The sequence below is a fragment of the Eleutherodactylus coqui genome, chromosome 10 (genome assembly GCF_035609145.1).
Source record: "Eleutherodactylus coqui strain aEleCoq1 chromosome 10, aEleCoq1.hap1, whole genome shotgun sequence".
Classification (NCBI taxonomy): Eukaryota; Metazoa; Chordata; class Amphibia; order Anura; family Eleutherodactylidae; genus Eleutherodactylus; species Eleutherodactylus coqui.
This window is the reverse complement of record NC_089846.1, coordinates 23498839-23629022: the sequence shown is the minus strand read 5'-3', so window position 1 is coordinate 23629022 and position 130184 is coordinate 23498839. Positions and strand designations below refer to the sequence as shown.

The 130184-nt window shown below is 45.9% G+C and overlaps 2 protein-coding genes across 6 annotated transcripts; both read left to right on the top strand.

Annotated features, from left to right (window-relative positions):
- Nucleotides 1–1382: 1382 nt before the first annotated feature.
- Nucleotides 1383–32037, top strand: AK1 (adenylate kinase 1). Of its 5 annotated transcripts, none has more exons than XM_066580582.1 (7): nt 1383–1465; nt 16845–16884; nt 21373–21408; nt 22866–23029; nt 26838–26954; nt 28655–28846; nt 31610–32037. In XM_066580582.1, the coding sequence occupies exons 2-7, from the start codon at nt 16878–16880 to the stop codon at nt 31676–31678; spliced, it is 585 nt and encodes a 194-aa protein (XP_066436679.1). In that variant the 5' UTR covers nt 1383–1465; nt 16845–16877; the 3' UTR covers nt 31679–32037. The 5 variants fall into 5 exon arrangements, with proteins under 5 accessions (XP_066436679.1, XP_066436682.1, XP_066436681.1 ...); XM_066580585.1 differs by lacking the exon at nt 1383–1465 and adding an exon at nt 2703–2731; XM_066580584.1 differs by lacking the exon at nt 1383–1465 and adding an exon at nt 4243–4263.
- A 37113-nt stretch (nt 32038–69150) lies between these two features.
- On the top strand, nt 69151–129983 carry ENG (endoglin). The gene is made up of 15 exons (XM_066580579.1): nt 69151–69585; nt 97282–97427; nt 104316–104444; nt 105523–105697; nt 108575–108740; nt 110053–110176; nt 111173–111341; nt 112816–112952; nt 114292–114429; nt 115591–115626; nt 117385–117492; nt 118682–118882; nt 121750–121807; nt 122841–122942; nt 125858–129983. Exons 1-15 carry the CDS (start codon nt 69531–69533, stop codon nt 125974–125976), a joined length of 1863 nt encoding a protein of 620 aa, XP_066436676.1. The 5' UTR covers nt 69151–69530; the 3' UTR covers nt 125977–129983.
- The last annotated feature ends 201 nt before the right edge of the window (nt 129984–130184 follow it).

Here is a 130184-nt window from a genome sequence, read left to right as displayed (position 1 = left end):
AATTTACATGCGCAATACACGGTGAGTAGAACCCGTTGATTTCAATGGGTTCGTTCACATGCATGCTTTTTTCCCTGTGCATATCGGTCGTGCAAAAAAAAAGCATCTTGCTCTATTTTGCTGCGCACCATGGAAGTCAATGGGGGTGCGCAAATGTGCGCTATACGGTAGGAAATGTGTGATACACTGCATAATGGTGCAGTAAAAAGAACACATCTTGACTAGAGATGAGCGAGTATACTCGCTAAGGCACATTACTCGAGTGAGTAGTGCCTTAGCCAAGTATCTCCCCGCTCGTCTCTAAAGATTCGGGGGGCGAGGAGCGGCGGGGGAGAGCGGGGAGGAACGGAGGAGAGATCTCTCTCTCCCTCTCTCCCCCCCGCTCCCCGCCGCAACTCACCTGTCACCCGCGCCGGCCCCCGAATCTTAAGAGACGAGCGGGGAGATACTCGGCTAAGGCACTACTCACTCGAGTAATGTGCCTTAGTGAGTATACTCGCTCATCTCTAATCTTGAACTCTTTAGTTAGCCATTTCAAAACCTGCATGCGCAATTGCAAAAAATACAGTAAAATACGCCGATGTATGCGCAAAAAAAGTTCATTCTGCTAAAACGCGGTGCTCATGCGTGCGCAAATACGCATACGCCGTGTGCAGGAGCCCTTAGGTTGACTTTTCCTTCCGATTTTTGATACACCGGTTTGGATTGGTATTTTGGATAGGATGACCCGACCTCGTTGGAAGCCGCTCGATCGCTGGATTTTCACTTCTAATATGGATTCGGACTGAAACTGATCTACGGAAAACTTGTTGCGTGATTTTATGTCGCACTCCGGGGAGAATCTTCGTACGGGGAAGCTTCAATCATGAAAGCTCCGATGTCTTCAAGAAAGTGTCAGTTTATCATATATGGGATATATTGCAGCATAGCTAGCGGGGTTTAATATTTAGGAGACTGGAAAAGATGGGTGACCAATACTAGTAACACCATAATCTGGCGTTACCATTATTATTCTACGCCCCCGTGGCTAATATTGGCGAGGACGCTATTGGCGCAATCACTTTAGGGAATATCTAGTTAATATTAAGGAGACTCCAAACCCAGGATCCACTTCTAATAGCGGATAGAGTAACTCTGTTCTTCCTCTACCCACGTGTCCTCAGAAGAGTTAACAGGTGGTTGAGGGAGTCGGCCAGCGCCTCTAGCTTTACTATGGGGCTTTGCAGATCAGGCTTCCTCCCCTCCTCGGCCTCCTCCTTGCTCTCTCCCCGGCTCACATTATTATGCAGGTCACATCTTTAGAGCCTGCTGTCCTTTATAGGCCGTGATATGGTAAGACATCCCAATCCCGGCATGCACCGCCGCACACCGCTATATATAGGGCAAAAATAGCCGGGCCAGCTGCTTGCAGACACCGAGCCTTGTCATCCCTGGCCTTTGGGTTCCCTTGCTTAGGCACGGACAGGTCAGTACTGCAGCAGCAGCCATTAACCACATTTACGAACTCGAGAAATCATATTCTATAATCACCGGTTGTGTTGCATTAAATAGCAATTACTGTCAATCAGCATCAGCAGCGTTAATGGTCTGTGCCGGAGCCGCTCAGCTGACGTATCGCTTCCCACCACCTGTCGCGCAGGTCGCGTCTTAGAAGACTTGAGGATTTCATTCTGTAAATCGCCATACAGTACGTGAGCCTGACGGAACGCACTTGTGCCGCTGCGTGATATCACATGTTCTATTGCCGGCGCCATCCGGATGCTTTGAAGTTTCTGCAGATGATTGATTTTTATGACCAGATAGGATTAGACGTTTATTGCGCCTCGTCTACTTTTCTGGGACAATCCTGGTTTGACACCGTTTTTTTTTTTTTTTGTAAATCCGTTTGCCGGTTTATGTGATTTTTCTAACTTGGCACAGAAGGCTGGCGCTCAGTATATCGGGCGGAGCAGCAGCTGCGTGAGAATGTATGGAAAACCGTACATATAGCTCATCGATAGTTAATCGCTAAGGACCCGCCGATCGGGGTTCCCTGCGATGAGCTGATCGCCCGGCCCGCTGTCAGTGCAGCGGGCCGGACGTGCGTTATAGTGGATGGCAGCAGAAGTGTCTGGGCTGCCTTAATTGGCATTGAGATCAATGGGAGCCGAAGCGGCTATTACACTTCCGCGAGCGTCCGCAGTGTTAGAAGTGTAATAGCCGCTCCTGTTCGTTTCAGTGGGTCCCGAGCAAGAGATAAATATTGATCGAAATGACTGTTTTTGAATATTTTTACCCGTTGTTTACCATTTTGACCATTAATTAACCCTACACCAACTGGTAATTGATTATATTGAAGTTTCTAGTGTGAACAGCTAATTAATAACCAGTTGGATGTTATAAAAGGTTTCATGTTTGTCACGCCTCTTTCACATGGGCAACGCGAAATCACCACGAGAGAATCGCAGCGATATTGCGGTTTTGTGGCGCTACAAAGTTGTACATGTCATGCGACTTTATAACGCCACCTGTGAGGATTTTCGGGGTAAGGGCTTGTTTACATGATCGTATATCGGTATGGTTATCACGCCCGTGGTTGCAATGGGAGGGGGTGGAGCTAAACACTCTGCCCCGCCCACTCCCATTGCTGCTATGGACAAGGGGCGGAGAGAGGGCGGGAGCTTAGCTACGTCCCCATCCTGCCCACTCCCATTGCAAACTGCTCGGAGGTGAGGAGAGAGGCAGAGAGCCGGTGAGTGGGAGGGAAAGTGGGGGAACTGCTTAGATGAAAGCATATATTGGCCGACCATGAAAACGCTCATGTAAATAAGCCCTGAGGCTTAAAATATATGCCCTATTCCCAAAAATAAGCCCTAGCTGCAGTGAAAAAAAAACATCACCTAAGAAGCGCTGTCAGCTCCGGAGCGGGTCTCCTCTTCACCTCTGGCAATTGTCTTTAGTCTTCTGCCAGCCCTTCGTGGATTTGAGGATCGAAATGCCCGCCTACAAGAAGGGCTAGCTGAGATTGGTTAACAAGTGCTCTCACCCAATCATGGTCAGCGCTCAATGAACCAATCACAGCCATTCATTCATTGGCTGTGATTGGTTCATTGAGCACTGGTCTTAATGCAATTTGTAGCATTGTCGCAACGTGAGAAAATTGTACAACTTTGTTGCCCGTGTGAAAGAGGCCTAAGGCCGCATCCACATGGGCAACTTTATTGCGCGATTATGTCGCTATGCGATAGTGCTACAAATCGCAGGTATGTGGAGCCCATTCTTTCCTGTGGGTTGTTTTGCATCCCTGTAAGATGTTTTGTAGCCTGCGACATTACGAGACTACAAAATCGCGGCATGCTTTATACAGCCGCGATTTGCAATTTTTTTTTGTGCGGTGTGATGCGATTTTTACAGTAGGAACTCCTACTTTAAAAGCCCTAGCTGCACTAATAATATATAATCTAAGAAGTACTGTCATCTTTGTCGTGGGTCTTCCCTGAAGCTTCCCGGCACTTGCTTGCATGCTGCTCTGGCGAGTACAGAAGTGTGCTCGCTCATCTCTAGTGACAATCAGAGAGCACATATACTCTGATTGATTGATGGGTGGGTTATAACAACAAGAACAACAACAAAATGTCCCTATCATCCCTCCCCCTAGGACAGGGAGGTATAAAGGAGAACCACGGATGGTTTTCTGCTGCCCCCTTCCTTTCTGCTCTGGCAACTACCTGTAAATTTACTGTAAGTGACAACTTTAGTATTCTCAACCTCACTTCAAACGGCTGTAACTCCAGTTCTATCACAGCTATTGACATGCTTTTGGTGTCATTTTAAAGCTAAGTTAGTAGCTCTGATATAACCATTTAAAGTAGAATGAGCTCTATTGGTCCAAAACTATAATGTCCTTTCCCTGCTGAACGAACAGAGCTCCTCCTAAACTGTTGGGGGATAAAATTCTAATGTCTGTGACCAACTATGGTGGGAGGAGATGGGCAAGGGTGAAAACTTTGTCCTTGGTGATACTTTTTCCTGACTGGGGGAGAAGCAGTATTTTGGCATATATACTGTCGATCGTTGTATCTTCCTATTTCCAATTTGGGGGAGGAGTTGGGGGCTGGAAGTTTACGGCTCACCACAGGACCCAAGGACAATACAAACCTCCCATCAGGAAGAGAAATAGAGCAGGGGTTATGCATCTTCATAAAGCTTGGGGGCCTCCTTGACGGACTATTAGCTCCATATCTTGTAAAGCATCGCTTTTAAGCAGCCAGTGACCAGAGGAAGGTAAGTGTGGGAGCATAAATACCCTGTTTCCCTGAAAATAAGACATACCCTGAAAATAAGACATAGCATGATTTTCCAGAATTTTTGAGGATGCAAAATGATTTTTCAGGCTTTTTAAGGATGCTTTAAAAATATAAGCCCTACTCCAAAATTAAGCCCTGCTAACAGGTAATTAAAAAAGTAAATTTAAATAGTGTCCAGGTAGCTATACATGTAAAAAAGTTAAACCTTTTTGAGCAAAAATTAATATAAGACACTGTCTTATTTTCGGGGAAACACGGTAGGTGATATAGAGGACAGAATGAGAAGAATTCCCAACACATCTAAGTTTTGTTTCTTGAGTTGTTTTGCTTTAAATGACTTTAGTCGTTTGCGAAGAAAAAAAAAATTCATGTTTTCAACATCTCCTCTGGGATAAAAGGAAATGCAAATAAGGCAGAGTTTCTGGGGCACAGACTGGTGGGCATGTAAATGATATTCCCTCTAGTCAGCACTACAGAGCGGTAGGAATTGTTAGACTCGCATACACATGTTCAACCCTTGCCTACATTAGCATTTTGCAAGTGAGTGTATGCCGTCCTGAAGTCTTCGAAGTTGCTAGATTTTCTAGTTATATCTCTCTGGGGAATAGCTTGCTGACAATGCGACGGTTGTCATAAAGGGAGAAATTGTCAGCTCAGCCAGCCTTGCTATACCACCGCACTGAGTGCATGGAAGTAGAGAACCACTGCTAGCAAACGTGGAGGAAAAATAGAAGTTTTGCAGCAGCTCGGGTGGTATAAGTGGATTTCTCTATTTCAGCATTCCAGTAAAAGCATGAATCTAAAACCCAACACGAGTATTTTAAATATCTACATGTTTCAATGCCATGACTAAGAAATTCTGCTTAAAACATGTAGATGTTTAAAATACTCATGCTGTTTTTTTTTTTTTTATCCGTGTTTTTACTGTAATGCTGAAATAAAGAAATGATTTATATAATTTGTATCACCCATTATTTTTTATCCATATAGCGGTCATTACTTTTCACGTAGATGTTGGCACCCCCCTTTCTTGGATTTAGAAATGGCAGATGGGACTAGGTTTGCAGCTGATTTGTCCTTCACTATAATATTTTTCCATTAACCTTTGACTCTAACAGGTGTATATGTATACTCTTCTGGTAGCGGGGTTTGTACAGAGCTGATTGTGGCTGTTAACCCTTTAAATATCCCAATCGGCATTTGGGGGGACCAAACAGCCCTCCTGCAATGAGATTGTGAGGTGCCCTTTGGTTGCCATTAGAGATGAGCGAGTATACTCACTAAGGCTAACTACTCGAGCGAGTAGTGCCTTAGCCGAGTATCCTCCCGCTCGTCTGTCAAGGTTCGGCTGCCGGCGCGGGTGACAGGTGAGTTGTGGCAGTGAGTGGGGGGGGGGAGAGGGAGAGTGAGATCTCCCCTCCGTTCCTCCCCGCTCTCCCCCGCCGCTCCCCGCCCGCCGCCGGCCCCCCAATCTTTAGAGACGAGCGGGAGGATGTTCCCTAAGGCACTACTCGCTCGAGTAGTTAGCCTTAGTGAGTATACTCGCTCATCTCTAGTTGTCACGTCAGTCAAGGGCCTACTGAAGGCCCCTAGGGCTGCTATCTATGTCTGCCTACTGACAGACCTTTGGCCTGTGCTCATAAAATGCTGGTATAAATACAATACACTGCAATACTGAAGTCCTGCAGTGTATGATATCAGAAATTAAACGATTGCAAGTTCAAGGGAATTAAAAACAAAAAGGAAACTTTCACCTACCTAAAGCGCTATAAACTAAGTTATGGTGTTGTTGGGGGAGGTGATAGGGAGCCAGGTGATGTATTTTTTTTTTTATCCTCCCCTGCTCCCAGGTTGTTGCGCTCTTATCCACTGAAGTCTGCACACCACATGGGAATTTGACTCTTTTTCAAGTTGCCATGGCCATACTCTTTCATAAACTTGTGGGGTGGCAATCTGAAAAGAGTCGGATTTTCGGGTGACAGCGCAGGAAACGCACCCTCAGTCAGCCCCACCGATGCAAAGATAAAAAGTCATGTCCATCAGAAAATGGCAGCAGAAAAAATATAAGTTTTAAAACATGTTTTATTTATTAAAAGTAGTACAGCAAACAATACATAAATGTGATATTTTTGTTATCGTACCGACCCACAGAATAGTTGTCGTTTTTGCTGCAGTACGTACGTCATAAAAACAAGAAATCTCTGGTCCTAAAGTGGTTAAAGGGGGTCTGTCACAATGACTTTGCAGTCCTCCCTGAGAAGTAGTGCCTGTCATACTGGTTACAGTAATATGTCCGCTGTGTAGATCTGCACAGTAGTTCTGGAGTAACCTTCTTTTTATTAGTAGCAGCCAGACCCAGAAGTAGTCCTGCATATCCATGAGCTGCAGCTTAGCCACACCCATCCTGCCCTGGTTGGCAGCTCTCTTTCTAGGCACTGTAATAGGCAGACAGCAGTCGGTCAATAGCTGTAAGGTTGGGTGGGTATAGCTAGTCTGCAATGATGAATATCCAAGACTACTTCTTGGGATGCTTCTGATAAAATGTAATTTTCTCCAAACCTACTGCACAGATCCACACAGCAGACATATCACTGCAATCGGTGTGACTGGCAGTACCTTGTGAGAGGGGTGCAAGAAGATGGTGACAGAGTGCCTTTAATACCTTGAGTTGGGTTCATTATTGTGCATCTTGCTTCTTACTTATGAAAGTGGGTCAAATGGCCGCCCTCCAGGCAGGCATCGGGGTCCTGGCAGCGCTCACTGTTTAGTGCCAACATGATGGTATATTTAGTAAGATTTACTTACATGTTGCTGTGTATAAATATTCAACAAGTAGCCTGAGCCCGGAGCAAAGTCACATCCACGGAGAGGAGGAAGAGGGATGAAGTGGAGCAGGGGAAGGGGCGTTCTGTATAAAGGAACCAACTCGGCACGATATGGCTTTATAATGAACTCTTTTGCATGCTTTTGGGCGATCTGATATTTAATTTCTAGAGCCATAAGCAGAGAAGGATGATAGATGTTAGCCATACTCAGAGGCGTAACTTGAAGCTTCTGAGCCCCAATGCAAAATCTATAACAGGGCCCCCAACTATAATGCTTTACTCATAGTACTGGGTTACCTATATGGAGAAGAGGCCTTATGGGCCCCCTAAGGCTCCTGGGCCCGGGTGCAACCGCATCCCCTGCATCCCCTATAGTTACACCCCATATATATACAGTATTGTGTGTGTGTGTGTGTATATATAATATTTTTCTTCTTGCAGCATGGTCTATTTTTGGGCAATTTGAAAAACATCACATAGCACTTGCATGTCGTGCGATGTGCGTGTGAGGATCGCAATTTCACAGAAGCGATACGGTTTTTAATCGAAAATAGAGAATAATGCGGTATGTCCTATTTTCATCTGGTTTTCTGATGAAAATCACCTATTCAAATCACTTGGGTGCGTTTAAAAAAGAATGCACTCGCATCATGCAGTCCGGTTTTATTGCAAGTAACCATGGCGACCATAAAAATAAAAAATTAATAGATCAAAAATGCGGAGCCTGTACATCCTATGTGTGTGAAAAAAGAATGTAAATAGAGATGAGCGAACGTACTCGGTAAGGCCGATTTCGCAATCGAGCACCGCAATTTTCGAGTACTTCACTACTAGGGTGAAAAGATTCGGGGGGCGGGGCGTGGCGTGGTGGAGCGGGGGGTAGCAGCGTGGAACAGGTGGGAGCTCTCTCTCCCCCCCCCCCCCCCCCCACTCCCCTCTGCAACCCCCCGCTCACCCACGGCGCCCCCCGAATCTTTTCACCCGAGTAGTGAAGTACTCGAAAATCACAGTGCTCGATTGCGAAATCAGCCTTACCGAGTACGTTCGCTCATCTCTAAATGTAAATTAAAAATCTTAAACACATAAAAATTGCAAGAAAAATCACTTTTTTTTTTACTGCCGCCCGTGTGAATATAACCTTTAGACTGTTCTAAATGCCCTTGTTTTCGGAGCAATTCCGTTCCTATTGGAGAAGCAGAGTTCTGCACTGTTTTCAGCCATCCAGTTGAAAAGGGAGTGGAAGCAAACATCGCTGGGGCCCCTCTCTCCACGGGCCCCATAGCAGTAGCATGGTCTGCCTCTGTGGTCCATACACCGTTGCCTCATGCCATAAGTACACAAATAATAAACTTTGCACTATACTTGTCCTTATGGATGGGTAAAAACTGATAGATGGGTGGGAGTCCGACCATTGGGGCACTCGCCGGTCACGAGGACAGGGGTCCCATTTGCCCACTTCCAGTCACTTCTGCATCGCAGCTCTGACCGGAGTGATGCCACTTTGAATAGAGATTTGGCCACACATGCATGGTGCAGTTCCATTCATTTCAGCGGGACTGACGGAAATAGTTAGGTGCAAGTCATAGAAGATGAAAGCAGCGGCACGGCACATGCTTGTCTGTTGCTGCATTCAATCTCCTCCTGTCTGTGGGGGTTCCATTGAGGAGGAGAGGGGGACATGGGACTGCCGTTCTTGGGATGAAAACTGATTTTGGTGCACCCCCTTTAATAATTAATTGAAATATAAATCCCCTCGGACATTGTGGTCTGTTTATAGCAGGGACCGAGGCAGACTCTGCAAAAAGTTTCTAAACTGATAAAGTTTACCTCTGAGTTTATCTATAGCTATCCATGACCGCTATGTGATAATCTGCAGGTGATATGGAGCTTGCACATGTCTATAGTAAATAGGTCTATCAGGTGCTGCTACAGTGAACCCTGAACATCACAGGTAAGGGGACACTATCTGTATCTGGAGCAGATAACTAACCGGGTCACCTTTCCGTGTGACATTTCACTCCTAAAAGGACCGCTACCAGTATTAGATATCCTGAGCAGTTTAAAAGCATATTATCCACCTGTTCATCCGTCTGTAACCTATTAGCGTGACTGATACATGTGGGGTAAGGAAGTGACAACCCATGTAGACCACCACAGACCAATGTTATGTTTGTGCAAGACGCAACCACAGTGACCAGCATGGATGTAAATATAATGTCCTAAAAGGGTGAATGCACATAAAGTACAAAAAAATGGAAACTGACCCTAACCAACTAATATAAGCAGGGTGATCGCCCTAATGAGGGCGACCCCACGTCAGGAACCTAGGGTGACCCTGCCTTTCCCTAGTTGGTAATAGAGAATGCTTTCATTCAGGAGCGACAGCTGTTTGAGCATGGAGGCGTAGCGGGCCGGAGATCGTACTGAATGCCCGCCTATGTTCACTGCAAACAGGCAGTCGCTTAGAGATTGAATGACTCCTGTTTACACTGAGTGAGAAGTCACTCAGAAGTCATTTCCTTTCGGCTCTCTGAAACGGAACAAATGGTGACTGCTGAGGAACTTCTCGCTCTATGCCCTATCGGGGGCTGTGTACACGGGCCGATAGTCACCCATAATCGTACATTTGAGCGATTTTATGCAAGCAACCTGCAGCCCATGTAAAGGTACCTTTAGCTTTAACTTGACACCCAGATACAACAGGGAACCACAGACCAGATAGACTTCCAACAGAAGTCAGATCCGATATCTTCAGACAGTCATACCAGACCAGATGAATGATCGCCACGCTCTGAGGGGAGGGACCAAAAGTTATATATATATACAGACTAACGGCAATTGTCTGGCTTGGCTGGCCCACCTCCCAGCCAACTAATCTACCCATACACAGCAGAGGATGTGTGACTGTGGGCGCCCAGCACTAAAATTTACAGCATAATGATGTAGCGGGCCAGGGCTGGTGGCGTGATGTCATCCCGAACCGGATCCCCATACTATGAACAGTGCCCATGACAGCCAAGTCACGAGGTGCTGGTTCCTATACCCAACAGTTGACAACAATATTTGCCCGTAGGGGAGAAAACCTTCTTAATATGGCATCCACTGGGACACAGAATGATTATTTTTCTGTTGGAATTACAGAATCCAACCTAAAAAATGAGGAAATCGTATTCCGACCCCATAGACTTCTATGGGTGCTGTATTATGCTACTGTGAGGTTGTATGGGGTCATCTTAGTGAGTGTGTCTATCTGCTTCTGCATTGGGGTTGTATATACAGCTGCAGTGACAGAAGACGAGTGTGATCCATACTTAGAACCTGCTAGGAGTCGGGGCTGGTAGCCATGTTGACCTTATTAGGTAGGAGCTCGGGGCCAGGATGTAATGTGACCTACTGTAGGACTGAGTCTAGACAGGTGACGGGGTCCGTGCAGGACAGCAGCTGTTCACAACCCCCATTCATCTTCCCGAGACATTTTCTGTAAGTGTATGTTATACATGAGCCGTGAAACAGAAGTTGTTCTATACGTTGCATTGCAAGTTTTGGAAGTGCCCCATACATACTTTTACTGTATACGTGCCCAGGTCAAAGTGTATTCACGTTGGTCACAGTTCCTATGGGGCAGGGGCGTAACTAAAGGCTTAGGGGCCCTGATGCAAAAGGTGAGCTGGGGCCCCCCTCTATCTGTATCTGTACCCGTACCCATACCTAAACCATGCTGTACAGAGGCATAACTTGAAGCTTCTGGGCCCCAATGCAAAACCTGTAACAGGGCCCCAACTATAATGCTTTATTCCTAGTACTGGGCTCCCTATATGGAGAAGAGAGGCCTTATGGGCCCCCTAAGGCTCCTGGGCCTGGGTGCAACTGCATCTCCTGCACCCTCTATAGTTACGTCCCTGCTATGGGGCTTGCCATTTACTCATGTCACAAACTGATACCCTTGTATATTGTGGATGACGGTTTTTAACAGGTTGGCAGACATTGGTATAACAGTGGGCATGCAAATATTACAATGGTAAGAGGACAGGTGCCCCACAAAGGCCTATAGTACAGCTAGTTAGAGAGGAAAGTGGGATTATAATGCTAGTTCACATATGTCTGGCGATCTAGAGACCTTGTAAAGCCACTCCGCATTGGAATGCCAGATGGATGCTTTACTCCATGAGTCACGTCCGGTATAACATAGGCTTAAATGGGGCACAGCAATGGCTTTAAAATATACTCATCATCTTTTAATTCGGTGCAACCATGCTAGAGGAAAACTATGGTGGATCATCGGATGTACATGAAGCCAGCCTAGGAAGATGGTCCAATGACTGCTAAATGTGCAGTAATATCGTGCTGGATACAAATATAACTTGTACAATGTATAGATTCTGTATAACATCGTTAGTAGATACAATGCATATAACAGTATTAGTGGCTGGGTAGAGGCCAGGTATAATGCATCTGGGACCAGGACATACAAGGGCTCTATGCAGATGTCAGTTCAGGGGTTCTGTCATAAATGGAATATTGTGGACAGTTTTGGGCACCGGTACTCAAGAAGGACATATCAAAGCTTGAGTGGGTACAAAGACGGGCAACTAAAGTAATAAATGGAATGGGCGGACTACAATACCCAGAGAGGTTATCAAAACTGGGGTTATTTAACTTAGAAACAAGATAGCTGAGGGGCGACCTAATTAATATGTATAATATATCAGGACAGTACAGAGATCTCTCCCATCATCTGTTTATACCCAGGACTGTGACTGTAACAAGGGGGCGCTCTCTGCGTCTAGAGGAACAAAGGTTTCTGCACTGACATAGAAGGGGATTCTTTACTGTAAGAGCAGTGAGACTATGGAACTCTCTGCCTGAGGACATGGTGATGACGAACTCCCTAAGAGTACAAGAGGGGCTTGGATGCCTTTCTTGAGCGATACAATACTATATGTAATATCACTGATTACTTCAGAAGGGTCGGTGACCCGTGGATTATTCCAATTACCAGGTAGGAATTTTTTTACTAAAAGCAGGAAAATTGGCTTCAAGCTCATTGGGGCATTCTCCCTTCCTCTGGATCAACAGTGGGGGGTAATAGGCTGAACTGGATGGGATGCACATGTAGCTTTTCTATAAGCGATGTCTGAACATTGCTGACTATGCCATCCGGACCCTACATTTTCCAAAAATGAATCGATGAAAGTAAATCTACATTGCCCAAGCCCTTTTAAGGTCACATTGAGCTTTCCATAACTGTAAATCCCTGATGTATTGCTCATGATACAGCTCTTTGCAGAATGCGGCGCTGCCTCTGTTCCCGTTCTCGGGCCACTACATAGAAGGGCTCTCTTTTTTTTTTTTTTTTTTTTAAGTTTCTAAAGGGGTATGCTGCTGCCCCTTGTGGGTAAACTGGGAGTGACCTGCTCCTAGCAGAATTATACTGTATGTATCTGAAGATTTGTGTGCAGGATACAGATAAGGCTTCAGGGAACAGAGATGAGGGCTGTTGTGAAGGCACAAATTAGGTTTATTCTTCCAGCTCATTAAATATACATAGAAAAAGCATTAGCGCCGGCTAGGACTAGAAGAAGGAGTCCATAGCACAACGGGCAGGACGGAGATAACACAGGAGTACAGTAAGTTATGTCACATCCACAGCAGCAATGTATGCTTTGTTTTATGCTAATATACAGCAACATAGAGGCGTACTCAGAGCAAGTGTACACAATGCAGATTAGATTTGGCCAGGCAGGTTTGTCATAGGGATATGTACAATTTAAAAGCACAGGACAGTAATACCAGTACATGGAGCACAGGCTACACAGTATATATAGCACTATATAGTCTATATACAAAGGAGCGTGTGTGACTTTGGTCTGTGAAAGTGATATATGTTTGTGGTAGGATACCCTCTTCAATTCCACCTCCAATGGTCCTTGTTCATGATTTCCAGCCTCTGCCTGACTTGGGTTAGATGGCACCTTGTGCATAATGCTTTTTAACTTTAACCCCCTCCCCTTTCCAAGTAAAAATATATATTGCGCTGATAGGAATCTGCCTGAATACTGCTTGTGCAAACACCAGCTAGATAGTAGCATACGCACCCCAGAACACTTCTGTGAAGAAATACGGTACCAGAGCCAAGCTCAAAACATAAATACAGTACCACAGCCAAGTTCAAAGAATAAAAAAATGAAGTAGAGCTAAGCAATTGCAGGCGTGCCAATGAGTTGATAGTGACACCTCCGAATATCAGAGGGGAGCAGACAGAGCCAGGAGCAGGATAATTCTTGTAGCTCCACAGGATGCTACCACACAGAGGAAAATGATCATCTGGCTGGGTGATCCTAAGGGGATGATCACCCTGAGCCTACATCCACCTGGGGCCTCCCTATAAGCTGCTGGCCAGTGGACTGTGTGACCCCAAAGATTGTACATGGCTAAGGCCGGCCATGACTGCAGCTAATTAGCGAGCCTTTTTTATGCGTTTGCCCATTCATCGGCTGATCATTGCCCTTTTACACGGCCCGATTGTCTGGCAAATGAGCGTTTGTGCCCGATAATCGAGCTGTATAAAAGGGATTTGAGGTCTCCTTCACACGGGCATATGTGTTTTTGTGCGTGACTCAGCACAACGTACTTGCGCTATAAATGAGCACTTGTATCGGCCTATTTTGCTGTACTTTTTGTGTTCGCAGGGCATGTTTGATTTGCGCGTAGCACACACACACACCTGATTTTATATGGTTATTTAGCCTAAAGGGTTTCAGATGTATTCTTTTCCTAACTGAATTGCGCAGTGTTTTATGCAACTCCTTGCATATTATGCGCTTATTTGTGTAACCCCATAGACATCTATGGGGATGTTCGGTGTGCAAATGTACGCAAAAATAGAGCAGGTCATATATATATATTTTTTTTTTGGCGTGCGTGACAAATGCGTGTGCAAAATCAGTAAGGTTGTGTTCTCTGCGTATTGTGCATGCAAATATTCCCGTGTGAAGGAGCCCTAAGGGTTGCCATAGGCATTAGATTTAGATTGACCGAGCATGCCGATTTCAGCTGTACTCGCTGATCATCTAATGTATAGTATATGGGAGCTTCCCGAAAGGCGTCGGGGCAGGGGCTTAACTATAGAGGGTGCACGGGATGCGGTTGCACCCGGGCCCAGGAGCTTTAGGGGGCCCATAAGGCCTCTCTTCTCCATATAGGGAGCCCAGTACTATGAATAAAGCATTATAGTTGGGGCCCTGTTACAGGTTTTGCATTGGGGCCCAGAAGCTTCAAGTTATGCCTCTGTGCAGCATGGTTTAGGTATGGGTACGGGTACAGATAGAGGGGGGGCCCAGCTCACCTTTTACATCAGGGCCCCTGAGCCTTTAGTTACGCCCCTGCGTCGGGGAGATAGGATTTAGGCAGTTGGGTTTCAATCGGCTGATCCTTTTGTTTTAGGGAAAGAAGTCGCCGGTAGCGTCTTTCCAAATGTGTATGGGGGTGTTGGGGGAGATAGCTATTGACCGGGCGAGCGTGCGGCAGACGCCATCTAATGTGTTTGGCCCAGGTTTGGGCGTACACACACTATCATGTTCTTTAAACCCCTCTATCATCTGCCGCCCCTCGGCCTTGCACGTAGTGTTCCACGGTCTATACGTTTTCCCCGGAGTGTTCCTTTGATGCAGAAGAAAGGCCCTTTGTTAATCCTCCGGCTCCTGCAATATCTCTTTAATTATCCAGCAGTAGTTTCCGGTTAGCAGAGCGCAGGACGTATCCCTTTCCATGGGCATAGTAATCTATTCTTGCCGTCTGTAGGAGCTCCTCCCATATAAAGGTGTGAGATCAGGTAAGTGGGTAGGAGATCCGTCCCTGCAGATAGGAGGCAGATGAAGAACTGCAGGTGCGAGGGCATTGCTTCCAGCCTGGCTACCCAATAGTTAACGCCTCTCACCATCACATCCTGCGTCATTCTGCTTCTTGCTCTCAGCCTCCGCAGCTCCCTGGTCGTCTTCATGTCGTTTATCTCATGTACCCTTAATGGGCTGACATGCTAAAGTCTGCCAGCTTACCACCCCGCTCACCGGTCAGCTGAGGAGGCGACCTCTGCAACGTGACATTGACAAAGGTCATTGGTGTTTTCTATGTATAGGTCTATAGGTAATCCGTATGCAGTGAGTTAGCCTTCTTGTGTCATTTTATTGCTTTACAATTACGTTTCTGCATTCGTTCCATAGACTATTATTGCATGCATTAGCTTCAGAATGGATCGGATATGTATGAATTATTATATGTACATGTCAATGCTGCCAAGTCCCATAAAAGCGTATATTTGGTGCTGCAAGGGAGGGGATGGGATTTCTGTGAAATACAAAGATGTCATTGTTTAGTAGTAGAAGCTTGTATTGTTATCATCCAGTGCTGATATATTTATTGGCATAGGGACAAAATCCTATACTGAGACGTGCCGTATAGGACATATTGTGTCCGCGATAATGTCAGCCTACACAAGTCTATACGGTGGAAGCTTACCGGCATCCTCATCCATTTTGGGGTATCTCTACGTGGGAGTATATACATAGAAGGCAGGAGGTCCCATAGTGTCTATAACCCCCAAATCCATGTCTTGTAGGAGAACCCATACCGATTCCCGGCTATGAGTCACCACCATCTGCCGAAGAGCCGAAATGTAAATGGGTGTAGTGCAGGAAAAGCAAAGTATATAGTCCATTGCATCCATTGATCGCTATAGGGGATCTACAATTTAGGGGATGCATTAGACTGCTTTAGCTGATGCATCCTGAACAGGAGAAGCCCCTCTAATATTGTATATTAGGAGAGGTGGTCTGCAGTAAACAACCCTTTCATCCAGCATCTATAAAGCCCAACAGGTGGAGCATTAACGGGCTGCATTAAAGGGTGAATATTGAGAAGCAGGGAAGAAATGGCGAGGATTTAGGGGAGAGACGGTCTCTAAAATCGAAATGTCATCCCAGCAATGATTCATCACTGATGATAGAGCCCGTTGCCTGTGTCCTCGGCCCTGCCATTGAGCTGTATGACTCTTGGACAGGTTACACCATTACATGTACGCCTAGTGTCGCCTGGGGGTGGGGGGTGTTTAGTTTCTACATACATTTCCATTAAGGAGGAGAGTATATAGACATACTGTATTTATCTGTCGGTGTCATGTCTTGCATCGCGTTTGATGCTACAAGGGTTAATTTAAAGCACAGAAGCAACAGGGGACTGGTGATTGCTGCGGCTGCCGCCTCTAGAGGCATGCTGCTTGTAGCCTCAGGCGTTGGGGAGGAAGTGCATTCATTTCCCAGTACAGTTCAAAAGTAATGAACAGTCTACGACTAAGGGCGACCTTACACGGAGCAATTATCGTCCGAATAGTCGATCAGTTGAGTGAGTGTAAAAGGCAGTTGCTTCTTATAAACATGAGTGATGAGTAGAGATGAGCGAGCATGCTCGTTTAGGGCAATTACTCAAACGAGCATCGCTTTTTTCGAGTAACTGCCTACTCGGGCGAAAAGATTCGGGGGGCACCGGGGGCGGAAGACGGCGGGGTGGAGCGGGGAGTAGCAGTGGGGAACAGGGGGAGCTCCTTCTCATTATCTGGTTGGACGCTTTACTCTGTACAATTGCATGGAGGGTTTTTACCAAAAATCGGACTCCCTCCGCCTGTGTGATGTTGTTCTGTCTAGAAGCATTGTGTAATGACTTTGTTCTCATTTCTTTCTAGATAACGGTTACTTCGAGCCCCAACCCTACAGAAATGGCAGGTAAGACCGTAACGCTCGCCCCTGCTCTTCTTTTCCTATCAAGAGCGATACCGCAATACGTCCTCCAACCGATATAAGGGGAATAACATGGGGCATGAGGCCGGATTCACACGGCTGTGTTTGTACAATACGCAATGAATAGAACCCATTGATTTGAATGGATTCATTCACATAGCCATATTTTGCACATGCACTTTGGGCGCATGCAAAAATATGCAACATGCTCTACTTTTTGCGCATTTGCGCAGCACAAGAGGCCAATATAACCAATGGCCTTAGGGAAATGTGTTGCAAGTACGCAGGAAACCTGTGCATTGGCAAAGCATAAGACCCAAAATCAATGAGGAAATTGCCTTCCCTGGAGGTCGAAATGTGCGGGTGTCAGGACATTTTGGCCAAATTGCTATAGAAGTAACCAAGGGCATGCAAACCATAGAGGGGGAGACTATGCAATTGCTACGGGGCCCTTGGAGAGTGGGGCCCCCAGCTGTGATTGCACCATCTCTTTTTCTACTGGATACGAAGACCACAGGAGGGCCTTCCTCCAAAGAGGAACTGCGTTGTTAGCAAACAAGGAGGTGGGGAGTTTGCTCGAAGGTCATTTTAAAGGGCAAGGAACATGATCAGGGTAGGCCCGAGTAGCCGTTTTGTAGCCAACCGACCTTTCCCTTAAAGAATGACACAACACGGTATTCTTCGGATAATTTGGCCACAGCAGCCGTTTATTAATTTTTTTTAACATAACCTTCCTTTTTTACCACTGAGAGGGGGGGGGGGGGGGAACCCTTGGAGACACAAAATCTGGTGCTTAAATAATTTCTTGCTGGAAAATCGAACCTTGCCCACAATCGTACTACCTGATTCGTGGGCACCACTAGCCACCCTAAGGTGGCTAAAATATATAACATAAGGCCGGGAGGGATAATCGTCCCCCCATTAGCTAAATCCCATAGCCCTAGACATTAAGCCAATAACCAGAGGAGGGAGTATTAAAACCATACCCACCAACTCCACCCCCCCCCCCTCCAAACAATTTACCACCGACTCCAAGGATCCCCCACCCGCCAAATGCCGCTATGACAAAAACTTTATAAACACAACCTTCGGGAGGGAGGGTGGGCTCCTCAAACTGTCTGTAACTGTCCTAAATTGGCGCTCAAACTACCCCCTTTTAACCCCTTCTATTACTCCCCGCCTCCTACGTCACTCCACCAATCACCTTCTTTCCTAATTTAACCCTCTCACTGCCTGGCCACCCTAATAATGCAGGGCTTCCACTCAAGGGGGAACCACCACCTCTCCCTCCCCCCCCCCCCCCCTCCCCGTTCCTGTCCCGTACTGGAATCAAACACAGGACCCTCTTGTCTGGGTGGCAAGCTGGACACTATAATTGGGGCCCATTTAAGTTTTTGCTATGGACCCGATCACTTCTATGTATAGCACTGCAGATATTTTTTTGCCTTTTTGACACTTTTTTCCCCCAGTCTTTACTTGATAAAAACCGTTGGTGATAAGACTACGATGGCCGCAAAAGGATCACTAAAAGCCGTCGGTAATAATGTGCATTAGTAAAACTGGGGTTTATTAATGGACAGTTTGATTTTTCGCTTCTGTCCTCTGACACGAAGACCCATAGTAACTGCCGGGGATGCTTCTAGCGAAAAGCATAGTCCAAACACAAGTATTTCTTTCCTCGCCCCACTTGCAATGCTGCTCCTTATAATGCAGTAGTGGGAATCTGATCCTCCCGCATACACCACCAGAGGTCTCCCAGCCAAAATGCAATGCCCCCCTCCACCTCCGCCCCTCCACTATTTATAGCTGTGTAAGTACATGGTTCAGCAACATGTGTTACTCCAAATACCAGGCTACTGTAACAGCACTGCATATGTGCGCCGAGAACCCGCGCTGGGATCTTAGAGGTTGCATCTACCCTAGCGGGGATGCTTGGGAGGCACTCGGGCATTAAACTAGTTCTACACATTAGATACTTGTCGGTTGGACGCTTAGTTGACCAACCGTTATCTGTAATCCCACCTCCCCCATAAACATGCGTGCTCGGCATGTGTGTGTGATCCTAATAGGCAAGGAGAGAAAGCCGCTGCCACATGCCCCCGCTCACGGCTTATCTCAAGGATTGGGCATGCTGAAAACTAACTGCCCAGTTTTTATCTCCGCCCGACATCTTCCATTATGGGAAAGTCAGGATCCCCCATACACATTAAATGATCGTCCGATCATCCCTACGGGTGCGTTCACATGCAGCGGGTTTGGTACAGATTCCTCATCAGTCTTCTCACGTTGGTGCATATTTTGATGCAGGTTTTGACGCGGATCCACATGGGACTTCACCCCTTCAATTGAAAAGGGTGAAATCTTTCAAAATTCGCAGCAATGGTGCCGATTTTAACGCAGAATTTGGTCTCCTTCAGACAGACTTATTTGTATTCAGATTTGCGCACACATTACGCAGATAATTGAACCCGTTGATTTAATTAGAAGTCTATGGGATGTGCGCAAAGGCGCACTCAATATGTATGCAAATTTGAAGATGACAGTCAATCAAGGAGGTGGGGCTGTGTTGTTTTTTTCCCCGCACTATATCCGCGTAATCCATGCGGAAAAAACATTGCATCTGCAAGCAATTAAAAAACGGTTTTTACAAGTCTCTCGCTGCGGAAATCAGCATGTGGAATCCGACCCGCCCGTGGACATGAGACCACAATTTGTATGAAAAAGCGTTATTAGCTATTATTGGTCCCTGTGATATCCTTGAAATACACGTAACGGTAAAAATGGTCTCTCTTAAAATTAATTTGCTAGTGTGAAAAACTTTATTCAGGGATCTCGCAGGTTAAATTTTAATGTCTGACTCTTTTTCCTGCGAAGAAAAGTGATTTCCGCAAGCCGCTTTGCCCCTTACATAGATTGATTTTGTTACAACCAATATGGCTGCCAAGACAGCTCTGATGAGGCTTGTTACCCAGCTTTCCCCATAGAAGTCTATAGGAGTTGCGCAAATGGGCACCAGTACGCAATACACTGCGATATCCCGCAGAAAAAAGAGCACGCCTGGACCTCATTGGTTAAATAGCCTCTTAAATCTGAGGTTTTGCGGTGTTGCGCGCTCGTGTGAACAGGCCCTGCGTTCGCAAAAACAATCAACCTCGTTTATAGCGTAAATCCGTTGCTCTGAAGCGTGAGCATTTGCGTGTGAAGGAGCCCTTATCGATTACTGAAACCAGATAATGCTTCGCAGCGGATGGGGAGAGCACCAGCGCCCCCAGGACAGGTCACCGGTGTTTACAGTTGACGTCAGTTACTGTCCGCACGCCGGCTGGAGAAGCGTCTCTCAGACAACAGGCACGCTGCCACGAACCACAAGGCCCAGCCTCAGGGAGGAGAGCAGTGGTTGCCAGAACAGCAGGAAACCAACATCAAACTTCCCGTCTACTTTTCCAACTCTTTAAAAAACTTGAGAGTCTCTTCTGATCGGGCCGGGATACTAGTGTGTCGGTGTGAGGGGCAATAGGAGGTGACAACAGTCCGAACAGAGAATGGGAGCGCTCTGCACATGTCTCCAGACACCCAAAACGTCTCCAGGGACGTCCAAAGAAGGTAACAAGACACTAGTGCAGTCTGATGTGTACGCTTCCTATTGTAGACAAGAGGCAGCCATGGACACAAAGATAAGGATTGGCTGACTGACGGATATCCATCAGTTATACATGTGTGATATGTCGTCAGTAGAGAATGGTGGTGGTGGTGGGGAGGGGGACCTCTAGATCAGTCCGAAAAACGAGAGGATCATATCCATTGCTAATGTTGAGGCGGCTGTACATATCGATGGTTTTATGATATGGGATTAGGTTGCTGGGAAATATTTACTGTACCTACTAACCCTTTGCAGTCCAGTTTTGGATTCAGGGTTTCCTAGGGGGCTCTCTCTTTCTGCCATTATACAGTGGCGCAGTCTGCTGGCTAGAGCCAGTACTGCGGTATGGGACATGCTGGAGAGGCACCCGACAACAGAGCGGCCAGTAATATACAGTAATACCATCCTGCCGGACGTCTTCCGACATCGGAGCTGTACAACTTTCAATCAGAATGTCTTCAGACGTCAGACAGTGGATTGGAGAGGGTTAAGTCCAACGCTGAAATCTAGATGTCTGATCAAAGGGGTTGAGGCGCTGTATGGAACCCCCCTTTAATTTGAATATGAACAATATGGGGGGCATCTTACGAGAGTTTCATGCTGACTTTCCCCTTTAAAGAGGAATGTGCATTAAATTCCGCAGCGCACATGCGGATCCGCAGCGTACGTCACCCCTTAATCGAAGGGGTAAAATATACTGCAGATACGCATCAAGTTGCGGACTAAAAACTGCCCCATGTGGATGCGCTATAAGACACAAACCGTTATTGTTCCATGTCAGATTCGGGATGTGACGGGTATAAGACTCATGTTTTGTCTTACTCTCCCTACAGAGAAACTAAAGAACAGTAAGATCATCTTTGTGGTCGGTGAGTATCCTGTATCGGTGATTGATAGTGATCTACATCGTCTCCGGTAAAGCCGATGGGGCTGCATCAGGTCCCTGAAGCCCGCATGCATCAATGGGTCATTTTGTAGCCGGACCTTTTATACACCCGCATGGTAACTGGTGGAACAAACATTCAAAAACTATTCCCCCCCCCCCACGCACACAGGTTGACAACCATCCGTAAATTTATGGACAGGGCCAAAAATGTTTTTCTTCTCTGTCCATAGCGTCTGTCAGTTTGTGCTGCGCATGCACCGGGTACACAGCATGTACAGTGCAAACTGTCACCGAAGGACGACTTGTGCTCTAGAGCACCATCTAGAGGTAGAGACTGGCTGCTCCTAGTTATACAGACGGGAACGCATGGGAAGGAGGGGATGTGCGACAGAAAGGGAGAGCGGGATGGCATGACCGTCTTGGAGCCCTCTCTTACATAAATGTAAGTTCTAATCTGCGCTCGCTCCTAGCTGGCATAGACTTCATATTGGGGTGCGCCAAATTTAGTAAGAGGTGTGCGCTTCTTAAATTGGCACACTTTCAATGCAGCACACTCTGGATTTAGACTGATATAAATAAATGTTCCCACAGGTGTTTTTACAGCCGTCCGCAGTGCCGGTCAGAGAGAAACTCATCTGGGACTCATTTTTGCTAATATTTGTACTGCACCAATGCCGGACAGGCTCAATGCTAACAGCGTGCAAACGATCATTGTCCCAAAATCATTCTAACGCGCAAAAGTGAGCAATAATCGTTCAGTCTGAATGCGATCCAACGACCGAATGACAAATGAGAAGCGCTTTGATTTTTTTTTTCGGCTTTTTATTTTATACAGGCATTAAAAAAAAACTATCGTCGGCTTGTTCGCTTCAGGTTTGGCTTAAACAACGCTTCTTCAGTCCCTTTGCAGTGGAGGTTCCGCTACTGTAGTGGCGGAAGATGTCATGGATGAGAATTGTAATTTTTTTTTTTTTTTTGACAACTACTCAACAACCCCTTTTAATTTTTAGGTCATTACAATTCAAGCGCGCTATACTGGGGGTGGAGTGGGGTTTATACAAACATTTTGGGCCATCTGTTATTTTTGGATCAGTTGTCTGAAAAAAATTGAAGGAGGAGGTTGTCAACCCTGACATCCCTCCTTCATATCATAGGGGCCCAGGAGGCTGAGATACGAGGAGTCGTCTATAGAGTCTTCACACGGGCATTGTCCATCCAGGTCTAAAGAATCTAGTTTTGACCCCATTTGATTAGGAAAATCTAATGATTGGGGAATTTAATGCAAAATACTTCTTTTTTTCTTGACACTAATGTATGATCAGATTAATAATGTGATATTACACTGATATAGTAGGGCATTACATACATGGCAATCTCCGGCTACTGGAGATGCATCGGAAGCATTGAGTACTTACGAGAAGTTTCTATTGGTGGCTTCAGGTGGACCCGGCTCTGGCAAGGGGACCCAGTGTGAGAAGATCGTCCACCAATATGGCTACACCCATCTGTCCACTGGAGACCTGCTAAGGGCAGAGGTGTCCTCAGGATCAGAGAGAGGGAAGCACCTGTCCGCCATCATGGAGAAGGGCGAGTTGGTGCCTTTGGTGAGTCTGACATTCATATTAAATCATACGGCAGTGATTTAGCTCATCAAATGAATTGGCGCTTTATAAATGTGTCCGACCAAGGAGTTTCACAAGTGACCATGCAGTAATCAATGTGTGCAGTAAAGGGGTTGTCCAGGACATGATCAATGTCCTATCCTTTAGGATAGGTCAGCAACAGTTGATTGGCTGGGGTATGCCCTTGGGATTTCTGCCGATCGGCTGTTTGCTGGCCCCTTGCCTTTATGTACCAAGCTGGAAGCAGACAGCTCTGTCCGTAGTGCAGTGGTCTGGGTTGTAATTGCAGGCGCAGCTCCCATTGAATTCAATACAATACCAACCTGAGCCACAGCACTATAGACACAGCTGTCAGCTTCCGGCTCTGTCCACAATGACAGCTGGCCCGATATCAGTTGAGTGCCAGGCCCGCTGCCATTGAAGACAGAGCCAGAAGCTGGCAGCTCTGTCTGTAGTGCAGCAGCTCAGGTTGGTAGTGCAGGCATAGCTCCTGCAACGAGTGAGACACAAGGCTCACCACTGAGGAGATGGCGGGGGTAGTTGTTAGGGATGTCTCGGTGGCACTACCAACTCTTCCCCTGAGGGACACACATAACCCTGGCCAAGGTGCCACCAGGCCTCTAACAGGCAACGCTGCGGCAGCGATCACCTGAATAATTCTTACTCCGTAGAATGTCAGATAGGAAAAGTAAGAGAGTCCACACACAGTTAACATGATAACTTCAGTCGCTGGGAATGGTCAGTGACTGGAACTTTACTTTCAGAATTGATAAATTCACACACAGAAGAACAAATTACGGAGGTCAGGGAGGAGAACACAGGATGATACCAGGTCTACAGTCTAGGTTATCTGTATGACTCCGCTCCGGGACACAGTATGACACCGGGCCTACAGTCCACGTTATCTGTATGACTCCGCTCCTGCACACACACACTCCTGGACACAGGATGACACCGGGCCTACAGTCCTAGTTATCTGTATGACTCCGCTCCTGGACACACACACACCAGGACACAGGTTGACACCGGGCCTACAGTCCACGTTATCTGTATGACTCCGCTCCTGGACACACACACTCCTGGACACAGGATGATACCGGGCCTACAGTCCTAGTTATCTGTATGACTCTGCTCCTGGACACGCACACACCAGGACACAGGATGATACTGGGTCTACAGTCCTAGTTATCTGTATGACTCCGCTCCTGGACACACACACACCGGGACACAGGATGATACTGGGTCTACAGTCCTCGTTATCTGTATGATTCCGCTCCTGGACACACACACTCCGGGACACAGGATGACACCGGGCCTACAATCCTAGTTATCTGTATGACTCCGCTCCTGGACACACACACTCCGGGACACAGGATGACACTGGGCCTACAGTCTGAGTTATCTGTATAACTCTACTCCTGGATATACACACTGTTGGAGGACAAGACACTTCACTAACACTCACTTGCAAACGGCTTTCTGGACACTGCACGGCAGAATTTTTCTCTCTCTCCTAGGATAGGGGTCCTGGGATTAGGTCATGGGGGTACCTCTCTTTCTCTTCCATTCTTCACCACATGAGGGTTGAAGGTACCTCCATGTGGCCGGCACTCACTCCACACTCAACTGTTGAAGCAATGAAATCCCCTCCTTCTTACCTTGCACTCATATATATACCTTGCATGTTCACATGACAACATAACTCGTTACAATTTCCAGACATTCACAGACATTAACCTCTTACGTGCTGCAGCTGTGCAATACACATAACTAAAGACAAGACAATTTGCACAGAGCATCCACATTAAAGACATGACATGCATGACAGTTATGGAGGGGCCAGATATATGCACTTCAGGCCACTACACTCCCATTAAATCCAGTGATTGCAGATTGGACAGTAGAACGGGTACGGCTCAGTTGTCATGGTCAGGAAGGGAGGGTGATGCCAAGATGCTAGTCAACAATGAGGTGCAAGTGATGCAAGAATGTTGCCTGCCCCACATATCACTGGGGAATAGCCGTATAAATTTGGGATGCCGTTGCTGCTGTGCGGGTTAGAGCATATAATAGTGTGATATGATAAGGGATGTTTGCTGAAAGCGTCTTACCAGCACTGGATAGGAGCCTCAAGTATAACAGCCTCAGGTCTGGAGAGTAGTTGGGGAAGAGCCAGGGGTCAGCAACGGGAAGTCTCAGTTTGCAGCACAAAGGAATGAGGCGGGTAACCTAGTCAGATGGAAAGCCGGAATTTGATATCAGGTGGTTTTGTTACAGTAGCAGAGGAACAGGCAGAAGGAAAGCTGATCAGTCAATGCTGTGGAGCAGAATACTCACATGAGGTAGGAGGGCTCAAGGCCAGGTTTATATAGCAAGCCGAATCAGAGGCAGAGCGGAGCCAGAACAGAGACTGGATAGCAGGATATGGGAACAAGGATAAAGTATGCAGGGAAACCGTCCAACAGCCTGGATGGCTCAGCAGGGAGAGCCGCCGATCTGTGAGCAGGAGGTTGTGGGTTTGAACTCTGACATTTGCTTAGAAAGTCCAGTGGATATTGGTAGACTATGGGTTAGGCCTTAGGCTTATTCACATGGGCGTATTTGCAGTCAATCTTATGTTCATAATATGGGCAGCATAAACCCCACTGATTTGAAGCACGTTCTATTTTGGTCCATATTACGGACTGAAATTGGGCATTAACCCTTTCCAATCCACTGTCTGACGTCTAAAGACATTATGATTTAGGGCTGTACAGCTCTGATGTTGGAAGACGTCTGTCGGGGTTCTCTTACTGTATATTGCCAGCCTCTTTGCTGTCGGAGCTTATCCAACATGTCACCTCATGCAGTACTGGCTTTAGCCAGCAGATAGCGCTGTTGTATAACGGCAGAAAAAGAGTAAGCCCCCTAGGAAAACCAGGATACAAATTGGATTGGAAAGGGTTAAATAGGCTTTTTTCACAGTTGTTATTTTAAATAAATAAAATAGCAGCGTGTCCTATTTCTGTGCTGTCCGATTTGAGTTGCGCCTGAGAATTTCAGCGCAACTTACATACACACGTGTTTCTAAACCTTAAGGCAAAGTCTTCAATGTTACGAAGCCGTACAGCCAAACTTGGATTATACGGATGTGTAAATGAGCCCTTCTGTCCATGTGTCCATGTCCCGCACGCAGTAAAGAACTACGTTTTGCAGGTTGTCAGAGTTCTGTCATCTTTGTCCTGCATCCATCCAGTCCTCTGACTTCATGACAATCAAATCAGTGCAGTTTCTCAGCTCATAACACACCAATGGGAAATATATGCCAGAATCTGATCGAGTTCCAATAGGAAATGTCTCCATTTTAACCTCGCTACTAGTGGCCAGGGTGTTCTTCCAATTTTTCCACCAGGTGGTGCTATAGCCTCATTATTCCATAGAGACAGTTCTACTCCTACGTCTAATTGGCAATGACCCCCTTGCCTGATATAGCCATCCTGAGGTGCAGGACTGGGTCACGTATGTTTTGTTGCCTCCTGCTGTCATGGTCGGTAAACACAATCATAGAGAATAAACATGTAATGAGGGGGAAAAAGTGTTTAATTATTCCAAGGAAGTAGAGGAAATTGAAGTCTTTATAAATAATGCGGTGTGTGAGCTGGAGCAGGTCAGCGCCGTGTAAGTTATGGCTTCCGTAGGGGGAGGATCAAATATCCTGTTTGTGCTGTTTTCGTTATTATTGCGGTACATGTATTAAACAGTTTCTAGTAAATCCAATCTTCACATAGTCAAGTGTCTCTTCCTTCCCCAGGACACCGTTCTGGACATGTTGAGAGACGCCATGGTCGCCAAGGCTGACACGTCCAAAGGATTCCTCATAGACGGATACCCTCGTGAGGTCAAGCAAGGAGAAGAGTTTGAGAAGAAGGTGAGGAAGGGGCTGTCTTACACCAGACTTCCTTGTAGACACTTGGAAGAAACTAACATGTTTAGATGTCTTAAGGCTTGAAACGAGCAGAACTTGCTTAGGCTGTTATAATCGTATCGCGGCGGAGAGATTCCTTCCTGTCGGAGACGTTACATAAGACTCATGGGCTCCAATATAAAATCTGTAACGGAACCCCTCAAATATTAGCCATCTTTCATAGTAATGGTCTCAAATCATGGCCTCGTATAAGTCAGAAGAGCGCTGATTGACCATTATATATAAGGGATATATAATTGGGTAGTTTTGTACCCTTCCAGACCCCCTTGTAAGGGGAATGAAAAAGTTAAAGGGGCATTCCCATATTGACTTCCTCATAGCCAAGATGGGAAATTGCTGCAATGCCGAACCCTACGAAAAGAGCCGAGAGCTCTCTGTAGCTCCCATTCACTTCAATGAGTCCTACGGAAATGGTGCAGGGGGTTGGCACAGAGAACTAGATTTTCCCATCTTGCCCATGAAAAACCAAGATGGAAACACCCCTTTAACTTTGCGTAGTCAGTAACTACTACAGCTATTGATGTTTATTACATAACTGCTAATGTGTGGTGTGATTGATATAACAAACACTACCATAGCTCTCATGGACCATGTGTGAGTGTTCCTGATCCCAGTCCCGGTGGCCACTTGGGAGGTTTACATAGCCAGTCACTATGCTGAGTGGGCACGTGCATCTGATCGAATGGTAGGGCATGTTTCATTATGCAGGGAGGTGCCTGTGTTTGGTGTAGCATGCAAAAAGTTGCGTTGTTGCGGCAGTGGTGGAGAGAGCAATACAAGAGGTCTGTTAGGTGCAGCCTGAGTCGTGAGCCGCGAGAGAAGCCTTGGAGCCTGCTGAGAAGAGGTTGGGTGCAGCTTGAAGGTGTGAGCTGTTGTAGAGCCTTGGAGTCTCCTGGTTGGAGCCGAGAGTGCCTGGTCTGTCCTTGACTATCGAGCTGAGGCAACTCCAGTCAATGACCTGTTGTATTGCTGCGAGAGAGAAGACGTTCACCATAGAGACTGTGAGTGCAAACCATTGTGCAATCCAGCTACCCCAGGCCTGCTGAGTAGTTAGAGACTGTAACCTGATCTTACAAGAACTAACAAAAGTTAGTACAGTGTTGCCAAGTTTTGGAGTCGGCCATTACCAAGTATTGAAACTGTGATGCAATGTTCTGAAACTGTAAACCAAGTTAGATAGTCTGTAGTGCTAATTCAGCTGCCAACTAAAGACTGTAACTGTTGACCATAACATGTGCCCCGTCTCTTAAATCTACCTGCCTGTGGGGTCCCAAAGCCTAATGCCCATCTAATGAAAATGATTCAATCAATACTACTGGGAAAGTAAAGATCTCATTGGGGGGAGCTGGTGATATAATGGTCAACCAAAGCTTTAGGTCTAATTGTTAATTTCTGTGTACTTTTACTTTTACGACTGATCAGTATAGTTGTATCTTGTGTCAGTAACATAAGGCCTGTCCTAATCCTTCCCTACCTGCACCGTGGATCGCCATAATCCCATTCATAGCCGCCGTTGCATACTGATGTAATCCCCGCCATAGCTATTTTATATTATCGCATTCCAGCCCATTACCCCTGACCTCATCCCACCCATAACCCCGATTTATTATTATTTATGCACCCTTTCGCTATTCTCTTTCTAGATTGCTCCCCCTTCACTACTGCTGTACATCGATGCCGGCTCTGACACAATGGTGAAGCGGTTATTGAAGCGTGCGGAGACCAGCGGCCGGGCTGATGACAACGAAGTCACCATTAAGAAGAGGCTGGACACTTACTACAAAGCCACAGAACCCGTCATTTCCCACTATGAAAGCAGAGGCATTGTGAGGAAGGTACGATGTCCAAGCGAGTCACGCGCTAACGTCATAACATGTGGATGGGGGTCTTATGATAAGCATCGCGTGACCATTCATACCTCCTGTCTGCTGTAATGGAGAGAGACCCCGCATGGGATAGGGGTACAGGTCTGGGGATCGTTGGAAATCTCTGTGTGAGTGGTGGAGGTGCGAGCACTTTTATGGCATCGCTACTTAAAATATAGTGTAGGGTTGGAGAACAAGCTTAAAGGGGCTTTCTGGGTTTAGAAAAACATGGCCTTTTTTTTTTTTTTTTTGCAGAAATAGCGCTACACTTATCCATGGTTATTTCATGTATTGCAGCTTCATTGAAGTGACTTAAGCTGACCTGCAGTAACCACACTGCAGCCATGTATGTCTAATCCTGAAAATCCCCTCTAAAGCTGTTTTCTTTCCAAACACTTTAACCCCTTACGTACGCGGCCCTTTTTTTTTTTTTCTCCTCAATTTCAAAAAAAATCACAACAGTTTTTTTTCCATTTACGCTGCTATATCAGGGTTTTGTTTTTTTTGTGGGATGTCTTATATTTCTCAGTAGAACTATTTAATGTGTCATAAAATTAAAAAAACTGGAAAACTTTGAAAATATCTCTAAGTGGAGTGAAATGGGGAAAAAAACACTTTCACCATCTTTGGGGGTTGGTCTTAATTTCATGGCATACAGACTGCAGCAAAAATGACATAACTTAATTATACGGGTCAGTACGATTATTACAAAAATTATATATTTTTACAGTTGCACCACTACTTAAAAAAAATAAAATATCGTTGGAAAAAATGCATTTTTTTTTTAACCTTTCTGTAGTTTTTTTACAATTAAAAAAAAAAAACTTAAAAAAAAATATTTTTTACATTTCTTTTTAGTTCCAAAAGGGGACTTGAACTTGCAATCATTTGCTCAAACGGTATAATGTAATACCACATTACATTGTACCTCATTTCGACAGGCGTGTCACAGGCTGCTTCAGTATGTCATCCATTTTTCACATCTGCAAAATAAAACAAAACAAAAAATGGGTTCATTTCTTTTTTTTTTTCAAACCTTCATAATGGAAAAAAAAGATGACTTCTGGGTGCTGTACGCATTTTTCCTATCCCTGAAGCCTTTAACGCAAGAGTCTTGTCCGCAAATTGGAACAGAATAGAACAAGTGATGAGTTGTTGGGTTTTTTCCATGCAGTCTGTGTGCTGTGTCTGTTGCGTGTGTTACCACATAGAATAATATAGGTGCGTGTGCTGTCCATGTGGAGGCCATTCTTTAATCCGACTCCACACCGCATATATCTATATTACACTCAAGCTCGGCACTAACAACCAATCGGGTTGAGTCGGGGAGCCCAAACAGGCAATCGGGTTGAGTCGGGGAGCCCAAACAGGCAATCGGGTTGAGTCGGGGAGCCCAAACAGGCAATCGGGTTGAGTCGGGGAGCCCAAACAGGCAATCGGGTTGAGTCGGGGAGCCCAAACAGGCAATCGGGTTGAGTCGGGGAGCCCAAACAGGCAATCGGGTTGAGTCGGGGAGCCCAAACAGGCAATCGGGTTGAGTCGGGGAGCCCAAACAGGCAATCGGGTTGAGTCGGGGAGCCCAAACAGGCAATCGGGTTGAGTCGGGGGAGCCCAAACAGGCAATCGGGTTGAGTCGGGGGAGCCCAAACAGGCAATCGGGTTGAGTCGGGGGAGCCCAAACAGGCAATCGGGTTGAGTCGGGGGAGCCCAAACAGGCAATCGGGTTGAGTCGGGGGAGCCCAAACAGGCAATCGGGTTGAGTCGGGGGAGCCCAAACAGGCAATCGGGTTGAGTCGGGGGAGCCCAAACAGGCAATCGGGTTGAGTCGGGGGAGCCCAAACAGGCAATCGGGTTGAGTCGGGGGAGCCCAAACAGGCAATCGGGTTGAGTCGGGGGAGCCCAAACAGGCAATCGGGTTGAGTCGGGGGAGCCCAAACAGGCAATCGGATTGAGTCGGGGGAGCCCAAACAGGCAATCGGGTTGAGTCGGGGGAGCCCAAACAGGCAATCGGGTTGAGTCGGGGAGCCCAAACAGGCAATCGGGTTGCTGGAATAGTGAATCAGAACCAATGAGGTTGCTGTTATTGCTCCATACTGCTGAGCTTGAGTGTAATATACATATATGCCTCCACACCGATGCAAATAACGCCTTAGGCCTCCAGCACAGCAATGTTTTTAATCCTTGTTTAGTCCTTTAAATAAAAAACACACAAACAGCACTGAGACCCATGTTATTCTATGTGGCAACATACTCTAATGAGTTTTTTTTGACTCAGACATGAACTGTGTGAAAAAACTCATAGCATGCACTATTCTGATCCATTTTACGGACGAGACTCGCCCATTCAAGTCTATGGCGATAGGAAAAAGTTGGAAAGCCTGCTTCTTTTTTTTATTTTGAGGACATGAAAAAGTGGATAGCGCACGGGGAAAAAAAATGGACCACATATGGAGGCCACACGAAGCTGAACACCCATGAAAAAAATCCAGTTTTTGGCGGCCATAACAGACTTTTTTTTTTAAGCAAGTGTGCACCTAGGGTTAGTTTTTGTGATGTGGATGATCCATTCCAAGTGGACATACTGAGCAGTAGAACATGGTGGCTGTCTAGCAGTAACAGCGCCATACTTGCCCATTGGGCCGTGTGTGGTACTGCAGCCTGATTCAGGTGACTGTAATAATGCTTTGAAGAAATGCCAGTCCAGACTTTCATGTATGGTTTATCTTCCAACAGATCAACGCAGAAGGATCCGTAGACGACGTTTTCAAACAAGTCACCGCAGCCCTTGAAGCCCTTAAATAAACAGCGAAGCCGAACAAAAAAAAAACAATCAAAAAATGCCTTATTCTTCTCTGTACACGACATTCTTCTGCCTTATTCTCCGCCCCCCCGCCAAATAACTCCGATCACATTCAAACAAACAAAACAAACTTAGCACGGAGCGTTTGAACATTCACCAGGTTAATGTCGCTCCGTCTGCCAATCGCTGGTCTCAAACGTCATATAAGCCCATCAAGAGACTTGAAAGAATTCGCCCTTCTTCCCGTAGGAAGGTGCGTTCTGCAACCCCGATCCCTTTCTGTCTGTTAATATCCTCACTCTCTTCCTGTTTTCCTGAGCAGTAAACGACTTCAAGGAAACATTTGAGGTCCTTTGCCTTGGCTCCTGTTCTTCATGTTTTTTTTTTCTCCCCCATTTTCCACCCGCTCTCCGCCCGAGGAGACATTCCTCTCCAGAACAGGAAAAGCTTGTTTGAAAAATGTATCACCTCTGTGGTTCAGCGTGATGGCCTATCACTCGCATTGGCCTCGGTCAAAGAGTCACGACCATAAGAGCCTCACCAAGGGGTTAAGCTGAAGTTTAGTGTTTAGGCAATTTCCTCTTGGACGCCTTCTATCTCCTTGTAGAAAGCTGTAAAGTCACCTTTGGCCTTGATATGAAGGGACAGGCTGGAGCGGAGGGGGTCTGCCGGAGGGAGGAAGACCGCTAGACCGGATACCACATTGTCTTCTGGGAGGTGTCCAATACGGCATGATGCATTTGTCACATATTTTTTCAGCAGAAAGTGATACGAAGTAACGATAGCATAATTTCAATGGAATGTTAAAGCAGGAAAAGATACTTAACCTCTTAGCTGCCCGAGGTCACGGATTGTTGTTTTTGGTGAATTCCGCTCCTATTCATTTGTGAGGTGCTTATTTCTTCAAGAATGCCTAAGCGCGGTACAAAAGCAAAGCCAATTTCTTCATCCATGGAGTGAGGTACAACAGCTGGCGTGACAAGAAAGATAGAAGAACTCTTCATGGTTTTAATGCACCCTACAGATCCCCGATGGGGCCGCCGTTGGGGACGCCGTAGAGGCTTGGTCATTAGTCCAGTCTTGCCGGCACATCCTCTGTTATGAGATGCGTCATTTTAGGTCTGGTGTCACCAATGGCCCCACATGGAACATCTGTAAGGTGTATTAAAAACTTGAAGAGTTCTTCTACCTTTCATGTCATTCCGGCTGTTGTAGGTTAGTTCTACACCGTTCTTCTTAAATCCCCCTGTATTTGCTACTAGCCTTACCCTTCGTCTCAGCCTCTCTGATATATGCCAGGAATAGACAATACATTGTATACTGTAGACTTTAGGAGCCACTTTCACCTTCCTAGGAGCCACTTTCACTTTTTAGTGCCTGGAATTGAGAGCTATAATCATAAAGGGGTTGTCCAGTTGTAATCTATGGATGGCCTATTCTCAGGATAAGTCATCAATAGTAGATAGGCAGGGGTTTGTTGCCCAGGCCACCTGCCGATCAGCTGTTTGCCGAACCAGAGCACTTGATTAAGGAACTGAATTCTGCAGAAAAAGGACAGCTCAGTTCTTACTCTAGTGGCCAGGCTTGGTATTGCAGGCCAAGTTCCCATTAAAATGAATGCCACTGCAGTGGAAATGGAGCAGAAATCAGCTCCCTGCACAAGCCCACTGGCCTGGCAAACAGTTGATCGATGGGGGCCCCAGGGAGTGGCCCTTTGCCATTCCACTATTGATGACTTATCCTGAGGATCGGCAAATCATAGTTTACAACCGGACAACCCCTTTAATATCGATAGAAAATACCAAAAATTCAGCATCCTGTTCTGGATATTACTCTGCACCACATGGTCCCTATCACTGGGCAGTAACTGCCCCATCAAATTGTAGGGATCAATGGGGCTCCCAAGTGGTTGAATCAGATAGTGATGACACAGTATCCTCAGACACAAATTACAAGCTATTCCCTGTCCAAAGGATATGGGATAACCTGCTGATTGGTGGAGGTCTTACCAGGGACACCCCCACAGATCCTGAGAATGGAGCTCCCACGTCCCCTGTCCTCCTCGCTGCAGGCTTACTGACACCCCCTTCCCCTCCTGCAGTGAGGAGGAGAATGAATGGAGCGACCGTTGCTCAAGCCCACTGCTACTTCATTAATTTTCAATGGGACTGCCGGAGACAGCCGAGCAGTAAGAGTTTGGGTATTTCCATCAGCCCAATTGAAATGAATGGAACGTTGACCGCGCCTGCTCAGCCAGCGTTCCATTCGGTGTGATGTCACTGGGGGGTGGGGACATGGGATCCTCATTCTCAGGATCTGCAGAGACGCCCACTGATCAGCACCTTATCCACAGGAACTTGTAATTCTGGTACAGCCCCTTTAAAGAAGACCTGGCATATGGTAAAGTCATCGCTCTATAGCCACGGCCATGTTGACTCTAGCAACACTTTTATTTTCTGGCTCCCAGTGCTTTACCCAATGACAGTCAGCGGTAGGGAACGCCCACCTGACAAAGTTAAAGTCAGACATGATTAAGAAGCTGTGGGGACCGCCTACTTGGCACATTCACAGCAGCGGGCACTGGATCTAACAAGAGCCTGTCCAGGCGAATAGCGGTAAGTATTAAGAAAAGTGGCGATGTAATCAGTGGAGTTGTGCAGACGCGGTCCTGCTGACTCCCATAGGACAGCTCTGTGTGTCCGACCTCATTCCCACGGTCCATTAAAAACGCACCATTTTCATTGCATGTATATGTGTTTTTGATGTGTGTGCGTTTTTTTTCTCTTTACACGTCTGTATTGCATCCATATTCACTGCATTTTTCACGAGCGCATAAAAAAACACAAGACGGCCAAATAGAATTTTTTTCCACTGGCAACGTCCGTGTAGAAAACGCAGTAAAGGCTTCTTCACCCACCTGTATTCGTGCTCATAAAATGTAGGCACCATGCACAGAGAATAGAGCCCATTGATGTCAATGGGTTTGTTCTCATGAGTGTATTTTGCGTGTGCATGCAAAAGAATAGGTTCTTCTCTATTTTCCTGCAGAAGTCTATGGGAGGTGCACAAATATGCAGTACGCTGCGCAATTCCATGAAAAAAAACAACTGTTTTTTAATCCATGGAAGGAGTGTGTCACGTGTGTGTAAACCGGCCCTGTGTATGCAAAAAGTACAGTACTGTGCGCAAACACGCGCGCAAAAGTCTGTAAAAAAACAAACACTGCTCATCTGACTACACAAATGCAAATCAATGGTGCTGTAGGCTGTCCGGATTATGTCCTTCATTCAGTCGCTGGCAATCTAGTGATAATGGTTCGCTGTAAAAGGGCCCGCGGATGATCTGTAATTAATGTTCTCTGTTGACAAGCTGTAAAGTAAAAGCGCTTGCCTGAAATGGGGATCTTTTACACGACAAGATCCATTGGAATGAGCGTGCGAGCAGCGGTGCCGGAGCGATCGGATATCGTGTGCGAGGCTGCATTTACACTGACCAATAATTGGGTAGTTTCAATCGTTCATTGGCTCATAATCGCGCCTCTAGTCAACCGCCTGTCGCTGCTTTTATTCAGCACATCGTTATGACGCCCGTTTGTACGAAACGATTTGTAGCAGACTATGATTTTTAGGTCCGCATACAAGATCCAGTTGGCGATAAACGAACGATGTATCGCTGATCTTCGCTCGCAGTACGCGTTTACTACTAACCGTTATCATGCAAATTACTCGATCTAACGATTTTGCGCATGATACGTAAAAGGAGTTGTAGAACCTGAGTCGGAACTTGTAGACTCAAAGCAACAACCTTAACAGGGCTCTCACCCACCATGTACCATAGTGGTATCCTTAGGGCGCCCTCGGGCACCAGGATGCGACTATCTCTGCACCCCCGTTGGCTACAACCCTGAATAGATCCCTAATAAAATATACAAGAATTGAAACTGCTGCCCTTCAGATGTGAAAGTTGCCTCCTCAGCACAAATCACTTCCTCCTAAGGAGGATACGTGCCGGTCGTTGCTAGTGGGTTAAAGGGAACCTGGCAGGACACATGAGCCACATCAACTAAGGATATGCGCTCATAGGGCGAGGGGCACTGATTCCAGACATGGCTTTCATACCTGCCTCCCTGTTCTCTTGCTGTCCACCTGCAAAGCGGCGCTCGGTCTGTTAGGTGAACTCTATTGCATGTGTGAGACAGCCCTGGTATCTCGCTCGGGGTTTCCCCGGTCATCCGCGACGGTGTTGGTAGCGCAGAGGTTTTGGAGATTGCTCATATAGGGACGGGAGACGACATTTATGCGCTCAGTAACAAAATTTAATGAAATGTGGAAAGAAAACATGAACAGTTTAAGTCCCGTTCCAGGGTGATTTACAACGGTGAACTAGTCGGCTATCACAGAGGTGCCGCGTTAGAGGTATTGAGTTAAAGTCCAGAACCCCTATATCGGGTTTCTAAAAATCCTAAATCCTTGCCCGGTAACCGGGTTTCTACCTAAATCCTCTTTTCACCATGTAAATGGTTTCTCAAAAGTTCTTACCTGGTCACCAGCAATATAGTCTTCGCAGCTCTGTATTAAATCAATGTTGTCAGGCAGGAGGGGAACGAGGAGGCAAAATACTCTCCAATGTTGTATTCAGCTCAGCCTTTATCCCAAACGAACGTCTGTTCCATTGAGGAGCTGACACCCATAGGGGTAGCCCTGCGCACTGTCATTTCTCTCACACAAGAGTATACTCCGCCCTTCACTCCACAGCATAGCTCCACAGACACAGAGGGACATCCCCAGCTCCTCACACTGCAGCATAGCTGCACAGACACATAGGAACATCCCCAGCTCCTCACATTGCAGCATAGCTGCACAGACACAAAGGAACATCCCCAGCTCCTCACTCCACAGCATAGTTGTACAGACATAGAGGAGCATCCCCAACTCCTCACACTACAGCATAGTTGTACAGACATAGAGGAGCATCCCTAACTCCTCACACTACAGCATAGTTGTACAGACATAGAGGAGCATCCCCAGCTCCTCACACTGCAGCATAGTTGTACAGACATAGAGGAGCATCCCAAGCTCCACACACTGCAGCATAGTTGTACAGACATAGAGGAGCATCCCCAGCTCCTCACACTGCAGCATAGTTGTACAGACATAGAGGAGCATCCCCAGCTCCTCACACTGCAGCATAGTTGTACAGACATAGAGGAGCATCCCCAGCTCCTCACACTGCAGCATAGTTGTACAGACATAGAGGAGCATCCCCAGCTCCTCACACTGCAGCATAGTTGTACAGACATAGAGGAGCATCCCCAGCTCCTCACACTGCAGCATAGTTGTACAGACATAGAGGAGCATCCCCAACTCCTCACACTGCAGCATAGTTATACAGACACAGGGGAACATCCCCAGCTCCTCACACTGCAGCATAGTTGTACAGACACAGGGGAACATCCCCAGCTCCTCACACTGCAGCATATTTGTACGGACACAGAGGAACTTCCCCAGCTCCTCACACTACAGCATAGTTATACAGAGACAGAGGAACATCCCTAACTACTTGCACTATAGCCTAGCTGCACAGACTAACTACTCCCTGTCTCTTCTTACTGCTCAGAGAGCTTCTCCTTGTTCTCTCCCCTCATTAAAGTTACAGTATTTTACATATCACTGACACAGCTGAACATCAAATAAGCAATAAAACAGTCAGTAACAACCATACCCGCTTACACATGCACTCACACATACTGTCCTCTTGTTATGGGCTGTATGTGCACATGTGAAAAATGAAGAGAGGGGCTCCCCTCAAAGAACTGAACGCCGTGTTTGGAAGGGAATTGGGAGATAGGCAAACATGACACCCCCATACTATGAGCCAGGGGCATAGCTACAGACTCATGGCCCTGGGTGCAAAAGTTCATCTTGCGTTCCATTCCCCATCCCCCGTAGTCCATATTAACACCATATTGTGATAGGATAATATTGCCACACTGTGACTATTTATCAACTGCCTAGTCATCACTGGATAACATTGTCATATCATGACCAAGAGTGGCTACATTCACACGGACTAGCATGATATCACGAATGCCAACGTTGCTTCTTACACGTAGATGCGGAGTGTTTTTTATTCAAATATGCCTCGCATCACTTCTGTGAAATTGTGATCCTCAGGCGCGATAGAGGATTGCAATGGGTAGCCTTCACCTCGCACGGCATTTGAACACCGAGCTCTGTGATTGGCTGAAGCATGTTCCCTTTAGAAACAGTGGCCGCTTTAGTAAAACTGTCCCTCAAAGACCTCTTTGATAAAGGAAGCCACACTTGGGGCACTATGACTAAAGAGCTCCCAAATGGGGCTCCTTTGGTCATAGTACCTCAAAATGTGGCCCATACCATAATATAACTCATCTGTCCAACCAGTGGTGCATAATCGCAAACTTCCTGTGACACCAAGTTTGCGGTGGCGCTGGAAACAGGGAGGATGAGTCGGTTCTGATTCCGCCAAGCTACGTGAGTGAGTGGCAGGCGGGGACAAGAAGTTTGCGGTAATGCACTGCAGTGCAGACAGAGGGCACACAGAAGACATCATAATGTGGCAAAGGGGGCGCATGAGCCCCCCTAACTTGGGGTCTGGGTCACAATTTCGACCCCCAAACCCCATAGCTACGCCACTACTATCAGCCCATAACCTTAGATTATACAGCTCATAGGGCCTACCAGGTTCCCTTTAAACTATAGATTCATCACACTGATGAGGGGGATTCTGGGATGTGATACAGCTACTTAAAGAAGCCAGTCCAATACTAGTATATTATGGGATTGCTACTCAAGAAATCCCTTTGTATGTATGTGTAGGTTCAGAAACTATCGAGTGATTAGAATATAAAAAACGGATCCCGCAATCCTAGACAAAGATGGCCGCACTGCTTCTCTGGCTGCATGATGCCCACATGGTGGTCTAAGACACTACATGCTGCTGACATGGATAGCACTGTAAAGCATAGAGGGCAAGCAGCATAGCAGTGTGATCCTCTGATGGGATAGGAGGTGAATTAGACATAGTCACTGATGAGAGCTCGGTCCTAATGGAGATGAGCTGAAGCACAGCAAGGATTACCCTAAAATGGAAATTTGCTGTAAGCGTCCATTGTTTTCCTCCCTTATAGCCACATGCACAGGCTCCGCATACACAGAAATGCTGCCCCCTATCCACTATATATTGCAAAGTGCAAGCAATAAATCTGCTCAGAGAGCGAAAAATGTATAAATCATTACAGTATGATCAGTCAGAAGAGACGCTTGCACCATAGAGCTCCACTGAAGCGGTCCCGGCTCTCCAAGGGCTCACTTGGCCCATTTGGACACAACGATTCTCGCTCAAAATTCGCTCAAAGCCATCTTTTGAGCGATAACCGTTGCCCCTAAATGCACGGGCATCGTGCAGTTTTCGTGCACGAGTCATTCCTTACTCAATTCTAGTTTTCTTGAATTGAGTGATGAACTGTTATCAGCGGTGCAGGCTGTTATCACAGTCGGCAGCACTGATAAGATTCTTTCAGCTCGTGTCCCGCTGGCAACCAGCGGGTCGCGAGGTGTTTAGAGGGGAAAAATACAGCTGTTTGCTTATGCAAAACAGCTGTATTGTTCGCCGAGCGACAGCGGCGGTATCCCGCTCCGCCTGCATAGCTCTTATAGTAGCTAATTAGCTACTATAGACTATGCAAAGATGATCGATGAAAACTGTCACTCAAACTGTCGTTTGAGCAATTTTTCTGCATGTCTATCCGTGCGAGCAAAAAATTGCTCATGTACATTAACCCATTGAAATTAATGGGTTATTTTCCCATGTGAGTTGCGTCGATACCGTAATTGGACGGAAGGTGCGCAGGAAAATTATTCATTTGAATACACCCTCAGAGCTCCTACCCACTTGAATTTTTTTTTTTTAACGCTGCAATTTTTCTGCATTTTTTTAACCTGATTGTCAATGGAACTTTCTAATGTTAAAAACGTATCGCAAGTTTGCGCTTTGCGATTTTTGTGCGATGCGTTTTTAACATTAGAAAATCCCAATGACATTCACGTTAAAAAAACGCAGTGATATCGCAGCGTTAAAAAATTGCGAGTGGGTAGGAGCCCTCAGGGCTTATTCACACGAGTGTATATCGCCCGGCGTTTTCACGGCTGTCCGATATACGCTACCATGTGATGCACGGGCTCAGCATTTGTGCCGTCGGGCGGAGGGAGACAGCTTAGCTTTGTCTCCCCTTTCCCTTCCCCTTGCCGGCTCCCCTCCTCTCTCCTCCCCTCCGGCTGTTTGCAATGGGAGGGGGCGGGGCTAAGCTCCTGTCCCCTTCCCACAGCCAGCAATGGGAGGGTGGAACGGGGCTGAGCTTAGCGCCGCCAACATCCCGTCCCCTCCCATTGCAAACAGCCGGAGGGGAGAAGAGAAGGGAGAGGGAGTTTAGCAGTCACGCTGCTAAACTCCCTCCCACCTCCCTTCTCTGGCCGCTGTCATTGGCTCCCATAGGAGTCCATGGCAGCGGTCATAGTCAGGCCGGGAAGATAGTTCCAGGACTATCTTTCCGGCCTGGCGCTTTTATATACGCCTGTGTGATCTCATGCGTTGGAATCCAATGCATCAGATGGTAGTGTATATTGTCCGTCCGTGAAAACGGTGGCCAATATACGCCCGTGTGAATAAGCCCTCAAGCACAGATACAATATGACTTGTGCACCACATGTCCCAGCATGTCATGCAGCAGCAGTGTGAGGGTTTGGGGCTTTAGTTTAGTAAAGCAGCACATGTTTGTACTACACAGTAGAGCTGTATACCCACTGGTCCAGGACATGGGATTACTCTGCCTGTTCTATGCCACAACCAACATGAATATTGGCCATGACACTGCATAAGAATTACCGGTCAACGTTAACGATGTACAGAGCCGGCTAAATGGATTTAATATTGCTAATCCATTTATCTATATATATAAAGCTGAAAGCCCTCACTGACTCATTGACTGACTGACTGACTGACTCACTCACTGACTGACTCGCCAAAAGTTCTCCAACTTCCCGATGTCGTAGAGACATGAATTTTGGCACAAGCATAAATTATCTACAAAATAGGAAAAGTAATTGGGTCCCAACTCGATTATTCAATTCTAGCGCAAAAGAATTGGCGTCGAAATTTTACGTACGTAATCTAAATCTCTCACTTCCCAATGTCATAGAAACTTAAAATTTGGCACGGGCATTGATTATGTCATAAATAGGAAAAGTTAATGGGTCCCAACTCGATTATTCAATTCTAGCGCAAAAGAATTAGCGTCCAAATTTTACGTACGGAATCTAAATCTCTCACTTCCCAATGTCATAGAAACTTAAAATTTGGCACGAGCATTGATTATGTCATAAATAGGAAAAGCTAATAGATCCCAACTCCATTATTCAATTCTATGCGCAAAAGAATTAGCGTCCAAATTTTACGTACGGAATGTAATTTTCTCACTTTCCGGTGTCATAGAAACGTGAAATTTGGCACGAGCATTGATTATGTCATAAATAGGAAAAGCTAATGGGTCCCAACTCGATTATTCAATTCTATGCGCAAAATAATTAGCATCCAAATTTTACGTACAGAATGTAATTTTCTCACTTTCCGGTGTCATAGAAACGTGAAATTTGGCACGAGCATTGATTATGTCATAAATAGGAAAAGCTAATGGGTCCCAACTCCGTTATTCAATTCTATGCGCAAAAGAATTAGCGTCCAAATTTTACGTACGGAATCTAATTTTCTCACTTTCCGGTGTCATATAAACGTGAAATTTGGCACGAGCATTGATTATGTCATAAATAGGAAAAGCTAATCGGTCCCAACTCCATTATTTAATTCTATGCGCAAAAACATTAGCGTCCAAATTTTACGTACGGAATGTAATTTTCTCACATAGAAACTTAAAATTTGGCACGGGCATTGAATATGTCATAAATAGGAAAAGCTAATGGGTCCCAACTTGATTATTCAATTCTATGCGCAAAAGAATTAGCGTCCAAATTTTACATACGGAATGTATTTTTCTCACTTTCCGGTGTCATAGAACCGTGAAATTCGGCACGAGCATTGATTATGTCATAAATAGGAAAAGGTAATGGGTCCCAACTTGATTATTCAATTCTATGCGCAAAAGAATTAGCGTCCAAATTTTACGTACGGATTCTAATTCTCTCACTTACCGGTATCATAGAAACTCGAAATTTGGCAGGAGCATTGATTATGTCATAAATAGGAAAAGCTAATGGGTCCCAACTCGAGTATTCAATTCTATGCGCAAAAGAATTAGCGTCCAAATTTTACATACGGAATGTATTTTTCTCACTTTCCGGTGTCCTAGAACCGTGAAATTCGGCACCAGCATTGATTATGTCATAAATAGGAAAAGGTAATGGGTCCCAACTTGATTATTCAATTCTATGCGCAAAAGAATTAGCGTCCAAATTTTACGTACGGAATATAATTCTCTCACTTCCCGGTATCATAGAAACTCGAAATTTGGCAGGAGCATTGATTATGTCATAAATAGGAAAAGCTAATGGGTCCTAACTCGATTATTCAATTCTATGCGCAAAAGAATTAGCATCCAAATTTTACGTACGGAATGTATTTTTCTCACTTTCCGGTGTCATAGAAACGTGAAATTTGGCACGAGCATTGATTATGTCATAAATAGGAAAAGCTAATGGGTCCCAACTCTCGGTTATTCAATTCTATGCGCAAAAGAATTAGCATCCAAATTTTACGTACGGAATGTATTTTTCTCACTTTCCGGTGTCATAGAAACGTGAAATTTGGCACGAGCATTGATTATGTCATAAATAGGAAAAGCTAATGGGTCCCAACTCTCGATTATTCAATTCTATGCGCAAAAGAATTAGCGTCCAAATTTTACGTACGGAATCTAATTTTCTCACTTTCCCGTGTCATATAAACGTGAAATTTGGCACGAGCATTGATTATGTCATAAATAGGAAAAGCTAATGGGTCCCAACTCCATTATTCAACTCTATGCGCAAAAGAATTAGCGTCCAAATTTTACGTGCGGAATGTAATTTTCTCACTTTCTGGTGTTATACAAACGGGAAATTTGGCACGAGCATTGATTATGTCATAAATAGGAAAAGCTAATGGGTCCCAACTCGATTATTCAATTCTATGCGCAAAAGCATTAGCGTCCAAATTTTACGTACGGAATGTAATTTTCTCACTTTCCGGTGTCATAGAAACGTGAAATTTGGCACAAGCATTGATTATGTCATAAATAGGAAAAGCTAATGGGTCCCAACTCGATTATTCAATTCTATGCGCAAAAGAATTAGCATCCAAATTTTACGTACGGAATCTAATTCTCTCACTTCTTGGTGTCATAAAAACATGAAATTTTGCATGGGCATTGATTATGTCATAAATAGGAAAAGTTAATGGGTCCCAACTCAATTATTCAATTCTAAGTGCAAAAGAATTAGTGTCCAAATTTTACATATGAAATCTAATTCTCTCACTTCCTGTTTTCATTTTATATACAGGACACTTCGCATGGTTACCTTCCCATGATGTTTCCTGGGTAACGCAGAGAACTATGCAAAATGGTGAACATATGTTTTTCCGGTATCTCTAAAGTAACCACGGCTTCAGAAGATTTTCCGTCTGAACATCAGATAAACACCAGTACCAAATTAACTCAGGCGAAGCCGGGTATATCAGCTAGTATATTATATATGTATAACGTTACAGTCACACATAGAGAGCTTCATCCCACTCCGACAACTCACACAAACGTCTTTAATTTTGGTACATGATAAACGGACCAATACGTATATCCATGTGGCATCCATAAGCGTTCCGGAAGGAGGCGCAGTTTACGTCACTTCTGTCAGAATTCAAAATAAACATCAGGAAAAGGTCAGGTGACAATGGACGTACAAAAAAACCAACACAGAGTGCACTCAGATGCCATCCACGTAAGCTCCGTTTTTCGGCATTCTCATTGACGTGAATGGGTGATTCTAGTCCATGAAAATGGACCAGAATAGGACCTAATGCGGGCGCAGGTAAGTATGCGCTCGTCCCTGCAGGCACCCGGTTGAGGTCCTGCGGCAAAAATCCTCGCCACCGGATCCGACCCGCTCGTCTGCAGGCGGCCTTACTCTAACTAGAAGTAGGAATGGCTTTAATGTTACTGGAATGATATAACAATAGGTAATCACAAAGTTCTGTTGCTCCTGGGACTTGTAGCTCTATGGGTTTCCAGGAGCACACTTCTATAGGTGGAGAATGATAGAGCTGGCAACGTGTGTGGATTGCTCCAGTCACCCAATCACCACTGGTCTGTGCAGGTAAGTTCCAGCCCCTTCAGCTAGAGAGTGCTGCCCATTTAGTCCTTTATCTCATTCCCTCTCAGAACTTTGGTGCTTGGTGTTATGCATACTGCTTGTCTGAGTTGGTTCCCCAACCTTCCCTGAAGATGGTCTGGACCTCTAGCTCCCAGCCTGCATGTTTTGTGGACCCTTTTCCTTTCCCTTTTATCAGGCACGGGCTCCAGACAACCGACCAGGCCGCTGAGAACCGAAAGCCAGGAAGAGCAGACAGGAGGTGAAGGGAGCACCACATAGTATGAAATCAGCTGCAAATATGTGGCTAATTTCCAGTCAAAATCCGCACCAATGGTGCAGTTCTGACTGTCTTTTGGATGTGGAAAAGCTGCGGAATTTGACACAGAAATTTCCGCAGGGAACATTCCACAGCATTTCTGCCACATGTAAACATACCTTAAGTCAGCTTGAGATATGCTGCCACGTGTAGGGTGGCCTCAGTAGTAATAGTGTCCCCCAATATCGTCCCCAGTAGTAATAGTGACCCTCACAGTGGCCTCAGTAGTAATAGTGTTCCCTATATCGGCCCCTGTAGTAATAGTGTCCCCTATATTGGCCCCAGTAGTAATAGTGACCCCCAAAGTGGCCACAGTAGTAATAGTGTTCCCTATATCGGCCCCAGTAGTAATAGTATCCCCCACAGTGGCCCCAGTAGTAGTAGTATCCCCCACCGTAGCCCCAGTAGTAAGTGTCCCCTATATTGGCCCCAGTAGTAATAGTGACCCTCAAAGTGGCCTCAGTAGTAATTGTATCCTGCACAGTGGCCCCAGTGGTAATTGTATCCTGCACAGTGGCCCCAGTGGTAATTGCATCCTGCACAGTGGCCCCAGTGGTAATTGCATCCTGCACAGTGGCCCAAGTAGTAATAGTATTCTCCACAATGGCCCCAGTAGTAATAGTGTCCCCTATATTGGCCCTAGTAGTAAAAGTGACCCTCACAGTGGCCTCAGTAGTAATAGTGTTCACTATATTGGCCCCAGTAGTAATAGTGCCACCTATATTGGCCCCAGTAGTAATAATGATCCTTACAGTGGCCCCAGTAGTAAGTGTCCCCTATATCTGCCTTGGTAGTAATAGTGGCCCCCACAGTGGCCCCAGTAGTAATACTGTTCCCCACAGTGGCCCCAGTAGTAATAGTGACCCTTGCAGTGGCCTCAGTAGTAATAGTGTTCCCTATACCGTCCCCAGTAGTAATAATATCCCCCCACAGTGGCCTCAGTAGTAAGTGTCCTCTATATTGGCCCCAGTAGTAATAGTGACCCTCAAATTGGCCTCAGTAGTAATAGTGTACCCTACAGTGGCCTCAGTAGTAATAGTGTTCCTTATATCGGCCCCAGTAGTAATGGTGACCCCCACAGTGGCCTCAGTAGTAATAGTATCCCCTATTTTTGCCCTAGTAGTAATAGTGTTCAACTACTTCAACTCCTCTCCTTGCATTCTTGCAACCACATATACATGGCACAATTATGTAACTCACAAAACGATACTTTTTCCAGACAAGACTAGACATACCAAACATTAACCCATTCAGTCCTGCAAACCTGTAATACACATAAATCTGATGCATGCCACAAATAATACGCTGACATGATATTGACACGAGACAGACATATAACATTTATGGAGGGGCACTCATTAACTCTGGGCCACTACACTGCTCCTTCACTTCTCTGCGCTTCTGCGGGCGGAAGTGTGTGCCCTCCTCCTTTCTACTCTCCTCCTACCGAACCAAGGAGGAGAGGTCAGGGGAGGAGGATCCCGGGTTGACTCACTGCCATCAGAATGTGCACCAGGGACCAACGCCACTGAGTGATTACCAGTCAGGGCCACAGCACCTTGACCGGTAATCCTTATCGTGGTGAGCAGCCGTCAGTGTGTGTGCCAACAGAGAGGGTTTTGCGTGCCCCCTCTGGCATGCGTGTCATAGGTTCACCCCTAGAGCAAGATAGTTGGCCGCTATTGGGGCGATTGCACCACTAACAGCAGCCATAAAAAGGCGCATGGATGGTCATTAAGGAGTTAAAATAGAATATTAAAAGCCTTCACACAATTCAGGATGACTTGGGGACTTTTACTTCCCGCTATTTTTTTCCATTTTAGGGGGAAATGCTCTTTAATACCGAGAACAAAAGCTGGAAGTAATTTGTCTATTACAAGATGACAAATTAGAAAAAAGAAAATCATCGCGGTCGAGGCCATCTGCAGTTGGCTTATTTTTGCTAAGATTGCAGTTACATGTAAATTTCAATCAAATGAGGAGCAACAATCAGCAATTATCTACAGTCACACAGAGGAAGGAAAATATGTTCAGAAGCTCGGTTATGCCTTAGTTTGGCCACTAGGGGCACTGTGTTAAGCAGAGCACACAGATCAGACATAACATGAACAGCAATGGCTGGTGAAGTGGTGCAATGGTGCCTGTCGGGAAATGGGGGGGGGGGGGGATATATTAGGCAGGAAGGGATCGATCAGTTCATGAAGTTGATGTGTTGGAGGCAGGAAAAATGGGCAAGTGTTCAGATCTGAGCTGCTGTGACAAGGGCCAAAGTGTGATATGTAGACGACTGAGTCAGAGCATCTCCAAAACTGTAGGTCTTGTGGGGTGTTCTTGGTATGGAGGTACCAAAAGTGGTCCAAAGAAGGGCAAACAGTGAACAGGTGAAAGGGTCATGATACGCACACTTATTGATGCTTTTGGGCAGTGCAAAAGCCCATCTGGTCCGATTCCGCAGAAGAGCTACTGGAGCTAATATTACTAATTAAAGTTCCTGCTGGCGATGATAGAAAGGTATCAGATCATATATGACATCACAGCTCGCTATATAATGCTGTGTATGGGATTGTGGATCTGCAGACTGGTCAGAGTGCCCATGCTGACCCCTATCCACCACCCAATGCACCTATAATGGGCACAAAAGCATCAGAACTGGATGGTAGAGCAATGGAAGAAGGTGGCCTGGTCTGATGAATCACATTCTCTTTTACATCATATGGACGGCTGGCTGTGTGTGTAACTTACTTAGGGAAGAGATGGCACCAGGATGCACCAGATGGAAAGGCAACAAGCCGGTGGAGGCAGTGTGATGGGCAATGTTCTGCTCAGTACTTGAGTCTTGGCATCATGTGGATGTGACACCTACCTAACATTGTACAGACAAGTACCCCCTTCATGGCAGCAATATTTCCTAATGGCAGCACCCTCTGGGACTTATCACACGGGATGGAATATTCCACAACAGCGAACTGCTAACTATGGATTTTGATGCGGAATTCTGCAATTTTCAATTCTGCATCAAAATACGCATGTTAGCTGCAGATTGTGGTCCTGAATATTCTGCAAGAAGGCGTATGCCGCATCGCTGTCGCAGAATATTCCGTCCTGTGTGAAAGGTCCCTTTCTCAGCAGGATAATATGTGCTCAGCTGCACAGGAACATGGGAAACAGGTGAAGGTGATGACTTGGCCGAACATTTTTCAGATCTCAATCCAATTGAGCATCTATGGGATGTGCTATAAAAACAAGTCTGATCCATGGAGGGGTGAACATAGCCTCTCTGCTACCTGAGCTGGACTATGGAAAGGTGCCTCCCCTCCATCCACGAGGCAAGTTGAGCCCCTCACCTCAGGCAGCACTGGCTTGTGGTAAGAGGGGTGGCATGGCAGCCTGAGTTTAAACAAAGCAAACACAGTATCAGTGAATTGTTTGTAAGCAATGGTTCAAATACGACACAGAGGTGCGGGGCGAGTATAAAGCGGGCTTGGCAGACGAGCCCACTTCATACCTGGCAGGTGTCGGGTGATTTAAACAGCGACCACAAATGGCTGTGATTAGAGATAGCTCAAATTGTGGCAATTTGACTGCTTACATGCCACTATCAATACTGAACCTTGTATTTAAACCACTAGCTAGGGGAGCGCCCTTCCAGCATTCGATCGAGAATCGCGGCATACCAATGCTTGCCATGGTAGTCCTGAGACTAGTGAAGGCTTCCAGGGCTGCCATGTATTGCAGTCTATTAAGGTTTGCCTGTAGCAGGGCCTAAAGGAAGTCTGTCTCCAGAAAATCACTGCTGAACTACTCCTAACTATGCATTGGTGCCTTGGTCATAAAAACTTTTGTACCTCCTGTCTTTGTAGAAGTGTAGCTCTCTGGTAGTTATGAGCATTTACAGGTTCCCTGCACTGTCTGCAAATCATTTGCAATCCTTCCGATGGGCACAGTTGCAGCTTGTTCTGGTCCGGGCTGTCTATGTTCTCCTTGGCCCCTCCCCTTGTCTATTGATTGACGTCTATGGCTCCAATCAACTCCAGTCCTTCAGTCAGCAGCTGTTAGCTGTAACACCGACCCCTCTATGAAGCTGCAGGATGCTACCTGAGGCCAGAGGCTCAACTTGTTAGATAAATCCCTGGATCCACCCTACAACTAACAGGATTTAAAGTGTACCTGAGTTTTCAGAAAGTTTTCCAAAATACATCCGGTTCTCTTTACCCTCATTTGCTGCTGTTTGCACCTTGTTTCCTGTCTATAAGTTCTGATTTTCCAGTGCTCTTTCCTATTTTTCTGTTGTTTGCAATCCACTTTCATGCAGGGGGTTTGTAGCAAGCCTAAACTTCTGCCAGTAGTTCACTGTCCTGACTTCCTTGCCCTTATTTCACATGCTGTAATGCATTGTCTCTGGTCCAAACAACAGTAAGGCAGTATCTGTATACCTACCCCTTTGATTTCCCAGGACAATCAATCATGTAGAGACATTCTGGCCAAAAGGTTAGTAAACCCACTATAATATGTGTGCAAAGTGTGCACACACACATACAAACACACACCCACATGCTGTAATAGCAGGAGAGGCAGACACTGTGGAGATCATTATCCCAGTGTCTGCACATCTGTAAGTCTCCATCCTGCGAGTACACTGAAGTGCCCTGTGAAGATAGTCCCTCCCCCTGTTGCTATGGAAATGTCCCTGTGTCCTTGTTACTAAGGAAGCTCTGTACCCAATGATGAGAGTGCATTGCAGAGAAGCTGGAAGACAGACACTTAAAAAATGGTTTACAGTGGTAAAGCAAAAAAATTCTTAATTCTTAATATTACAGAAATGATGAGACTAACACATGCTACCGTGTTTCCCTGAAAGTAGGACCTACTGTGAAAATAAGCCCTACCTTGATTTTCAGGGAGAGGGGTCTTTAAATATAAGCCCTACCCCAAAAATAAGCCCTATCTACACAACATTAAAAAAGAGAAAAAAAACCAATACCTAGCAGACGCCGCCCGGGACCCTTCCGCTGCTCTCCCGAGCTCCGGCACTCTTGCTTCAGTTCTCAGCACTCGACAGAACATCGCTTCCTGGTAACAGAGTTCGTAAACTCTGCCTGGTTCATCGAGTGCTACAGTGATTGGCTGAGCCGCGGCGCTCGAGGACCTATCAGAGCCAGCGCTTCGTGGAGGCGGGGCTTATGAACTCCGTTACCATGAAGCGATGTTCTATGGGCTGCTGAGGACTGAAGCAAGAGCGCCGTAGCTCCGGAAACTAGGGGGAGGAACCCGGATGGCGTCTGCTAGGTAAGTGTAAGACATCACCCTAAAATAAGTCCCTGTGCCTCTTTTGGAACGAAAATTCATATAAGACAGTGTCTTATTTTCTGGGAAACATTGAAGTAGATGAGCAGAAGCTGTCTGAAAAGTTAGTGCCTCTTTAAAGGGCCACTCCAGTTCCCTTAATTTTTGAAATAGTCCCCCAGTATGTATATGCCTGCTACAGTTGCCTTGTTTAGTTATTCCTATCTATTTGAAGAGTCTTCATTTGGGTCATGTGATTTCATTGCGACTAGCTGGGAAATACTTGTCTTTCTGTTCTCTCCAGTAGTCATCATAATTTACTGTATGATGAAACTGCATGGACTGTACCACACATGCTCTTCACAGGTGAGGCAGAAACGACTATCACAGTTAGTAGTGATGATTGCACAGTTATAATGAAGAAGATCACAGCTCATCCCCCTAACTGTTTATTAATGGTCTTTAGTGTAGTGACCCGGAAGGTCTTACAGGGTAATCAAAGGAGTTAATAAGCCCTAGGGACCTTGCTATGAGCCCTTTGGGGGACATAGAGGGACGACTCTGTCTTTCCCTGAACTACTGGATAAACCTAGTCTGCCTAGCAACAGCTAATTATCTGATTGGCTGCTGGCAGCTAATTTTCTGTTTGGTGGAGGGGGAAGGAGTTGAGTGAAGCCCCGGAAAGTGAGCTAGAAGGGGCGGAAGCGAGTCAGCAGGAGAGGGTAAAAGTGCGGGAAGCTAGAGGAGGTGGAGAGTTAGAGGACGGAGAGCAAGAGAAGAGGAAGCTGGGAGATGAGCTGGAGGGCATTGGAAGAGCACAGGCACACACACAGCACCCTGACCCGACAGCACCTGGAGCCAGGGCAGACCCCGCGGAGGCTGTTTGGAGAGTGTTCAGCTAATAGTAACATAGTATGTTAGGCTGAATGAAGACAATGTCCATCTAGTTTAGCCTTGTTTCAACACCCTTGTTGATCTAGAGGAAGGCAAAAACTCCAAGAGGCAGAAGCCAATTAGCCCATTTGGGGAAAAATTTCTTCCAGACTCCGTAATGGCAATCAGAATAATCCCTGAATCAACCTTTGATAGTTCCTACCTAAATATAAGACCTGGAACAACAACCCCACTGGTCACCTAATGTCTATATCCTGTAATATCCTTCTGCTCGAGAAAGACGTCTAGTCCCCTCTTAAACTCCTCTATGGATTTTGCTATCACCACATCCTCTGGCAGAGAGTTCCACAGTCTCACTGCTCTTACAGTAAAGAACCCCCTTCTGTGTTGGTGATGAAACCTGCTTTCTTCTAGACGTAGAGGATGCCCTCTTGTTACCGACGCAGTCCTGGGTATAAACAGATCATGGGAGAGATCCTTGTATTGTCCCCTAATGTATTTATACATGGTTATTGGTCGCCTCTTAGCTGTCTTTTTTCCAGGGTCGTATTTTTGATAGCCTCTCTGGGTATTCCAGTCCCTTCATTCCATTTATTAGTTTAGTTACCCTTCTTTGAACCCCCTCAAGCACTGCAACATCTTTCCTGAGCACCGGTGTCCAGAACTGTGCGCAGTATTCCATGTGGTGCCTGACAAGTGCCTTATATAGTGGAAGGATAATGTTCTCGTCCCTCACCCCCATACCTCTGTTTATGCATCCCAAGACCTTATTAGCTCTTGCAGCAGCTGACTGGCATTGGTTGCTCCAGTTAAGTTTACAATCCACTAGTACCACCCGGTCTTTTTCCATATCACTTTTCCCTAGCAGTACCCCATTTAGTGTATATTGGTGACATCTGTTTCTCCTGCCCATGTGCATAACCTTACATTTATCCACATTGAACTTCATTTGCCATTTTTCTGCCCCAGCCCCCAGCTTATCTCGGTCCTTTTGTAGTCGTACCTTGTCCTCCATTGTATTAATTGTCTTATATAATTTTGTGTCATCTGCAAATATTGATATTTTACTGTGTAGTCCCTCTATCAGGTGGTTGATAAATATATTGACCAGAATGGGCCTAATATTGAGCCCTGTGGCCCAATCAGAGAACCATTTATTACCACCCTCTGCTTTCTTTCTCTGAGCCGGTTCTTTACCCAGATACACACGTTTTCCCCCAATCCGAGCTGTCTTATTTTATATATCAGCCTATTATGCGACACGGTGTCAAATGCTTTAGAAAAATCCAGATATAGGAGATCAATAGACTCACCCTGGTCCAGCCTAGAGCTTATTTCATCATAGAAGCTGATCAGATTGGTCTGACATGATCGACCCCTCATGAACCCATGCTGGTGAGGAGTTATTCCATTGTTCTCTTTCAGGTTTTCTAGGATGGCGTCTCTCAGAAACCTCTCGAATATTTTTCCAGTTATTGAAGTGAGACTTACCGGCCTGTAGTTACCAGGCTCTCTTTTAGACCCCTTTTTGTAAATTGGAACCACGTTGGTCTTGATAGTGTCCATAAATATAAGAAATAGTGGTCTAGCTATCACATCACTTAGTTCTCTTAGAACCCCCTGGGTATATTCCATCTGGCCCCGGCGATTTATTGATTTTAATCCTCTTTTGAGTGAGTGTAATTCATCCCTGAGTAGCCAGGAATCAGTGGTATTACAGGGAAGTCATGCTAGTTCCTCCATTCCTCCACAAATAACTGCCCAGCACAGCAGACTTCTAACTTAGTCTGGCAGTTTTATCCTCCAGTAGAGAGTTAAGGACACATAATCTGTCATTTCATATGTGAGAGAAGAACTGTTGAAGTTTGTACTGCCTGCTACAACTCTCAAGTGAATTCTAACCTTTCATTTTGCAAGTCAGTAAAAACTGTGTGCCTCCAGTTTTACTAAAGCTCTTTGGTCTGGCTTCTTTATTTCATCTTTGCATCATACACAGAGGCACTGGTGTCACGTTGAACTTGTACCATTTGCTGTCACCAATCAATCTTGTGAAATCCGCCTACTGTGCGAGTCATCGTACGACACAGAGTAGCCTCCACCGTGACTCGGCCTCTATTAGAATATCCTCTTGAGTTACTTCTGCTAACTTCAGCTCGTTGTATTAGCTTATTTAGAAATATATATAGGGTAATGATAATTATACTCTCCTCCCAGCAGGCAAAGATGGTACTGCTTCTAGCTGGTCATGTGATACTCTGTGAATGTATCATGGGATTGCTGGCATAGAGGAAAAGAAAGCAGGGGGAAACCTCAAATTCAAGATGATGCCTAATAAGTGTCCGATAGGAGGCTGCACTGCACGGAAGATGTTCAGCGTGTGATAAACAGTCAGGTGAGGGGTGCAGTGATGGAAAAATGTGTTTGTGCTGGAGTGGCCCTGTAACGTACCCACTGCTAATGTCTTATGTCAAATACCACAGGGCACCTTCAAAGGTCTTGTAGAGTCCAAGACTCAACGGGTCAGAGCTTATTGTTAGGGACATTAGATCACATAACAATGACAGGTCTGATGAGTTGCTATGAGGCCCTTTGTCCCTAGAATTATATTGGACTGCCAGAGCACAGGAGCAGGAAGTTTTGTCACAGGGGCATTGGCAGAGAATTTCTTCTCACAGGTGGTATATATATTTTACTACCTGCCTAGTTTGTCTGTGAGTATCCCACAAAGATGACTGGGGAAGGCAATGGCAAACCAACCCGCAAAAACAGTTTGCCAAGAACAGTCTGCTTAGGAGTCAGTCATGACTCGGTGCTCGCACCAGGGAACCTTACCTTTACCTTATCCCACAAAGGCTCCCAGTCACCACTAGGGGGAGCTGTTTGCATATACAGTATATTGCTAATACTCCCATGGTCAACTGTATAAATACATATACAGTGAGCGCCCCCAAGTGGTGGCTGCAGGCAGCCTAAATTGTATTATTTTTAAATCAATTTTCAATATCCTTTCCCATTTAATATTCCAGCGGACTGTCAGTGAAAGGAAACGTGTTGATTGGATATAATCAGCCTCTGAATGCAACAGGAACGTGTCCATTTACCGACAGCAAGCAGAGATGATGAAATAGTAAGGAAGTGACCTCCTCTAATATGTCTTTTAGAAGGGACTGAATTACATGTCAAGAGACTCAGTCCTACAGAGGACCTCCCAGTCCCGTAATAGTATGTGCCAGCCTAAGATGCCCCCATAACAATATGCGGCTACCATGAGTGCCCCCATAAAGATGGGCAGTAATTGTTGACATTGCATCCCTGTAGATAAATCCATCATCATCGTCTCCACTATGTACTATAAATGTGTGCATAACATCGCGCCCCGCCTGTTATGGATTAGTCAGCGGCCTCGTGCCTGTATGACGTATTTCCCATCATCCATGTTTGGTTGTATTTAGCAGCACCATGTGCTCCCCCCCCCCCCCCCCCCTCCTTATGACACCGTGTCTCTTGACTTATTTGGATAGGACGCAGTTATAAGGGACGCAGACAGGGCATTTCCTGACCCTTAACTGTCGCCAGTCATATGTTGGGTGACAGACGGGAAATGCCCCCTGCCATTTATTCCTATTGTGAGTTACTTGCACAATTATATCCCAAAAATATCTGTCTCTCTGTTTCCTGCAGGGAGCATTTTCAGACCAGCAATGTCTCCCCAAGCACTCAGATTGGAGGGGTACGGGCGAGCGGCGGGGTCCCTGATACGGTCGTGTCGTGAGGTCATTTAGGAGATATTTTCCTATTTGTATGTGTGATCTCTACATCTCTGGCTGTTCTTCCAGTCCCTCCCTTGTACTCTGCGCTTTGCGTGTCACCTGCTATTGTTTGCTATGTGCCATATTGTTTAGGGAACCGTTTTATAATGTTTACATTGCGTGTAAATTTAGGGTTTTTTATGTGAAGTCGGACCTTTCATCTGGTAGACGTGTGAACCCCCTGCGGCGTCTCGTGTATGAAATCATTCGTTTTGTCTTGCGGCCACAAGAAAGGCGCAAGAAAATATACAAATATTGTTTGGGTTTCTTTTTATTATTAGATTTATTTTTATTTTCTTCCTGCTAGGCAGACTTCAGATTGAGCTGGGAAAAAATGTCTAGCACTACTAATACTGTAGCAGAGCTGAATTTGTCATTTAAAGGGGTATTCCTATCTGTCTGATAGGTTGAGGCCCCACCTCCTGGATGCGCACTTATTTTGAGTTAGGGCCACCATCGCCTCCCCCTGGTCATCATTGAATGTGGTGGCCAGAGATGGTTGGGAGTACAGAAATAGCCGAACACCTTCCGCTACACTGTTTCCGTAACTCCCATAGAAGTCAATGGGTGTTACAGAAACAGCGTAGCACAGCAAGCTACTCTGTTTCTGTAACATCAAAGCTGCAGAAACCGCATAGCTGAGCTTGGCTGTTTTTAACATCCCGGCCACCATGTAACTAGCAGTGTTCCCATCTTGGCCATGCTTGGATGGATAAGAACACTCCTTTAAGGGCTCCTGTTCATGGACGATCTTGCATTGCGTTAAAAGCAACAGTTTATACTAACTGCATAAAAATACAAGGTTCTGAACATATATTGTGATCAAAACATGTGGGCCCATCCACAATGTCCGGGTGAATCTTACCTAGCTCTAAAAGACACCTCTCGTTGGGTCAAAGGCCTCCAATGAACGTAGGAAAAGCTGGATACCTGGCTATAATCCTTTATTAAGCTACCTGGCACAGATGGGTGAATGGAGTGCAAGACAAAAGGGAGAACAGCCACTCCCCCACCAGTGCAATCCATACATAATACAAAAGTCAGCACTGCCAAATTAAATATGGCAGCCCCAGAACTTAGCTCCGCCCTTGCCACGCCTCCTCTCATTGCAAATAATGCAGAGAGGCGGAGAGGCGGCGGGAGCTCAGAGCACTGCTCCGGGCTCTTCTAGCCTCCTCCCTCTGCAGAGAGGGACGCCGTATATTGGCCGGCGTGAATACCCGACCGATATATGTTCATCTGAATAAGCCCTTAGGCTGGGTTCCCACTATCGTAATTGCTGCGGAATTTCCGTGTAAACTTTCTCCACGGACATTCCACCTGTGGCTTTTTATCGCAGGATAAAGCAGCAAAGTGGACGAGATTTGCAAAAATCTCGTTCACATGCCGCGGCCGATCCGTTACGGCCAAGCCGTGCTGAAATTGACATGCTGTGCGGAATTCAAAGACACAACATGTCAAGTCTTTCAAAGACGTGGCATGTCAATTCTTCGAAAGGCTGCGGGTTTTGAAGCCGCATTTCTGCCGTGGAAATCTCGCGGTATTTCCGTGCGGTCATTCCGCAGGATTTCAGTCCCGTGTGACCCCAGCCTTAGGGTCACCGAGGGTCGTGAATGACTAAACGGCTAGCGGCAACATAAGCATGCAGGCATGTGACCACTGAGAGCCCATTGATCCAGAGAACGGAGTCCCTTTTCCCCAGTCCATCTCCACAGTGAGGAGGAGATGGAGTGGAGCTATGGTTGCACCTGCGTGTGAAGCTTCATTGATTTTCAATGGGACTGCCGATGATGACCAAGTACAAGCGCTCATCTATTTCCATCAGCCTCATTGAAATGAATGAAGCGCTGTCCGCTCATATGTGGCCATTATTGTGGGTGATAGAAGCAACCCAGCAGGGATGAAAAAAAGAGGACACGGGTGAGAGATGACCAGAGGAGCCTAGAGGACTGGGCAGAAGCAAGAAGTAGAAAGAAGCCCAGAGGACCAGAGGGAGCCAGTCAAGCAACAGCGGACGTTGGATGCCGGCAACGCAGGTAGCAGGACTCAAGAGACGGAGCTAACAAGGTCCCACGCAGAGGCGATGTTAACTACACCTGCACCAAGTATCTGGATGCCGACTTCAGATCTGTCCTAAGGCAGAAGAGGCACAGTGGCCACTGGCCAGCCTAGAGACATGCCCCCTGCCACCTGGGACAGCGTCCCAAATCCAGGACTGTCCCGCAAAATCCAGGACGGTTTGGAAGCATGCATAACCCTGTATATAGAAACTGCAGTCTAAGGAGTAATTCACACAAGCGTTGCATTTTCACATTGGTCGTATTGTGGCCCAATAAAAGGATGAACGTGAAAAAGGCAAGATAAGTCGCGGTCAAAATTTGCCTTTTCTCACCCATTCACACAAGCAGCTGCAGCGTATTAGCGAAAATATACACCGCAGCCCGGAAAACCCTCGGTCGGCATAAATCCTTGAAATGAGTTCTAATGGCTCAAGAGAACCAGCTGTAAGCTTTTTGCAGAGCTGGACGCAGCTAAACTCCCTCCCCCTCCCTTTTTTTTGCAGTTTCCATAGGAGTCTATGGGAGTCCCCAGCGTATATTGGCCGAAAGATAGGGCAAGACCGAATCTTTAGAGACGAGCGGACAGGTACTCGCATAAGGCACTACTCGCTCGAGTGGTTAGCCTTAGCGAATACGCTCGCTCATCTCTATTTAGCTTCCTTCTGCTCTCTCCTCTCCTGTATGTTCCTGATTTTTGACCCCAACAAAGCTTATCTTTCTTGTGGTCATAAACTAGCTGTTAAAGGGCAGGAGAGATAAGTCATCAGTTCAGCCTCACTGATGGATCTCCTATTGGTCGCCTGCAGACAGCCGGGTCGGATCCCGCTTCGGGCCCGACCCGAGCGCCTGCAGGGACCAGCGCTGCACTCACCTCTCCCGCGGCTCCGGCTCTTTGATGTGCCGGCTGCCGGCGCATGCGTAGACTGGAGCTGGCGGCCGGGAAGTGACATTTCTAACGCGATCCTATGTCAGCTTCCATGGGCGGAAATTCTGTGGGAAATCCCGCCGTGGAATTTCCGCCCGTCTGCAGGGGGCCATTGAGACTCAGCCTGCAGTTTCTATATACAGAGACATGTAGAAGACACATACTGCAATATTTTTAATTAAACCTTATTGCACAAATGATTGTCAGCCCAAAATACATGCATCTAAGTGAAAACAAATTCTTTTCCCCAAAGGTGTCCATAGCCTTTAAGAGGCATGTCAATAGTTAGAAAGAGATGATCTCTTGGTTTTCCTGTTTTGTTTAGGATTATATTATTGAGTTATTAGAGACCATTGTGTAAAATCTGTTCTCCTCCCTAAGATATCAAATTGTGGACCTGATACTGACACAATGCAGAGCATCCCTGCCATCTGCTCAGGAAATACTTTATCCTGCACAATGATGAGCAGACACAGTCGAATATTGATGGAGCCGCGCTGCGTGATAAACACCGTCATTATACCTTCTCCACCATAGACTCAGGATATCCTCTTCACAGCTCCGAGCTCTGATATCTGATAACCGCGCATAGTGCCATACTAGGAAAAATATCCTAAAATGTGAACTAATTCTAGATCCCATCATTCTTCGTAAAGGAGAACGGCAGCTAAAACCCATATTCTCACAACTATATAATTAGCCATATATTACCTATAAAGAAAGCACTACTATTAAGTATCGGACCGTGCCACACACCCTATACAACACATGTAATCAGAGGCGTTATTTGAAGCTTCTGGGCCTCCAGGGCCCCCAAACATAATGCTTTACTCATAGTACTGGGCTCCCTATATGGAGAAAACCCTAAGGTTGGGTCCTTCCCCTATGTATGCTTCCATTTAAAGGTGTATCTAGCATGGGGAGGCTCAGGTCCACTTATATGTGTGGGAGAACAGGATGTTAGCAGTCCCGGAGAAGGTGCCATATGACATCACTGCATTGCGCCACCTGAGCAGGGCAGTAATTATGTGGGCACAAGTTACTGTTTGGGACACTCAGGGGGCATTAATTTTTAAAGGTGCACTCAAGGGGCATTATTACTTTTTAAGGGTGAACACTGAGCATTTATTACTTATTAAGAGGGCACACAGGAAATTATTATTACTATTTAAGGGGGACTAAGAGGGCATTATGTTTTTTTGAGGGACACTCAAGAGGCATTATCACATTCAAAAGGGCATAGATTTATTATTTTCCAGGGGACATGATTACTGCCTAGGAGATGAAAATGTGGTATTATTACTTTCTAGTAAGAGGTACAACAGTGGAAATTATTACTGTATGGGGCACTGAGATCACTATTACTCTGAAGGTTACAAAAGATGGCTCTATTACAGTGGAGCATTATCTGCTTGCCATCATTAGTTTTTGGGGCACCTACTCAGGCGTTCCAAAAATCTGTGCATGTACCGTGGAGCACAGGGGCATTACGTCTGTACTGTTCTCTTAAAGGGGTTGTCCCGCGGCAGCAAGTGGGTCTATACACTTCTGTATGGCCATATTAATGCACTTTGTAATGTACATTGTGCATTAATTATGAGCCATACAGAAGTTATAAAAAGTTATTCACTTACCTGTTCCGTTGCTGGCGTCCTCGTCTCCATGGTTGCCGTCTAATTTTCGCCGTCTAATGGCCAAATTAGACGCGCTTGCGCAGTCCGGGTCTTCTTCTCTTCTCAATGGGGCTCCGTGTAGCTCCGCCCCGTCACGTGCCGATTCCAGCCAATCAGGAGGCTGGAATCGGCAATGGACCGCACAGAAGAGCTGCAGTCCACGGAGGGAGAAGACCCCGGCGGCCATCTTCAACCGGTAAGTAAGAAGTCACCGGAGCGCGGGGATTCAGGTAAGCGCTGTGCTGTTTTTTTTTTAAAGTCCCTGCATCGGGGTTGTCTCGCGCCGAACGGGGGGGGGGGGGGTTGGAAAAAAAAAAACCCGTTTCGGCGCGGGACAACCCCTTTAAGCTCTCGAGCCTAGGGTCAGTAGGAAAGGCTACCCTAGGTCAAGCTGTTGACAAAGGCTATTGTAGCGGAAACGCATTCAACGTGGACCTGTGAGCTGTATGCTTTCTATAATAAAGAACGTTTTTTTTTTATGGTAGCAGTTCCTCTCCACTTCTACTTTTCTCATATGGAATTTAGCTATTTAGCCATGGCTGTTTGAGAACGGAGCTCCCGTTGAAATCCAGATTTCCCTGCTATATTGGAGATACTGCTGGTGAGGTGAGCCCATACTACTTTCTTTGCTTACCTAAGGTCAAGATCAGTCCTTTCCAAGATTGAACTTTCCAATGACTTTGTCCGTCTCCGGCACTCAGTTCACTGTGTTGGCCTTCCTGGACTTTGGTTCACCCGGGAACTTCTTGCATCAGGTCAGGGAGGAACGCTACCAAATTCCTACTCAACGTCTTGAGAGACCTTTTGTGGTGACAACTGTGAATGGAAGTACCCTTTTCTAGACCATGCAATTTGTCACAGAGCTGCGGGTCTGAAAGTAGGTGTTCTCCACTTAGAGAAGATTGCATGGACTATCGGGGCTTTAACGTCATTACCATTAAGAACAAATATCCGTTACCTTTAATCCCTGAGCTGTGTGACCGCTTGCACGGTGTATGTTTCATCACTAAACTTGACTTATGAGGGAGCATCTCAGCCTATAGTGATCTATACTGATCATTAGAATTTGACCTATCCACAGACTGCACAGCGACTCAATCTTCAGCAAGTCCGGCGGTCCTTATTCTTTGTCGGATTTGATTTTGTTTTGCATTTCTGGTCCACTAATAAGAATGTCAAAGCTGACGCTGTTACGTTCGTGTGGGCAAACAAACACCGGACCCACACGAACGTGACCCAGGGACACAAATAGGAACCGACTGACGACACACTCGCCATGCATACCTGTACACATAAGCAGATATTATAGCTATAAAAGTATGAGGTATTAGTTTGTACATTAGCCAATGAACTTAAGCTGCAAGGCCACGACAAGGTTTCTCGTTGTCTTGCGGTCCCTACACTAGCAAGACAACTGACCCCAAGCTGCACGGAGAATGGCAGGACCCTACCTAATAGGCAAGGCGATTGCCTTGATAAAGGCGGCCCCGTGCTGGAACCTCGGTCCTGACTATCCGTCAAGAGTTAATACACGGAACCAGAACAGACAAGCACACAGAACACAAAATCACACAGCAACACACTAGGGATAGCATGCCAGACACACAACCACATAGAACAGGACAGTTCACTCCTCATGTCTAGCCACCTGCACTGACATACAGAACATGACACTGTTGACACCATATATGCAGAACAGGGCTATCCACACCTAATGTCTGGCTACCTGCACAAACACTGGACTAGCCCCTTTTCACCCACATAACACATGTACAGGCATGTAAAACCAACAACCCTAGACTGAAGGGAAACCAGCTTCCTCTTGCAGAGGGAGAATATTTAACTGCAACCAGACCGGGGGTGATTGGCTAGCAGGGGAATACCACACCCAGCCAGCTCAATCATTCCACACCTGTGGGGCTGTGCTGCTAGAAGCCTATGTGGTACAACAGATCACAGCCAGCACGACCCTAACAGTACCTCCCCTTAAAAAAGGGCCTCTGGACCCTTAAGCCATAAAATAAAAATTATGCAATTCCGCCAAACCGCACACGTGTACAGGATATATCTATAAGGCTGCCTGTCCACGGATTTCCACTGCAGGGGCCGCCGCCCGGGAGCAAGAGCCAGCGGACGGATCTCCGCGGTGAGCCTATCTGTGGTGAATTGCGGCAATTCGCAGCATGCTGTGATTTGCCGCCCGCAAGCGGAGAATCGCTATGATTCTCTGCTCGTGGACAGGGGGGCTGCACTTTCTATAGCAACGCTATGGAAAGCATGCACTGCGTTCCCCGCGTCCAGATTATCGCCATGGGGAACGCAATGCAAAAACGCCCGTGGACAGGCAGCCTAAAGGTCCTGACACCAAGGCAAAATGGCAAAATGGGAGAGAGTAACATAAAGTGCACTTAAAATCAAGACCACAAACAGCCTCAGTCACAGTAGCCTGCAAGGAAAAGTGCACTAGTCCAGTGGGGAAAAATGGCAACCCTCCCAGCTGACATAACGTGCACAGGACTTATCTGTACAGGCCTGATGCGGACGCCAGCTAGGAGAAAGGAATACACACAGGTACATATAACAGCGGTCTGGTGCAAACGGTAGTAGGTTGGTCATTATATTACGTCTGCTCGGCGCACCTCGCCACAGCACGGACAGACATAAACCATGACATTATCCATAACACCACATACCGACATAATATATGAACACCGCTCAGAAGTAATGCATGCTACCAATACAACCACAAGGATATCCGGGACTTTGTCTCTACTTGCACCACTTGCGCTCAACACAAGTTTTCGAAACGAAAACCAAGGTTTTCTTTGCACTCTACCCATCCCCGAGGCTCCAGGGCAGCACATAGCCATGGACTTTATCACAGACTTGCCCTCTTCCAAAAGGTGCACAGTCATCTGGGTGGTCATCAATCGATTTTCCAAGATGGCTCACTTCATCCCTTTGCCCAGATTATCATCCACCAGTCAGCTAGCAGAGAAGTTCATTGACCACATCTTCCGGCTCCATGGATTTCCTCTGCACATAGTGTCTGATGAGGGGGTCCAGTTTACGTCAAAATTTTTGAGAGCCCGTTGCAGACTTATGGGTGTATCCATGGACTTCTTTTCTGCTTACCACAGTCTAATGGGCAGGTTGAACGTACTAACCAGATCCTCATCAATTATCTCCGTCACTTTACCAACGCACATACAGACGATTGGTCCAATCTGCTTTCCTGGGTGGAGTTTTCCCATAATCATCATGTTAGTGAGTCTACTGATAAATCTCCCTTTTACATTGTGTATGGTCATCAACTCAGGATTCCTCTGCCTATTTCCTCCATGTCTGAAGTTCCGGCAGCAGATTCGTCGGTGGAGAATTTTTCCTGAATCTGACAGGAGCCCAAGACTACACTGGTGAGAGCAACTAGCCAGATGAAGAATTTCGCTGATCGCAAGTGCCAATCTCCTCCACAGTTTGCTCCAGGTAACAAAGTGTGGCTTTCCACCAAACATATCAAGTTAAAAATGCCCTCCTACAAACAAGCTCCTTGATTTTTGGAACCATACAAGGTATCCAAAAGGGTGAACCCTGTATTCTACAAGTTGCTGCTTCCTGCCTCCTTGCGCATAACCAATTCCTTCCATGTTTCGCTTTTCAAACCTCTGATTCTGAACAAATATTCCAAATTTTCCAAGGTTACTACGACCCAAGTTAACTCTCAACACATTTCTGAGGTCAAGACTATTCTTGATATGAAGAAAATCAGGAATAAATCTTTTTTTTTTTTTGATGGGCTGAAAGGCTTATGGCCCGGAGGAGAGGTCTTGGGAGCCTTAAGAGAATATTAATGCTCATCTTCTATTAAAAAAGTTCTTGCTTAGAGCTGGCAGGAGGAGGGGGAAGGTACTGTTAGGCCGGCTACCCGTGTCTGCCAGCCTTTTGCTATTCCGGGGTAGACACGGGCGTTGCCTGCTCCTTCTGTATGAATGGATTCTTAGCTTCTACTTTTCATCAGCACTGCAGGAGTTAATTCTTCCCATCGGCCCAGCTGCAGGGTAATAGGCTATTACCCTCCTATTTAGTTGAGCTGGGGATCCTCCTCCTTTGCCTGAGTGTTGGTGTGAGTTCGTCTCGGTCACCCGAAAGGGTCTCCTGTCTCTGACTTCTGTGTCTGCCCTGATTTCTGGACTTTTACCTAGATAATGTTTATTCTCTGCCTGCTCCAACATTACACCAGATTCTGTTTACAGTCCGGCCTGTTTCACAGTGCTATGCACTGGTGCCTCTGACTTTCGTGGTTCAGCTGACAACCAAACCGGGACTACTCCAGGAGGTAGCGGCCTGCTCAGTTTACCACAGTGAAGTCCAAATTCCTGTACAGGAGTTAAAGAATGACTATTGGGGAACCATCAAGATAACACCCTTAGGATTAGACCAAAGCCAAACCGGTTGGTTGGCACAGTAGGTCCACACTCACTGTCTGTAACAGTACACTCAGGCCAAGGACCATAGACTCCCGTAGGGGACTTCCGGAACTGTTCCAGGAGATGGCTCAACAGCGTGATCGCCAGTAGAAAATACTGTCGTACTTGTACAATGTGAACGCTCGCCTGATCTCCATAATAACTACCACAGCGGCACCGCAGTCTTCCGCAGCAGCTGTAACTCTGGCACCGTCCCCACAGCCAGCCTCTGTGGCTGGATCCGGTTCTTTGATTATGAGGATCAATGGGCTCCAGACTCCAAGTGCATAGAGAGGCAGTGTGTGAAGGGAGCGACATGCAGGGCAACCAGCGCTGGAAGAACGGTGCAGTAGCGAAAAGGCCTAATGACCAGGAGCCAAAAATGACCACAGACGTCGTGTAAGGAGAGGAAGATTCCCTTCTTGCTGGGGTCTCGGTCCTCGAAGTACATAATGGCGCCATGAGTCAAAATCCGTATAAAGATAAATTCGGCACCAACAACAGTAGCGTGCACACTAAAGACTAGGAAGTATCTGGCAGAGGGGTGGTGATGCCATGCAAGGTGATGTGTATGGATTCATGATGCACAGTGTATTGTGATGGGGTGGAACAAGGCATTTCGGGGCTAATAGCACTATGTGCTAGTACAAGATAATGTGAGATGCTCCTGAGACAAGCATGTATGTAAGAGGATGTTTGCACCTATGGTACATGCAACTCCGCCCATGATGCGTAGGCATGGGCGGAGTTTGGTATGGCGCCTGCGCAGGATTACAGCGAAGAGGTCATTATACATGTCAATCAAGAACCATGGTGTGCCTGGCGCAGCGCTGAGGGAAAAATCGGACTCTTTTCTGCTCATTAGAATACAGGGCAGGAAAGCATCAAAATCAGATTGTGAAAGTAACGGGCTTGTAGTACAAATCTAATTAAAGGCGCTGTTAAAGGTTTATCATAGATCGCATTGTAAAAGCTTTATGACAGTTTCTCTTTAAAATATTCATGTGAAGGGGAAATGGGATGCAGCTCCCTCTCCATTGATCCTCATACCATAGCACCTCCACTGACCCTCATAGCAGCCTTTATAGTACATATGCTTCTAGGCTTAAAGAGCTCCCTCAATCCCGTACGGGCGAGAGAAGTGATAAGCCCTCAGGGTGATGTAAGGGGGGTTGTTACTGTGTACTTGGATTAGGTTGATACTGTTGTAGCGCCTCTGTAATTTTAAGATGGAAGAAGGCTCCGGAGGCAGCAGGCTGTTGGCGCACGACCTCTGCCTTGCTTCCTGGCAGAGTGAGCTTGGGTGGTGAGCTGGGAGGTAATCTGTAGAAAAGCTCCTGATAGTACAAGTAGACTTTGAGCCCTATGGGCAGAATTTGTGTTGGGCTGACCCAGTAAGCTCTACGGGCGTGATCGCTACCTACTGCTTGACCGCAAGTACTGAGCCTGTTGCTATCCTGGTCCGTCCTGCCTCAACTAAGTGAATACCGGTAGACCTCATTGTTTGCCTCGAGACTCGGCTTAAGCGTATTCAGCCCATCGTTAACTATGGACTTTTGTTGCTGTTGATAATGCTATTGTTACCTGGGACTTTGATCCAAAAAGGACATTAACAAAGTTGACTTTATCTGCCCACTAAACGGGACTTTATATAACGCACTGCCTGATACAGCGTGTTTTGTTCCATTGTGTTGTTGCACCCCATTAATAAAGTTTCTTTCAGCAAGGATTCAGATGTCCCATAAGTCTGTCTACGAGAGCTTCCCACAGAGATTGCAGTGGGTAGTGATGCTGCGGACCCAATACCAGTGTTGCGGCGGTTGTGGGATTACTGCCATGCTGATAGTCTGGTTCAGGTTTTGCAGGTGGTTCTCCATCCTCTGGCTCTGCTGGGTCTGGTATTAGGTGAGACATGCTTAGCTGTACCTGTGGGTAATTGTCAAGACTATTTAGTCTGGCTGATGCTGGACTGAATTGCCGTTGATTCTTCAGTCTAGCGCTGACTGTGGTCTCAGTCAGAGCTCTCTTCTGGATCATACGTTTACCTGCTGCATCGAAGCTAAGTTTGTGTTTTTGCTTTTCTATTTATCTTTTCTAAGGGCCGAGGTACGAGGTCAAGTACGTCCTTGTCAGGGCGAATTGTCTGCATTTAGGCAGGTCCCCATCCCTGAGATTATTTTGATAAGGAAAGAGTTCCCATATTTTGGTTTGTTGTTGTTTTTACACAGCTTGCACACCTTTGTGCAAGATCTGTGGGTTACAGATCCAGTACATCCTGGGTGGACGTGACAACCAGGAGTTTGAGTCTAAACCGAGCCCAGACCTGGCATGGCCATGAGAGTCTGTTACCGCGGCTTCCCACCTATAAGGGAATACCATTATAACTTACATTGTGATGCAGTCCTTGTCACAAACCAAGGTGAGCCTCCTGCCTCTCCACAAAAAACAATCCAGCCTGTTTTTGTATGGAGGACAGGAAAATTCCCCAGCCTCAGTCCTGGTCAATCTCCAAAGTGCCACAGAGTGGGGTACAAAGTGGATGTTGCCTTTTTCAGTCCCCAACCCGATTACTTGAGAGACGGGACGCTCCATTGCCTAGAAAGCAGAATTTTGGTAGCTTCGACACTGTCAGATTCGCATCATCTCATGGCCTTGATCATGCAGTGTCATAAAGTTAAATGATAAAATTGTAGCAACCTGCAGCAACCACTAGGGGGAGCTCATAGCTTTTGGATTTATACAGCTTTAGTTGAATTCCATTTGCAGAAGGCTCCCTCTACTGCTGGTGCAGTGTCCCATAGGGTAACCCCGGACACATGGCATAATCTTAGGAGCTGGGCGGGCAAGATGCTGGCTTGTCAAGGCATCACTTACCAGGCTCCATCCCGGAGGAACACATGTAGCCAAGGCCAGGGCAGCGCTGGGGCTCTTCCGGACACCCCCGGCATGGGGATGCCCAATAAACAGGAAAACAGGTGTGGAGTTTGTCACGGGTGACACCACCGTTCCGGTATTGCCCAGTATGAACATCGGCGGGGAAATAAATGAGCCACAGACAGTTCTAGAGTACCTCAGGTCCCCAAGAATGATCAGGGCCTGGAGCAACTTTTACTCAACGTAACTTCAGCAGGAATACAGGGCACGCTTTGAAGTAATGACAGTGCAGGCAATTAAATAGACTTGACAGTAGTACCTCCACAGGGTGATCAGACTTTAGATCAACCGTGTGTGACAGACAGAATGAGTGTACCTCTACGCGGTGATCCAGACTTCAGACCCCCGCGTAGGAATATATAAGACGTAGATAGTACCTCTGCACTGGGCCTTGATACACACTCGCTCACGACTGCGCTTGCTTTCGCTCTTCTCAGGTAGGGCTCACTCCTTTCTCCTCACAAGTACATCCATGACGGGAAACCTCTCCTCCTCTTCCATGCTTCACTACATGAGGGCTCAAGGTGCCCCCACGTAGCTGGACCACCAGACTACCACTCTTGAAGACATGGAACTCCTTTCCCGCTCTCAAGCTCTCACATTTATAGACTCACTCATCCCACGTGAGAGGATAGAATTGTTACATTTGCAGACAATTAACCCATCACATGCTGCAGCTGTGCAATTCACATAACAGATTGACAAGACAGTTTTGCACAGAGCATCTACATAAGATATGCATGTATGACATTATGGAGAGGGCCAGGAAACCATGTACTGGGCCACTACACTGCCTGCAGGTAAACTCAATTTTCTTTCTTAACTTTGTCCATGCAGGGCACAGTGGGGGCACCATTACTGCGTGGGAGCACTATTACAGTATGGAGACAGATGAACCACTGTTACGTATACGTGCACATTGGGCACACAATTACAGTATAGGAGCACTGTTTCTGTAGAGGGGCATAGTAGAGGCACTATTACTATATGAGGAAACAGTGGGGGCACAGATACTTTATGGGGCCTCTATTACTGTATGGGAGCACAAAGGAGGGACTGATTCTATAACGAGGCACAATAGGGTAGTGTTACTATATGACAAAGCACAAGGGGGCACTCATTTTTTGTGCCAGACAAAAGATGGTACTATAAGTGTGTCGAACAGCAAATGGGGCACCATTACTGTCTGGGGCATTGTATATGGAGTGTTTGTGTAGAGGTGAATAAAAGTGGGAATGTGCTGGAAAAATGATCTCTGTACATTAACTTCCGTAGACATGAGAAGTGGCTGAAAGATGCCATGGCGGATTGGGATGGATGGAGAAGAGTGTAAGCGAATGGATCCAATCAGAGATTCAGAGATGATCACACAAACCACACACGCATATATATATATATATATATATATATATATATATATATATATATATATATATATTTTTTTTTTTAATTTTTTTTTTCATATATTCACACACATTTATTTTTTCATATCTAGGTGGACATATATCTTTATAGACCCAAGCAACATGTGCATCTAAGCAGCAAGCTTGGAAAGGCTGGGTCTAGAGTTAGCCCTGGTACCCGCAGGAATCTAGGTAGAGCCCAACAACCATACATTGTAGATGATATAGCATCCTGGTCGGTTTCTAATACATCTGTCCATTCTCAGACCGGAGGAAGAGACGGATTGGTAGTTACACATAGACTTTCCAAAACATCTGAAGTCCTCTGTATTGTAGGCATTGCATGATTGCACGGCTCGAGTAATTGTCTTTGGTTGCATTTGTACCCTTGGGCCACTCTCATACATGCCGCTTTTTACCACGACTAGCACAGCGTCCCGTGCTAATTGTGGTACAACGCTCCCATTGATTTCAATGGGGCCCCGCAGACCTGTGTCCAAATGCAGCCTTTCTAACACCACAATTTTCGAGCACTGTCTGTTCTATTTTTGCGTGATTTGGCGCTTTTTACCGCACCCCATGACCCATCCCATTGATGGGGTGCGTTAAAAAGCACTGTGCAAATAAGGGAGATGGAACAATACCAACATGGATTTGCAGGAATGCTGCCTTCCAATAGGTGGCGCTGCAGAGGTATTGTTTCATCTCCCTTATTTGCATATTACCCAGAGGAGCATGAATGGCCTTATAAGTCTCCTCACTCGCTCACTTTCTAGGTGCTCTCCCTGACGAGAAAATAGAGCGTTCCTGACTTAAAATGCGCTATGACATGCATTCAAAAACTCTGCTTAAAATCGATTTAAATGGCGTTTTCTGCACGCATTTGTGTGACAGTGGCTTTAGCTTCAGGGCTGGGAGGTAATAGGCTACTCACCAAGCCAAAACAGCAACAAAGTGTCCAGAAATTCCAAGCAACTCTAACATTAATCAAATGACCGATAACATCATCCGCATTCCAGACGGGCAATTTGTTACCCAGACTCTACGCATTCGGACTTTCGGAGCATGTATTTCTGTTACCTATCATTTGATACATCTGGGCCTATTGTAAAAGTCCCATTGTCATGTCAATCTATATGAATAACAGAGCGATACTTCAAAAGCAGCGACAAAAAACTTCAAGTCCATCGTCAATGGGGGGCCTAGCCTTAAGTAATATACACCACGCCTTCTGGACGTGTGTTAGGAGGAGGGGGGTCTGTTTGTCTGGTATTCGGGCTCCTTGGAGAATTTCTTTACTTGTGTAAAAGGCATTTCCTCTCCGGTGATCTCCAGCTGCATAAGACCTCCCTAGTCCCCACTTGTTTCCTGGACAGAGCTCATCAGATAGCGCTGCTTGTCAGAGCAGCGCAGAGCAATCTGGACAGTTGTGCACTCCTCATCTGCTTCTCTTCTCACTTCACAAACTTCCTCTCTCTCTGTCTTTATCTCTCTCCCTCTTCTTATAAACAGCTAGTCTCCTCAAGAGGAACAAAATCTGGATTTCTGTCACCGTGTGACTTCTCCCAGCCCTGTGTCCGCCCGTCCTGCCGTGATCTTACTTTGTCCCTTGCTTGGAGCTTTGTCTGAGCCGGCGCTCCTGGACACTGGCTAAGAAAGGACTTCAAGGAAGCAGAAAAGGAGACGACTGAGAAAGATGAAGGTTCTTCAGATGTTTCTTCTGGTTCTTAGCCTCCAAATGGGACCTTCAGGTAAGTTCATGACATTTATGGGAGTGATGTCTATTATTATATATTGTAGAGGTGCCATATTCGGCTCAGCTTGGTTCCTGTACTCATTGCGATTCACAATCTAACTTCCCTATCTCAAACACAGTGAACCGTGTAATATAGCATATTTATGTAGGTGTTGACCAAATTCAAGAGCATTCAGACTGATAGAGTTTACAATCTACTTGTTATGTACCCAACCTAATTCATACTAATTCTCAAAGCTGACTTGACCTTATGCTCCATCTCTCGGGGTCGGGTTGGTCTGGTGGGAATACTGTGGCTAAAAGTTTTGTACTGGAACGAAAAGTTGAAATAAGTCAATAAATCTAAGTGATTTGTAGTCCAAGTGTTGTGGAATTACTAACTCTGATACTACTACTCCCAGCATATAATGTGACGGCTAGAATAGCCTACTAGCGCATTTCTCATTGTTCTGGAGAGAATGAGACAATGAAATAGTTCGTCTTTGGACCCACAAGTCCTAACTCATTTTTATAATATGGATTCAATTTGTAGATGTTTTCATACCTCCTGGGACGTAAAGTTCACGAGATCTTGTGAGTAATATGTTGTTTAATCTTGAGTTAAACAGTCCCAGAGTTTGGGAAGGATGATTGCCATCGAGTAGAAGGAATACCCAGGAGGACCGTGCTATGCTTGCAAACAGATGCTTCTTAGTTCGGGAAGGTTTTTTTAGACTGTAAAAGCAAAACAGGAACAAAATACTTAAAATTATGAACATGAAAGTTCACAACCTTTCTGACCGAGTTTGTGGTTTTCATTTTATTACATACATCTGTGCTAAACAATCACATAGAGTATCATCTACTTATATGTGAAGACATCATCCAGTGGAATTTATTGCTAAGATGGCTTGTATGTCAAGAGTCATCACTCTATATGGGTGATGTTGGGTTGATACTAAGCTAGTGGTCTCCAACCCATGGCTCTCTAGATGCTGCAAAACTACCACTCCCAGCATGCCCTGTAGTCTTGCACCAGCTGGAGAGCCATAGGATGGGGAACATTGTTCTGAACCATTGAGGATTCACCAACTCAACCAGCCTTTTTGAGACAACCAACCAAATTTTGAGTCTGACGTTGGTGGTACCCATCCAAGAAGCTGATTGTAGAGGGTGTTGTTCCTGGGACTCCCAGCAAGAAATCGACAACTATGTTTGGGGTAATTATCGAAGCAGCAACTAAGGCTGTCCCTGTACATTAGATAGCTGTTAGCCAAATACTCATTTGGCCAGCAGCTATCTTGCCCAACACCCCCATACATATGTATGGTAGGGTCAGTCGAGGGTGCATGTGTTATGAATGTACACAGGGAAGAAACCTGCTGCCAGACACTTCTGGGAGCAGCTTATCTCCCTACAACAAAAGGATCAGGTAAATTGAAGATCCAACTGCTCAATCCTTCTCTTCCCCAATATCTGCTGTCGAAGGAGAGTCAGGAGACCCCCATAAATATTAGATGATCTGCTGGTCCCTCTGAAATCAGCAGGTTCAACCAATCTATATCTAATGTGTACGTATGACCACCCCAAAGCTGGCCTTACACATTAGATCAAAAATAGGCAAAGGATTTGCTAACAATCTAATGTGATAGGAACATGGGCGGTAGTTGGGGAAAAAGGGATTTAGGGATATTAACATGCCTGATCCTTTGCTCACACCAAATATAAATCATTACCAGAGGGTTTTGAGACATTAGTCCTCTTTATGTTTCTTTAGGAGGACATGGCCTTAATTGTAGAGATGGTGGTCCTATAGTAGGGAATCAATGGTGGACATTCCATATGGATTAAAGGGGTTTTCTAGACTGCTAAAAAAGTTATTTGAGGCAAGCATGTCCTTCCAGATGTATAACCTAAGGTGGCCCTCAAGAATAAGTCGACATTCTGGACTGTTATGAAATTATTTGAGGCTAACACGTACCTCCAAATGTATATCCTAAGGTGCCCCCGAGAATAGGTCTAACCATGTGCATGTAATCATGTACTGGTGCTCTGTGTGCTCATACCTTGTCCATTGATGCACTGGGTGTAAATGAATGGGTGACTTTGGTAGCTACACTCCTCAAACCTATATTTATGATTGGAGATATAGGTGGAAGTAATATAGCAACTACTTTCTGGCGTGAACTCTCGTACTGTAGCCAGGAACGAAGAAGGGACAAGTCTTGCCAGACATCTACAGTTTTGTTCATTCCCATGAAAAACAAGAAAGGCTAAGCCTAAATTCCATCCTATACACATCATGGTATCTGCAGATTATGGGGTCAGACTGCAAAACTGTATTTTGAATTATATACTATCATTGTCATGTAATCATTGTCATGTAATGCCCCTTATAGTGTCCATCACTCTGGGAAATATCTTGCCAAAGCCCTATAGACCACTTAGTAGCATAATGAGAAATCCATTGGTATTAAAGCTTGTTCTCCTCAATGATTTTTGGGCATGTCTCACTCCAACTTAATCAGCATGCTCTTCCATCCCTAATTCAACTTTGGTCTTCTACCTTTCACATACATAAACCATCTAAGTGTGACTGGCTTAAAGGCGTATCCCCATCTTAAAGGGGTGTTCTGATATATATTTTTTAAACTGTTGGAAATTGGGAAAATTATAAAGGAACATATACTTTCTGGCTACAGCCCCCTGATGTTTGAGTGCTACATCTCTGGGGTACCAGGCAAGCAAGTCCTTTTTTTAAAAAAAATTTCCCCATTGCTGCAGGGAAAAAAAACTCCTGGTGAACACCTTTAAAGGGGTTGTGACAAGATATAAAATTATCCCCTATCTACTAACTTTATGATCGGTTGGGGTCCAACCACTGGGAGTCCTACCGATCCTAAGAACAGTGGTCCTGAAGGTCTCACATGGATGAAGCTGAGGACACAGACACGCGGCTGCTCCAGTCATTTCAATGGGAGTGTCGGAAATTGCAATCTCCAGCACTCCGATTGAAATAAATGGAGCCGTGGTACACATGCGTGTCCTCCGCTCCGTTCATGCAGTGATCCTATTCTGAGGATCGGTGGGGGTCCCAGCTGTTGGGCACTCACTGATCATAAAGTTATCCTCTAGCCACAGTTATTCCTATGGATATGGGATACCTTTATGAATTAGCAAATCCCCTTTAAGTATTTATGGCTTCTTCACAGGGTATACTACATATGCCTGATCGGTGTAAGTTCCGTCTCTGGGACCTGCACCCATCATTTGAAGGGACACCAGTCAACCGTGTTAGATGATTTTAGCCCCCACATGCTCCATTGTGCATGGATCTCTGTATTAAAGTCTATGGGAGTTAAACTACATTCACACGGGCGCAGACGCACAAAACCCGCACAAATATGAACTTTATTCTTTTGAATGGACTTATTCACATGAACAATTTTTTTTCCCTTGCAGCAATGGTGAGAGAATGAAAATCGCAGCATGTTTTTATTGTTGGCGTTCCCTCAGAACATCTCACCCATTGCTTTCAATGGAACCTGTAAAGATCTTGCATGGCACTCGCATGCCGCGCCGATGTGCATAGGAGAGCGATGTGATGCTTCCCATTGAAATCAATGGGAAACACTTGTGATCCTCTGATGTGCGCAAAACTCGCATCTACGGATCACAATTTCACAGAAGGTGAAAAACAACCTTGCGTCCATGTGAAAAACGCACGTTGGTAAGCGCAATATCAGGCCAAGTTTCTAGGCCCCATACCGCGCTCGCCTGTGTGAATGTAGCCTTACATGAAGAGCTCATCACTTTGTTTCTTCCTTCCTGCCCTTTGCAAGGGTGGCCATACACATTAAATAGTTATTTCTCCCAACACCACCATACAAATTCACGCTCGACTGAGATAGCCTGTAATCTGAATGTAGAGAGGGAAGAAAGCCACTGACAATACATCTGGCAGCGGCTTACCTCCCAAGAACAGAAGGATCAGACAGTTGAAATCCAACTACCCAATCCTTACCTCTCCCAACATCTGCCATTGGGGAGGGTCAATACGCATTAGATGATTGGTTGGACCACCGAAATTTGCAGGGTCAGCCTACGTGTATCTATTGGTTATGGCCACTCTGAAGTTTGTAGCGTATTAAGACCATTGCAATATGAAGAGTAGATGTTCCATATGTATCGCAGTTGGTAGTGGTGGGGCACGGACAGTGTGAAGACTTTGGCTAAAGTACTGTGATCCCGTCCTTCATGTTGTGCCAGCATTATATCGTCATTTGCCGTCTTCGTGTATTCTCTACGGTGTACATTTCACCGTCACATTTTGCAGCCAAGTCCTACAGAAAGACAGGATGCGACCACAAATAATAAACAGCTTGTCCAAAAAGTGCCCCATTTCCTGTTGACATGAAAACATTGTATAACCGTATACGACTTTGGACTTTTTTCCAGGTTTTCTTTAGTAACTCTTATAAATAGCATGCACTTGTCCTGCCTTCCTTCCTTTTCATCGGTGGTACCAAGATCAACACCTGGAACACCAATATTCAACATATTACTACATTACAGCCAGGCAAGATTGGTGAAAAGTGGTCTTCAAAAAAGCTGGTCCTCTCAAAGCAAGGGCCAGTCAGAGTCATAGTCAGGTTCTCCTTCACCTGGGGTAAACATTCCATTCATTGCATTAGTTCTGGCCGGGGCAAAGTGACTTGTTACCAACCTCCACCAGCACTCAAGACAAAGGGTACAGACACCCCCAGACCACCTAGCTATGCCTCTAGGGCCAGTATGTATACAGTGACGATCAACGGTGGCCTTCTCGAAGCGGTGGTCTTTTAGAGAGGAGCCTCTGAGAACTTACTTAGACAAGCTCAAAGAACATATGATTGTAATGGTGGCTGGGATGATCATCCAATCATCTATATCCACCATCAGTCCATACCTTTGGGCAGCAATGGGAACACGCAATTGTGTGAACTAATGTAATTGAGTCATCCAACAGATGCACTGAACTGCAGCTTTGGAGAGACGTGCATCAGGACCAAGATAGTTGCACAATTTTTCATACTGACAGATCAGGCAGCATATGACTTAGACCACATGACTATTGTGCAATGCAGATCATAAGTCGTAGTGCTTCTGTACCCAGTGCAATAAAGTAGTGGGACTAATCAGCTTCATTGAATCTCGGACAACTATGGCTTTAACCATGTAATTGTCTTAGACTTATTAGTGGAAGCACTTCCTGAGTCAAGTCAATGAACTCTTAAATGGATAGAAAATTATAGCGGCTTTTTTCCAGAAATAGTGCCACTGTTGTCAATGGGCTGTGTGTGGTATTGCAGCTCAGCCTCCTGCAAGCGAATGCAATACTAAGCATAGTCCGTAGGCAAGAGTGGTGCCGTTTCTGAATGATAACATCCATGTCGTACAAAAAAGTCGTACAGTGATTTGAAGTAATGCTGCCATCCCATAGGTGGCGCTGCAGAGGTATTGTTCCATCGTCCTTATTTGCATAAATTACCCAGAGGAGCGTGCATGTCCTTATACATCTCCTCACTCACTTTTCAGGTGTCTTCTCACACCCCTTCTGGGTGCTCTCCTTGGGGAAAGACTATGCCATTCCCCCAACCCTCTCACCCCCTAGGTGCTTCCACACACTTTTTGGGTGCTCTCCTTAAGGAGAGATGACACCCCTCTTAACTAATTAATATCATACAGCCTGTTTTATAAGTTGGTCTCTGAATGCTGATGTTGGGGACCTCAGCTACTATGGGGGACGCTATTTGTCTCAGTGGATACAAGTAGAATCCTATGGACGTCTAGTTTAATGTACTCTTAAAGGAGACTTTTCAGTATTATTTTATACCCTAAGGGAACGGCGACACGGCAGCACAAATTCCTCTGCGAATTTTGTGTTACATGCAACTTTGCCGTGGAAGTCCCACCGCTTACTGAAAGGGTGAATTCTGCAGCGAAAATCCGCAGCAAACAATTGACACGCCACAGATTTTGAGTCCATCTGTCATCCCCTTTGATCCCCATAAACTACATTATGGGGCTCAAAGATGGAAGAGGTTACTGGGTCTTCCATTCGAGGATTGTACCCATGTGTATTCCATAGTTAGGCTATTCACACGGCTGTTCTTTCACACATACCGATGGTCCGTGTGATAGAAACCGCGGCGTGACCTATGCCCGTCGGTACAATGTGCAGGGTCGGTGGATATCGGACTGCGCACAAACTGGTGACCATTTCCCAGGGGAATCTCACGTACGGCTGTCAGGACATGACATTAGATAGAAGAATATCCCGTTATCTGCTGGAGAAAAGTGATCATCTTGGAGGTTAAACCAGTTCCGTCCGTGTTACAAGAGGTGAATGTGACATCATTTTGACAGGACTGTTGTTCGAGGCGGCTGATAAATAACAGTGAAGAGAGGATATGGAGGAGGGAGCGACATAGTGGAGCCAACACCAGCTTTAATTCAGCTGTAATTAATCAAATCATGTCAATGTTCTCTGAGCTCTCCAGCAGATGTGAGGAAGGAAGGCCGCTGCATCCACTTCACTAGAACCAGGCACAATGGAAAGTGGCCTCTTGTACATTGCAGATGGACTGCATTTTAGGGACGGCTTTTGGATTTTACTCTTAACTTTTTTTTAAGGAAGCAGGGGTGTAGTTATGGGGGGTGCTCCAAGCCTTTATGGTGCCTGAGGAGAAGTATGAACTGGTCCCCCCCCCCCCCCCCACACACACACACTGCAAAAAAACACTTATTTCACAGGCCTTGAAAGCACGAATATTCAAGATACCCGTCACATAATTGTACCATTGAGACTAATAGCGTAGATAAGAGTAATAGCGGCCCCCAGTAGTGGCCCTAATAGTAATAGTGACCCCATTAATGGTCCCAGTAGTAATAGTGACCACGTTAGCGACCATAGTAGTAATAATGACCCAATTAGTGGCCCCTGTAGTAATACTGACCCCAAGAGTAGCTCCAGTAGTAATAATTCCCCATTATTAATAGTAATGGCCCCAGTAGTAATACTGATCCCAATAGTGACCCCAGTAGTAATAGTAACCCCCATAGTGGCCCTTGTAGTAATATTGACCACCTTAATGGGTCCATTAGTAATAAAGACCCTATTAGTTGCCCCCAGTAGTAATAGTAACCTCCATAGTGGCTCCAGTAGTAATAGTGACTCCAATAGTGACCTCAGTAGTAATAGTGTCCCCCATAGTAGCTCTAATAGTAATAATCTCCCCCATAGTAGTCAAACTAGTAAGAGTGACCCCGTTAGTGACTCCCGTAGTAATAGTAGCCCCCATAACGGCCCCAGTAGTAAGTGTCCCCCAAAGAAGCTTTAGTAGTCATAGTGACCCCAATACAGCATCCGAGGAGCGGGCCCACAGCCGAGGAGATGGTGGGGTAGATACGGCCCTTGTCACAGTGGCACTACCATCTCCTCCCCTGGGGACAGCTCGGGTCCCGTCCAAGATACTGCTGGGGGAGGTCACAGAGAAAATGTAACCGAAGGTTACCTGCAATACTCTTGTCATTCGTGATGCCACTGTTCCGTCCTCTGCGGTGAATCTCAATTAAGTAAATAACTTCATACAGGGATACTTTCTGGACAAATCGAGAACGGTCGGTAATGTCCGTTTACTGTAACTTCAGCAAAGGTTCAACATATACCAGTAGATTGGCACAAATTACACTTCTAGAAGGTGGTGTGACAAGGAGGACTTCTCGGGGTAATCCAGGCAATCCACAGTCCCAGTCATTTGTGTGATCCCACTCTCGGCGACTCCCTTACTCCCTCCAACACTTTACCGGTCAACACTCACGCTTCTGGTGCCTTTCTTTCTCTCATTCAGTGCTTAGTGGTAGCACCAACACATCCTGGGTAGAGTAGGCCGAGGCCAAGCTGAAGGGTATTGCTCAGCTTCTTCCATTCTCTGCGCACAAACCAATCAATGTCTGTGGGGTTCACTCGCTTGCAGACTCTGACTTGCTAACTGACTCCCACTCTTTGCAAGAAAACCTCTCCAATACTAACACAGACTGCCTAACATAGTATCCTTGCAAACACATATATATGAAACAGTCACAGGACGCACAACAAGATACATTTTCCAGACATAACCCAGACATTAACTCAGTGCTGCAGAGGTGCAATACACATACCAAATGCACACTACAATTAAGACACTGACAAAACAATTGCATGAGACAGACCTATAACATTATGGAGGGGCCCCACTAGTTCTGGGCAACTACACCAATAGTGGCCCCAGTAGGAATAGTGTCCCCCACAGTGGCCTCAGTAGTAATAGTGCCCTGTAAAAGACCTCCAGCTGGGCAGCAACCCAGCAAAATCAAGCATTTAACTCACTCGGTCTGTAGCTGTGGTCCAGTAGCCATGGCAGCAGTAATCTGTGACCCCTGATTTCTCTGCCCAGCTTCTGCACTGTGTACAGGATGGCGTCTGCATGCAGGAACGCAGATGACGAAGGGAGAAGTCAGTTAAATGCTTGCCTGGTTGCTGCCCAACCGGCTCGCAGCTGGCAATTATTTTGTACCGGCCTTAGAAATGGTAAAAAAGAAATATTGGCCTTAACTACCGGCCAGGTGGCAACCGGGGCTGCCCCTCTGAGGTCTCACAGGCTGCCACTTGAGGCAGCAGGCTCAGGTAACCTCATGGTAGGGTCACACCTGTGCAGACACAACAAATGTACATAGGCCCTGGCTCTTAAGAAGGGCCAAAAACAACCCTCCGTCATATAAAAAGATGGCAATATTATAAATGGTAGGCGGGAGCTTAATACAGATTTTACATTACGGCTTGTGAGCTTAAAAGGACCCATCACCACTCTTGATACGTCTGCCTGGCAGGTACTAAACGCTTTATTTCCGTTTTGCTGCCCCCACAACAGAACAGCTAGACGAAAAAGCAAAAACGCCAGTGTGAAATGGCCCTTATTGTATATATCTTGTTCTGTGTCAATCGGACTGGCGACAAGCAGTAAATAGGAGTTTACAGCCCAGAGAAACTTGTTCCAAGCGCCGCGTCTGTCCGTCTGCCTGGCTCCATCCTGTTAACATTTACTTGGGGTTGAAGTGCTCTTCCATCCTGTTTCTTGCTCAGCTCTGAGGATTGGGAGTTAGCGCTCGCAGCTCTGGAGCAGGCGGCAATGCTCCGAGTTCCTGAGTTTCACAAGCGCTTGATTAACGGAATTAATGCAAAATAATCTCCTTCTCGCCCACAAATCCCTGTATAATTTACCACCTCTAGAATCTTCATGTGTGGGATTACATTACTGCAATTCCCCCATATAGTCCTATTCTCAGAGTCACGCCTGCGTGTAATAAGGGTACTAAGTTCACAATTCTAATTCTCCACCATTAGCCTATGAACAGAATGCAGTCTGCCGTTTGCAGGAGTCTGTAGTCTGTCGACAGGGTGCTATGACTTTTCCGGTCTCCTGAGACGAGAGTTACGGGACAGCCCACAGAACAATATCGCAGTGCTGAGCGGTCACCTGCATTGTTTTGGCTACAGGCAGGTACTTAAAGCCTTTGGAACGGAACAGGCACTTTAAGCCTTCCCTGAGGTTATCCTTTGCGGCTTTAGGATAGATGGCATCCTGTGCAGAATTATTTTTGGTTCCCTTAGCAGAAGAAAAGAACAATATATATTGTACTGATAGGTAGCCTGCCTGTATTCTGCTAGTGAAGAAAGCAGAAAGATATATCATATCCTCTGTAGAACAGCTCAGTGAATAAATACAGCACCAGAACCAAGCTCGTAGCATAAATACAGCACCAGAACCAGGCTCATAGCATAAATACAGCACCAGAACCAAGCTCATAGCATAAATACAGCACCAGAACCAAGCTCATAGCATAAATACAGCATCAGAACCAAACTCATACCATAAATACAGCACCAGAACCAAGCTCATAGCATAAATACAGCCCCAGAACCAAGCTCATAGCATAAATACAGCACCAGAACCAAGCTCATAGCATAAATACAGCACCAGAACCAAGCTCATACCATAAATACAGCACCAGAATCATCTTTATAACGGAAATACAGCACAGAACAAAGCTCATAACATAACTACAGCCCCATATCTCAGTCAGTACAAAAATACAGCCCCAGAACTAAGCTCATAAGTACAGCACAAGAACCAAGCTCAGTACATGCTGATGTACCAATCATTAGTGCTGAAGGACCAATAGTAGCGCCTTGGAACATCAGAGGGGAGGATGATTTATGGTGCTTTACAAGACGCTGCCATAAAGGAGGAATAAAATCGTCTGCCCAGATGGGCCTAAGGAGGGCAATCGCCCCCAGTCTACATCAGCCTGATGCCCACCTACGAGCTGGTGACTTGCCCCCTTTGCGACTGAAGGGGTCGCAACCATAATCCTAAAACATCTACATAGAATCTGCACAGTGATACAGAGTCCCTACTGTTCTATAGGCACTCTGTGTGCCACCAGTCAATACTCTATTCTCCCTTTGAAGCAATGTTTATAGTAGAGAATACCTCTGTAATGGGTCATACAATGGAACATGCCATGCATGTAGTGGGTTGTAAACATGGCTGCCCATGACTCCTCTCTACCACAGCCATCTATAGGAGAAGGAGCTAGTGATAAGTAGGGATGCCAGCAGCCCATCCAAGAAGTAAGCACACATGGCTGTTTCCAGAGACTTGGAGCAGGTTGTGAGCATGCTCAGCCATTGCTCTGTGCGGCTCCATCGCACCGCTGCCATATACAGAAGAGGTGACAGGCATGTCCCTGTCAAGTGATCTGCAGAGATTGCAAGAGTTGGACCACTATGGACCAACAAGTCTTCGTTCTTGGTTGCTTTCATATCTCCCATAGACTTGTCTAGAGCACGTAGTGAGCATGCTCAGCCATCACTCTATATACCTCTTTGCCACCATCATCCTATACAAGAGGTATGTCCTATTGTAATGATCATGAAGGTCTCAGCAGCTGGACCTTCACCAATCTAATAGGTGAGCAAGCTCGGTTGTAGACTTGTATAGAGTAAGTTGTGGGCACGCTCCGTCATCATTCCATACATATTCCCTTTACAGCCACTTACAAGTTGGGGTGACAGAGGTCCCCCCCATCCTAGTCATTGTTGGACCCCACCAATTACCATTCCACCCTATCCAATTTCTCTTTGCACCTCAAAAATTTGCATGAAGTGAGATTTTGTACTAAATAAATGGAACCATCTTCTTCTCGTATCACTTGTGCCCTTGTATTGTTTTTCTGAAGTCGTGTTTCGATACCTCAGACTGAACCCAACTGAGATCTTCATTCCTGGAGTTGTTTTGCTGATTGGTTCTTGGCACTAGGGAGACACTGAGACGCGTCATGACGGGGGGGAGGGGTGACCGTATTTATTTTTGCTTCCAGAGAACTTCCCTTTTTTTGCATTTTCCTCCCTATCTGATCCACCGAGCGCCTCTGTCCAGGCACCCGCCTGTGCGGCTTTATCTGATAATGACATAATGTGGTGCCAGCTGGCCTGTGGGTGACGCAGGGAACGGCACTGCAGAAGATTGGCCGGTGCACTTTGCAGCTCTTCTAGCACCGCCACCACTTTTTATCTTTCCCGCTTAAGAATGATAGTCGTGCCAGGAAAGTAAAAGTAAGATTTAGTAGGAAATTCTTTTTTAGACAGTTTACTAGAATGGTCGGCCGGCGTGCTGAGTCAGTGGAGCTTCATGCAGCACGTTGTACTGTACCGAGGAGCAGCGGGCAGGGAGGTTGTGTAAGGAGCCAGTCTGCTGCATCCAGATAAGGGTTGTTTTTTTGTGCGGGCAGGAAGCAGCACACAATAGTGACTACTCTAGTCTATGACCTACTATAGGGTTTGGATGAGAGCCCCAGTCATTAATTGAGTCTCCTATTAATGCAGTGTGGAGCTTCCGTGTGTCCATCTTCACCCCTGTTGGCAGGAAGTTGCCCACACATTCAGAGGGCAGGCTGCTATTTTTACTATGCGTCTGACTGAAGAAGACGTGGTGACGCACAGGGGAACTCCAGCGCCCTAACATTGTCCCACCTGCTGTTGAGTGACACAGTAGGACTTGCTGGTCAGTCGGTGACTGTTCACAGAAATGAAGGAAACTTAGTTGGCTCCCTGCGACTGTTCTTATTATTGCAATGCTGAAGTATCTCTCACCGGTTATGAGCGATTTGCTTACTGAACTATATGAGCCAAAGGAAAATAATGGCTCCACTTCTACACTCTTTGTTAAAAAAAACATCCATTCCCTAGAAGAAGATGTCATTTTACTGCAAAACTCGGCATGCAGTTACATCTCTGATACAGTTGTGGTGTGATTAGATGAACGGTCTTGTCACCTGAGGCCCTGAAAGTGCTTCCCCCCTTGGCCTATAAGAGCCTCTCAGAGGCTCCTTGTGTGTAGTGACCTCTTCTTCTGCTTGTGTAGAGCTTGTTGACCACTAGACGCCTCTACGACGCAGAGAAGAGATTTCACCAATTACCAGAGTCTGAGAGGGGCGCATTATTGGGATGTGAGAAGCTGGATGGTTTTAGCGATGAATTGTCCTCCACTGGCTATTCTGACCAGACTGTTAGGAGGTGTTGGAACCAGTGGATGTGTGAGGACTAGAGATGAGCGAACACCAAAATGTTCGGGTGTTCGTTATTCGTAACGAACTTCCCGTGATGCTCGAGGGTTCGTTTCGAACAACGAACCCCATTGAAGTCAATGGGCGACCAGAACATTTTTGTATTTCGCCGATGCTCGCTAAGGTTTTCATGTGTGAAAATCTGGGCAATTCAGGAAAGTGATGGGAATGACACAGTGACGGATAGGGCAGGCGAGGGGCTACATGTTGGGCTGCATCTCAAGTTCCCAGGTCCCACTATTAAGCCACAATACCGGCAAGAGTGGGCCCCCCCCCTCCCAACAACTTTTACTTCTGAAAAGCCCTCATTAGCATGGCATACCTTTGCTAAGCACCACACTACCTCCAACAAAGCACAATCACTGCCTGCATGACACTCCACTGACACTTCTCCTGGGTTACATGCTGCCCAACCGCCCCCCCTCCCCCCCACAGCGCACACCAAAGTGTCCCTGCGCAGCCTTCAGCTGCCCTCATGCCACACCACGCTCATGTCTATTTAGAATTGCGTCTGCCATGACGAGGGAGCGCAGGCACACACTGCAGAGGTTGGCACGGCTAGGCAGCGACCCTCTTTAAAAGTGGCGGAGCGATAGCCCACAATGCTGTACAGAAGCAATGAGAAATAGAATCCTGTGCCACCGCCATCAGGAGCTGCACACGTGGGCATAGCAATGGGGAACCTATGTGCCACACACTATTCATTCTGTCAAGGTGTCTGCATGCCCCAGTCAGACCGGGCTTTTTAATTCATAGACACAGGCAGGTACAACTCCCTATTGTGAAGTCCCTGTCGACCCACAGCATGGGTGGCTCCCTGGAACCCACTGGCGGTACACAGAAATATCCCATTGCATTGCCCAACACAGCTGAGGTAGTAATGTCGTGCTTAATGCAGGTGGGCTTCGGCCCACACTGCATGCCCCAGTCTGACTGGGGTTCTTTATAAGTGTACAGATGTAGTAAAAACTCCGTGTGCACCTACAGCATGGGTGGGTGCCAGGAAGCCACCGGCGGTACATAGAAATATCCCATTGCATTGCCCAACACAGCTGAGGTAGTAATGTTGTGCTTAACCCTTTCCAATCCAATTTGTATATGGTTTTCCTAGGGGGCTTACTCTTTTTCTGCTGTTATACAACGGCGCTATATGCTGGCTAAAGCCAGTACTGCATGAGCTGACACGTAGGATAGGCTCCGACAGCAGAGAGGCTGGCAATATACAGTAAGAGAACCCCGACGGACGTCTACCAACAACGGAGCTGTACAGCCTTAAACCCTAATGTCTTCACAGGTCACACAGTGGACTGGAAAGGGTTAATGCAGGTGGGCTTCGGCCCACACTGCATGCCCCAGTCAGACTGGGGTTCTTTACAAGTGGACACATGTAGGTTTAACTCCCTGTGGACCCACTGCCTGGGTGGGTGCCAGGAAGCCACCGGCGGTACATAGAAATATCCCATTGCATTGCCCAACACAGCTGAGGTAGTAATGTCGTGCGTAATACAGGTGGGCTTCGGCCCACACTGCATGCCCCAGTCAGACGGGTTCTTTAGAAGTGTACAGAAGTATTAAAAACTCAGTGTGCACCTACAGCATGGGTGGCTCCCTGGAACCCACCGGCGGTACACAAAAATATCCCATTGCATTGCCCAACACAGCTGAGGTAGTAATGTCGTGCGTAATGCAGGTGGGCTTCGGCCCACACTGCATGCCCCAGTCAGACTGGGGTTCTTTACAAGTGGACACATGTAGGTTTAACTCCCTGTGGACCCACTGCCTGGGTGGGTGCCAGGAAGCCACCGGCGGTACATAGAAATATCCCATTGCATTGCCCAACACAGCTGAGGTAGTAATGTCGTGCGTAATACAGGTGGGCTTCGGCCCACACTGCATGCCCCAGTCAGACGGGTTCTTTAGAAGTGTACAGAAGTATTAAAAACTCAGTGTGCACCTACAGCATGGGTGGCTCCCTGGAACCCACCGGCGGTACACAAAAATATCCCATTGCATTGCCCAACACAGCTGAGGTAGTAATGTCGTGCGTAATGCAGGTGGGCTTCGGCCCACACTGCATGCCCCAGTCAGACTGGGGTTCTTTACAAGTGGACACATGTAGGTTTAACTCCCTGTGGACCCACTGCCTGGGTGGGTGCCAGGAAGCCACCGGCGGTACATAGAAATATCCCATTGCATTGCCCAACACAGCTGAGGTAGTAATGTCGTGCGTAATACAGGTGGGCTTCGGCCCACACTGCATGCCCCAGTCAGACGGGTTCTTTAGAAGTGTACAGAAGTATTAAAAACTCAGTGTGCACCTACAGCATGGGTGGCTCCCTGGAACCCACCGGCGGTACACAAAAATATCCCATTGCATTGCCCAACACAGCTGAGGTAACGTCAGCTGTAATGCAGGTGGGCTAAAAATTAATTTGATTACACTGTAGGCGAGGGCCCACAAAAATTGCTGTATCAACAGTACTAATGTACATCCCAAAAATTGGCCATGGCCAGCCAAGAGGGCAGGTGAAACCCATTAATCGCTTTGGTTAATGTGGCTTAAGTGGTAACTAGGCCTGGAGGCAGCCCAGTGTAACGAAAAATTGGTTCAAGTTAAAGTTCCAATGCTTTTAAGCGCATTGAAACTTATAAAAATTGTTCAGAAAAATTATTTGAGTGAGCCTTGTGGCCCTAAGAAAAATTGCCCGTTCAGCGTGATTACGTGAGGTTTCAGGAGGAGGAGCAGGAGGAGGAGGAGGAGGAATATTAGACACAGATTGATGAAGCAGAAATGTCCCCGTTTTGGATGGTGAGAGAGAACGTAGCTTCCATCCGCGGGTGCAGCCTACGTATTGCTTACGTATCGCTGCTGTCCGCTGGTGGAGAACAGAAGTCTGGCGAAATCCAGCCTTTGTTCATCTTGATGAGTGTTAGCCTGTCGGCACTGTCGGTTGACAAGCGGCTACGCTTATCTGTGATGATTCCCCCAGCCGCACTAAACACCCTCTCCGACAACACGCTAGCCGCAGGACAAGCAAGCACCTCAAGGGCATACAGGGCTAGTTCAGGCCACGTGTCCAGCTTCGACACCCAGTAGTTGTAGGGGGCAGAGGCGTCACCAAGGATGGTCGTGCGATCCGCTACGTACTCCCTCACCATCCTTTTGCAGTGCTCCCGCCGACTCAGCCGTGACTGGGGAGCGGTGACACAGTCTTGGTGGGGAGCCATAAAGCTGGCCAGGCCCTTAAAGACTGTTGCACTGCCTGGGATGTACATGCTGCTCGATCTACGCACATCCCCTGCAACATGGCCCTCGGAACTGCGCCTTCTGCCACTAGCGCTGTCGGCTGGGAATTTTACCATCAGCTTGTCCGCAAGGGTCCTGTGGTATAGCAACACTCTCGAACCCCTTTCCTCTTCGGGAATGAGAGTGGGCAGGTTCTCCTTATACCGTGGATCGAGCAGTGTGTACACCCAGTAATCCGTAGTGGCCAGAATGCGTGCAACGCGAGGGTCACGAGAAAGGCATCCTAACATGAAGTCAGCCATGTGTGCCAGGGTACCTGTACGCAACACATGGCTGTCTTCACTAGGAAGATCACTTTCAGGATCCTCCTCCTCCTCCTCCTCCTCAGGCCATACACGCTGAAAGGATGACAGGCAATCAGCCGGTGTACCGTCAGCAGCGGGCCAAGCTGTCTCTTCCCCCTCCTCCTCATGCTCCTCCTCCTCCTCCTGTACGCGCTGAGAAATAGACAGGAGGGTGCCCTGACTATCCAGCGGCATACTGTCTTCCCCCGCCCCCGTTTCCGAGCGCAAAGCAGCTGCCTTTATGGTTTGCAGGGAATTTCTCAAGATGCATAGCAGAGGAATGGTGACGCTAATGATTGTAGCATCGCCGCTCACCACCTGGGTAGACTCCTCAAAATTACCAAGGACATGGCAGATGTCTGCCAACCAGGCCCACTCTTCTGAAAGGAATTGAGGAGGCTGACTCCCACTGCGCCGCCCATGTTGGAGTTGGTATTCGACTATAGCTCTCCGTTGTTCATAGAGCCTGGCCAACATGTGGAGCGTAGAGTTCCACCGTGTGGGCACGTCGCACAGCAGTCGGTGCACTGGCAGCTTAAAGTGATGTTGCAGGGTGCGCAGGGTGGCAGCGTCCGTGTGGGACTTGCGGAAATGTGCGCAGAGCCGGCGCGCCTTTACGAGCAGGTCTGACAAGCGTGGGTAGCTTTTCAGAAACCGCTGAACCACCAAATTAAAGACGTGGGCCAGGCATGGCACGTGCGTGAGGCTGCCAAGCTGCAGAGCCGCCACCAGGTTACGGCCGTTGTCACACACGACCATGCCCGGTTGGAGGCTCAGCGGCGCAAGCCAGCGGTCGGTCTGCTGTGTCAGACCCTGCAGCAGTTCGTGGGCCGTGTGCCTCTTATCGCCTAAGCTGAGTAGTTTCAGCACGGCCTGCTGACGCTTGCCCACCGCTGTGCTGCCACACCGCGCGACACCGACTGCTGGCGACATGCTGCTGCTAACACATCTTGATTGTGAGACAGAGGAGGAGGAGGAGGAGGAGGGTGCTTTAGTGGAGGAAGCATACACCTCCGCAGATACCAGCACCGAGCTGGGGCCCGCAATTCTGGGGGTGGGTAGGACGTGAGCGGTCCCAGGCTCTGACTCTGTCCCAGCCTCCACTAAATTCACCCAATGTGCCGTCAGGGAGATGTAGTGGCCCTGCCCGCCTGTGCTTGTCCACGTGTCCGTAGTTAAGTGGACCGTGGCAGTAACCGCGTTGGTGAGGGCGCGCACAATGTTGCGGGAGACGTGGTCGTGCAGGGCTGGGACGGCACATCGGGAAAAGTAGTGGCGACTGGGAACTGAGTAGCGCGGGGCCGCCGCCTCCATGATACTTTTGAAGGACTCCGTTTCCACAACCCTATACGGCAGCATCTCAAGGCTGATGAATTTTGCGATGCGGACGGTTAACGTTTGAGCGTGCGGGTGCGTGGCGGCGTACTTGCGCTTGCGCTCGAACACTTGCGCAAGCGACGGCTGAACGGTGCGCTGAACTACACTGCTGGATGGGGCCGAGGACAGCGGAGATGAGGGTGTGGGTGCAGGCCATGAGGCGGTAGTGCCTGTGTCCTGAGAGGGGGGTTGCATCTCAGTGGCAGGTTGGGGCACAGGGGGAGAGGCAGGGGTGCAAACCGGAGACGGTGAACGGCCTTTGTCCCACCTTGCGGGGTGCTTGGCCATCATATGTCTGCGCATGGTGGTGGTGGTGAGGCTGTTGGTGTTGGCTCCCCGGCTGAGCTTTGCGCGACAAAGGTTGCACACCACTGTTCGTCGGTCGTCAGGCGTCTCTGTGAAAAACTGCCAGACCTTAGAGCACCTCGGCCTACGCAGGGTGGCATGGCGCGAGGGGGCGCTTTGGGAAACACTTGGTGGATTATTCGGTCTGGCCCTGCCTCTACCCCTGGCCACCGCACTGCCTCTTGCAACCTGCCCTGCTGATGCCCTTGACTCCCCCTCTGAAGACCTGTCCTCCTGAGTAAGCGTTGCACACCAGGTGGGGTCAGTCACCTCATCGTCCTGCTGCTCTTCCTCCGAATCCTCTGTGCGCTGCTCCCTGGGACTTACTGCCCTTACTACTACCTCACTGCAAGACAACTGTGTCTGATCGTCATCGTCCTCCTCACCCACAGAAAGTTGTTGAGACAGTTGGCGGAAGTCCCCAGCCTCTTCCCCCGGACCCCGGGAACTTTCGAATGGTTGGGCATCAGTGACGATAAACTCCTCTGGTGGGAGAGGAACCGCTGCTGCCCAATCTAAGCAGGGGCCCGAGAACAGTTCCTGGGAGTGTTCCCGCTCCTGAGCAGGTGTCATTGTAGTGGACTGAGGAGGCTGGGAGGAAGGAGGAGCAGCAGACAGAGGATTCGGATTGGCAGCAGTGGACGGCGCAGAACTGCGGGTAGACGATAGGTTGCTCGAAGCACTTTCTGCCATCCAGGACAGGACCTGCTCACACTGCTCATTTTCTAATAACCGTCTCCCGCGTGGACCCATTAATTGGGCGATGAATGTGGGGACGCCAGAAACGTGCCTCTCTCCTAATCGCGCAGCAGACAGCTGCGACACACCTGGATCAGGAGCTTGGCCTGTGCCCACACCCTCACTTGGCCCTCCGCGTCCTCGGCCACGTCCACGTCCACGTCCTCTAGGCTTACCCCTACCCCTCAGCATGCTGTATTACCAGTGATTAGATTTCCCAGGCAGGAAATAAATTGGCGCAAGACTGCAGGCCAAATATAATTTTTGCCCTTTTTGGAAAACGAAAGGCCCCACTGCCTCTAGTGAATGAATTATCTAAGTTTAATAACTGTGCTGTGTCCCTGCTTATGTGTCACAGAACGTGAGGGTAGCAGAGTTATTATAACTCTTGGAGAGCAGGTATTTTTTTTTCCCAATTAAGGAAAGCAAATGGCGAACCCAGCAGTAAAGCGTAGCTGGCTGCGTATGATTTAGCAATGTTTTTCACGCAGCTCACACGTCTACACAGGCGTAAGGACGGACACAGGCTGGACAAATAGATTTGTTTTCAGTTTTTTCCCACCAACAGGCAGCACTGCGTATATTCAATGAACCTGCGAAGTTTAATAACTGCGCTGTGTCCCTGCTTATGTGTCACAGAACGTGAGGGTAGCAGAGTTATTATAACTCTTGGAGAGCAGGTATTTTTTTTTCCCAATTAAGGAAAGCAAATGGCGAACCCAGCAGTAAAGCGTAGCTGGCTGCGTATGATTTAGCAATGTTTTTCACGCAGCTCACACGTCTACACAGGCGTAAGGACGGACACAGGCTGGACAAATAGATTTGTTTTCAGTTTTTTCCCACCAACAGGCAGCACTGCGTATATTCAATGAACCTGCGAAGTTTAATAACTGCGCTGTGTCCCTGCTTATGTGTCACAGAACGTGAGGGTAGCAGAGTTATTATAACTCTTGGAGAGCAGGTATTTTTTTTTCCCAATTAAGGAAAGCAAATGGCGAACCCAGCAGTAAAGCGTAGCTGGCTGCGTATGATTTAGCAATGTTTTTCACGCAGCTCACACGTCTACACAGGCGTAAGGACGGACACAGGCTGGACAAATAGATTTGTTTTCAGTTTTTTCCCACCAACAGGCAGCACTGCGTATATTCAATGAACCTGCGAAGTTTAATAACTGCGCTGTGTCCCTGCTTATGTGTCACAGAACGTGAGGGTAGCAGAGTTATTATAACTCTTGGAGAGCAGGTATTTTTTTTTCCCAATTAAGGAAAGCAAATGGCGAACCCAGCAGTAAAGCGTAGCTGGCTGCGTATGATTTAGCAATGTTTTTCACGCAGCTCACACGTCTACACAGGCGTAAGGACGGACACAGGCTGGACAAATAGATTTGTTTTCAGTTTTTTCCCACCAACAGGCAGCACTGCGTATATTCAATGAACCTGCGAAGTTTAATAACTGCGCTGTGTCCCTGCTTATGTGTCACAGAACGTGAGGGTAGCAGAGTTATTATAACTCTTGGAGAGCAGGTATTTTTTTTTCCCAATTAAGGAAAGCAAATGGCGAACCCAGCAGTAAAGCGTAGCTGGCTGCGTATGATTTAGCAATGTTTTTCACGCAGCTCACACGTCTACACAGGCGTAAGGACGGACACAGGCTGGACAAATAGATTTGTTTTCAGTTTTTTCCCACCAACAGGCAGCACTGCGTATATTCAATGAACCTGCGAAGTTTAATAACTGCGCTGTGTCCCTGCTTATGTGTCACAGAACGTGAGGGTAGCAGAGTTATTATAACTCTTGGAGAGCAGGTATTTTTTTTTCCCAATTAAGGAAAGCAAATGGCGAACCCAGCAGTAAAGCGTAGCTGGCTGCGTATGATTTAGCAATGTTTTTCACGCAGCTCACACGTCTACACAGGCGTAAGGACGGACACAGGCTGGACAAATAGATTTGTTTTCAGTTTTTTCCCACCAACAGGCAGCACTGCGTATATTCAATGAACCTGCGAAGTTTAATAACTGCGCTGTGTCCCTGCTTATGTGTCACAGAACGTGAGGGTAGCAGAGTTATTATAACTCTTGGAGAGCAGGTATTTTTTTTTCCCAATTAAGGAAAGCAAATGGCGAACCCAGCAGTAAAGCGTAGCTGGCTGCGTATGATTTAGCAATGTTTTTCACGCAGCTCACACGTCTACACAGGCGTAAGGACGGACACAGGCTGGACAAATAGATTTGTTTTCAGTTTTTTCCCACCAACAGGCAGCACTGCGTATATTCAATGAACCTGCGAAGTTTAATAACTGCGCTGTGTCCCTGCTTATGTGTCACAGAACGTGAGGGTAGCAGAGTTATTATAACTCTTGGAGAGCAGGTATTTTTTTTTCCCAATTAAGGAAAGCAAATGGCGAACCCAGCAGTAAAGCGTAGCTGGCTGCGTATGATTTAGCAATGTTTTTCACGCAGCTCACACGTCTACACAGGCGTAAGGACGGACACAGGCTGGACAAATAGATTTGTTTTCAGTTTTTTCCCACCAACAGGCAGCACTGCGTATATTCTATGAATAATAACTGTGTTGTGGCCCTGCCTATACAATTCTTTCCCTGCAGTATCAATGGAGGGTGCAATGCTCTGCAGAGGCGATTTTGAGAAGCCCAAAAAAAATGCAGCACAGCCAACAGCAGCCTGGACAGTACTGCACACGGATAAATATGGCCCTAGAAAGGACCGTTGAGGTTCTTGAAGGCTACACTCACTCCTAACACTCTCCCTGCCTATGCAGCACTTCTGTCCCTAATGCCAGGTGCAACGGTCTGCAGAGGCGATTTTGAGAAAAAAAAAAAAATCCCACTGCTAACAGCAGCCAACACACAGCTATCAGTGGCCCTAATAAGGACCTTTGGGGGGTCTTGAAGCCTACACTAACTACCAATTCTTTCCCTACAGCAGCTCCGGTATAAACAGCACTGTCCCTCATCTAACTCACACCGCATCTGAGGCGAGCCGCGGGAGGGGCCGACTTTTATATTAGGCGAACACCTGATCTCGCCAGCCACTCACAGCAGGGGGGTGGTATAGGGCTTAAACGTTGCAGGGGGAAGTTGTAATGCCTTCCCTGTCTTTCAATTGGCCAGAAAAGCGCGCTAACGTCTCAGGGAAGGAAGTGAAAGTAACCAGAACACCGCATGGTGTTCGTCACGAATAACGAACATCCCGAACACCCTAATATTCGCACGAATATCAAGCTCGGACGAACGCGTTCGCTCATCTCTAGTGAGGACCCCAAAGGTGACTGGGCTCAGGATGCCCCCGACAGACCACCAGTAGAGAGGAGGGTCTGACCAGACTGTTAGGAGGTGTAGGACCAGTCAATGTGTGAGGGCACACAAGGTGACCGGGCTCAGGACCCCCAACAGACCACCAGTAGAGAGGAGCCTCTGACCAAACCATTAGGAGGTGTTGGGACCAGTGGAACCATGAGAGCACACAGTGGCAGGGTTCAGGATGCCCTTGACAGACCATCAGTAGAGAGGATCATCTGATTGCCCAACAAACACAAGCAGCTCCAACTGTTTTGTTGTCCGCCATCCAGAGACAGGTGGCGCCATACACAAGCACCTGAAAGTCATCCCAATGACTATTGCTCCTGAGCTTTCACAGTGATAGTCGTTCAGTGAATGGAAGCAAGCCGATGTCTTCAGTCATTCATCTCCATTCAATGTGAACAGGCAGTTGCTCAGAGATGTATATCTGCCTTTTTACATGAAGCAAGAACTTGTGGAATATCCGCATCAAAACCCTAAATTTTGATCAGGGTTTTGATGCAGATCCACAGCACAATTCATCCTTTCAATCCAGAGATAAGTTATAGTCCCCTGTATCTGTCTGAACCATTTCCAGGTGCTTGGCTGGAGGGCATTTGGTCTCATGGCGCCCATTACATGTCCGGCCTCTGACATCCACCATCGCCTCCGTTTGCACTGATATTTTGAATAACGAAACTGGACGCTACGGAGGGGAACGCGGTTGTCTTCAGCAACAAATCCAGGTTTTGTTTGGGCGCTGACGACGGACGTGTTCGTGTCTGGAGACCATGGGGTGAGCGCCTCAATCCTGCCTTTGTTGTGGAGCAGCACACTGCCTCCTGCTGGTGTGATGGTCTGGGGGACGATCGCATACAACAGTCGGTCACCCCTAGTAGTGGTACGAGGGACAATGACAGCTCAGTGATATGTTCAGGACATCCTGCAGCCACATGTGTTCCTCTCATGGCGGCTTCCAGCAGGATAATGCTCGGCCGCACACACAAGGGGGTCACAGGAAGCCCCCACAACATTGTCACACTTCTGTGGCTGCCCGGTTACCAGATTTATCACCAATAGAACATGTATGGGAACATATGGGATGTCGACTTCCACAGCCTATGAGTTTGCATGATCTAGAGGCTCAGTTACAGTAATTGTGGAGCGATATGCTGCAGGATGCCATACAGAACCTGTATGCCTCCATGCCGACCCGTATCACATCTTGTATCCAAGCTAGAGGTGGTACAGCAGGGTACTAGAGCCTCCATGCCCACCTGTATCACATCTTGTATCCAAGCTAGAGGCGGTACAACAGGGTACTAGAGCCTCCATGTTTGCCTGTATCCCATCTTGTATCCAAGCTAGAGGTGGCCGAACAGGGTATTAGAGCCTCCATGCCCGCCCGTATCACATCTTGTATCCAAGTTAGAGATGGCCCAACAGGGTACTAGAGGCTGCATGCCTTCCCATATCACATTTTCTATCCAAGCTAGAGGCAGCCCAACAGAGCACTAGAACCTCCATGCCGGTTTGTATCACATCTTGCATCCAACTTAGAGGCGGTACAACGGGGTACTAGAGCCTCCATGCCCGTCCGTATCACATATTGTATCCAAGCTAGAGGTGATCCAACAGGGGACTAGAGCCTCCATGCCCGTCCGTATCACATATTGTATCCAAGCTAGAGGCAGTACAACAGGGTACTAGAGCCTCCATGCCCGCCTGTATCACATCTTGTATCCAAGCTAGAGGTGATCCAACAGGGTACTAGAGCCTCCATGCCCCCCGTATCACATCTTGTATCCAAGCTAGAGGTGATCCAACAGGGTACTAGAGCCTCCATGCCTGCCCATATCACATCTTGTATCCAAGCTAGAGGAGATCCAACAGGGTACTAGAACCTTCATGGCCGCCCGTATCACATCTTGTATTCAAGCTAGAGGCGGTACAACAGTATTGTGCATGTAATCACTCCACAGAAGGGATGCATTTCTTTCAATCGTTGCAAACGCAATGTCTTGAGAGCACCTGGCCATTTCGGAATGTGTTCGCACTGACTGCAAAGGGTACAGGGTAGCAGTTAAGGTGCCAGGCAGCTCCAAGAGGCAAACAGCCATCGGCTTGCAGCATTTGATATACCCTGGTAGTTTCAGCCTATTAGCGCTATTGATGGGTGGGTTCCCACGCCCCTTATGGGCATATATTTACTAGCCCTACTTGCCCCCTCAATCCTTTTCCGCTGACATTGTCCTGCCTTTTCCCATTTGTCTATTGCTTTGGTCAGTTATAAATGCTATTATGTTTGTATTTCTAGATGCTTTTATAGATTTATAAAAAACATCTGAAATATGTACATATATAATAGTTATTATTATTATTATTATTACATAGGACAGCTGTCATACACAGAAGCACCTATAAGTCATCCTAATGACTGTTGCTACTGTGCTTTACAGTTATGGTCATTCAGTGAATGGAGGGAGGCCGATGTCTTCCAGTCATCCATCTCCATTCAATGTGAACAGGCAGTTGCTCAAAGATGAACAGCTGCCTTTTTACACTAAGCGAGAACCTGTGGAATATCTGCAACGAAAATCTGCATCAAAACCTTAGACTATGATCAGGGTTTTGACGCAGATCAGCAGCACAATTCACCCTTTTAATGGATCGGATCGGCATCAAAAATCCCATCAATATCCACACCAATACTGTAGATATTGCCGCAGATTTTCTGCTACGGAAAATCTGCACCATTTCTGCTATGTGTGAACGCACCCTAAAGCCTCATGTCCGCGGGGCAGGAGGGACCCGCTGCGGATTCTCCATGTAGAATCCGTAGCGGGCCTGATTTTCCCCGTGGACATGAGGCCTAAGGGTGACTACCCACTAGCGTTTGTGAATTTGCTACGGTTTTTTCCCAGGTGTCTATGGGGCTTTCTAATGTTAAAAACGCATTGCGGCAAAATCGCAATTTACCGTGAAATCACGATTTTGCGCAATGCGATTTTTTAACATTAACAAGTCCCATAGACCCCTGGAGAAAAAAAAAAACGCTGCGAATTTTGCAGTGAAAAAGAACTGTGGTGGGTAGTCCCCCTTAGGCCGCCTTCAGATTTGGCAGAATTGTTTCGGAAATTCTTTAGTATTTATAGTACAAGCCATTTGGAGGGGATTTTAAAAAAATCTCCTTTACAAGGTGCGGAAAATTTCCGCAACAACTGCATAACGTTTTTGAAAACCGCTGCGGATTCTTAATCTGCAACATGTCTACTTATGTGGTGGAACTCAGCCCTTGAAATATAGGGGTTAAATCCCACAGCAGATCCGCAGTTAAAAACACGGTCAAATCCACACCATATATGTGCGGATTTGGACACTGAGGATTGGGTGTATATTTCCTGTGAGTTTTCTGGTACGGAAAGACCAAATATGGTCCATGTATGAAGGCGGCCTCAAGTGTTTTGTGGTACTAATATATTGACCTGTCCTCAAATAGGTCATCAATATCAGCTTGTTGGGGGTCTTGTTGGCACTTTGGTGAGTGTTCAGCCTCTTCTCAGGCCTGTGATGTCATGTTAATCGGTCACATGGCTTTAGAGCAGCTCAATTCTATTCAAGTGAATGGGACTGACCTGCAATACCAGGCACAGCCACAAAGAAAGGGACGGCACTGTGATTGGTTTTCAGTGAAGTGGCTGCAGCACTTACCCAAGTGATGCAGCCACTTCACACAGCTGATCAGTCCTGAGTGCGGAACCCTTTGATCTAATATTGATGACCTTACCTGAGGATAGCTTATTAATATTTTAGTCCCAAAAAAACTTTAACTCCTGTTGAGCTGCTGCTATCTCCCCTCCAGGATCCTCGCATTGTCTCACCTAGTAGTATAACTGGGATGGAGTCCCGTCATCCATCTGGTCAACAAGGGAAGGAGACTCCCTCTCCTCCTACAAATGGATGCTGTTGCTGGTCCATGCTGGAGTCTGCAGCAACCCTCTGGCTTCGGCAGCTTGCTTGGGCCTCACTGCTTTTCTCTAAGGCTGACCCTACTTTAGTAGCTGCCGCAGCTGGGCCTATGCTATGCTCAACCCCAGAAACTGGCATAAAAGCTTTTATGAATGCCCCCCATTATCTCCAAACAGAAGGCTCCTGGGATTCTCTCATAGCTCACCTGCTCAGCCTGCACCCAACCTTTCAGCAGGCTTCCAGGGCTTCTCTGATAGCTTCTGACTAGGCCATACCCAACCTTGCACAGACCTATGCTTGCTTGCACACTTCATCAAAGTGGCCAACTTTACAATTTGCATGCCACATCCTGCCCTTTATACTGAAACAGGCACCACCCTGGGGGCAGAGGCGTACAACCATTTGCCCATTTGAAGCACATGCGCTGCCCAGCACGGTGACCTGGTGATGCACACCTTCCAATGGCCACTGTGTCTGGTGATGAGGTTAAACAATGTCCACACAGGTCATGTCAGAGACTGTTACAGTGACCTAACTGCATGGTTGTACTCAATCATAAAGTTTCCAAAAGAGTCGAAGTAGCAAAGTGCCCAGTGTTAGTAGAGGGTCTCTATCTTTAGATGATTGATAACGGTGCCAACTCACGCATAACAACTTCTGATGTCACTCAAGAATATTTTAGAAGATACTTAGACGGATTATCCATTATTAGAAAAAACACACCTGATTTCTATAAAAAACAACACCCCACCAATTGTATTGATTTTTACTCATTTTATATAGACCATACATATTCTGCAGTGCTATAAAGTTTATCACTTACCTTGGGCTCTGTCCCCATTAGGACTTACAACCTATATTCCCCTATCAGTATGTTTTTGGAATGTGGGAGGAAACCCACGCAAGCACAGATAAAACATATAAACCCCATGCAGATGTATGTAGTCTTTATCCAGATTTGAACCCATAACCCCAGTGCCACAAGGCAACAGTTCTAACGACGCAGCCGCCATGTATGTTGTATTGCAGCTCGTCCAACTTTTACAAAAAGTTTTAAAGACATAATACCCTGTTTCCCCGAAAATAAGACAGTGTCTTATATTAATTTTTGATCCAATAGATTGTTCTTTTTTACATGTACAGCTGCCTGGACAATATTTATATTGTCCTTTTTTATTATCTGTAAATAGGGCTCAATTTTGGAGTAGGGCTTATACTTCAAGCATCCTCAAAAATACAGGAAAAGCATTCTGCATCCTCAAAAATCCAGGAAAATTCTGCTAGGTCTTATTTTCAGGGCATGTCTTATTTTCAGGGAAACTGGGTATATAACAAAAAAATCTATTCATAATAAGAGCCATGTTCTCTGCCATGTAGGTCCCAGGCCCCCTTTCCAGCGATTAACAGCTGCAGATACTAATGTGCACAGGTAGCACCAGGGATATTATGGCATTATTTGGACCGAATCATTACATTTAACACTTCTTAACACTTTTGGTTCCATCATTTTGCAGTTCGGAAAATCTAATCGTACGGCACTCAGTACAGCAAAATAATATTGGACCTCACTTCTCTAACAAGTGATATTATATATATATATACATGTGTGTGTGTGTGCTGATATCTGCCTTATTGTTGGGATTTGTATCTTTATGTACCAGTTTTTCATACAATGTTTTTCTTCCAGTTTCGATGCCCCTGTGTGGTTTACCGAACAAGGATATATCCCCCGATGCTGTGGTCCAACATTCCCTCACCACAAAGGGTTGTATAGGAAAGTTTTTAAACCAAGAGGTCTATGTGCTAAATCTCTACTTTTCAGCCCAAGATGCGGTAAGTATTTTCAGTTTTGTGCCTATTTTTTGGGAATTAAAACAAAATATACCAGCTCTATATATGTGTGTGTATATATATATATATATATATATATATATATATATATATATATTAGTATCTGTCACTAAGATTGAGTTACATAGACTCAATTAATTGGAGGTAAAGTTCTGTGTTTCTTTAGACTTTACCACCAGTTTCTGCATTCTTTTACCGTAGTATGTTGTACGTGTGGTGCCAGCTATGAGGATCAGGACGGGCATCAGCACCCGGCAAGGTCAGGTAGATGTCTGGCCCACTGTTAGAGGATGGACCCACTGCTGCTCCAGCCGTGCAAAACTTCATTTCTCACACAGATACAACATAGCAACGCTGCATGTCTGCCCGGCCGAACACCTCCTTCTGTCTTCTGCACTACGGAGAACTTTGCTTGGAGAGACGGAGATGTGGAGGAGGATTGGTGGAGGAAGGCGGAGGAGTCATACCAGTTGTGCATGCAGCGCTGATATGCGCAAGAAATGAAGCTGTGTAAGGCTTTAGATGGAGTTTTAGAGGACAGGGGTTATGTGGGGCCAATAAGGACCACGATTATGCTATGGGCTGGTGGTACTCGCCCAGGTTCAGGATGGCACGGTGATGGCAGACGGAGGCAACGCATTCTATAAAGATATAACTTTACTGAACTCTGATTGGTTTTGTCACTCCATAGGACGGTATTTGTACTTAAACATTGCATAGTATAACTGGAAATCACACACATTGCGAACTCACAGTTTACGGATTTGTAACTTGGTCTCTTTCCTATTTCATATATTCAACATTATTCATCACACGATCACCTCAGCGGGATTAGGGACTTTGACTCTCTCATCACTTCCCATTTTCATCATACTACATCTTCATCATCCTCATACTCCATATTACTATCTCCAAGGCCCATGGCATGCAACATCGTCGCCGAATGCACTGTTCCACTTCTATGGTGACGTAAGCAACTTCAAGGCTCAAGTCTCCTGCGGGAAGGGAGACTCCCTCTCTTCCTAACGGTCTGTCACTTTCAGCCCCCAGGTCATCAGGTGCACTTTCTGGTAATCACATATTTTGCATCTCTCTAGCCGGTGCTGCTCCCCTGGCAGGGGGATAGCAAGATGACAGCCCTCTATTACAACGGCAGCCACCACATCATCTGTGCTGCACTGGAGGCCCTTCCCTAATGTCCTGCAGCAGACACTGACTTTACTAGCATCGCCTCCTGCTCTGCCTGATGGCGCAGAGATAATTCTTTATATAGTCCCAAAATGACCACCAGTAGTTTTCGCAAGAGGGAGTGGGCTTCTTCGAGTGCATGAATATCGCTTGGCAGAAAAAAACACTTGCATGAGTGAAAAAAAAAATATTTTCGTGGGCATTCACCCATGCCTTCGTATGGATCCCCTTACAGAAGGCATAGAGGAGGCTCTGTTACTTTGTGGGTGGGCCACTATTTCTGCGGGGAGTCACAGAAGGGCGACAATTATTTTGTAGAGGGGACCACAGTTATCTTGTTGGAGGGCACAGTTATGTTGTAGAGGGGACCACAGAAAGCGCAGATATTTTGTGGGAGACCACAAAAATCATGTGATCCTGGAGCCAGCCCTGATAGAGATATAAGGCCATATTTATATAGGCTAATGTGATACTGGTCCAGGAAAATTGGACCAATGTTATACTTGTACACCGGCCATTTTTCCTGCATTTGTGATGCATCTCTATTAGAGATGAGCGAGCGTACTCGGAAAAGCACTACTCGCTCGAGTAATTTGCTTTATCCGAGTATCGCTGTGCTCGTCCCTGAAGATTCGGGTGCCGCTGCGGCTGACAGGTGAGTCGCAGCGGGGAGCAGGGGAGAGCGGGCAGGAGAGAGGGAGAGAAAGATCTCCCCTCCGTTCCTCCCTGCTCTCCCCTGCAGCTCCCCGCTCCATGCCGGCACCCGAATCTTCAGGGACGAGCACAGCGATACTCGGATAAAGCAAATTACTCGAGCGAGTAGTGCTTTTCCGAGTACGCTCGCTCATCTCTAATCTCTATGCATGTGATTTTCATGTGGGTTTTATTTGCATGCTGCTCTAGTTTTCATAGTTCCGCCCATCAGACTGTTCAGCTCAGAATGGGCAGAGATATAAATGCATAAAATAAAAGTTCTACTGAATCTGTCCTCCTAAAACTACATCTCCATCTGCTCAGCCCCTCCGGCTCTATAACATCATCCCTGCAGGGTGGACAGAATGATCGAGCTGACAGAATCCCTTAAAGTTTTACTGCAAAAGACTATTACCAATACAGTATAAATGTCTGATCGCTAGGGGCGCCTAACTGCTGGGACCCCCAGCGATCCCAAGAACTACACCGTAAGTGCCTTTGTAAATAGAGCAGCGGTGCCCATCCTTGGCCCCACTCATTTCTATAGGACCAAGAGAGACTGCAATCTGCCCCTGTTCCAGAAAAGTGAATGGAGCAGTGGTTAAACATGCTCACCATTGTGCAGTTCTTATAATCACTGGGGGTCCTACCGGTAGTAGTCTGCTCCCCCCAGCAATCACACATTTATCTGCTACCATCTATCTATAGGATTGGCCATCAAGAGTAGATCAGTGGTGGTCAGCCGCATGTAACTCGCGCCTATCAGCTGTTCACTGGGCCAGTGTGCTTGTGCACTAATTTCAGCAGGAAGCAGACAGCTCCTCTCCCACTGCAGTGGAAAGTCTTAGTACTAACAGGTAATATTACCATTAAAATGAAAGAGAACTTTGAGAGTAATGCCAAGCCAGTGGTCTGCAGTGGAAACTGAGCTGTCTGCTTCTTGCAGAAATCTACTAAGTGCACTGGCCTAGTGAATGGCTGATCAGAGAAGGTCATGGGCGTCAGACTTTCACAGATCTACTAGTGGTGGCCTATCCTAAGCATAGACCATCAATAGTTTACAACTGGACAACCCCTTTAATGGAAAATTACATTAACTTCATTAAACGCTGAATGGAGATTCAGTTTCTGCAGTGTAACACATTAATATAGTGTATGATGGTATTATGTATGCACAGTGTGGTGGTATTATTTGACAATGGTATGATGGTATTATTTGTCTATTGTATGGTGGTATTATTTGTCCATTGTATGGTGGTAATATTTGTCTATTGTATGGTAGTATTATTTGTCTATTGTATGGTGGTATTATTTGTCTATTGTATGGTGGTATTATTTGACAATTGTATGGTGGTATTATTTGTCCATTGTATGGTGGTATTATTCGTCCATTGTATGGTAGTATTATTTGTCTATTGTATGGTAGTATTATTTATGCACAGTGTGGTGGTATTATTTGACAATGGTATGATGGTATTATTTGTCCATTGTATGGTAGTATTATTTGTCTATAGTATGGTGGTATTATTTGTCCATTGTATGGTGGTATTATTTGTCTATTGTATGGTGGTATTATTTGACAATTATATGGTAGTATTATTTGTCTATTGTATGGTAGTATTATTTATACACAGTGTGGTGGTATTATTTGACAATAGTATGATGGTATTATTTGTCCATTGTATGGTGGTATTATTTGTCTATTGCATGGTAGTATTATTTGTCTATTGCATGGTAGTATTATTTGTCTATTGTATGGTGGTATTATTTGTCTATTGTATGGTGGTATTATTTGACAATTATATGGTAGTATTATTTGTCTATTGTATGGTAGTATTATTTATACACAGTGTGGTGGTATTATTTGACAATAGTATGATGGTATTATTTGTCCATTGTATGGTGGTATTATTTGTCTATTGCATGGTAGTATTATTTGTCTATTGCATGGTAGTATTATTTGTCTATTGTATGGTGGTATTATTTGTCTATTGTATGGTGGTATTATTTGACAATTATATGGTAGTATTATTTGTCTATTGTATGGTAGTATTATTTATACACAGTGTGGTGGTATTATTTGACAATAGTATGATGGTATTATTTGTCCATTGTATGGTGGTATTATTTGTCTATTGCATGGTAGTATTATTTGTCTATTGTATGGTAGTATTATTTGTCTATTGTATGGTAGTATTATTTATATACAGTGTGGTGGTATTATTTGACAATTGTATGGTAGTATTATTTATGCACAGTGTAGTGGTATTATTGGGAGACTATGCAACAGTTTTGGCTACAATATAGTAGTATTATTTGGGTACCAAAAGGGGATATTATTTGGGCACTCTGTGTTGGTACTATTTTGCTATTCAATAGTTACAGTATGGCAGTATTACATCCCTGAATTACTACCTTTCAAAACCCCTCCTCTGAACTATATCCTATTATTCCTTCTCAGGAAAAGCATGCATTCTTGTTCAGAAGATCTTTTAGGACATATTTCTCAATTGCCCTTTTGTTTGGTTTATATGGGGCCTACTGTACACAGTATATAGTGCAAAGGGTATACTGAATTGGGTGGGGGAAAGAGGCCATTCTTGGCTCTGAGAAGAATTACTGGAAATGCAGCTTAAGTTACAGTCTTAATTCAGTTCAAGGGAAACAATGTCTGAAAATTCACTGGATAAAATTAGAAAATGAGCCGAATCACCAGGCGGCATCATGAAGGGCGACACTATGTCGTTACGGGATGCAAATCTCTGGGTCATTCTAGTGACAAAACTCCCTCCTTTGTATGTGGTCGGAAAGACCCCGGGCTCTCTTGCTTCACCGAGTTATTGAGCAATGAAACTTCTTGGACAAGTTTTTCTTTTCTTCTGACACACTTTCACTAGGCTTGTGTACCGAGATGCTCACTTTCAACATTTTTGTGATGTTAAGTGAAAACAAATGTTTTGGCTGCAACTTTGGAGGCCTAAATCAGGGAAGACTTCAAGGACAAAAGCCAATTTCCTTTATTGCAGTTTGCTGTGCAGAGAATACACTTGTATAGAAGCTCACAATCTAATTTTCTGTCCTTATTACTGCCGCATCACCCGTCTGTTTCTACTAATCCCAAGTTAGATGGGGGGGGGGGGGGGGGAGGTGAGTAGGGCTTATTTCTTTTACAGCTCTCCTTGCTCCTAAAACTTTGTTTTTAGTCCCTGAAAACCCCTCAAAGGCTAATTTCATAGGCATGCTATATAAAAGTATTGGAGGAGGAAACGTGAACAGAGGATAAAACTAATTTATTTCTTTGAAGAAAGCAAAGACTGCCCTGAATATAGTGTTTCAGTTAAAGGCAGATGGAGCGCCAGGAACTTGGAGGAAGGACACAGGAAGCATCTGATGCAACCACAGATGGACAGGAGGATGTAACTCTGTACCATCAATCCCGATATTAAGGGACTTCAATGACAATAATTGTATTTCAAGGACCACAGAGCTTGGCTATAAATGTCTACCAAGTTTTATTCCATCTCCTAATCACTAATATGGAAATGATGGATCTATTTGGAGTGTTGGTGGCAAAGAGGTCCTGACTAGAGTTGAGAGAGCACGCTCGGTTAAGGCAATTACTCAAGCGAGCATCGGTCTTTTTGAGTAACTGCATACTCGTTTGAGAATATTCGGGGGGTGGCGGGGGATGAGAGAGAGTGATCTCTCTCACTCTCTCCCCCCCCCCCCCCCCCCCCGCCGCCCCCCGAATTTTCTCGGCCGAGTATGCAGTTACTCGAAAAGACCGATGCTCGCTCGAGTAATTGCCTTAACCGAGCGTGCTCTCTCATCTCTAGTCAGGACCTGTCCATGGGCTTCCTCCAGAAATATCAGCTCTTGGCCAAGGGTCTCAGCTCAGTAGCTGCACTCTTAGTAATCAGCTGATTGCCAGGTAGGTTTCATAAAGAGGGGTTATCTTGATGAGGCAACGTCTTTAATTAGGACAAATTGTGTGACTCAATGCTTTTCAATGGAAACTTTAGTTACATGCACACTCAGCCGAGCATTCATGTATAGGGGGGTATCAGGCGAGATAGATGTTGGCCAAATGAGCTTTTGGTCAACAGCTATCTAAGGTATGTGGCCACCCTTAGGCTAGGAACAAAAGCTTATGGGCTGAAAGTAGGTGGCCCGATGAGTCCCGGGATGTGTTATACTTCCCCCATCATTCCCCCAGAACAGGTGGACTACTTAGCGCACCGCTTAATACACTAAGACCGGCTGCATGCGGCTTCCCGCAGAGAAATCCGGTTCTGACCCCGACTGGCAACCCCACGTACCTGCTTTTTCAGTACTGCGGATGACGGCGGTGGCTCGCTGGTTAGGCAATAACTTGCTGATTGGTAGGATCTCGGCGCTGACAACCCCACCAATCTCCAGAACGGGGCTGCTGTGTCCCCCTCTGCCTATCACTGCGGGGTTTGCTTCTCCCCCTGCAGTGATATTAGAATGAATGGAGTGCTGGACAAGCATTTCCGAGCAGCGTTCCATTCATTTCAACGGGGCTGACGAAGAAGCTCAAGCACTTGCCATTCAGGTATCTTGGTAGTCCCATTGCAAATGAAGGGAGCTGCAGCACACTTGCTTGACCAGCGCTCTGTTCAATCTCCTCCTCACTGCAGGCGATGTAATAACCGCACAGTGATAGGCAGAGGGGGTCATGGGATCCCTATTCCCAAAATCGACGGGGGTCTCCGCTGTGAACCCCCCACCTATCAGCAACACGGTGGATAGGGAATAACTTGAAATCTTGGTACAACCCCTTTAAAATTCGCTGTGGTTGCAAGTGTCCAATACAGGCAATCCATGACGCCCCCTACAGGAGGGATGGCTGTTGCGTTCCTAAAGCTGATCCTACAACAAGTAGTTGTACAGTATATCAAGGTCTCCACTATTGCACTAATTATTCGGTATGTATTAAATTAATTTCTGATTTTTTTTCCCCCACAGTTCCTGCACCTGGAGGTGTCCAGAGACGAGCTGGACGGGGAGATGTCAGAGAAGCCTCCAGTGCTCATTATAAATTCAAACACCAATGCATACATATTTTTCACCATCAACTTTCCAGCCATCCTTCATGTAAGTATTAGCCTCATCCCCCGGTCTGAATGTGTGCATTACTGCAACATCATATGGGATGGATAGCAATGGGAAAGATAGGACTCTGGGCAATGGATCTGTTAATGTGGAGGAAATAAGTAAGCTCCTCTGAATTCTAAGATCTCTCTCTCTCTCTCTCTCTCTCTCTCTCTCTCATCTTTCTCTATCATATCTCTCTCTATCATATCTCTCTCTCTCATCTCTCTCTCTATCATCTCTCTCTCTATCATATCTCTCTCATATCTCTCTATATCATCTCTCTCTCATCTCTCTCTATCATATCTCTCTCATATCTCTCTCTCTATCATATCTCTCTCATCTCTCTCTCTATCATATCTCTCTCTCTATCATATCTCTCTCATATCTCTGTCATATTTCTCTCTCTATCATATCTCTCTCATCTCTCTATCATCTCTCTCTCTATCATCTCTCTCTCTCTATCATCTCTCTCTCTCTCTCTATCATATCTCTCTCTCTCTATCATATCTCTCTCTATCATATCTCTCTCTATCATATCTCTCTCATATCTCTCTCTCTCTCTATCATATCTGTCTCATATCTCTCTGTGGTCACAGCACACCTCCTCCCCCTCCCTGTACAGGCAACCGAGCATTCTACAACACTCTCCCATAGCTTTCAATGAGTCCCCGCTTGACCACTGTGTCTATAGCCCATGAGGCTACTGTAAAGACATCTCTAAACGCTGTTAACAGCAAATCAGACATCTACAGGAAATAGAATTAAAAAAACATCCCCAATCGGAAAATAAAAACCGATTAGAAAAATGGAAAATGTTTTACTGTCTGGTTTAATTAGTAATAAAATATTGGTGATAAATTACCTTTAAGATATGACTTAAAGTCTTCCTATAGTCTTGTGTGCAACCAATGAAATCACATTGTGATATTGCAATAAATGACAAGGCCATCTGACAAACTGACGCCCACTACGTCTCCCAAACTGAACTCTGCTACATTTGTATCGGATGGCTCCTATTATATGCTGAATGGTGACTTTGTATCACTTAATGTTCTCTCTATTTGCTTCTATATATCAGTATCCGGAGTTTGTAATCTCATCGTTAGAGCTGAAGTCCGAATGGAATATTTTTAAAAAAGATCTGCCCTTGAATAGCGAGGAGCTTCTTCAGTGGGCGAAGGCGAATTTCTCCGAAGTGACCTTCTTTGCTGAATTGCAAAATCCAAAGATGATTTATCTAGATCTGAAGAAGGGTGAGTGGTGATATTCGCATTTAGTCCGGCTTCACACGAGCATAGGCACATTTTGCGCTGGGCTTTTGTGGAATGAATTATGCTTTTTGCGCTCACGCATTCCTGTATTTTACTGTACTTTGTGCTCCTGCCAGGCATGTTCATTTGCTCATGGCAAGCAAATGCACCAATTAAATGGCTAATTAGTTCTAGATGTGTTCTTTCTCCTGCGGAATTACGCAGTGTGTCATGCATCTCCTTGCATATTGCGCACATTTGCGCACCCCTATTGACTTCTATGGTGCACAAATATGCCGAAAAATAGAACATGTGCTTTTTTTTTGCATGACTGAAATGCGCAAATGTGAATGAGCGCATTGAATGCAAATATGCCCGTGTGGTCTGCCTTATACATGTGTCAAGATTGCAACTTTTTGAGGGTTTGCACTTTCCACTTTGGGAAAGTAGGCGGGGCCTGGTATTCAGGGGCAGGGCCTCACATGGCCCAGCAGATTTATTATAACTTACGCTAAAAGCTGGCGTACATTATTGCTGAAACCTATGAAAGCTTATAGCTGCCATAGGGTTAAGTCTTGCATATGGAGATGCCGCAAGATGCGACAAATGTATTAACCCTTTGCAATCCAATTTTAGATTCAGGGTTTCCTAGGGGGCTTTCTCTTTCTGCCTTTATACAATGGCGCCATCTGCTGGATAGAGCCAGTACTGCAGTATGGGACATGCTGGAGAGGTCCCCGACAACAGAGCGACCAGTAATATACAGTAAGAATACCCTGCCGGACGTCTTCTGACATCAGAGCTGTATAGGCTTCAACCAGAATGTCTTCAGACGTCAAACAGTGGATTGGAAAGGGTTAATAGGTTGGCATCCCTGGCGCAAACTTTACTTAGAATGGCATATGAAACCGCAGTCTAAGTAAATCTGCCCCAATGCATGTAAACATATCTTAGAGGGACCCTTATGCTATATTATTTCCGCTATACATCTGCTATGCAGTAGAATATCGTCTGTTACCCGCCATATCACGTCTGCCCTATCTGCTTTATCTCTCATATCTCCATTTCTGACCTTTTTGTTTTGCAATACTACTATTAAAAAATGCCATTACCGTTGGCATAGTTGTGCGAGGGCTCGTTTTCAGCGGGACATCTTGTAGTTCCTAGTAGTACTCTTTTGTAGTTCATTTGACTTTTTGATTGCTTTGGGTTACATTTTTTTGGGAGGTGGCATGACCAAAAAAAAACGCAGTTCTGACATTGTGGGTTTTTTTCTGACGATGTTCACCATGCAGAATAAATAATGTGTTACTCTAGATAGATCAGAATTTTTTGGATGCAGAGATCCCAAATATGATTTGGGGGTTTTTTTGTTTTGATTTTTTTTTTTTTACTATAAATATGGCAAAAGTTTTTGTAAACTTTTACAGCTTTTTTTTTCTAATAATTAATTAACCCTTTTTTGATTCACTTTTACATTTTTTTGAACTTGCAATTGTTTGATCGCTCATACAGTATAAGGCAATACCAAAGTACCACATTGCACTGCATCCTGACAGGTAGTCTGTCAAAATGTGCCATAGGCATTTCTTGATAGGCAATCAGTCATGACAGTCCTGGGGGCCTACTGAACGCCCCAGGCTGTCATGGTAATCAAATGGCACATTGAGATCTCCTTGCGGGGAGGGGAGGGACATTCGGGACCCATAAATATTGATCAGGGCCGGGGAGGGAGGGGGTATGGTACCTGCAGTTGTTCTTCTCTGCTTACCACTTGATCTGCTGGTTCCAGGCCCTGTTTTTGGTCAGCCAATCAATCTTCAGGCTACCTAATCCTCACAGTACATTGGTAATGTTAAACTACCAATGCACTGTGCCTACTGTCATGTCCATGCGGCACACGAGCACCATGCTCAGCACGGACGCAGGGTGACGTTCACACTTACTGCAGTTGTTAACACTATGCACTGCAGCACACTACACTATGCTGATCAGTAGCACCACTCCAGGGAGAAGGAAGCCTGGCCCTAACCTTGCAGGGAGGTGAAGGGTCCCTGCCTAAAAGCGGAGTCATCGCCTCCATAAAGGCCGGCCCACTGTCATCTTCCTGGGCCCAGATTGTCCCTATAGGAGCCCCTGGAGAGATGAACTGATACAGCAAAGCAATACAAAAATGGAAACAGAAATACAACTGATAGGAAAGCACAGCACTAATCTGGATAAAACAGAGATACAACTGAAAGGAAACCGCAGCACTTATCTGGATTTGGAGTAATTCACCCAGCACAGAGGAACATCACTCTCCAACTACTCCTCTATGGAACAGAATAAGCAGCAGTGAGGAAAGGGAGAGGTCAGAATATAAGGCTCTCTACCCCTGATGATTGGCAGAGCAACTTAAGAACCACACCCCCAACCTTCTCCCAGAAATGACTAATCTTCAGCATGCATCCATGCAGCATAGAAAGACAGCATACAGCAGTCTCTGCACATGGTGCATTAACCCTTGTCCTGCACAACAAGACAACAGGTCTTGGCCTTCGTCGAAGCCACCATGCCATGACACTGCTGCGACCAACGAGCCGCGACATCTGCTCTCTGATTGGCCATTGCTGATCATGTGATCGTCACTGGCCAATCAGAGAGCAGTGCACAGTATGCATTAGGTAGTTAGAAAATTGCTGCTGCCATCTTGTTAGGCTGAAAACAAAGCCCCAAACCAGAGAGGCAGCAGAGAAGAACAACTACTGGTAATATACCCCATCCCGTCCCAGTACAGAATTTTGTTCCAAAACCAGAGGGTCACTTTAAATGCATTGGTCGCAACGCAACTAGCTGCCCATTTTTCTTTCTGTTGTGTGATGGTTTATTTCTTTGCAGATAAAACTGGACCAGAAACTTGTGTGCTGCAGGATAACTTCCACGCTACAAACATTCTCCAAGCTGACTATCCTATCGTGGACATACAGACATGTATAGTCCCGAATCCAGAACCTGTCAAAAATGCCTACATCGTACATGTCACTCATGAACACCCTCATCCAAGGTACGCCGCCATGGCTGCTGGCCGATACACAGCTTCATGAGCCCGTTCACTGTATGACCCATTTCTACTGAGCGACTCCCATGTGCATTATGCGCCCAACTCTGCAACCATTGCTTCTTTGTAGACCGGTTTAGACATGGGTACTGATCAGTAGGTATTATTGCAAGTTGCAGACATCGCTACAAGGAGTAGGTGCACGACAGGTAAGTTAGAGTTCTGCAGAATTAAATGAGTCATCTGCGATTTTTTTAGGTTATATCTGAGCCCTCCATTTGGCTTATGCACCATATATTCCAAATGTGTCCATGGGGCTCCATTCACTCAAAGAATAAGAGTGCCCTTTTGGCCTTCCTCAGGGTGGTATATGTTGGCATACCATTTTTTTCCCGTGAGACAAAAAAATTGCAGCATGTTCTATTTCCATGCGAGTTTCGCACAAGAATATGCAGATGTGAAGTCTTCCGCCCATCGTATAGAACATGGACGGTGCCCAAGAATGTCAGGAATGACTCTCTGTCGCCCATATGAATGCACTCTCAGTGAGAAACAGTACTTGTCTCGGGTGGGTGGTGTTGCAATGCAAGTTCAGGAAACGATGCAGCAGAAGGAGTTACAAAAATGTGTAATATTTCTTTATAAACAAAGGAATGAAAATGAGTAATGTTGTGATAAGCAGTTATCTTTTACCATAGATCTATCTAACACTTACTACAGCTAACTAAAACCTAGGATCAATAATACTCCATGCACAATATGAAATAACAGTAATGTGGCACACAGTATCAGTAATTTGGAAAGAGATCATTATAAATCACACAGTCCATACTTTAAAGGGGTTGTACCACAATTGCAGGTTATCCCCTATCCTGTAGGGATAACTTGCTGATTGGTGGCTGATCTCGAGAACCTTGTCCCACTCTGCCTGTCATTGCGGGAGTCGTTTCTTCCCCACAGTGACATCACTATGAATGGAACTTAGCCAAGCATGTGCGGTCAACCCTCCATTCATTTCAATGGGACTAACAGCAATAGCTGAGCAGCACCCACTTGAGTATCTCTGAAATCCACTTGGAAGTAAATAGAGCGCTATTGCTCTATGTGACATCCCATTCTGTGCTAAGCAGTATAGATAGAAATACCTGCGTATAAAGCTGGCGGCTTGTAGGTATGTAAAGAAAGGGGAGGTGGGGTACTTGTCTTCAAGTTCTTGTATGGTAGATAAAAAAAAAGTAGGATTTTATGAGTTTTTGACAAGTTGCTTCAGATTGGGATAATGCTAGAAAAGAAATATTTCTCTCTTGCTCCTTTGCAGTCACAGAGTAATAGATATTAATGTGACCATCACCAATGGACCGTGTGTCAAGCCCCCCATGGTGTATTTGAAGAGCGAGGAAGGCTACAGCTGGAACATTCATAACAGCGACATTGGAATATGGGTAAGAAGTAGTTGTCTCTGTTAGGGTTCATGCATATGGGGGTTGTATGAGCCACATTACTGCAACCCTACCAGTCTATGGGACCTGGTTTCATAGGAAGGCATAAGGAGGGGTTTGCTGCTGGATTCACACAGCTACACTGAATGCCATATTTCAGAGACCTGCTTCTGGGGAAGAATACCATCGTAGTACATGGCCGGGGCTTTCACCACATTGGGGCATGAGTGGGCGTCCACCACCCTCCCAAGTGGTTCTACTGATCCAGTTGTTAAAATTCCAACCAGATCAGAAAGACCGCTTGTCTGACAGGTTCATGGGGACCTTCAGCCGTCTGGTTTGCCATTCACCTTGTAGCTTATGCACTGCACCCCCTGGGATGCCAATCTCTAAGAAGAACAAGGGTAATCTGATCGGCAATGCTCTCCAGCCAAGAAGAGGTGGAGTGATGGCTTCGCAGTTGTGTAGCTCTCTCTACTGGAGACTAAGACCTCCGGTATGCTTCCCGTGTCTGCGGCTTATGCCCGAGAGGCTTGAGTGCAACTTGCATTGGACCCGTGTATATGTTGTCTGATTCATATAGACATGCATTAGCATCTCCCATTTCTCATCCGTTATACGAACCATCAATCTGCATAGCCTCATAGGCTATAATGGATCCATTTGCTGCCCATTAATTAACAGCATATGGCCACAAGTGTGCCGGAGGCCTATGAGAGTCACAGGCTCAACGGTCTCTAACTCCCACAGACAAGTGTAGAGCGCCCTTCACATGTGCGGCCATCTCTAAGTGGCTGCGAATTGATGTGGTCAGGTGAGGTCTGACTCCTAGAGGTGGTTATCATTATCACCCTTCCACCAACATTAACCTGGCCCTGCCTTACCAACTTCACCATTGGATAGGCTGCTTGGCACTGCTATGCAACCTCCGAAAATGAAGAAAAGTAACATTTTCTGTATATGTGTAACTTGAAACTGAAATGTGTCCTCTCTCTCCAGGCCTCTGGCAATTCTACACTGCACAGTTTTACGATCGCTGCCCAATATCTGCCAGAAACTAAGGATGAGCTTATTAATGTTGCTTATTTAAATGGCGCTGCAGATCTGAAAAGCATATCCTACATACACGTCCTGGACGCCGCGTCTGTGAATCTTCCTGTTTCCTGCGGTAAGATCGAAACTCTTATTATTTTACCATATTATGACTCTTTGCCCATTTTACCACGCACGGGGTATTATATATTGAATGGATGTATAGTAATATTACTCTTCTCCTGCAGTGGTCACATGTAGCCCCCTCATGGCAATAATGTTTCATTGTGTTAGAGCCACCACAGCACTACAATTAGTCAATCGCTGTTTTCAATCATTTTATTAGCTTGTCTATTCTAGGGTTATAGGAGCTGCAAAAAAAAAGGGAGGGGGAGGGAGTTTAGCAGCGTCCAACGCTGGGAACGGCTTACAGGTGCCTCTGTTTAGGCATTAGAAGTCATTCCGAGGATTTACGCCGAACGAGGGATTTCCGGGCTGCGGCACACTTTTTTGCTGATACGTCGCACCCAAGCATGTGAATGGATGAGAGAACTCGCACCTCAATCACAGCTTTTCTTCATTCACGCGATTTTACGGTGCATGCGGGCAACCGTAAAAATGCATACGCACATTTGAAGGAGGCCTTCGCATTGGTGTAGCTGTGGAGGTTGCAGAGCTAGCAAATCACTACTTGTCCTCACCACCTTGGCTGTCTATATAGTCCACCTTGCCACATATCTATATGGTGTGTAGTCAATAAGCCGGATCTGGCGCTGTATCTCAGTAGTGGTGTCCTATATTGTAATAACGATAGGGTACTTGAATAGGAAGACTTGGATGTGCTACATGATGGTATGGTGCACGGACCCTGGGGGCCCCGGAACATGGGTGTCAATTTTGTGTTGTGACCCCTATAAGAGAGAGAGAGTGTAAACGCCAATTGTAAAGCTGAAGAGTAGCATGTGAGAAGCAGGAATTTACTTACTGCGTCTCTAAGGCCGATTTCACATCTGCGTTGGAACCTCTGGTCAAAATACCACTGCATGCAACTGGGTGGAAAACCAATGGACCCCATTTTAGTCAATGGGTTCCGTTTGGTTCCGTCCTGAGCTGGAACCATTCGGGTTGCAGGAATTCCCCTTTTCTGTTCCCTGATTGGAGCAGGAAAGCAGAACTACGAGTGCAGATGTGAAACCATCCTTAGTCCTGTGGGACCGCTGCCATTGCTGAAGTTAGGAAAGCATACTCAAAGTACCCTCCTTCTGCTTCTCACATGCTACTCTTCAACTTTACAATTGTTATCTCTTATTGGGGCCACCATGCAGAATTGAAATCCATGTTCCGGGGCCCCCAGGGACCCGTGCACAATACCATCATGTAGCGCATCCATGCCTTCCTATTCGAGTACCCTATTAATATTACACTATTGGTCACCAGTACTCAGATATAGCGCCGGTAGCGACTCTGGCTACTCTGTGTATTACATTAGATATAGTGAGAGGTGACATCATTGGTTGTTGGAGGGCATATGGGTAATATAATAACTGTTCATTTATGTTCCATTTGCTGATATCAGTCAAGTTGAAAGATCTTTTGTGTTATCTTCTCAGGGTCTTCAGTTACTCAGGAAGTCGTGCCAACAACCAGGCAACCAGAGGACCAGTGCGACAAACTGCTGAACTCTACCATACACTACATGTGCAATCCTGACCAGCTCATCGTCTCAATGAGCAAAGAAGTCCTGACGGTATGACAGTAGAATTTAAAGGGGTCTTCTGGGATTATAAAAATCAATGGTCTAGCTTTAGAATGGGTCATCAATATCAGATCGTGGGAGTCTGACTCTTTGCACCTTTCTTAATCCACTAATTCAAGAGGCCACAGCGTTCTAGCAAGTGCTGCCTCCCCTCCATTGTTTACCAGGCACAGCTCTGTGCTTTTATTAGTGGCCGTGCCTGGTATTACAACTCACAATTGGTTGTAAAGGTGAACATAAATCTTTAAAGGGGTTTTCCACTTTTTTATATTTTTATTTTTATTTATGACCTAGCTTCAGGATAAGTCAGCAGTATCTAATTGGCAAGGGTCCAATACCCCCACCCCACCACTATGTGGATCAGCTAGCACAGCTCCATCCATTGTAAAGCAGAATGAAATAGTGCTACAGGCTCTCTTCCATTCACTCATTGGGAACCATGGGCCTCACATATACGCGAATTGTAGCAATGATTTTGTAGCCTGTTTGAAAAAGGCCAAAAACCTGCAACATTTTCCGCTACATGTGAACATACCCTAAGGGCTCTTACCCATTGGCGATATGATATCCATGCGATAGTGAGTGAAAACGCATGATAATGATTATCAATGGTTTCATTCTCATTAGCAATGTTTTTACTGTAACCCCGCATCGCAAAGAAGAATCTGCGATATAACCCATTGTTTTCAATGGGGCCGGCGGCAGCAACGCTAACCCCATTGAAAACATAGGCAGTACATTGCGTTCCCCTGATACAGCTGCGACAGCTATTGCAGAGGATTCCTTCATTCCCGCAAGGATGAAGGAATGCCCTGTCACAGCTCTGGCAGATGTCCGCGATGCTATCCCATTGCTTTCAATGGGGCCGGGGCTGCTGCAGCCCCATTGAAAGCAATGAAATAAAGGCTACCACCGCAAGAGTCATTTTCGGGGAAGGGCTTGAAATATAAGCCCGTTCCTGAAAATCATAACTTATGACTTATATATTATAACTTATTCCGCAGCACTTTCAGGAAATTTAAATGTTACCGACCTCGGAAGGATGGGAGGCTGAGTCAACTTTGGGCCGGCTACCCGAACCATGCGGGATGGAATTTGCAGCAACTTTCAGCTCATGAGCGAGAGTTCATGCGCCACACGAGGCTCAAAACACTAAGCGTCCCTGGGTGGGCTCGAACCACCAACCTTTCAGTTAACAGCCGAACGCTGTAACCGATTGTGCTACAGAGACTCCTTACAGGGGGTGCAATAACCTGCAGTGAGGAGGACGGGGGAAAGGTTGTCAACATTTGTTGAAGATGAATCATTGATTTGTATTTGTATATTTTAGGTCTGCGGTCTGACTGTTGAAAAAATATCTCTTCAAGATTCTACGTGCACAGCTACAATTCTAGAGGACTATATTGTCTTGGCCACTTCAAAGACAAGTTGCAATTGTGTAATGGCGGGCAATAGCATAATCAACAGTGTAAGTGATCTAAGACATTATAAAATACTCAAGATTTGTGTATTCAAAGAGCACACCTGCTACTCTCCCCCTCCTCCTGAAAGGATCTGTTTGCATCAATGAAATAGCACAAGAAACAAGAGAGGGTTTTACAACAAACATGTAACTTGAAGAGCCTAGCCCAAATTACAACACCCTAACCACCAACATTGAATCAGAAGGGCTATGCCTGCACCCGACTGTTCTTTGGCCTTTCCTTCTAGGGGACCAGCCGTACAGCCATGTCCTTGCCCACTGATGGTCATCCCGCTACACAGCCATGTCCTCCCCCACTGATGGTCGTCCAGCCACACAGCCATGTCTTCACCCACTGATGGTCGTCCAACCGCACAGCCATGTCCTCACCCACTGATGGTCGTCCAGCCGCACAGCCATGTTCTCACCCACTGATGGTCGTCCAGCCGCACAGCCATGTCCTCACCCACTGATGGTGGTCCAATCGCACAGCCATGTCCTCACCCACTGATGGTCGTCCAGCCGCACAGCCATGTCCTCACCCACTGATGGTCGTCCAGCCATGTCCTTACCCACTGATGGTCATCCAGCTGCACAGCCATGTCCTCACCCACTGATGGTCATCCAGCCACGTCCTCACCCACTGATGGTCGTCCAATCGTACAGCCATGCTTAGCCCAACATGAATCCACTGATTACCGCACCGTGTTGGAATGAAGTGGTGTGATTCTGCCTTATAAATTCCTAAACAACCCCCAGACCATACACTGACCTCTGTATTTTCTCCCAGTAGCATTTCAGGGTGGACAGGTGGGCAAGTCAAACACCTAACCAACAATCCCCTTAGCTGGCCTTCATTTACACCTGCAGGTCCGCCCACCCCCTCTCGTCCTAGGACAGTATTGTGGCCCAAAACCAGAGGTTCCCTTTAATTCCACTTCTAATCCTGGGTGTACAAACACTCAGTGATCCCCTCTATGATGTTCTTTAGACCCCTGTGTCATTCATCGCCCCCTCAGTCCTACAGGTAGCATAACACAGTGTGTAGATTTTGTTCAAAGTGTTTCTTTGATGCAGAAGAAAGGAATCTCACATTGTACTTCTATACCTTTCTTTTATAACGTGTTCTTCTATTTCTCATAAATGCTTTTGTATCTATCGTTTTAGATACGAGTAAGAAGGGAGGAAAGCAAGGATTTCGAAGTAAGTAAGACTATATATTATTAGATTAGACTGCTGTATTATACACTTATTGTAAAAAAAAGCATCGCTCCCCTAGAAGTTGTTGGATGGAATGAAGCTTTCTCTGTGTGATTGTAACATTGATATAAGTAAATGATTACAATATCGAAGCAAAAGGATCATTAATCGCGGAAAACCGACCCCTTGAAGGAAGGCTCTAGTACCCTGTTGTACCGCCTGTAGCTTGGATACAAGATGTGAAACACGCGGGCATGGAGGTTCTAGTACCCTGTTCTACAGCCTCTAGCTTGGATACAAGATGTGATACAGGTGGGCATGGAGGCTCTGGTACCTTGTTGTACCACCTCTAGCCTGGGTACAAGATGTGATATAGGCGGGCATGGAGGCTCTAGTACCCTGTTGTATCGCCTCTAACTTGGATACAAGATGGGATAGGGGTGGCCATGGAGGCTCTAGTGCCCTGTTGTACCACCTCTAGCTTGGATACAAGATGTGATACAGGCAGGCATGGAGGTTCTAGTACCCTGTTGTACAGCCTCTAGCTCGGATACAAGATGTGATACAGGCAGGCATGGAGGTTCTAGTACCCTGTTGTACCGCCTCTAGCTTGGATACAAGATGTGATACGGGTGGGCATGGAGGCTCTAGTACCCTGTTGTACTGCCTGTAGCTTGGATACTAGATGTGATATGGGCAGGCATGGAGGCTCTAGTACCATGTTGTACTGCCTCTAGCTTGGATACAAGATGTGATACAGGTCGGCATGGAGGCTCTAGTACCCTGTTATACTGCCTGTAGCTTGGATACAAGATGTGATATAGGGGCATGGAGGCTCTAGTACCCTGTTGTACTGTCTCTAGCTTGGATACAAGATGTGATACAGGTGAGCATGGAGGCTCTAGTGCCCTGTTGTACCACCTCTAGCTTGGATACAAGATGTGTTACGAGTGGGCATGGAGGCTCCTGTAACAATGGCACCACTTGTCTTTGGATGGCAGACAATGAAGCAGTTGGAGTTGCTTGTACTTGTCGGACGACTAAACTATCCTCTCTACTGATGGTCTGTTGAGGGCGTCCTGAAGCCGGTCACCCCTGGTCGAATAGTCTGATCGCAACGGCCCAAGTGGTGGTAATTCAGCGATACCACCATCCAGCTTCTCACATCCCAATAATGCGCCCCTCTCAGACTCTGTTAACGAGGTGAAATCTCTTTTCTGCGTCGAAGAGGCATCTAGCGGTCAACAAGCTCTACACAAGTGGAAAAAGAGGTTACTACACACAAGGAGCCTCCGAGAGCCTTTTATAGGCCAAGGGGGAAGCACTTTCAGGGCCTCAGGTGACAAGACCGTTCATCTAATCACCACAACTCTATCTGAGATGAAACTGCGTGCCGAGTTTTGCAGTAAAATGACAACTTCTTCTAGGGAATGGATGTTTTTTTTAACAGAGTGTAGAAGTGGAGTCATTATTTTCCTTTGGCTCATAGGCCAAGCGAGGAACCACTTTTAGGGCCTCCGGTGACAAGACCGTTCATCTAATCACCACAACTCTCATCATTTGCATATCTGCCTGAGATGGGACTGCATGCCAAGTTTTGCAACAAAACGACAACTACTTCTAGGGGTGGGATTGTTTTTTACAAAGAGTGTATTATAGTGTGTGCTGCTTTGGTTGGTAGTGCTCTGGTTCTTCGGTTATATACAGAAATAAGTACTACGTTTCTGTAGACACTAAATAAATGTTATGTATCTTTTTTAGAAATTAGTTATGTGCGAGATTCCCACGATCAAAGTAGAAGTATTTCAAAGCCCTGACTTCACCCTGCCCACCAAGACGTTTGATGTTGCCAAGGTCAACTATGTGCGGGTAAGTTCTGTGGGATCGGGAAACTATTAGGAGTGTATTCACCTGGGTGAGTGTGATATCAGTCTGAGAAACTCAGACCAACATCATACCTGCAATCGCCTGCGATCATGATGCTTTTTGCAAAAATTGCTGCACTTGCGATTTTCACACACGTTTTTCACAAGCGAGAAAATCGCATGTTCTTTCAATAGTAAGAATAGAATAATCCCATTGCACTTGCAATGTAGTTATTGGGGCTGCAGCGGTAGCAGCCACATCTGAGCCCTGGTGGCTGAGAGAGCCAAACACCCCTGTGCCACATAGGAAGATGCCAGTATTATAAATGGCGCATGATTGGTGGGGGACTTGGTTACAGATTTTACGTTGAGGTCCAAGAGCTTCAAGTTACACCTCTGAATATTCACTAAGGGCCCATCCACATGGGGTTTTTCTCATCCTTGTGTCGTCTGATTGAATATAGTCAGCACTTGGACCTATTAAAGTAAATTGGGGTATTCAAGTGTGCATTTTTTACGCATTAAAAAAAAACGATTTTCCACATAAAAAATAACAGTGTTTCCTATTCTGGTCTTACAAACCAAAATCTCCCATTTAAGGCTATGGGAGTGCGCTGCGTTTTTTACGCAAGAGACAGTGAAAAAAAGTCACAACATTTGCCCTTCTTGCAAGCAGGAAAAATGGATGACACACGGATATTAAAAAATGCACATACGCAGCAAAAACGCAAACATCACGCACATAGACTGAAATTGATTCTGCCCATGTGAATGAGCCCTAATTCTGAGCGCCTCAAAAAATGGAAACATTAGTGAATGCTTTCATCAAAATATTTGTGAGATCAAACATTTCTCCTACGCGAGGCTGTGACAACTAGTCATGTAGTGTCCAGAGATGGGATGGAGGTTCCACCAAATTTTGGCCTCAGGGGCCTTAACTATCCCTAACTTGGCCTTAGAATCATAGAATGGTAGAGTTGGAAGGGACCTCCAGGGTCATTGGGTCCAACCCCCTTGACACAGAAGATATCAATGACCCTCATGTTCATGATAGAAGTTTTGGAATCTTATCCATCATTGTTTGGGATTAATACCTTTAGAGACAAGAGTGGAGAAGAAGTCCTCTTAGATCTGCATATGAGACATCTGAGAAGGTTTCTTGACATATTCTTTTCTCATTGTCCTTCTGGTAGGTGGACACTAGCCTCGTAAACCGGTCAGTAAGCAAGTGTGATTTATTGGTGGGTAACCGAACACTGGTTCTGAACAAAAGCCGGCCTCAACTTACGATGGAGACTTTCTCCTGGATATTTCACACACAAGGATTATCACTGCCGGAAACCAGTTCTGCCAATCTCAGCTGTGCCTTCTGTTATGGATATGATATCCCTTTGGTGAGTTCTGCGATATACACGGGACATAGATACCAACATTATAAATGATGCATGGTAGGGGAGGGCTCTGTTACAGATTTTACATTACTGCCCAGGAACATCAAGTTATACCTCTAAATACAGAGGAATTCAGAAAGAACTGCGCAAAAGTAAAGCTGATTTCTTCACGCATGAAGTGACCTACAACATCCAGAGTGACAGGAGTGGATAGAAGAACTCTTCACGTCTTTAATGCACCTTGGTAGCATGGCAGAGGTTAAGTCGGTAGTCCAGTTCTGCCCAGACATGTCCTGGCATATCCTCTGTATGCATACGGAATTTGCCCTGTCAATGGGCAGAATCCGCGTGTGGAATTTGGACGTGGATAATCTCGTTTCAATGCGCTTCCACATCAAGAAGTGACATGTCACCACTTTTTAGTTTTGCATAGTCTGTGCTTCAAAATTCCATGTGCGGATTTTGCCTATTGACAGGGCAAATTCCACATGTGGATCTGCAGGAAAATCCACGTCAAAAGGATGCAGATTTTTACCCAGATCTTAGAGGCTAAATTCACATGGAATCACCGCAGAATTTTCCGCAGTGATCTCCGCCTCCAAAAGCCACGGCGTTTGGCTGTGTTTTCTTCGCTAAGGATCCACACGTGATATTTGCCCTACCAATGGCCAAATTCTCAGCGTGGACTCCTGATGAGGAACTGAGTCACTTCTTGATGCAGAAACTCATGGAAACTTCATTGGAATTCCGCACTTAGTTTTTCATTTTGCCGCAGTTTTTGGCATGTGTGGATCTGTGCCAAAAACTGTGGCAAAATGCTGCAATTTTAATTTTTTTTAATGCGGTTTTAGAGGCAAAATTGCTGCGGAAAATTCTGTTCAGAACTACACGAAAATCTACAAAATATTTTGTGCTGCGGATTTTGGTGTGGATCTGCACTGTTTGGTGCAGATTTTGACGTAGGTTTTGGTGTGGACAGCAGATGTCCCCCTTTCAATTCAAGGGGTGAATTCTGCTGCAGATCCTTACCAAAATCTACACCAACGTCATGTTAAGGTACCATAATCGATTCCACTGCAGTGGGGATGTGTAGTTTTAGGTCTTCTAGCATCACCAATGGCCCCACATGGGACATCTGTAAGTGGCATTAAAAACTTGAAGTGTTATTCTATCTTTTATGTCATTCCGGCTGTTGTAGGTCAGTTTACTTTCACTCCATTCTCTCACCTTGTACAAGTGAAGCTCAATGTATGAAAGAAGGTTGGGGCTCGTTATTGAGAGCTAGGCCGGCTTTAGGTGTAATCCCAGCCTTGACCAGCATAGTTTAGTTACTCCGGTCATCAAAGAGTCCGCAAGCCCAGTAGGTCCAGGCATCCGCCTATGTGATGTAGATGACAAAAATATCCCTACAGTCTGAAAGAAGTCTCTCCGGAGCGAAAGCTGATCTTTACTACCAGAGGGAGTTCTGATTATTCCCATATTACATAATAGGGCTTATGGATAGGGGCAGCCTCTTTAAAGTTGATAAAATAAACATAATTCTCACCTGCTCAATCCCTGCCGCTCCAGCCCGCTGCTTCGGTGGTCCCTATCGTTTTTTCTTTATTATTTATGTAACAGTGATGATGTGCTGTACATACATGTGACTGCTGCAGCCAATCACTGGCCTCAGTGGTTATGCTAGCATGTTCAGCACATGACCGTCAAGGCTAGTTATTGGACCAGGGGTACAGTGGATGTACACAGTGTCATCACTACAGCACAAATAAAAAGTGACTGGTGGGGACCCTCAGAATGGTGAGGCCGGCGTAGTGAGTAATTGAACAAGTACTTTTTACTTTTTTATTGATTGATTGATTTAATCAACTTTCCTGCTCTTTGACAAACTTTTTAAAGTCCCAGGCAACCCCTTTAAGTCATTGGTGGCTAGGTGTTAGGACCAGGTGTATACAGGATTTAGCCAAAAAGTCAGATCCAGCGCTGTATCTTAGTACTGATGTTCTATATTGAAATAGCAATTGAGTACCTGAATAGGAAGGCATGGATGCGCTACATGATGGTACAAGGCACCGGCCCCTGGGGGCTCCGGAACATGGATTTCAATATTGTGTTGTGGCCCCTATGAGAGAGTAAAACCTATTTGTAAAGTTTAATAGTAGCATGTGAGAAGCAGAAATTTGCATTCTCTACTTCTGGTGGGACCACTGCTAGGACTGATGTAAGGAAGGTGTACTGGAAGTGTCCTCCTCCTGCTATGGTAGGAGGAGATCAGCCAGGAAGTCGTCCACTGGAGATTCAGGTACAGGTCCGCGATGAGTCGCTGGGATGAACACCAATACAATGATGGCGTCATGCATGTATCGTAGCAGAAGGAGGACACTTCAGGACACTTTCCTTATGTCAGTCCTAGCAGCGGTCCCACCGGACTTAAAGAGACGTGGACAGTGGATTTCTGCTTTTCACCTGCTACTCTTCAACTATGCAATTGGGTTTTACTCTCCCTCTCTTACATGGGCCACAATACAAAATTGAAATCCATGTTCCGGGGCCGGCAGGTGCACCTTACCATCATGTAGAGCATCCATGTCTTCCTATTCAAGTACACTTTTGGTATTATGATATAGGACACCCGTACTGAGATATCGCACTCGCCCACATGTAGGTATCCTCACTGAGATATAGCGCTGGATCAGACTTTTTGGCTACACCCTGTATTTTCGCCAGGGCCCAAGAGATTCGAGCTGTGCCTATGTCTCCAACATATTTTGTATAGATGGTCAGCGTTTTACCATTGTTACGTTATTGCTGTGGATTGGGAATTTGCCCTCATTACGTCCCGCTCATTGTATCCCTTTTCTCTTCTATCCTAGAACTGTTGCGTCTACGAGTCACTGGATGTAGCCATTGTGAATAGTTCTAAAAGTCAAAGTAAGTGAAGATAACTTTACTGATCTAGTGTAGCTCAGGGCCCTTTGTACATAAATACAATAAATCGTTCAGATTCCCACATCTCACCGATTTTCGTTCAGTGTAAAGGCATGCCCCGAATGAACGACGAATGAGAATTGGTTCACTTCTTGTTCATAAAACTGAACGACGTTTCGTTCCACGTAAACAGGCAGTCGTGCACTGATGCGCGACTGCCTGTTTACTGTAAGTTGAGGCGGGCGGTCTGGAATGATCCCCGTCCCATTCCTGCTCCATTCACTGGTGATGCTCGTTCCTGTGTAGAATCACAGAAACGATTATCGCTGGGACGAGCTGTCGGGCATCTGCATCTCATGTAGAAGGGTCCTTACATCTGAACCTATATGAGGGATGAGGGAGAAACAAGAATTCTTATTTTGATATGTCTTCTTGATGTGGAAATGTTATATTTGGATGTCGTAGGGCAGTTTTGTAGGGTTCCCAGAAAGTCCGTTACAAGTTGTTGACATCATATATTGGTAGACCACCTGACCACCATAATTACAGGACAAATCTACTCAATGTCATATTTGCGTTTGGAATAAACCACACTAGTTACACTCACAAATTATTAGGTTTACCCTCCGAGAGAAGCCAGCCTTCCTCTCTCCCGCTCCCCGCAGACTAGTGATGTCACCGGCAGGGAGCAGTCATCACAAGGGCTATAGCTGCCCTCAGGAAGCTGTGTGCGCTGACCCCAGTATGAGGCGAACGGGAGATGTGAGGGCAGGAAGGAAGCAACCAGAAGCCAAAACAAACACAAGGCTATTGGAAAGTAGAAGGGGAAGAGACACTGAATGCTCATCAGCTTGGAGGGAGAGTGATAGCGCCATGGTGCAAATGAGATAAGCAGGGTGGCAGTATGTAACGCGCACAACACACCAAATACATACAGCAGGAACGGAAACACATAAGACACATGCACTGCAACTGCCACAAAATGTTGATGTGAAAAATAAAAAACACCCAGGTCCCTAATGTTGTGTCTCTCCAGACGGAGGCCTCGGCATGGAGTCAGTCCTGGGAATCACATTTGGAGCCTTCCTGATTGGAGCATTGCTTACAGCGGCCTTGTGGTTCATCTATACCCGCACACGTGAGTACACTACCAGAACACTCGACCCATGTTATAACATGTTAGTGTATAGAGGACAATGCATTGACTATGTCTAGTGCTAAAGAACTCCAGCGGTCATCACTACTAGAGGCCAACTCTACTTCTGCACCCAAAAATTGCAAACATAACTGTTCTCAGTATGAGCTTATGATTGGAGGTGTGCCTTTACGTGTAGAGTTCATGATGTATTATACTGTATATACAGCGTGTCGCCAAAAAATGTATACACACTTAGAAGGATTACAAAGTCAGCGTTTAATATACAGTTCATTCAGACAGAAATGAATAATTCTTTTTGGCTAATTTTTTTTGGCAATGGCTGCTTTCAACCTGATGGCCGCTCTGGTCCGGGCGCTGCGGATACCGCGAAGCAGTGGAATCTCAAACGTCAAGGATAATTTCATTTGGTATTCGTACACATTCTTGTTTAGTGGCTGCCCTCAGTTTGTTGATTTTGCCGTAAACTTAATCTTTTAGTATCCTCATAAAACCAAAGTCTAGTGGCGTGAGGTCTGGTAAATGTGAGGGGTATTCTACTGAACCTCTTCCTCCAAGCCTTCTGTTTGGCTGATGGTCATTGAGGTAGGCCCGTATGATGGTAGTGTGGGGAGACTTCATCTTGTAGGAAATTCCTCATTCTCCGAGTCTTCCTGAATGTGTGGTATGACAGATTGCTGCAGCAAGTTCAAGTAAACGGCGCCAATCACAGTAGTGGCAAACAGAATGGTCCAATTAATCCCTTTGCTGATCTGCCGCTCCACACTGTAACTCCAGGTAAGATACCATGATGATCCCCCATCGTATGCGGATTCTCAGGTCCCCAGTAGGGACCAGAAATTGTGGTGGTTAATTTAGCCATTTAATTTAAAGGGGTTGTGTCCTTAAAACAAAACCCTGTCCCCCAACTGGGCCCTGCCTAAAATAACAAAGGGAGGGTATACTCATCCCTCCTGGGGCCCCAGGTGACAGTCGGTGCTGGAACTGGCAGTGACTTCTGGGGAGACAGGCTTAGTGGAAGCATGTGATCACTGTGGCCAATCAGAGGCCGCAGAGTCACATCCCCAAACTCCTGGCATCATGATGGCCAGGATATGAACACTGATGCCAGGAGTGCCGACATTGAGGCTGCGGCCTCTGATTGACCACAGTGGTCACATGCTACCACTATGCCTGTCTAGCCAGAACTCTGTGCTGAAGCCAGCGTCGACTGTCAACTACGTCCTGGAGAGGTGAGCATACCCTCCTTTGTTATTTTAGGCAGGCCCTAGCTGGGGGATGGGGTTTTGTTTTAATGACAAAACCCCTTTAAACGTAGCCTCATGCACATCTCTGCACATCATTCTCTGCACATCTTGCCAAGTACCACCCGTAAACCTGCGCTCTCCGGTGGATCGTCTTCATTGAAAGCGTAGACTGTTCTTGTAATGTAACTTTTCCAATGACCTGCTTGCCGCACAGATGTTCTTGGACTTTTTCACCAACTTCTCTTACTTTGTGGTGCTCATTGTTGTCAGTGGTCTTTCGAGCGTGCATTGGGGATATTTTGAACAGTTCCATCTGCTTCAAACTTATCTCTGCTTCAAGCAATGGGAAGTTGCGTAGGTGGATTTGTTTGACCCTCTGAACCACTTCAGATACGTTGTCATCAAACTTCCAGGAGCACTTAAGAGTAAATTGTATGTTAAGAGCTTTGTCCCATGTAAAAGGGCCCTATCTGTCGGGCACAGACACCCAACAGATCAACCCAGCGATAATTGCTCCTGTGCTTTTACACAGAAACGGTCATTGCTCAGTGATGATAGGAGGAGCGGGCTGGGAATCTGTCCGGTCCGCCTCCATTCACAGTAAACAGGCAGATGTTCATAGATGAATGACTGCCTGTTAGAGATGAGCGAGCATACTCTTTAAGGGCAAATACTCGAGCAAGTATTGTCCTTTTCGAGTACCTGCCTGCTCGTCACAAAAGATTCGGGTACCGGCGGGGGAGAGGCGGGGTGAACGGGGGGGAGATCTCTCTCTTTCTCTCCTTCCCCGGCTCCTCCCTGTTCACTCCAGTAACCCACCCCTCAACCCCGCCGTCACCCAAATCTTTTGTGACGAGCAGGCAGGTACTCGAAAAGGACGATACTCGCTCAAGTATCTGCCCTTAACGAGTATGCTCGCTCATCTCTACTGCCTGTTTACATGGCTGATAAGTCGTTCAGTTTTATGTATGCAGAAACTGAATGACGAATGAGAGGCAAGCGAACTCTCATTCGTTGTTCACTGAATGATAATCCTTGAGATTCCTGCTGGATGCAAGAATCTGAATAGTTTATTGGTCCATGTAAAAGGGCCCTGAGTCCGACTCCATCCATTATTTCTAATCGGTTAAACCTGAAATAGAGTGAAAATTAAGTGGGAAGGATAAATTCCGGAGGTGGAATCTGATTAGTTGCTTCGTGCCACCAAGCCAGTTTTCTTTTGCACCCGTTTTAATTTATCTCCCCCAGTGAGTTATAAACTGTTAAAGTGTGTATACATTTTTTGGGACACTCTATAGAGACTGAAAATATAAATAGACCTAATATTTTGCAGAACTGAGGATTTGCTACAATGTTTCCAGTCTAGGTAATCCCATGTGACCGGAACCAATATGCTGATATGTCACCTACACTTATCGAAAAGGATTCATTTTTTCAAGGGGTTGTACACTTTGGCCAACTTCTTTTTGTTGCAAGGGTTCTATGATGACAAGTCCACTGTTACAACTGGCAGCAATTAGCTGTAATCTGTGTAGGAAGTGCTCAATTTTCCTGCAGCACCCCCACAGGAGAAATTAAGCATTACACCATTTCCTTTGAAATAAATGTTTTTGCCCTTAAGTAACATCTCTTCCAATTTCTTCCTTGTAGGCGCATCTTTTAAGATGCAACCAGTTCCAACAATGCCTGGGGGATCAGAGAGCAGCAGCACAAACCACAGTATTGACAGCACACAAAGTACCCCCTGCAGCACCAGCAGCCGAGCATAACGGTGGAGTATACCATCATTATGGACCACCGCCATAATCTACAAGGACCTATCAGTTGTGACTGTTGTGAGGGTTTTAAAGCAGATGTTGTCTCTGATGTCCTATTACCTTTACATCTCTGCCAAATCAAAATAGGTGAAAATCCATCTAGCATTGATAATGGACATAGGCAGAAGAACAGCTATTCTAATCAAATGTGTCAATTTCTACTTGACGGGTAACAAAGCCACTGAAAAAGACAGTTGCCAACAAGATTTCCTTTGGAAGAGACGGTTTCCAACAAGATTTCCTTTGGAAGAGACTGTTTCCAACAAGATTTCCTTTGGAAGAGACGGTTTCCAACAAGATTTCCTTTGGAAGAGATAGTTTCCAACAAGATTTCCTTTGGAAGAGATGGTTTCCAACAAGATTTCCTTTGGAAGAGACGGTTTCCAACAAGATTTCCTTTGGAAGAGACGGTTTCCAACAAGATTTCCTTTGGAAGAGACGGTTTCCAACAAGATTTCCTTGGGAAGAGACGGTTTCCAACAAGATTTCCTTGGGAAGAGACGGTTTCCAACAAGATTTCCTTTGGAAGAGACGGTTTCCAACAAGATTTTCTTGGGAAGAGACTGTTTCCAACAAGATTTCCTTCGGAAGAAATAAGATAGACGTTTACATTGGGACTGGTCTGATAACCTGAACCGAGGATGGAACGTGGACAGTTCCAAATATTCGCGTTTTTATTAAGCTACATAACTAACCTGAATATAAACCTCTCAATCCAACCTACAGTATTCGCTTTTACATATTTTAAGACTTGACGGCCATTTGCAACAGTGGGAAAGCATTTTACTTGCATCCTATAAGGCAGCCAATGAATATGCCTGGCAGCGGCTTATCAACTGCCCGCAGTATATATTGTAGCAGATGACAAATACCTCAGGAACATTTGGAAATTTATACAACGTCTCATAATGCCCAGGATGCATTAAACAATAGTAATCGTGGCTCCAAGCTGTTCACAAATTATCCTACTGTCTGACAAATATGGGTGTATGAATCTTCAGATTCATGTAGGCGAAGGGCATTGGAGCAGGGACCGCCTTCCCTATAGAAGGTGTGAAGGTGTGAATCTGTGCGGGATCTCCTCAGACAACACAACATAAGTGAATGGAGATGGGAAACAATCTGCGGACCATGCCAACCTTCTGGAAATGGAAGAACCAGTATGTTGGCGCAACACTCCAGAGACAAGGTGTGAGACAATGGGATGAAAAATCAGACTTCTCTTTAATTAAAGCCAGCAATAAAATGCGTTTTGGGGTAACCCTTTCGTCAGTCATACTGGGGGGAACATCACTGGTCTAGTGGAGGAGAGGTGTGTACACTCAGAATGGGAGAGGGATACCATGCGCAGGGAAGATTGATAGCAATCCAGGGGAAGAAGTCCTTCTCTAGACCAGTGATGTCTAGACTCCAGCATGACTGATGAAGGGGTTTAGCCTGAAACGCGTTTTATTGCTAGTTTTAATTAAATAAAAGATTTTTTATCCCATCGTTCCACATCTTGTCTCTGGAGTGTTGTGCTAACATATCGGTTCTTTGGTTCTTCCATACAGTCTGCTCACCATTTCAAGAGCTCCTGGATGTCCACCCCTCCATCATTTGGCTTAGATAACCCACCTTACGGTCTTAGCCCTGGACTCTCGTCTTTGGTCCTAGACCTCCATTACGGTTTGGGTTTGCTCCACCCCTCCACTTTTTTGTCTCCATCAACTTTCTAGAAATGGCAAGGCAAAGGGGCGCTTTCACCAGCACATACCCGCATCTGGAGGTTTTTTTATTGCATGGAGTGTTACATTATCATGGCATACACTCTCTAAGCCTCATTTACAGGTTAAAGTGGATGTTCAGATCTTAAAAATAACACATTAGTCACTATTTATTTTCTTCATGTAGCCTGCAGTTCACCTGTGCTCTAATTGGAGGCTCAGGCTGTTAGTTCCCTCCCCCATGCTTTACACTGCAGCTCTGCTTTCTTCAGATTAGCTGCTGTCTATAAACACAAGATCACCAGGAAGTCATGGAAAGCTGATTTCCAACTAGCTGCAATACCACAAGTTTATATATGTATCTCCCTGGGTTTCCGCCTACATCACACCACCACCTCCCGCCAGGGCATATGCCCCCATATTTTATTAAGCCTGCTTGGGTGCAAAAGTCTGTCAGATTTTACCAGTTTGTAAAAAAAAAAATTCTCAATGGTTTTAATGTATTTATTTTTACTATGTAAAAGCTGTTAGTGTGTTTATAGCGTGGGATTTTCAGAGGCCAGAGCTATGCTGTACCATCTGCAATGTGCGGGTATGGTGGGAATGGCGCAGTGGTCAGGCTAGTGGCTGCTCACATCACGTTTTAGCCATCTGTCAAGTGAAGACTTTTTAATGCAAAAAAACATATTAAAACGTATTGCTTGGCGTACACATTGGCTATAATTGGCCAAAAATAGTTCAAAAGTGCAAACTCTTGACTGCGTGTTACCTCACTTATGTTTCTGTACTTTTTTTGTGGGTCAGAAAAGCGTAACAAACCACCCAAAAAAATCTACTTAAAGGTGCATTCACACAGGCGAGTACAATATCGGAGTGAGAAACGTATGTGTATATGTTTCTTGTTTTCAAATACGTAAAAAAAAGTTTAAAAAAAGGCTTCAAATACAAAACTTTATTTTAAAAAAGTTTTTACAGCAAAATACGTGTACTTTGTAAATATCAAAATGGACACAAACCTATGGAAATCAGTGCCTTTACTTTTAACCCTTTCCAATCCAATTTGTATCCTGGTTTTCCTAGGGAGCTTACTTTTTTTCTGCCGTTATAGAACGGCTCTATCTGCTGGCTAAAGCCAGTACTGCATGAGGTGACACGTTGCATAGGCTCCGACAGCAGAGAGGCTGGCAATATACAGTAAGAGAACTCCGACGGACGTCTTCCAACATCGGAGCTGTACAGCCTTAAATCATAATGTCTTCAGAGGTCAGACAGTGGATTGGAAAGGGTTAACTTCTACAAAAACATACATTTACTTAGAATTGCGCACATTTCTACACTTTTTTTGCATGTACGTTTAATGTATACGCTAAACGCATATCAAAAACGTGATGTAAACAGCCTCTGACATAGAAACGCTATTGCAGAGGTTTACGAAACTATCCGAAAGAAAGCCTGCATGTTTTGCTGACAGCAACCAATCACAAGGCAGCTTTCATTTAGTACTCTGCTGTTAAAAAATGAACGTTGCACTGTGATTGGTTGTTATCAGCAATACAGACAGGTTTTCTTTTGGGGGGGGTGTTTACACATCGCTGATTGGGTGCACATTTTATCTCATATTTTGGTGCTGATCTGCAGCAGATTTCAACCAAATCAATTTGAATTCAATTGAAAGGGTGAAATCTGCGGCAGATCTGCGATGTGTGAACACACCCCAAAGGTCCTCAGCGCTTAGTAGCGGTTGGCGGGTGAGGGCTGCTCCGTGCGCCGCAGTGAGGGGCTGCTCAAGAGGTCTTCAGCTTTTAAGAGATTTGACAATGGTTGTATATATTTATTACTGGCATTGTATTATTTGTACGGTTGTAGAAAATATATTTTATCGCGTTTCGAATATTTGTCTATATATGTTGGTTGTTGGTACAGTATATATTGTGTATGCGCCCAGTTGTATAATTGACATATCCATTCCAAGAAAAACAGGTCATAAAATGCCCAAAACATACAACACTAAGCAAGAAATAAAGATAGAAAACCCACATGACCGAGAAATGGGCTATCCAGATCTATCCAGGGTTCAGTATGTAATATTACTGGAATTACCGGATTATTTATTATACATCATACAGAACAACACGACAGTCCTCCATAAGTATTATTATTGCATATCTGTTGTTACAACCACATTACCTGTATAAGTTACTGAAATGTTATGTACAAGGTGTAATATCAAAATAAAGATTCTTATTCAATATACTTTAGATGAAAATCCATCCATCCATATATCAATCTGTATGTGTGTATATATATATATATATATATATATATATATATATATATATATATATATATATCGTATATACTCAAGCATTAGCCGACCCGAGTATAAGCCGAGTCAATAAGTTTTACCACAAAAAACTGGTAAAACTTATGGACTCAAGTATAAGCCTAGCTATA

What these genes read in the sequence shown, in the direction of transcription:
- ENG (XM_066580579.1), top strand. Translation starts at nt 69,531, where the DNA reads ATGAAGGTTCTTCAGATGTTTCTTCTGGTTCTTAGCCTCCAAATGGGA. An exon ending in ACTTTCCAGCCATCCTTCAT is followed by an intron (nt 104,445 to 105,522) that starts GTAAGTATTAGC and finishes TCTATATATCAG; the next exon opens with TATCCGGAGTTTGTAATCTC. An exon ending in CCAAGGTCAACTATGTGCGG is followed by an intron (nt 117,493 to 118,681) that starts GTAAGTTCTGTG and finishes TCCTTCTGGTAG; the next exon opens with GTGGACACTAGCCTCGTAAA.
- AK1 (XM_066580580.1), top strand. Translation starts at nt 20,442, where the DNA reads ATGGGAGCGCTCTGCACATGTCTCCAGACACCCAAAACGTCTCCAGGG. An exon ending in TCCAGGGACGTCCAAAGAAG is followed by an intron (nt 20,503 to 21,372) that starts GTAACAAGACAC and finishes CTCTCCCTACAG; the next exon opens with AGAAACTAAAGAACAGTAAG. An exon ending in AGGGCGAGTTGGTGCCTTTG is followed by an intron (nt 23,030 to 26,837) that starts GTGAGTCTGACA and finishes TTCCTTCCCCAG; the next exon opens with GACACCGTTCTGGACATGTT.